This window comes from Archocentrus centrarchus, unplaced genomic scaffold, assembly GCF_007364275.1.
Source record: "Archocentrus centrarchus isolate MPI-CPG fArcCen1 unplaced genomic scaffold, fArcCen1 scaffold_45_ctg1, whole genome shotgun sequence".
Taxonomy (NCBI): domain Eukaryota; kingdom Metazoa; phylum Chordata; class Actinopteri; order Cichliformes; family Cichlidae; genus Archocentrus; species Archocentrus centrarchus.
The window spans coordinates 2,417,902-2,533,718 of NW_022060271.1; the positions used below are offsets into that span (position 1 = coordinate 2,417,902).

The window sequence follows — 115,817 nt, forward strand, 5'->3', positions numbered from 1 at the left end:
ATTCTGCTGCTTAAATACACCACTGACTAATGACTTTTTAAACCGTATGGACCGAGTGCACAAACCTGGTCGGATCTTGTGCCTCTCTGTGACACTGAATTCTGTCAAGTTAATTTTTGCTGTAATATTTGAGATTCCTGTTTCATGTCGACCTGCCACACCTGATCTGGCGCCCCACAGAGCCCGTATTTGATCCAGTGTTATTAACTCTGGTCTTGAGGTGCTCCTCCTCTTGTAGCGTCTGAAGCAGTGTGTGTTGGTAATATCAGGTCTCATATGATCCCTGCTGTCACCAGTCCACCTGCTCACACACCAGCCTCTGTTGCTTTTGATCAAGCCTGATTTGTGATTTGGTGCTACACAAATAAAACTGTATTGAACTGAATTGTACCTGTCCCCAGGTGTACTGGTGGCAGGGGGATTTGGGAACTTCTGCACAGAGGCGACGGGTTTCTCTCACCTGTTTCCTGGACTGAAGCCCCACCTGCTGATGCTGCCGTTCTGGTTCCGAGTGCCGTTCTTCAGAGACTACATCATGTGTGGAGGTAAACACCTGTCTGAGTCCTCTGAGGTTCCCACCTGTACCTGTCAGGTAACAGTTGGAGGAGAGAGTTTTAGCAGCTTTTACTGAGATGGCTGAAGTAAAGAGTAACTTACCTGGAGAGCACAGAGAAGCTTAACCTGGATGGAGACTCTGAGGCTGAACCAGCAGCTCAGGCTGATGATGGAGTGATACCTGTGTGACGTCAGCCGATAATCGAAACCTGGAACTAAAATCTAGTCGTAGCAGCAGACCGTTGTCCCACCTGTTAGAAGGCTGCCATCATTTACTCAAGTATTTGGCTCACAATATCAGAGCTCCGCCATCATCCTGATCCCCTGGTTAGAGTTTCAGTGGCCACCCTCAGCCACATACCACCTGACGGAGGTGCTGATGATATGATGGGGTTGTTCTTCTCTGTGGGAATGTTGAAGGTGTGAAGGAGCCGCAGAGAGGCTTCTAACTGCGCTCAGGTATCTGTGGCTTGAACATGACTTCCTGTCACACGTACTGAGCCTGTGGTCTGTGCTCACGCACCTGGACTCACCTGGAGCGCCTCAGTGTGGATTCCCAAAGATTAAATCTTCATTAATAATAGAATGCCTTTATTGTCAGTATACAGAATGTACAGATTGGAGAGGATGTTCTGAGCTTTGTGTTTTTATCAGTCTGTTTAGATCGCACACATACGCACACACACATATACATACACACACAAACACGCACACGTGCACGAAGGTCCTGCAGATGTAAATGTGGCAGTGTGAGCAGAGCTGTGACTCTTCATCGCTGTGACCTTAGGCTCCTCCTCCTCCTCCAGCTGTGGTTTCAGCATAGTGTCTTTGTGACAGAGTTCACTTTCTCAATCAGCTCTTTGGACACTGGGCTGCAGGTCAGTGCAGGAGGAGGCTGAAACGGGCTCTCTGATTGGCTGTCTGATCACATGCAGGGTCACATGGATTCATGTATTCCAGCTATCGATCGCTTTGATACACTGACTCTGTCCCTGTTTTCTCCTCAGAGTGTGGACCTCTGTTTGAGTTCAGGTAAAAGCTGACTCACCTGAGGAAAGAAATGGGGTCACATGATACTTGTTGGTCCAATGTGGAACTGCAGGATGAAGATTAAAACATTAAAAAAGAGACTATTATTGTGTTATTGGCAGAGGTGGCAAAAGTACTGACATTCTGTACTTAAGTAGAAGTACAAGTACTTGTGTTAAAAAACTACTCCTGTAAAAGTCGAAGTACTGGTTCAACTTCTTTACTTAAGTAAAAGTAAAAAAGTACAGGCTCTGAAATGCAGTCAAAGTAAGAAAGTAAGAGGACATTTCTACCTGCTATTTTTCTGTAAAGCTAACTGAACCTCATTATATGCCTTTCGCCCTATGAGCCCTCTGCATGGGGAGAAGAATCACAGCTTTCTATTGTAGCTGCAGTAAATGATGTTGGTGTGCAGGCTGTGATCAGCTGACCTGCTGCTGCTGCTCTGAGGTTTACTGCTCTGTGTGGATGAACTGAATTCACAAAGATGTAACCCTGTATTTCACAGCTGTCTGAGCTGATCTCCATCCCCTACACTGACAGCATACAGGCTGTAGAAATGTTGGATTCAGTGAATGAATCTCAGCATCAGCAGCTTTGATTCAGACTCATCTCTGCTGCACTGATGTAACCTGTAACTCTGACCATGAACACAGCCTCTGTGCACCAACACAGAGCTTTACTGTAAATACAGTACAACAAGATAAAGTCAGTCAGTTGGTCTTGTAAAGTTTTTAGCAACCATGACTCAGTCCTGACTGTGGCAGCCTTTAAAACCCCCCGTGTAAAACAGTGTATCATGGATGATGTAAAGTAGGCTGTGCATTAGGCCATGCACCGTGCTCATCTGGATACACTCAGGAGAGGTCCCGCCTTCTCCAGCTCTCCTTGGACACAGTAGAGGCCTGGCTGCCTGAAATCTTATCCTCTCTCCCATCCGGGCGCCCTCTAGGCCTGGGCCAGGGGCGTGCTGTCCTCCCAGCCCCCCCAGAAGCTCTGCCCCTGCTGCTAGCCCCGCCCCTTTCATGTGAATGCACAGGTTAGAGAGCTGATAATAACCAGGTTCATGTGACTGTTTGTCCTGATCATCAGAGTCCAGCTAAGAGGGGCACCCTGGGTACGAGGGACTTCGTAGTGCTTGGATGATGTTGTAGGTGTTTCATGGTCAGCAGCAGCAGTGACAGCGACTTCCTGTGTTGGAGAGGAGTGTTGGAGGGAGGGCTGCTGATTAGAGTTAGCCCTCCCAGTAACAGCTGGGCTGTTTGACCAGCTCTAAAAGTTTTCTGAGGTTAGGGTCAGGTCCACCTTTGGTTGGATGATTGCTCAGCCCTCCATCTCTGGGTTACCACAGACCAATCTCAGCTTTGGGATGAATAAAGTCCCACTCATCTGAAAGCCTGACGCTCATTTATGCAATGGGTGGTGTTTGAGCTGCTGGGTTAGGGTTAGTGATGGGTAGTCCTGCAGGAGCAGCGGGATCTCCCTTCACCCCTCTTTGTCAGGTTAGTGGTGACAGGCTGAAGGGGGCCAGCCTGACTAATCCATCCAGCAGGATGACGGGTGTCAGGAGGAGTGTTTGGTTTGGGTGTCTTTCAGGTGACTGAAGTGAACCTGTCTGCGTTCATCAGTGAGTAACATTATGTGGTTGTGGACACTGAGTCATGTAAACCTGTCCAGGTAAACCCCAAAATAAAAGGAGGAACCTGGAGGAGAACAGCAGGGTATGAAAAGCTGGGAAAAGTGCTCGGCCAATCAGACGTCCAGAAAAGCTTCCTGTTAGCTCCTGTGTTGGACACGAGGGCAGCTTTTCAGGGCTAAAATGAACTCACCGCTCCACCTGCTCTCACCTGTCTCTCAGGTCTGGTGTCCAGCTGTAAGTCCAGTCTGTCCTACCTGGTGAGCCGTCCTGAAGGAGGAAACGTGGCTGTCATCGCAGTGGGCGGAGCTCCGGAGGCTCTGGATGCTCGACCTGGAGCTCTGACCTTACAGGTATGTGTGGAGTCGTGCTGCGAGGCTGTCTGTGGTCAGGACGGGCCCACCCTCGCTGCAGTTACATCAGTCATGGAGAAAGAGTCGGTGTGGAAACACGCTGCCCTCTCACTGACTGCAGCAAGTTATTACCACACAGTACGGCTCGAGGGTGGAGTAACCACATCTCCTCATTCTGAGTGCACATTAAAGTCTGCTGCTTCCTCACACAGCACTGTCTGTTTTTCAGGTTCGCAACAGGAAGGGCTTCATCAAACTGGCTCTCAAACACGGGTGGGTGGGGTTTATTAAAGAGGGCGTGGCTCTAATGGGCAGGGCTGTAATCACTGGACTGACTGTGTGTGTTTGTGCAGAGCTCAGCTGGTTCCCGTCTTCTCTTTTGGAGAGAACGAGCTGTTTGATCAGATCGAGAATCCAGCTGGCTCTCCTCTGAGGAGACTGCAGGTCAGAGGTCACACACAAGCTACTATAGAATACTTGATTAAACCCTCAGGTTTCTGTAAAGTTACTAACCCTCAATGGACAGAGTCAAGCAGCTTTAATGCTAACTGTATATTTAGTTAGATCAGCTGAACATATGAGGAGATTATTCGTGTCTGTAATCTTTGTTAGATAACAGCTGATAGACATGACGTGTGTTAGTATTATGGGATGTCAGCGTGTTGTTCTGTGTTCACAGAACCGACTGCAGGGCATCATGGGAATAGCCATGCCTCTATTTCATGCTAGAGGAGTTTTCCAGTACAGCTTCGGCCTGGTACCCTACAGGAAGCCCATACACACTGTCGGTAGGACCTGTTAACCCAGTGTTAGCCCAATGTTCATCTAACGTTGACGCAGCGCTAACCTGATGTTAACTCAGCAGCTGTCCCATGTTGATTTAATGCTAACCTAATGCTAGCATAATGTTCATCTAACACTGCACTGACTTTGCTAATCTGATGTAAAACCAACCTCAAAGGACAGGTTGTTAGTTTGTTTGTTTTAGCCAGTGTTATTTCCTGTTTAGCCTCATGCTTCTCTCTCTCTGGCCCTCAGTGGGGAAGCCGATCCCGGTCACCCAGACTCCGAGTCCCAGCAGTGAGGACATCGAGAGTCTTCACAAAGTTTACCTGCAGAGTCTCACTGAGCTCTTTGAGCAGCACAAACAAACCTACGGTCTCACTGAGCACCAGCACCTCACCTTCATCTGACATTGATGGGAGCATCTCAGCATCCTGTGCTATGAACCACGCTGACCTCTGTGTGACCTCCATGTGATTTCAGTACGAGCCTCTGCCCCCCAATTCCAGCTGTGGAAACACTAGGATGGCTAACAGGGACTATTTCAATAGGAAAAGCTAACACTGCTAGCAGGAACCATTGATATAAATAGGAAAGGCTAATACTGCTAGCAGAGCCAGTCCATTAAAACAGGAAATGTTAACACTGCTAATGGGAACAATTTCAATAGGAAAAGCTAACACTGCTAGCAGGAACCATTGATTGTAGTGGGCTCTGCTAGCTGTAATGCTAACAGAGTTTTGTGGTACGACTTTCTTGTGGGTTTGTGTGCAATAAATAAATGCAATGCCATGACAGCAAAGTGTCTTGTGACATCATAGGGGACGGTGCAGTCTGATTGGTGGCTGTTGTGCAGTTGTGAGTCTTCAGCAGAGACTCTGAGGACTAAACCTGAAGCTCCTGCTGCTCAAACATCTGGTCTGAGAGTCACATCTGATAATAAACTGAAGCGCCACCACCTGGTTTAAAAATTGCAGTTGTGGTGGAGGATGTGTTGGAGGGTTTCTTCTTCATGAGCTGTGTATGTCTGAGGTCAGAGATCATCGTGAATCAATACAAAATAAACTTTATTTCAAACATGAATCGGCTGTGAGTGTCACATTTCATAAAGTCTCTGCTGAGTGTGTCAGGAACCAGAGAAACCAGTGAACACTGTTTTAAATCTGAGTCTGAAATCTCCAAGTTGTACCTGAATGCATCAACACCTGTCAGACCTAGCAGGAAGCAGGTGAGGCAGGAAGTTCAGCAGGTGAATGGTTAACCCTTACCTTATTAAATAAATGTGACAGCAGCAGGTACCTGTTGTTACCTGAGGGGTGCAACTATGAAGCTGCTCACCATGGTAACTAGTGATGGCAAAATGAGGCTTTCTGAAGCTCTGAACATTTTGAACCATTGTGTCAACAATTGGTTCGCTACTCGAAGGTTCATTCAGTGCTCTTGGGGGACATCTGCTGACCACAATGGTTGTTGCACAGCCAAATGAAGCCCTGCAGATGTGACGCAGCTTTCATGTGTATAATAACACTTCTTAACGTGTGTTGGGACAATTCTTCAAATGACCTGTTTTATGTATTTGTTCTTTGTATCCCATATGTAAAAATCATCTGCCTGAGTAATTCCATCTATGAAATGATAATAAATAAATAAATATATGTGGAAAATGGTTTGGTTTGTCGTTGATTCTAAATTTCATGCTGGACAGGGAAGATGTTCAATAATAATGAGTCAGTAGGTGAGATTGATCCGTTTCCCCCTTTTTTTTTTCTTTTTTTTTTGGTGTACAGTTATTTCCTTTGTTATTGTGCTTGGTGTGCAGGAAATGTGTGCTTTTGCATCTCGGTTTTTTATTATTATTCAGGAATAATGTTTCCACAGTAGATGGACTTCACTGGTTTCTCTTTTTAGGGACAGCTTCCCAGCCTTTGAGACCATCATTTCACACAGAACAGAAGAAGCTGGTGTGACCAGGAAGTAAGAAAGGGAGAAAGAAAAGCACCTCTTGAATGATGAGGCACTATGAGTATTATATTTGAATAAACACTGAATAGGTGTGTTGTGATCGCTGCATCTTCAGCCAGTGACGTTGTTCGAGCTCACCTCTTTGCTTTTCGACACGTTGAACGTCGCTGGCTGCTAATCGCACATTTGGGCACCAATTTAAAGGTGGATGCATGATTTTATGTTTTAAATTAAATCTCACTTAGTGTCATCATGTTTTGTTGATCATAAAGTAGTTTATTAATACCCGGAATGCTCCGATGTCAACGCCGGATTGCCTGGCGACTGAGATCGGAGAGGTTAATTGGCTGTAACCTCATTATATTTTTTGGGCTATTGATGTGGTTTAAGCATCAACATTTTTCTTTTTCCATGCTCGTCCTACCTGCACAAGTTTCCTATATAATTGGAAAGAAATGGATGGATGGACATGCTGAAATTATTTTACCTTATTCGGTGGCACCAAATCAAAATATTCCCATACTTAGGAAAAATGAGATGGCTCTCTTATTGAAAGTTTGAAATTCACACAAACCAGCCGTCACTGACGCACAGCAGGTTTGGTACAAGACGTGAAACGGCGTTTCAGTCGTCTTAAATACTCTGAGTATCGCGCCAAAGTTTCAAAGCTCCGCCTGTGAAATCAAACCAGTCAGCTGATTCAGTCTGAATGAAGCAGTGAAGTGGTTCGAACGTCATCAGTGACGTCAACTGAAGCACGCTCCGGCCCACTGCTTCACCATAACTACCCTGGCGAGTTTGAAGCGTGCTTCGAAGCCTCGGTGTTGGAGGTAACATCACTAATGGTAACTGCTGCTGAGCACGTCACCTGGTCAGGAGCAGGTTCAGAGTTTCACTTTTCATTTCCATGTACAGCAGCTCAAACTGAACATGTGGATTCATTTATATAAATGTGGTTCTAGTTGATTCTATTCTGCTGCTGAGTGGAAACACATGAACACCTGTTCACACCTGTTCAATCAGTCACAGTGATCTCACTCTGAGTTCAGTGTCTCCATCAGGCTGTGGGACAGGAAGCTTTCATGTATCTCAGAGTCGGGTTGGAGAGCGACCGCAGACAGAATCAGTAAATTCAGATCTTATTCACAGAAACCAGCGTCTCTGATTGGAGGAGGTGGCACTCTTCTGCGAGGAAGATGTCACATGACCTGTGAAACAGCCGCTTTGTGTGAGACGCTCAGAGCCTGAAGCACTGAGCGCAGTTATGACGGGGTCAGGATCTGATGGTCCAACCAACTCACAGAAGCCTGGAAAGGCTGAGCTGGCCACGCCCCCGGTTTGCGTTGTCCGTATTCTGTCTGTGTGACATGATGACATCACACAGGTACAGGTGGGGACACTGTGCTCATTACTGTGAGTTTAGAGATTCACAGACACATCAAGTTTGTTTTTAACCTTTAGTCTGAAAAAGAAATTACTTTGAATTTAAACTTTATTAACACCATATTTGTTTTTGTGTAACTTTAAATAAAACTTTATTGAATTTTTAAGTGCTTAGCTTGAATGAAACTTTGTATGTTTGCTCCCTTTAAATAAAACTTTATTAAGATCACGTCTACAGTACAGACCCACGCCCCCTACTCTGTCCTCACTGCGCAGGCGCCGCCCTGCCCGACGCCCGCGTCCGTTATAGCGGACTCGGACATGATCCGGATCAGACCCTGGCTGCGCGTTCACGAGCTGCTAGGATGGAGAGGAAGAGGAGGAGCGCGCAGTGACGGAGCGCAGAGTGTTTCTGTTTACAGAGGAGGAGGAGAAGCTGCTGCTCCTCAGAGTCTCACTCCCTCAAACAACAGAAGAAGAAGAGGAGGAAGAGGTTCAAACTTTTTACTTCGTCAACTTCCTGCGCGCTCCCCGCTCGACCCGTGCTAACGCGCATGCGCCCGTAAGTTTCTCTCCTGTTGAACAATGGACCGATTGTGAAAATTGAACTGTGGTTAGAGCTGAACTTTGACCCTTATGAATCCATCTTTCTGTTCATTTAATTTCTCTGGTTTTGAATTTTTCTGAGGTTTAAGCTCATTTCACTGAAATGTCCCTTTAAACCACATTAACCAGTGTTTTATCCTTTGTGTGTGTCAGTGAGCTTGTAGTGTGTGTGTGTGTGTGTGTGTGTGTGTGTGTGTGTGTGTGTGTGTGTGTGTGTGGGGTGTGTGTGTGTGTCAGGATGAGTGGTGGTAAAAAGAGGAGTGGCTTTCAGATTACCAGCGTGACCTCAGAGGTGAATCCGAGTCCAGTAGACCAATTGTCTCCCAGCGCCGTCCTGCACGTCATCCAATCAGAGGCCTCCTTCTGTAGCCCTCATGGAAGCTCCTCCCAGCCGACCACACCTTCTCAGAAGAGGAAGTACCTTTCCCATGATGTCCAGGGGCAGGGGGTGGGGCCTTCTTCCAGGTTCAGGGTGGTGAGACTGGCGGGTGGGGCCAGCAGTGGAGGGCGTGGTGAGTCCTTTCGTCGTGGGCGATGGACATGTATGGAGTTCACAGAGCGGCAGGAAGGGGCGGGATTCAGGCGGGTGATGGACAACATGAGACATGCCCACTCCCTGGAATCCCTGGAGATGATTGGCCGGGACAGAGAGAGGGGAGGAGCCTACTCTCAAGACACCTCCCATGTGCTGGCTCAGCCCGTCTTACGCAGCGGCCCGTCTTCACCCACACACCAGGATCCAATCAACGTCCGGCTGCTCGACCACAAGGAGCCAATCAGAACACAGGGCATGGACTCCACCCCTCCACTTTCACCCTGCCCACGTAACGCCCCGCCCCCTCTGCGGCTGGACGTGGATGTCTTAGGACGGGTAAACACACACACTCAAACAGACTCATGATTGTTCTGAGCAGCGTTCACATCACGCCTGTTTCCTCTGCACTGGTTTATTCTTCTATATTTAATCTGTGATGTAGCTGATGTAGCTGAGCCTGCAGCAGTTGTACCTGTGCTGTGGGACTGTGTCACTCTGCACTTTCACCACTGAAACACTAGGTGGCAGTCCAGTCTATTTGAAAATAGTCGCTCGCATAAAAAAACACGACTATAGTCAAATAAATGAATCTGTTCTTGTCCCGTCAGCTGCTTTTCTTTAACCTGTGGTTCTGGCCTGCCATCCATTAAACTTGCACAGGTTTCCAAAAACACTTGAAGCATCAACACCTGTAAGTCTCAAAGGTCCTTGCAGCTTCAGTGGTCAAAAACTGTTTTCCTTCTGGGTGGAACACCTGAGCAAACAAAGAAAGCCCCTACCATATATAGTCAGGCCCACCAATTACCCTGTGATGCCCAGTAAATACATATTCTGCTCCTGGTCTATTCATTTAAAAAAATTTGGTTTATTTAGACACTGATCATGTGACCTCTTCACACACCTGGAACTGCGCAGGTGCAGCAGGTTTATCTGTCTCCTTCTCACCTGTCTGTCTGTCAGTCCGTCCTGAGGCTGTCTCACTCTCAGCCAGGCTCTCCGCCTGCCGGACCGTACTATCCCCCTCTGACCCCCGTTCGGACACCTGCAGCCTTCAGTCTGGACGGAACCATGTTCGACCTGCCGGGGGATGCCAAGTGAGTCTTTGTTTACTTCCTGTGTGGTGATGACAAAGTGCAAGCTCACCTGGGGCCTATTCCAGGAAGCAGGTTTAGCTAATAACTCTGGTTTGTTAACCCGAAAATGAGGAAACTCGGGTTTTCAGTTCCAGAAAGAGCTAACTCCAACTCTGAGTCAGTTACCATGGTTAACAGACTCTGTGACCCTAACCTGGCAGGTTTTATCCAACAACCTCTGAGTGTCTCTCTGACTCCGCCCCTCATGCTGCACCTGAACCACCTGTCTGACACTCCCATTCATTTCCTCCTTCATAAAGTGGCAGTCAGAGCGTCAGAGGAGCGAATTCATCTGCAGACGTTTATGTTTCTACGAGCTCTGAAATCCCAGTTAGACGTTAGTTTGTTATTTTGTAACATGAAGCTTTTACAGTCGTTCACTCGTCAACAGGCTGTAAGGACGGAGACAGTGATGATGTCTTCAGTAAGTTCCTCTGATACATTTACTGTAGTTACTGTAGCATCACTGTTACATCACACTGATCTGGATGAAGCTGCTGACACAGAACACACTGATCAGTGATCAATGATCGATCATTGGTCGTGTTGGAAAAGCTCACTGATGGAAAAATGTCTGATCCTGGAGATGATGGGAATGTTTGAGTGAAGATGGGGCTGAAATATTTGAAGACTTGAAAACTGAACTAAATGGATTTAAAGTGACTTAAATGATGTCATTTTGAAGGTTACGTTGTCTGAAATTCAGAGTGTGAATTTCCACATATTTTCCACTGAAAGTCACCAAAATCGGTGATCATCGGCTCTATAACGGATCCGCAAACCGTGTCCGAGTCCACCTGCGCAGCAGGAGGATCCAAATGGATCAGGATCAGGGATTCAGACGCGATAAGGCCCAGATCCAGTTCAGGCTCCAGTTATTTTGCAGTTCATCCATTCTGGATCCGTTCATAATGGCTTCATCTTCCCGACACGATTTGCATTCTTTAATTAAAATGTCTCATCCTCTCAAAATGTACTGAATTTTAAAACCTATAAAGCTGAGGCATTTATCACAGCATGTTTGTCTTTACTGGTAAAACTTTACATTCATTACAGACTTGGAAAGCTGCTCTGAATGTTTTCAGTTAAATATGAAACTATGACTGACCTCTGACCTTTAACAGTAACTCGGTGAAACATCTCTGCTGTGGCTGTCAGAGAGCTGTCATCTATCAGCTGATCTTAGATCAGATTAAAAAGGTTAAACTGGAAACATTAAAGCAGTTTTTCTGCAAATCTCATTTTTATCCAGTAATGGCAGAAATAATGAAATCCTCAATTAAATAAATGAATAAAGTGAGGTTGTTATTCCATCAATAAATTCTATTTTTACTGTACAATTATTTAAACAAATAACCATAAACTGAACTGTCATAAACTGCAGCAAAAATAGTTTTTATTAAATAAACTGACCTGAGGTCTGCTGCTGTCTCAGTCTCTAACAGGTCGGTCAGTAAACTCAGTCTGAGCTGTTTCTCCACAGTTTTATCTTCACTTTCTGTCTCCTGCAGTTTGTCCGTCAGGCTCAATAATTAGATTTGATAAATCAAATGTAAAATTAGGATTCAGCTTCATCTGATGGAGATTCAAGTTGTGTAAATGATGACAGCAGACATTATAAAAGAAATTATATATTTTATAACAAATTTTTATTCTGTCTATGATGCTGACAGAGTGGGTCAGGCTGATTAAAGTGACTCATCATGCTCCACACTGACACGTGCGATCCTCCATCATCAGATCAAAATGGAGGCTCCGCCCTTTATTTACCCATTGCCATGGTGAATCCTGGTATCAGAGCTCCATTGATGATGGCTTTCTTTCCTTACTCACACACGCACTAAGTCAGGGCGATCATACTCAGAGCTGATTGAACTAACTCTGATCAGCTGTTCTGGAACAGGAAACTCAGAGTTGCCGATCTCAGAGTTGATCAACTCAGAGACTGTTTTTAAACTCAGTTTGTTGAACCTGCTTCCTGGAATAGGACCCTGTGCTCTAACCACTGGGCCACCGTGCTGCTTAAACCTGCATTCTGTCTAATGGCCACCAGGGGGTGATGCCTATAAACACCTGTTTGACCTCCAACTATGAAGAGAGTAAAATGTAGTGTGTACAACTGTGACATTAAACATGATTGATGGACCAAAACACCTGGAAACAACACACCAAACTATCAGTGATTAGCTTCCAGTGATCAGGAACTGTTATTGATCGATTCCAATGATCAGCAGTCAGCTTGTTATTTAGTTTTGGCCCCTCTGCCCGAATCAACGAGCCTTTGTTTGTGAGTGGGCAGGAGGAGAATGCTGGTGCTGCCTTCCTATTGGCTGAGGCCATGAGTGGGTGGGAGCTGGAATGAGGCACCATCCAGTGAGAAAGCAGAGAGGGAGTGAGCATGTGGGAGAAGCAGAAAACATACAGAGGTAAAGTCAGAAAGCATATCAGTCTGAAGTAACATCTGGACACAGCTGCTGATTGGACCTCCACACATCTGTGAACTCGCAGAGAGGTGGCCAATCAGAGGCTGGATGGGAAGGCGAGAGTGGCATTATCAAGGCCCTAACGAGGGACGGGATGTTAATGAAAGACATTACAGGACTTTCAAGAGGAGCCTAACCCTTTCAAGCTCATTGGACAGGTAGTTCTGCTGTGATGGGCTTTGTAGTTGAATTCTGATTGGATGCTTACTTCTGTTGGTGTGCTGTAATTGCTTTAGTAGTCTGTAGTTGTAATTGGGCTTTTTTTTTCATTTGTTGTGATTGATCTGGTGGTCTGCAGCTGAGTTCTGATTGGATGCTGGTTTTTGTGGGCCGGGATTGGCTGATGATGTTTGTTGGTAAGAAGAAAAAGACCTCTGGCCAGCAAACGCCATCCTCTGCTGTCCCTGACTCCACCCCTCAAACTCATCCTCAACGCCGCCCCCCTTCGACCCCGCCTCTCCCTCTCAGGAGTCTACAACTTGTTGCTAAGCAACAGGAGCCTCTTGTCGTGTTAAGGGACCATAGAAAGGTCAAAGGTCATGCCTCAACAATCAGGGAGTCCTGGCCCGGTGCTGTTATGTCGACATCTGAACTCAAACCAAGCGTGAGTCAGCGGTCCCTAACCCCACCGTCCAGAGCTCAGCAAATCACAGAGGCCCACCACAGACACACCAACCAACCACAGCCATTCCCATTGTCCCAGAATCCTCTGCGTCATACTGCGCCGCATCCTCATTGGTCAGTTCCTGTCAGAGCACCACCCACTGGGCGGGGCTCCGAAGCCACCATGATGGCTTTGCTGCTGTTCTGCCACAGGTAACCATGGTAGCCAGGGTGGGATTCAGCTTCACCTGCAAATGAAAAGATATAAACACCTGTTTAGTGATCATCATTGATTATAAATATTGATAAAATATTAGGATTGAGCAAATTGTAAAACGTACAGTCATTCACCTGGTTGCATCTCACTTGTCTGCCTCTCACCTGTTTAGCTCTCACCTGTCTGTCTCTCACCTGTCTGTCTCTCTGTCTCTTGCAGTAGTTCTGGTAACAGTTTGATCGCCATCGACAATAAAATTGAACAGGCCATGGTGAGTCTCATTTCTTCTTTTCTGGTCTATCAGTTAATTGATCAATCAATTGATGTATATATCTATAGATCTGTGTATCTAAAAGTAGTGTTAGTTTCTGTCAAGAGCAGCATCACATTGTTTGCATACACTGGTATTTTCTGTTCTCAGGAGCCTGAAAAAGACTGGACATCTGTCATTTTTTAAAGATTTTTCACCTCTGATCAAAGAGGCTTCTTCATTTCTAAAACCAAAGGGTGGAGAGTCCCAGGTATTTAAATCCTAGTGGGGTTGTCCCCTTTGTAGGTGGTTGTTGACTCACTATTAACCATGTCATGTGTCATCACATGAGCCAAGCTGTGAACAAAGGCATGGGTCATTATCACCTCCTGGAACTGAAGAAGCCTCTTGGATAAGAAGTGAAATGTCTTGAAAATGACAGATGTCCAGTCTTTCTCAGGCTCCTGAAAACAGAAAATACCAGTGTATGCAAACAATGTCTAGTTGCCTTTTTCAAGCTCTTGAGAATAATATTTATTTGATTTCTCGATGTATCCGTGGGAATTATATAACTGTGGGGCAGCCCCACAGATATATGTTTGGGATCTATTTATCAGTGGGATGATACAGTACCAGTCAAAGGTTTGGACACACTTTCCCATGGGTGAGTGAATGAATGAATGAATGAATGAATACCTTTATTAGTCCCACAATGGGGAAATTACAGTTAGAGAGTGCTTCCAAACTTTTGAGCCTACGTCATTTTCTTTTTTTTTTTTAGAAAAAAACGACGTGGGCTTCATAGATAATTGGCAGAGTTTCTGGGGAAAACCTGGTCTTGTTAGGAGAGACGGCATCCATCCCACTTTGGATGGAGCAGCTCTCATTTCTAGAAATATGGCCAAATTTATTAACCCTCCTAAAAACTGACTACCCAGGGTTGAGACCAGGAAGCAGAGTTGCAGTCTTACACGCCTCTCTGCAGCTTCTCTCCTCCTGCCATCCCCCCAAAACCCCATCCCCATAGAGTCGGTGCCTGCTCCCAGACCACCAAAAACCAAAGCTAAAATCAGCAAAAAAATATTTCAGCATAAAAATTCAAAAACAATAAATAATACAGCTTCATCAACTGCACCAAAGAATAAAACAATTAAATGTGGATTATTAAACATTAGGTCTCTCTCCTCCAAGTTCCATTTAGTAAATGATTTAATAATTGATCAACGTATTGATTTATTCTGCCTTACAGAAACCTGGTTACAGCAGGATGAATATGTTAGTTTAAATGAATCAACACCCCCGAGTCACAGTAACTGTCAGAATGCTCGAAGCACAGGTCGAGGAGGAGGAGTAGAATCAGAATCAGAATCTTTATTGTCATTGTACACAGAAGTTGCACAACGAAATTTAAAATGCATTCCTTTCTAGGTGCCTCAGACAATAAATAATAAAATAATAAAAATATGAGTGATAAAAATGATTACTAAAATACAGTGCACAATAGTAAATTAAGACGAATCTAGCCCCAATACACACACCAACGCACGCACACAGTCAGCACTACCACCCCACATCACTGTCCATTTAACCACACAGAGTTCAGTTCAATGATGGCCCTGGCATAAAAGCTGTTCCTCAGTCTGTTTGTTCTGGCCTTCATTGTCCTGAAACGTCTGCCTGATGGCAGTAGCTGAAACAAGGAGTGTCCAGGGTGTGAGGGGTCCTGGAGGATGTTCTGTGCCCTCCTCTGGCAGCGGGCATTGAACAGTTCCTGGAGGGAGGGCAGGGGACAGCCTATGATCTTTTGAGCCGTGTTGATGATTCGCTGGAGTGTTTTCCTGTCTGCTGCTGTGCAGCTGTTGAACCACACGCACAGACAGTAGGTCAGGATGCTCTCTACACAGCAACGGTAGAAGGACACCAGCAGATTCTGGGTCAGATGGTTGCTCCTAAGAACCCTCAGGAAATGCAGTCTCTGTTGGGCCTTCCTGACAATGCTGGTCGTATTGATACTCCAGGTCAAATCATCCTGCAGATGTACTCCCAGGAACCTAAAATCTGAAACCAGCTCCACTTCATCCCCCTCGATGAACAGAGGTTGAATGACATGTGTTGTCCTCCTAAAGTCTACTACCATCTCCTTTGTCTTAGTGGTGTTCAGGATCAAGTTATTCTCACTGCACCACCTTGACAGCTGCTGCACCTCGTCCCGGTATGCTGCAATCTTCAATTCCAGCTTATTAATTCATCACAGACCCAGACAAAGTTTTCATTCTTTTGAAAGCCTGACTCTTAGTCTTGTCCATCCTAATTGGGAAAATCAAAAACCTGTTTTATTTGTTATTATCTATCGTCCACCTGGTCCTTACTCAGAGTTTCTGTCTGATTTCTCAGACTTTTTATCTGATTTAGTGTTCAGTTCAGATAAAATCATTATAGTGGGTGATTTTAACATCCATGTAGATGCTGAGAATGACAGCCTCAACACTGCATTTAATCTATTGTTAGATTCAATTGGCTTCTCTCAAAATGTAAAGGAGCCCACCCACCACTTTAATCATACTCTGGATCTTGTCCTAACATATGGCATAGAAACTGAAGACTTAACAGCATTCCCTGAAAGCCCCCTCCTGTCTGATTATTTCTTAGTAACATTTACATTTAGTTTAATGGGGGGGCAGTATGGTGGTGTGGTGGTTAGCACTGTTGCCTCACAGCTAGGTCTGGGGTTCAAATCCACCTTGGTCTGGGCCTTTGTGTGTGGAGTTTGCATGTTCTACCCATGTCTGTGGGTTTTCTCTGGGTGGACAAAGATGCTTCTTTTGCTACTCTTTCAATCTATCTGTCTTCCTGGTACAAAATGTGAATGTTAGCATCCCCAAAGAATGACCTTTGACCTTTAGGTGCAGTATACAGTTTAGTCACATAAGGAATGATGAGGGTGTTCCACTTGTAATTCCCCTTCTCCCTAGTTTATGTTTGACCTTCTTTCTTGTGCATCTTGGCTGATTTGATGAAAGCCCAGTTGTTCCTGATCACCCCAAGTTTGTCTTCAGTGGCTGGTGGGAGTCAAAGAGTAGGTACTGGTCTGTGTGTGTGGGCTTCCGGTCTAGGAAGCACTTGGGGCAAGGGGACCAGGAGCAGAAGAAAATGGATGGATGGATTAGAGGATATGCATCAAATTTAACTAACAGACTCCAATTTGTTCATGTAAATGGGGAGTCTTCTTCACACACTAAGGTTAATTATGGTGTTCCACAGGGTTCTGTGCTAGGACCAATTTTACTTTCACCATACATGCTTCCCTTAGGCAGTATTATTAATGAATATTCAGGCCCCTTATCTCAAAGACCTCATAGTACCGCATCACCCCAACAGAGCACTTTGCTCTCAGACTGCTGGCTTACTTGTGGTTCCTAGGATACTTAGATGGGGCTTTTCTACTGAACACTCAAAACGCTTATACAACACGTTTACATTTACCCATTCACACAAGCACTTCCATATGAAACTAAGCTAAGTGCACACACATTCATACTCCAACGCTTGCATTGGAGAGCAACTTGGGGTTCAGTATCTTGCCCAAGAATACTTTGGCACGCAGCCTGGAATCAAACTGCCAACCTTCTGATTAGTAGGTGACCTGCTCTACCTCCTGAGCCACAGCCACTCTTAAGAGTAGAATGGGAGGCAGAGCCTTCAGCTTTCACGCCCCTCTTCTGTGGAACCAGCTCCCAGCTTGGATTCAGGAGACAGACACCCTCTCTATTTTTAAGATTAGGCTTAAAACTTTCCTTTATGATCACTCACTCACACTCACCCACCGTAACTGTGCAACACCCACATCTCTGTGCAATATTATATTATTCATACTGAACAATATCTAACATTCCTATATTGTGTAATATCCAGTATTCATTCACTAGTGCAATATTCATTCACCAAGTGCAATATTCATCATCTTCATTATTATATGTATACACTTATTTACTTTTCTTACAATGTACAGATGCACCAATGTAGGTATGTATTTTTATACATTCTATTTTTTGTATATTTTATACATTGTTTATTTTCTGTATATTTCTTGATTATACTGGATTATAATATTTTTATTTTTATTTTAGAGAGTTTGATTTTCTGTTACATGGCACTGAACAGGAGTGGCCCTCCAATCTCATTGTACATCCTGTATAATGACAATAAAGGCATTCTATTCTATTCTATTCTATTCTATTCTATTCTATTCTATTGTATTCTATTCTATTCTTAGCTTATAGTTAGGGCTGGATCAAGTGACCCTGAACCCTCCCTTAGTTATGCTGCTATAGGCCTAGGCTGCTGGGGGGGTTCCCATGATGCACTTGAGTGTTTCTTTTTTATTTTAGTCTTGTTTATTCTCTGCTGTCTTTATTGTTCCCCTCGACTCTTGTGTTTATTTGAATCTGTTTCTCTGCAAATTAAATCAGGTCATCTGATCCTTTATCAGGAAGGATGCTGATTGATCGACTCCACACAAACATTATTAGTAATGCATTAATTTGTTAATTGGAACCCTCCTGTGATTGATTGTAATCTGAGAACCCCCTCTGCTGGCCGAGTGAGAGAGGAGCATCTACAGTTTATATAATCACACTCACACAGGCCCAAAAACACTCATCTGACCCCATCTGACCTTACCTGTCTGTCTGTCTGTAGGACCTGGTGAAAAGTCACCTGATGCTGGCAGTGAGGGAGGAGGTGGAGCTTCTGAGAGAACAAATCAGAGAGCTGCAGGAGAGAAACCAGCAGCTGGAGAGAGAGAACCACACACTGAGGGCGCTGACACACAGCATGCACACACACACACAGTAAAGCACACACACACACACAGTAACACACATGCTGGGTTAACGTGGACCATCTTCAGTTTTCCCGTGCTGCAGCCGGTGGTCCGACCAGCTGATGCTCACGCCGCAGTCCGCTCATCCTTGTGTCAGTTTACTGTCAGTAAAACTGTAGTACTGATGTATTAGTGTAGTACTTCAGCGTGTGGCTGGCTCGGCTGATGATAAAGTGTGTTTGTGTGTGTTGTAGATCACAGTGAGTCTGCTGGTTGGTTTCTCTGTATCATTAAAGGTCGTTACCTCACAGTGTGGCACAGCCTGCTGCTGTGATTCTGTGCTATAGAAATAAAACTGAACCGACCAATCGGTGTGGCTGCTGAGGAGGCGGAGCGCCAGTTTGATCTCCTGCCTCCACCTTTACAGGCTGGAAGCAGCCATGATGGCTCAGGTACCACACCTGCCAGGAAACCAGCACAGGTCGGCTGACTGCAGCAAACACCTGCCAGACCCACTGTGACTGCTGATCGCACATGTGCACACGCACACACACACAAAGCAAAGCACACAGACGCGATAACCCAGAGCACACCTCGCTGACCTTGCCCTGCTCATCTGACAATGTGGGTGTGGCCTCACACGAGGACCTGTGTCAACCGCCCAGATGTTGACTGTGATGATGATGATGATGATAAAAAGTAGAGTCTAATAAATTAATAAAGTCTAACAGATGGAAGTTTGTCTTGAGTCACTTTGTTTTTCCTGTGCTGTCACTCTGTGTGTGTGTGTGTGTGTGGGGGGGGGGGGGGGTCACACAGTGCATGCTGGGTAGTTGGCTCAGGCTGACAGATGAAGAGAAAACAACAAAAACAGAGAAAGGAGAGGATTTAATCCCTAATCCAGCAAGCCCCGCCCCCTGCACACACAATCCTGGAAACACACAGGATTAATTCCGATGAGGATGATGATGAACCTTAAATTAGTCAAAATCTGAATGGAGTTTGGTCCGCAGCCTGAACGCCTCCTGCAGCCTCTTCCAGGTGTCGTGGGCACCTTGATGACATCATCACAGCCGCCAGGCTAGATGGTTTGTAGGAGGTCAGAGGTCAGACTCTGGACCTGAGCTGTACCTGTTCCTCTGCGGAGCGTTTGTCCAATCACGTGACTGCTCTACGATCTTAACTGAACTAACAGCCCGACCGAGAAGGCTGAGCTCCATCAGCTCCAGCTCCTCTCCGAGGCTGCTGGCCCTTTAAGAGAGGAAGAGGACAGGATGAGCCCGCACCTAACGCCCCCCCGCGCCCCCCTCCTCGGCAGCACATTGTTCTGCGGCTCCGGGAGAGGCTGCTTCCTCCCCCCGCTGCTACGGCCGCTCACACCGCTGCGGACGGACTGCCGGACAGACAGGCTCACAGACAGACGGGTGGACCGGTCTCTCTCGCGCTGTCTGTCTGTCTGTCTCTCTGTCTTTGTGTTTGACGGGATCAGCTGAGGGCGGCGGCGGATGGAGCGACCGGCGGACACATGAGCGCAAAGACTCACAGACGGACCCACAGACAGACCCACAGACTGACGGACAGACAGGTAAACAGACAGACAGACTGAGTGACAGCATGTGGCGCCGCTGGACCTTCAGGCTCGCGCTCAGGTAAGAACAAAGACCCGTTCTTTTTCACTGATGCTCCCGCTCCTGTTGTCATGGTAACAATTTCCTAGTCTGAGGTCATGGAGAGGAGGAGGAGGGTGGCTGGTTTGTTACATCAGCTGATGATGATGAAGGTGACGCTTCTTGTTTTTACCTGAGTGATATCATCAGTTAAATCAATGATCAAGGTCACGTGACACAGGAGCTTTTATTTGTTTAAACTACAACTCAGATTTTCAAAATATCTTTATTAACAAATTCATGTTCACAGCGAGCCTCACAGTCAGTAAACTTGGTCTGAATAACAAAACTTTTATTTTTAGAACTTTATTGTAAAAATGCTTCAAATTTATTTGTAAATTTTAAAAATATATTCAAATATTTTGTGTTTAAAAAAACTCAGTTTGTATTTATTATTCTAAACTGTCGGGACATCAGTGTGGAAAAGTGACAGAACACACAACAACAAGAGCAACAACAACAATAACAGTGATGTTTTTAACTGTTTGATCTTCTTTGAATGGTGTGTGTGTGTGTTTGTGACCCAGTGTGTGTGTGTGTGTGTGTAATCCGCCTCGATCACACACACACACACTGGACACCTCGGGCTCTTTGTGAGCTTCACTAACGTTCATGGTTCCAAACCAGCAGCTCTGGGTTCAGAGGTCAGCTCCTCCCATCTCTCTGATCACCTCCTCCACGTGTCTGCTGGACCTTCACTCTAACACTGCAGGAGCTCTGACCTCTGACCTCTGTGAGCGAAGCACTGCTGCTTTAAATGAGCCGGTCAACAGGAAAACAACTCAAGGAAGTCGGTTTCCTCACACACACACACACACACACACACACACACACACACACACACACACACACACACACACACACACACACACACACACACACACACACGCAGGAAACACACACACTGCTGCTTTGTCCTGAGTCTGAGTGTGTGTGTGTGTGCGTCCTACTTCCTTTGTTTGATGGCCTCAGTGGAAAAGCACAAAGACACGAGGACAATGAGACGTCAGCACACGAGCTCATGTGGACCGAAAGAAAGCAGGATAAACAGGAAGAAGTGAACAGTAAACAACAAACAATAAACAAAGGAAACCAATAAAAACAGAAGCATAAAGACGGCCCAGAGAACATGCTTTAGATGGTCTCTAGTTTTATGTTTCTTTGTTTGTTTACTCCTTCCTGTTTATCTCCCTTAGATGAACTGTAGATGAAGAAGCTGGGATGATTTATTCCATCGTGTTTATTAATTCTCTCAAGAATGTGATCAGCTGCTTCAGCACATCTCAGTGTAACCTTACCTGATCCAGGTAACTCTCATTAGCACCTGAGCAAGGCTCACAGGTCAGAGGGCAGGCAGATTTAATTAATGAAGCTCCAAATAAAGTGAAATTAGTCTGTGAGCACCAAAATGCTTGAACTCATTTAATTATACATCAGTTTGTTCCATAAGTAAAGTGTTCAATTTTTCTTTAATGAGTCATGATTTCAATAATAAACTTTGATTATTTATTTCAGGGGGAAGAATCATTTTTGACATGTTTATTTACTGTGTGTGTGATCTATTTAACATTAATAATAAACTGTGTGAGAGCTGCACAAAATCTGGCGTCTCACACACACAGGCACGCACACAGTATAAAAAGAGCTGTGAGATCACTGAGTGGGTGAGGTTAGGGTGACTGACCCGGTCACAAATACAACAGATTCAAGGTTTTAGTTTCACTGCCCCATGTTGGATTGTTAACTCTGGGATGGTGGGGCTGCTAGGATTTTTGAGGGGGCATTCCAGATTAAAATTCAGACTAGGAACTTGGAAAATCAGACTTAATCTGGAACGCACCGTGATTCCATTTGTGAGTGACCTCTGAACTCTGGTATTTGTGAGCAGACTCACTGAACCATCCTCCCTCCTTCATGCTTTCAGCTCTCTCTCTTCACAGGTAGCCCAGCACTGAAGTGAGGTGTGATTAGTGGTTACCATGGTGCCCAGGCCATCATCTGGGGAACTATGGGGGCTCCACCTGATGCCCCCCCGGATCCTGGTGGACTGCTGCCTGCCCAATGGTACGTCCAAGGGTGGATGTAAAGACAGGTGGAACTTCTGTGATGTCAGTATGAGGTCACATTTTTTACCATATTAGGGCATATGGGGTCATTGTAGCTTTTAGCAGGCTACATGTGTGACTCACTGTGAATCAGTTTGGTGGGAAAACCAAAATGCTCTGACCAGGGAAACGCAACATCTGAGTCCTCAAAGTGTCATTCACAAGAACCAATGTACAAGTTTTACCAATCTATCAATTATGAGGCAGCTCCACCCCTCGCACACGCTGCTTCCCTTTATTTATCAAACGTGCTGACATTTGCGGGCTTCCATTAACAGCACAAATCAAATTCCCATAACAATCCTCTGTTGACTGTGCAGTGCAACCTCTCAGCTTTCAGAAACCATTTTGATTTTTTTCAAGGGGACAAACTGTCACGTAATTACGGCAATGCAAGGTGCGCTTGCCCAATCCTGTTGGCAACACTGAGATGAGCGTTAAAGGCAGTTTCGGGCATGTTGCCCACAGCAGCTGGCTATATTAACTGGCTGAATGTAGGTGAGCTGTTAAAATCCTTTAGATGAACTCTCTGAGGTCAAAGTTTCCTTCTTTTCCAAACTCCCGAGAACAAAAACAAAATATCATTCTGCCCACCAAAAACTGTTCCACACCCCTCAGGACTAAAAACCAGCTTCACATCAACATGTTTAACCCTTCATCACTGAACGTGTCATCAGGGACACAAAGTATTTTAAATATGCTTCTGTTTGCAGACTTCTGAATCACCCTGTGTTGGTTGTGAAGTGCAATTTCTCAGTTTTCAGAAACCGTTTGAATTTTTCCCAAAGGACAAAAGGTCGCATAATTACGGTAATTCAAAGTGTGTTTGATCAGACATCTCAGCGGTGATACGCTTGGCATTAACCAGCTGTTCACTGCAGGTTACAGCAGGGAGCAGGTGTATCGCGGAGATCGCTCGGTGTTAAAGGGTTAACTTGAAAAGTCAGAAATTCACAGTCTTTGATTGGTCCTCTTTGAGGTCACCTTAATATTTGAGTTTCCATTATGTTTCTATTGTCTTTCTTATGGTGCTCCTGTGATGTGTCTCAGGGATGATGGTGAGTCTCGAGTGCCTCAGAGAAACTCCTCTCATCAGCATCAAGCAGCAGCTCTTCTCTGAGGCCAGGAAATACCCGCTCTACCACTTGCTACAGGTATGTCAGCTCTCACCTTTGACCTTACCCCCTTCATCCATCTCACACACCACCTATAATTTCTGCTCTCTAATTGGTCAGGAGGAGTCGTGCTACATCTTTGTGGGTGTGACCCAGGAGGCTGAGAGGGAGGAGTTTTACGATGAGACACGACGGCTGTGCGACCTGCGACTGTTTCACCCGATCCTGAAGGTCATCGAGCCGCTGGGTAACCGTGAGGAGAAGATCCTGAACCGGGAGATTGGTAGGGCACGCCCCTTTCATCACAGCATGACCTCATCATCACATCATCACCCCTTTAGACTGCTCCCCCTGCAGGTTTTGCCATCGGGATGCCGGTCTGCGAGTTTGAGATGATGAAGGACCCAGAGGTCCAGGACTTCCGCCGCTCCATACTGAGCGTGTGCAGAGAGGCCATGGAGGAGAGAGAGGGGGGTGGTGCCCACAGCCAGGCGCTTTATGTTTACCCACCCAATGTGGAGTCCAGCCCCCAGCTGCCTCAGCACATCTACAGCAAGCTGGACAAAGGTACTGAGCTGGTCCCCCTGCTGGGCCCACAACCAAACCCATACTTGTCTGACTCTCTGTTCCTGTGTGCACCTGTCTGTCTGCAGGGCGCCTGATTGTGACCATCTGGGTGATTGTGTCTCCATCTAACTCCAAACAGAAGTACACCTTGAAGGTAAAGATGAATGCTGTGTTGGTTCCTGTGTCTTTGATGCCTGACACTAACTCTTTAAAGTTCTCATCAGGTTGTGCACCTGATCTACTCTCCAAAGCAATTAGAACAGGAAGTGAGGTACTCACCAGGTGTGTCTGTGTACAGGTGAGTCACGACAGTTTACCTGAGCAGCTGATTGCCGAGTCCATCAGGAAGAAAAGTCGATCGATGCACCTTTCACCTCAACAGCTCCGCCTTTGCGTGCAGGAGTACCAGGGCCAGTACATCCTCAAGGTACACCTGTCTGTCTCCCTCTTTACACCTGCACCTATATAAATAAAACTGAATTGAATTGTCTGACCCCATACCTGTCCGACTCACTTGTCTGTCTGCATCTCAGGTGTGTGGCTGTGATGAATACCTGTTGGAGAAGTTTCCTCTCAGTCAGTATAAGGTAACACCTGATTATGTATGTGCAACAGCACAAGTTTGATTTTGTCCTATAGACTGACCATCTGCTGTCCTAAACTAAAGAAGTGACATCGATGTCACATACAGTACAGATGATACACATCCCTTAAAACTGTACTGATATGATACTCAGCCGGTCCAAAGCCTTCTAACATGACATAATGTCGATAACAGAAATTAACAAGCTTCAGGTCATCAGTAAATATTCATTTCTAATACCAGCTGGCAGTAAATCACTTTTCTTTGAATGCTGGTTAGCCCACCTAACAGGAGTGTTGCACTTTCTTTGTGGTAAACCCTTTTTTTATGAATGTATACACTATACTGCCAAAAGTGTTCACTCACCATCCAAATTATTGAATTCAGGTGTTCCAGTCACTTCCATGGTCACAGCTGTATAAACCAAGCACCTAGACATGCAGACTGCTTCTACAGACATTACTGAAAGAATGGGTCGCTCTCAGGAGCTCAGTGAGTTCCACCACGGTACCATGCTGGTAGTGCCTTGAGGTGACTGTTTGTTGTGATTTGGCGCTATATAAATAAAATTGAATTGAATTGAATGATAGGATGATACCTGTGCAACAAGTCCAGTCCTCAAATTTCCTCACTACTAAATATTCCACAGTCAGCTGATAGTGGGATTATAACAAAGTGGAAGCGATTGGGAATGACAGCAATTCAGCCATGAAGTGGTAGGCCACGTAAAATCACAGAGTGGGGTCAGAGGATGCTGAGGGTCATAGTGCACAGAGGTCACCAACTTTCTGCAGAGTTGATCACTACAGACCTCCAACCTTCATGTGGCCTTCAGATCAGCTCAAGAACAGTGAGTAGAGAGCTTCATGGAATGGGTTTCCATGGCAGCTCCATCCAAGCCTTACATCACCAAGCTCAATGCAGAGCATCGGATGCAGTGGTGTAAAGCGTCGATGCAGAGGTGTAAAGCACGCCGCCACTGGACTCTAGAGCAGTGGAGACGTGTTCTCTGGAGGGATGAATCACACTTCTCCATCTGCCAATCTGATGGAGGAGTCTGGGTTTGGTGGTTCCAAGTGTAAAGTTTGGTGGAGGGGAGGGGAGGGGGGGGGGTTATGGTGTGTGTGTGTGGGGGGGGGGTTTCAGGAGTTGGGCTTGGCCCCTTAGTTCCAGTGAAAGGAACTCTTCATGCTTCAGCATACCAAGACATTTGGGACAATTTGATGCTCCCAACTCTGTGGGAACAGTTTGGGGATGGCCCCTTCCTGTTCCAACATGACTGCACACCAGTGCACAAAGCAGCTCCATAAAGACATGGATGAGCCAGTTTGGTGTGGAAGAACTTGACTGGCCTGCACAGAGTCCTGACCTCAGCCTGATAGAACACCTTTGGGATGAATTAGTGCGGAGACTGTGAGCCAAGCCTTCTCTCCAACATCAGTGTCTGACCTCACAGATGTGCTTCTGGAAGAATGGTTAAAAAAATTCCATAAACACCCCTAAACCTTGTGCAAAGCCTTCCCAGAAGAGTTGAAACTGTGGGCCGACATCATATTAAACCCAATAATTTAAGAATGGATGTTACTCAGGTTCATATGTGTGTGAAGGCAGATGAGTGAATACTTTGAGCAGTATAATGTATTTAAGTAGAGAGAGCAGGACTCTGAGATATCTTAAAAACACAAGGCGGAGCACAAGATACTTCAAAAGTGCCATAGTTTGTGGCCTTCTGGCAACAAATACTGTAATACCCCTATATGGCTGTGAAGTGCAATTTCTGAGCTTTCAGGAACTGTTTTAATTTTTCCAATAGGACAAATGATCACAGAGTTATAGTAAAAAGCCAGCTGATCAAAGTTCCTTTTTATCAGTGGACTTGGTGGTGATACGCGACGTCTTAACCTGCTGTTTGCAGCTAGTAAGGGCAGGAAACCGACGCTTCTGCGGTGATCGCCCAGCATTAAAGGGTTAACTCAGTCTTCAAATTAGTTAAATGTCTAAAATTACTTTATGTTATTGACATTTTCCGTTAATGACTGGTTAGATTGAATTGACAAACAGGACTGAAGGCATCCACTCCTGCTCTTACCTGAAACTCTGCAGTGTAAACTATCATCAGTAAAATCCCTCCTAAAGTCTTAAGCTGTCTCTGCTGGCTTTTCTGATCCACAATCATTCAGTTTAAGTTGTAGTCATGGTTTAGATGATCCATCAGTTCCTCTGTGTACTCCCAAACTTTCACCTCTATTTCTGTAGTACATCCGCTCCTGCATCATTGTGGGACGTCTTCCTCACCTGATGCTTGTGTCCAAAGACAGTCTCTACTCTCAGCTTCCTGCCTCGGGCTTTGTCACACCTTCTTACAGGTATTACAGAAACAGATAACACAGTCTGTCTGTACAGGTGTGCTTCAGTCGACAAGTGACACAAACTGTCTATGTTTCAGTCGTCGAACTCCTCAGCCGTCTCCATGTCCAGGAGGAGGTGATGGCTCTCCTCCTCGCTCCCTGTGGGCCTTCAACACTCTGCTGAGGGTTCGGCTGCTCTGCGCCACCTACGTCAACGTGAATATCAGGGACATCGATAAGGTCTGTGTCTGTCCTCTCTGAGCTGGACCTGTTTTCAGACACATTATCACTAAGGTGTCTGAAACCTAGATGCCTCGTAGGTGAGGTGTTTCAGGCATGCCCTAACGGGAGGAGGCCCCAGGGTAGAATCAAGACACACTCCAGAGATTACAGGTCTCAGCTGGAGACAGGGAAGTCTGAGCATCTCTGCTTAGACTGAAATGGATGGATGGTTAGATGGATGGATAGATGTTTGGATGATAGGTTATTAATCCTTTATTTATACAGGAAGATTTCTTGAGACTTATTGTCTCTTTTACAAGAGAGACCTGTTACATACATCAAAAAAACAAAAACAAAAACATAAAAACACTAATAATACAATCTACTTAACACTTCTAAAAATCCAGTGGATGGATGGTTGGATAGATGGGTAGATGGATGAGTGGATAGGTGGAGATTCAAGGATTCAAGCACTCGTTATTGTCATTCGCATCGCATTTACATGCAGTGGAACAAAATTTCTGGCTTCAGGTCCCAGTGCTGCCCTTAAAGGAGAATGAATATAATAAATAAGAAGCACACATATAGACAAACACATATACACACATCCATACCTATACACATATAGGTATGGATGTGACTAATATAAACATTATACAATAACAGTTTGATATGTAGTAAAGATAGGACAGAACATAGTAATAATAATTATAAAAATAATAATAAAAACAGAAAAGATACCGCTACCAGATAGCCAAATATGTAAGCGTCTTCCACGTCTTCCACCTCGAGGGCCGAGAAGCACACAGGTCTCCACGAGCTCCAAGAATCGATGACGTATCCAACCGGGTCTGTTCCACTCGGACACGCAGGCTCCCCTTTCCCAGATCTCATAGTGGAAAAAATTCGATCAATGGTCGTGAAGGCCCAGTTTGCCAAATCCATATTGCTCTCAATCTTATTCTTATTCGAACAGTGTGCAAGAGACGCTCTCACAGCAAGCAGCAAGCAGGAAAGATAGGGAGGGCAGGGAGAGAGATAGAATGCGACCGTCCCCGTCAGAGGCTGGAGCAGAGGCTGCACCGTACCTCATGCTCCTGGACAGTGAGTGGGGTGCAGCCTGGTGGGGGGGGCAGGACTGGAGCAGATGGGTGGTCCTGAGGTGTCTCAAAGCGAGCAAAGAAACAGTTAAGTTTCTCTGCTAGTGACACACTCAGGTCTCCTGCAGTCACATCACAGCCTCTGAAGTTTGTGATGTTCTGAATGCCCTGCCACACCTCCCGTGTGTTATTGCTGAACAGGTGGGACTCTATTCTATTCTATTCCTGTAGTCTGCCTTAGTTTTTTTAATTCCTCTTTTCAGGTCAGCTCGAGCAGCACTGTACAGAGCTCTGTCGCCTGACCTGAAGGCAGCATCACGGGTTTTGAGGAGTGAACGGACCTGGCTGTTCATCCAGGGTTTCTGGTTAGGGAAAATCCGGATGTTTTTGCTAACAGTCACATTTCCGATACAGAAGTTAATGTAGTCCAGTACCGTCCCTGTGAATGTTTCCAGGTCCTCGTGTTCGAGTAAGTCCCAGTCTGTGTATGCAAAGCAGTCCTGTAGGTCGGAGAGTGCGTTTTCAGGCCAGGTTGTAATGGTTTTTACAGTAGGCCTGGCTCTCCATCTGAGGGGGGTGTATGCTGGGGTGAGCAGCAGGGAAAGATGGTCGGACTGGCCGAGGTGGGGGAGGGGTTTGGCTCTGTAAGCGTGCTTAATGTTGGAGTAAACATGGTCAAGAGTGTTCTCCCCTCTTGTAGAACATTTGACATGTTGGTGGAATTTTGGGAGTACAGTCTTTAAGTTGGCCTTGTTAAAGTCTCCCGCGATAATAAGAACACCGTCGGGGTGGACCCGCTGCTGTTTGTTAATGGCGTTCAGCAGGAGAGAGAGCGCCATGCTAATATTAGCATCAGGAGCTATATACACAGCTGTGCCGATCACTACTGTTAGCTCTCTGGGTAGAAAAAAGGGCCGACATCTTACAGACATGTACTCGAGGTCTGGGGAACAATGTTTGTCTATGATTGTTGTGTTACACCAGTCCTCATGCACGTAAATACAGAGACCCCCTCCCCTGCGCTTACTGGAGTCCTTTGTCCGATCCCCGCGTAGCAGAGTGCGGCCTGCTAGCTGCACGCTAGCATCGGAGATCTGCGGGTTAAGCCAGGTCTCGGTGATAATCATTACACAACAGTCACAAGCATAGCAATTACCAGACAGCTGTAACTCTAGGTTGTCCATTTCATTTACCATGGACCTGGCATTGGAGAGCTACAGGCTCGGCAGAGGAGGCCTTGGCGTTTTAGCTTCAGCATAAGGACAGACCTGCAGCCCCGCTTCTGTTTCCTCTCCCTCCGCCAATGGCGGTGCCTTCCAGACCCGATAACAATCCACGGAGCACCCGGCGGTCTCGCTATGTCGTCTGCGATGTTATGAGTGTATTGAAAATCACTCGATACTGATATTTTGTGCTGGTAGCCAATGTCCACAAGATCCTGGTGTGTGTGTAGCAGTTCGCGGGGACAAATGCAGAAAAACTGACAAATAATAAATTCAAAAAGTACAAAAAAGAGCACCGAAAGGAAGAGCCGTGAGCCGCTGCGTCCGTGCGCACCGCCATCTTGATCCACTCCAGGTAGCGACATTTGGTGCCACAGCAGTGATAGTTGTGCAATAACAGCAGCATGAGTGTGTGCAAGGTTTGATGGAGTGAGAGCAGTGCAGCTACACAGCCCCACCAGAGTTCAACAGTCTTACAGCTTCAGGGGAGAAGCTGTTCCTCAGTCTGCTGGTCCTGCTCTTGATGCTCCTCAGCCTCCTGCCTGAGGGGAGGGGAACAAAAAGTGTGTGTCTGGGTGTGTGGGGTCCTTTAGGATACAGGGAGGCCTTTTTTCTACATCTGGAGGTGTAAATGTCCATGGTGGTGGAGAAGCTGACTCCAACAGTCCTCTGCAGATGTTTCTTCTCTGCTGCAGAGCAGCTCCTGTGCCACACAGTGATGTAGAAGACCAGGATGCTCTGAGCTTCAGAGTCCAGCGCGCCTCAGCCTCCTGAGGAAGTAGAAGCATTGATGTGTAGCTGGGGACCACTTCCACCGCAGATCCTCCAATGTGCAGGAGGAGGGAGTGTCTGACCCTCCAGGTGTTCCACCTATTGCCTGTAGCCAGACTCATTATTAGCAATGCATCCGACCATTGCTCTGTCATCCCCAAACTTCACAATATGACAGCCTGGATGTTTTGCTGAGCAGTTATATGTGAACAGGGTGAACAGAAGAGGGCTCAGCACACAGCCCTGGGGGAGACAGTGCTGAGGATGATGGGGGAGGAGGAGACATTGTGGATCCTCACAGATTGCGGCCTGTTTGTCAGGAAGTCCAGGACCAAGTTGTAGAGGGAGGAGCTCAGTCCTTTGATTATGTTCTCACATCAAACCAAACCTAAACCCTACTTTTAAAGTTGGATTATTAGCCTGTTTAATTTCTTGCTGTATCAGCGTATCACTACATTTGGAATTTCTAACTTCTGACTGGCCAAGCAGCTTATAGCCCACCCTACTTCTCTCACCAAGTTTTTACTGAGTTCCTCAGTTCCTCAAGCAGAAGCTCAGAGTCTGACCTGCGTTACTTTCTGTTAACCGTTAACTTCATCCAAAGATCACTAAACCAGAAGAGAATGTGCTAACCAAAAGGCTCAATTTTGCATCATCCCCACTACTGCTGCCCGAAGTGATCTTATCACAGCCACAAAAACAGCAATAATGGTTAGCAAACCAACACAACCTGAACCAGAGGAAATCAGGATGAAGGTTTCAGCTACCCTCTCCAGTGCAAGAATTCCTCCATCCAACCTCACTATTGAAGAAAAAAGGCTGTCACATCCCTGAGTAAAGACAAAAGCTCACAATAATACCAGCTGACAAGGGGAGGTGCACTGTCGTTCTATATTCAACTGATTTTCACACCAAAATTACCACACTCCTTAGTGACAACAATACTTATGAGATCTTAAGATGATACCCCACCAACAACTACAAGTCATCTGCTGCCTACAACAAGTTGTAAAGTAAAAAGCCATTGACCACCCTACTTACTACCATCTTTACCCTGGAGAAACTACTCCATGCATTTATGGACTTCCGAAAATCCACAAAGAAGGACTCTCACTCAGACCCATCATCAAAAGTATAAACTCAGTCACCTATAACATTTTCAAGCACCTCACCACCATCTTATGTCCATTTGGAGGCAAAACACCCCATCACACTGAAAACTCCAGAATTTACCAACAAAGTCCATAATCTTACCCTGAGTCCAGATGAAACCATGATTTTCTTTGATGTGGTTTCACTTTTCACTTGCATACCCACAACTGAGGCAGTGGAGACTGTCAGAAGACAACTACAGGAAGATGTCTCCTTACAAAACAGAACCAGCTTTACCCCAGATCAGATTTGTGCACTTTTAGACCTCTGCCTTACCAAACATATTTCAAATACAATGATGGTTTCTACAGACAAACTGACCACATCAACTCAGTGGATAAATACACAAGGTTTACCAGGGTGGATACCAGGGATAATAGGTTACCATTCCTGCACTGTGCCATGAAGGAAGATGGAAGCCTCAACATTGAAGTCCCAAACTGGTTTCACCCAAAACCACTGGTTGTAATGACCCGTGCCTTCTTGCACACCTTGGCACATGTGATAATGCATGTAAACAATAGTCGGTCAACAACGACCTCCAGGGGACTACGCATACTGGGGTTTAAATTCCTGGGTCTCTCCACCTTTTGTTTTGAGAATTGAAGAAACCTTTCGGATGAGAGGTGAAACATCTTCAGGAAACTTAGGCCCCCGTTTACACAAGAATGTTTTCAGATGAAAACTGCAATGCTTTGATGCATTTCAGCCTGCTGTTTACATGAGAACAGTGTGAAAATTATACTTTTTGAAGGAGCGTTTTTGAAATGCTCCGGTCTTCATTTCCATGTAAATCGACAAAAATGCTACTTTTTGAAAATGGGGGTACTGGCACATGTGCACTATGGTTGTGGCTCCTATATCCACACCGCCAGCTTGTGGACTGGCAATGGGAACTGCAGTGTTTTCAACTTCTTGTGCTTCCTTGTAAACATAGATCGTTTCTGAAACTTTTCTCTTTGAACGTGCTACTTTTCGGAAACAAAAATGGCAAAACACCATTTCCGCTGAAAACTTTCTTGTGTAAATGGGGCCTCAACGAAGTCCAGTCACCCTTTTTAAGCTGCAGCTGTGGCTGCAAGGTGGTTAGTGCCTGTCGTGGTGGTAATCTCCGAACCAGATGCTGGTTACCAGAGGTGAAGGGAGCCATCAAGCTGAAGAAGGAGTCTTATTGGGCTTGGTTAGCCAGTGAAGCCTTCAACTGAGGCTTTAGTCGGGAGGTGGAAGGAATACTTTGAGGACCTCCTTAACCTCCCTAACCCTTCTGTAGTGGAAGCAGAGTCTGGGGATGACTCGCCTATTACTGGGGGTGAGGTCACTGAGGTAGTTTAAGAACTCCTTGGTGGCAGGGCCCCTGGGGTGGATGAGATTTGCCCTGAGTTCCTGAAGGCTCTGGATGTTGTAGGGCTGTCTTGGTTGACACGCCTCTGCAAGATCTGGAGATCTGGAGCGGTGCTACTGGATTGTCAGACCAAGAGGAGAATGAAGGGTATGCTCAAACCTTTGGGGGATCACACTCCTCAGTCTCCCCAATAACGTCTATGCCAGGATGCTGGAAAGGAGGGTCCGCCCTAACCTGTTTCTAGGCAGAGCCATGTGAGTGAAGGCTTCCACCTTGGTGGCCTCAGAATCTCATCTCTGGTCTTTGCGGATGATGTGGTCCTGTTGGCTTCATCAGGTGGTGGCCTCCAGCTTGGAATGGAATGGTTTACAGGCGAGTGTGAAGCGGCTGGCATGAGAATCAGCCCCTCTAAATCTGAGGCCATGGTCCTCAGCTGGAAAAGGGTGGAGTGCCCTCTCTGGCTAATGGACGAGTTCCTGCCCCAGGTGGAGGAGTTTAAGTATCTTGTAGTCTTGTTCATGAGTGATCGTGTCCGCAGTGACGTAGACGCTGCACCAGTCTGTCGCGGTGAAGAGGGAACTGAGTGTAAAAGTGAAGTTGTCGATTTACCAGTAGATCTACGTGCCTAACCTCATCTATGGTCATGAGCTTTGGGTAGTGACCGAAAGAACAAGATTGTGAATCCAAGCAGCAGAAATGAGCTTCCGCTGAAGGGTGACTGTCCTCTTCCTTAGAGACAGGGTGAGGAGTGTGGCCATTTGGGAGGGGGTCAGAGTAGAGCCGCTACTCCTCCACATTGAGAGGAGCCAGTTGAGGTGGCTCGGGCATCCGACTAGGATGCCTTCTGGGCGACTCTTGGGTGAGGTGTTCCGGGCATATCCTACTGGGAGGAGGCCCCAGAAAAGACCCAGGACATGCTGGAGAGATTATATCTCTCAGCTAGCCTGGGAACACCTTGGGGTCCCTCCAGATGAGCTGGTGAAGGTGGCTGGGGAGAGAGAAGCCTGGGCTTCTCTGCTTAGGCTGGAAGAAAATGCATGGATGGATGGATGGCTGGAAGAACATCAACCACCAGAGAAGGCAGCTTACAAGAAAGATTTTTCTACCATTGACCATCTGCATGCTGTAACACAAGTGCACGAAAGGACCAATGACTATCAAATCCCTCTCTTCTTGGCATTCATAGATTATGAGAAAGCAATCGACTCAATCAAACACAAAGCACTATTTGAATCCTTAAAGAAGCATGGTGTGCAAGACAAGTACATCAATGTCATCAGAGAAATATACAGAGAAGGTTCTGCACAAATAAAAACAGAGAGGCTGAGCAAAAAGATCAAGATCAGGAAAGGAGTTCACCAAGGAGTCACAATATCTCCAGTCATGTTTACAGCAGCAACAGATGAAATATTCAAAAGATTGAGCACCAAGGCTGACATTAACATAAATGGAGAGAAGCTCAACAATCGATTTGCTGATGACATCATACTGTTTGCTGAGAGTGAAGAAAAGCTGAAAGATCTGGTTGAAGGTCTAAATTAGGAGGGATAGAAAGACAGAATGAGAATGAGCAAGAAGAAAACCACAATAATGTGTAATGAGATAGCAAGATGACATCAAAGGAAAGGAATTGTGATAGATGGAGAAGACCTTGAAGAAGTGACAGAATACAAATACTTGGGTAGAATGCTAACTCTTGTAAGTACATTTTTTTAATGTTTATTTTAATCTATGTATATATAATTTCTATATGTATAGTTTATTACTCATCATTGGCACTCTCACTTTAATGTTTAGATACTGTAGATTGTATTTTTCTTGCTGCTGTTACACAATAATTTCCCTTGCGGGATCAATAAAGTATCTATCTATCTATCTATCTATCTATCTATCTATCTATCTATCTATCTATCTATCTATCTATCTATCTATCTATCTATCTATCTATCTATCTATCTATCTATCTATCTATCTATCTATCTATCTATCTATCTATCTATCTATCAATCAATCACCTGGAAATAATGTGAACAAAGAGATCGACCAAAGAGTTACATCAGGTTGGAGACAGTTTAGACATTATAGCATCTTTTTGAAAGAGAAAGAAATACCAATGCGCCTGAAGAGGAAGATCATGGACAGAGTCATTTTACTAGCAATGACAGAGACACGGACTCTCACAAAATAACAGGAGAGGAAGCTGGCTGTGGCTCAAAGGAGCATGAAAAGAGCCATGCTGAACATCACCAGAAGAGATAAGATTAGAAAAGATGTCTTAAGATCCAAGACAGACGTGAAGCACATCATAGAAAGGGTAAGGAAAGTGAGAGGACAGTGGGCAGGACCAAGAAAACAACTGAATGGACACCAAGAGAAGGGAAGTGAGTGAGAGGGAGACCAAAGAGAAGATGGTGAAATGATATCGAAGAGGTGGGAGGCACCACATGGATGCAGTTGGTGCAAAATCGGCATGTATTGCGAGAGTTGTGGATGACATCTTCTGGCAGTGGCATGAAGGGCTAAGATGATGATGATGATAGAATGAAATCACTGATTTAGGGTAAATTTCTGCCTCACAACCACCAAGCTTTCTTGCTTCAGACTGTTCTTTATTCATGAGAATTAATCATATTTAACTCACTGATGCTTAAATAAATTAGATTAGTAGATGTCACCATACCCACACTATACTTCTCTACACCTGTAGTACACTTCTACAAAGAGTTGGAGATGTATATGATAGTTATACTTTGTCCTCACTCTGTTGAGGATCATGACAAAGAGATAGAGGTCCCACTTCCGCCTCTACATTTCTCAGATATGAATCCAACATCTGAGAGATGTTCAGGTAAACAGGTCTGATCTACAAAGGCTCCAGCCCAGAGGGCTGAAAGGATCCTAACTGTGTGTGTGTGTGTGTGTGTGTGTGTGTGTGTATCTGTGTGTGTGTGTGTGTGTGTGTGTGTGTGTGTGTGTAGATCTATGTGAGGACAGGAATCTATCATGGAGGAGAGCCACTGTGTGACAACGTCAACACCCAGAGAGTTCCCTGCTCCAACCCCAGGTTTCTCTCTCTCTCTCTCTCTCTCATACGCAAGCACACACACACACACACACACACACACACACACACACACACACACACACACACACACACACACACACACACACACACACACACACACACCCTAAACCAGGGGTCTCAAACTCCCGACCCACGGTCGCGTCCGGTGTGTAACGGCCTTAATGAACTAGGTTGATTGACCTACGTAATGCTCATATAAAACGCTTTGAGTGTTCAACTAGAGTAGAAAACAGCTGTATAAGAGCGAGTTACCATTTATATTTCACAACATTGCATTTCTGGTCACTGCGCCATCAAACATCAAACCAATGTGAGCCGTGAGACCGTGTTGCAGTAACACATAAGAGACAATGCTTCATCACCGGGGCTTATTACATACAGATTAAAGAGGCAAACCCATATGGTTTTTGTATCATTTATAGCGCTATAATCAGGGGTTACAGTAGGTGCACATGTCCGTAAGCTGAGCTCGCGGTACTTCAGCATCTAACCAAAATAAAGTGAGTAATATGTGGCAGATAATTTTAAGTGCAATCTTTTTAAATGCTCAACAAATATCAGCAAACACAAAGTGTCTTTGTGTAATTCAAAGATTGCATGAAAACAGGTCAGTTTGCTGTACTGTATTATTGTATACTATTGTATACTATTGTATTGTATACTACATTAAAGCTCTGTGTTGGTGCACAGAGGCTGTGTTCATGGTCAGAGTTACAGGTTACATCAATGCAGCAGAGATGAGGTTGAATCAAAGCTCCTGATGCTGAGATTCATTCACTGAATCCAACATTTCTACAACCTCCTACTTTTACCTTATCTGTTTGAGTAAATTTCCATTATATATATATATATATATATATATATTAGGGGTGGGACTCAATTAAAAAAATTAATCGAATTAATTACAAGCTTTGTAATTAATTAATCGAAATTAATCGCATTTTAATCGCATTTCAATATTTGACATGAGAAATATTAATTTAAGTTTGGTTGATGAATAAATCAATATACATAAGCTTAAACTTCAAAATTTTGTTTATTTTCCCACCAGTCTGCTACACAGACCAATGAAGGGTGGAAGTGCTCCTGTGATAAGCAAACACCTGAAATTAAAGTTAAGCATCATAACTGGATGGTTTTATTCAACATTAATGTCTCACTTGTTATAGTTGGAAATTAATCATTCTCTCAGCTGTATTCCTTGATGTTGAAATGTGTCATGCTTGTTTTAACAGCTTATTTTGAATTAAAGACTTAAAATTAAACCACAAAAAGGAGAAAAAGTTCGTTCTCCGTTTAAACAGCTGCTTTTACACAGCTGTGCTTCACACTCATGGTTGCTAGGCGACATGAGCTATGCAGAGGTGACAGCAGGTGACGCTGATATGAAGGCTAGCCGCTCACTTCCGGCCTTTGTGGTCTTCATGGGCTGCGAAAGACATGAGCCGGGTCCTTCGCAGGATGCGGCCCCTAATTTGGACATCGTGCATCGATATAATCTGTATGCCTGGAACTCGTGCACTGAGAAACGTTCCACGGTGCAAAGTGCGATTAAAATGCGTTAATTAATCGAAATTAACGCATTAAAGTCCCACCCCTAATATATATATATATATATATATATATATATAGCATATATATATATGCTCTGTTGTATTACTTGTCTCTCTCTCTCTCTCTCTGCCTGACTTGCTTTCCACCTGCCTCCCTCCTATCTGTTCACTTGTCTGTTTACCTGTTGAACCCTTCACCTGTGTGCCTGCAGGTGGAACGAGTGGCTGACCTATGACATCTACCTGGCTGACCTCCCTCGCTCAGCCAGACTCTGCCTGTCTATCTGCTCTGTGAAGGGAAGGAAAGGAGCTAAGGAGGTAAGGGTGAGCTAAGGGAGTAAGGGTGATATGTGGAGAGACTGACTAACTGAACCTGTCTCCATCTCCACCTGTCTGCCTGTCAGGAGCACTGCCCTCTGGCCTGGGGAAATGTGAACCTCTTCGACTATAAAGATATCCTGGTCTCTGGTAAGGTGGCTCTGAGTTTGTGGCCCGTCCCTCACGGCCTTGAGGACCTGCTCAATCCCATTGGAGTCGCTGGTTCAAATCCCAACAAGGTACAGCTCTCAGGGAGAAAACATGTGACTGATCCTGAATTACTGAGGACTGATTGATGGTGTTGTGGTCTGTAGGAGACCCCCTGTGTGGAGCTGGAGTTCTCCTGGTTCAACCAGACTGTTGTCTTTCCTGATGAGCAGCAGATTGAAGAACATGCCAACTGGACCATCAGCAGAGAGCTGGGCTACAACTATTGCCATGGCCTGGTAACTGAAATTTAAAAAAAAATCTCCCTGTGATCTTGTGTGTGATCTTCAAGCTCGGGTCCTCTAGCAGAGGCCCGGGAGTTTGAGCGTTCTGTGCAGTATCTTATCTGTTCCTAGGACTGCACTCCTCTGGACAGAGACCGCTGATGTTGAGCCTGGGATCTGCTGGAGCTGCTAATGCTCCTGTTACCACTGGGACCATTTTGGACTTTACCTTCACCAAGTGCTCCAATTGTTTCTTCAGCCCCTTCTTCTCTATTTTCTCGTGATCCTTTCTGCTGGGATTGCCATGTCTATCACAAGTGTGGTCTTCTGCTCCTTCTAAACCACCACTATGTCTGATTGGTTGGCCAGCAGCTACGTATCTGTCTGGAACTGGAAGTGCTTCAGGATCTCAGCCCTGCTGTTCTTAGCCACCTTTGGTGGTGTTCCCCCTGGGACTTAGGGGTTCATATGCAGCACGATGTTCCTGCACACTATCCCAGCCACTTGCCTCTCAGTGTACACAGTCCCAGCTAGCATCTTTCATGGTGCTACTATATGGTTGATAGTCTCTGGTACACCTTTGAACAGTCTGCAACTTATGTCACGTTGATGATAAACTCCTGCCTCTATGGTACGTAGGACCTGTTTTTGTGCTGCCATGAGCTTAAAGGCCTTTATGCTCGCCTTTTCTATCAGCTGGAAGGATTTCTTGAAATCACCCACTTCCTCTTTCTATTGATGGTACATCTCATGCAGGGGCCTAGTCTTCAGTAATACTTCCTCAACTTCTTCTTTCGAACCATCTCTCTTCAGCTGTCTGAGGCACTCTTGTAGCAGCTTTTTCTGATGTATTCATGGATGCTCCTCATTTCACCGTGGATCACAATCTCCCTGTGTCTTTGTTGATACTTCTGAGTAGGGTCAGGACAATCTGTTCTTCTCCTTCATCTGTCCTGTTGTTGGCCCATCATCTTCTGACCTTGATGTTCTTCTGGAACCTTTGTTCAGTTTCAGTTTCAGTTCCTTCGATGACTGAAAGTGTCAAAACCATGATGCTCCCTCCACCGTGCTCCAACAGGTGTTGGTGTGCAGAGCCTGTTTTTCCCAAACCTGAGATGTGTTGCAGTGTTTGTTTGGTGGTGCCCTTTCATTAACTGCCTTCTTCTTGAGGGTTTTTCTCAATGCGGACACATGAGCATGGCTGTCATTCAGCTGTTCTGCTGTAACCTTTATCATCTCCTTTACTTCTTCTAGCGTTGTGGTAAAATCTTTGTAGGTTTGCAATCCTGTCCTCATTTATAGACAGTTTGTCTTATGATAAAGGCTCATGTGTTTAGAAATTATTTAACTGTGACTCAGATGAAGACCAGAACTGACTGGTGATTTCCTGTCTCTCTGGCTATCACCTGTCTCCCCCAGAGCAGCCGTCTGGCCTGTGATAGCAGTGTTTCAGCAGGTGATGCAGAGCAGCTTCATTCTCTCTGCTCCAAAGATCCGCTGTATGAGCTCTCAGAGCAGGAGAAAGACTTTCTCTGGAGACACAGGTGAGAGCAAAATCTGAATAAAGCAAACTGTGAATCAGAATCATGTCCTGTCTTCTGGAGGCACGTCCTCTGAGTTTGCTGACTGAGTTCTGTGATTGTGATCACCTGAAATCATCCTGAACACAAACTTAAAGATCCTATTTTCAACACATCTGAAGCTTTGAAAAATCTCAAATTTTAAAACTTAAAAACATCTACACCTGTGTGTGTCTTTGATTTTACCTGTCTGACGGCTTCATCTGCCTCTTTGTTCCTGTCCATGTTCCTGTCACTCCACCTGTCGGTTTCCCTCCACCTACCTGTCTCTCCTTCTCTTCATCTCTGTCCTTCTATTCCTGTCTCTCTTCTCGTCTCCTTGTCTGTCTCTTTGTCTCTCTCCTGGTCTTCCTGTCTGTCCATCTTCCTGTCTCTCTGCAGACATTATTGTGTAAACATCCCAGAGTCTCTCCCTAAGCTGCTTCTTTCTGTCAAATGGAACTCCAGAGATGAAGTTTCTCAGGTATACAACTTCCCATCACAGTCAGGAAGAATTCTTCACATCATTGACTTTGAATCACCTGTTTCTTTGTCACCTGTGTGTCATGTGGCACCTTTCTTCCCCTCAGATGTACTGTCTGTTGAAGGAGTGGCCTCTGATGGAGCCGGAGTCAGCTCTCGAGTTGTTGGACTGTAACTTTCCAGATCCAATGGTCAGAGAGTTTGCTCTGCGCTGCCTTGTGCAGGGCCTGACAGATGATAAGCTGTCACAGTACCTGCTACAGCTCGTACAGGTGCGTCTGCATACCTGCTACAAACCTTCACCTGCTGCTGCACCCATTACAGAGCTTCACTGGTTCCTCTGCTGAAGATTCTGCAGCATCTTTAAACCCTGGATCTATTCAGTTCACAGTGGTATGCAAAAGTTTGGGCCCCCCTGATAATTTTCACGATTTTCCTTTATAAATCATTGGTTGTTCGGATCAGTAATTTCAGTTAAATATATCATATAGCAGGTGAACACGGTGATATTTGAGAAGTGAAATGAAGATTATAGGATTTACAGAAAGTGTGCAATAATTATTTAAACAAAATTAGTCAGGTGCATGAGTTTGGGCATTCTTGTGGTTTTATTGATTTGCATACATTTAGCACAAATTATTGGAACACAAATTTTTTTTTTGTAAGCTCGTTGACCCTTGACCTACACACAGGTGAATCCAATTTTAAGAAAGCGTTAAGGTGGCCAATTGCAAGTGTTTCTCCTCTTTGCATCTTCTCTGAAGAGTGGCAACATGGGAGCCTCAAAACAACTGTCAGATGAGCTGAAGACAAAGATTGTTCAGCATCATGGTTTAGAGGAAGGATCCAAAAAGCTCTCTCAGAGATTTCAGCTGTCAGTTTCCACTGTGAGGAACATAGTGAGGAAATGGAAGACCACAGGCACAGTTCTAGTTAAGGCCCGAAGTGGCAGGCCAAGAAAAATCTCAGATAGGCAGATGCAGGGGCGTAGGAATGAGTTTACTATTGGGGGGGAACACATATCAGAAACCTGACAGATCCACGAATACTCTGAGCAAAGCATAAAAAAAATGCTATTTGATGTTTAACTTTTATCTTTTTCAAATGTTTCTTGGAAAAATAGTGTTGTGTACACCTATATTATTGCATGTATAATTTACATATGCATATGTTTTATAATCGTAAGACTTGGGCAAACTGGCTTGAGCACAGATAATTGTTACCAATTATGTAATTGTTACCGGTGCATGGTTACCAGTGCATAGATAAATGTTACCATAACATAGATAAATGTTACCAATGCATAGATAATTGTTACAAATGCACACATAAATGTTACCAGTGCACACACAAATGTTACCAATACATAGATAATTGTTACTAATGCACACATAAATGTTACCAATACATAGATAATTGTTACCAGTGCACACACAAATGTTATCAATGCATAGATAATTGTTACAAATGTATACATAAATGTTACCAATACATAGATGATTGTTACAAATGCACACATAAATGTTACCAATACATAGATAATTGTTACTAATACATAGATAATTGTTACCAGTGCACTAACATAAAGTTTCATTACAAATGTATGTGAGCTTGGGGGCCCCCTGGTGGTGGTAGCCGCATATGTCGCCTATGCCTCAGGTGGCTCTATTCATGGCAACGTTCCGACAGTCCGTTTTACCTCATTTGAAAGAGTTTCTCACTCATGCCGCTGTCTCCGCCTCCCAAACACTCAGAGCGTTCAGAGGGGTGCGAGGGAGCGCAGTGACATGACTCTATGTTGCGCCTTCAAAATAAAAGCACGCGAGTTAAAGATTTCAAAATCAAGTATTTTTCTCCTTCGAGGTGTAATATTTGGGTGGGACAAATGTGCCTGTCTCCAATATTGGGAGGGACACGTCCCCTCCGTCCCCCCCAGTTCCTACGCCTATGGGCAGAGGTGAAGGATGGTGAGAACAGTCATAGTCAACCCACAGAGCAGCTCCAAAGACCTACAACATCATCTTGCTGCAGATGGTGTCACTGTACATCGTTCAACTATTCAGTGCACTTTGCACAAGGAGAGGCTGTATGGAAGAGTAATGCAGAAGAAGCCTTTTCTGCTCACATGCCACAAACAGAGTCGCTTGAGATATGCTAAAGCATATTTGGACAAGCCAGCTTCATTTTGGAATAAGGTGCTGTGGACTGATGAAACTAAAACTGAGTTATTTGGACATAACAAGGGGCGGTATGCGTGGTGGAAAAAGAACACAGCATTCCAAGACAAACACTTGGTACTAGGGATGCGCCGATCCAATATTCAGTATTGGTCCGATCCTGGCCTAAATTACTGGATCGGATATCGAAAAGAAATAAAAAACGCGATCCGATCCGACCCGACCCACATTAGCTACATTACAATTCTCTGTCGTCGTCTTCTTCTTCTTCTTCTTGTGGGTCTGCGGTTGACCAAACCAGCTTAGAGCTGCATTACCGCCACCTACTGGAATGGAGTGGATCAGGAGTTAGAAAAAACCCTCAGATTCTATGAAGTTCTCTGTCGCTGCGACAGATTCCCTTTAAGGGGCTCGACACACGGGGAACGACGTCGCTCGCTCTCCATTCATTTCCTATGGAGCTTGTGCGATGAGGCGACAATCGCTTGCCCTCCTCCAGCTAAGCGACCGGCGACATTCGTGCATGTGAAATTTCGAGCTCGTACATGTAGACGTGCACACACGACACAACAAAGTTGAAAAATGTTCTACTTTTGTCACTGTCGCGTGGCACTAAACCAATCAGCGAGGGTTTCACTGACTGACTAATGAGCGGAGAGTATGCTACACGCTGCAGTCTGCAACCACTTTCAGCATGAAGGAAAGCATCATTTAGCTGTGTTTGACTTTCCTATATTATATGACACTTCACGCAGTGATTATTGATTTACACATAAAAGGCAGCGTATGGGAACGTGTTGGCGCAAGACTAACGTTAAACAGATGGATAGAAGAAGAAGAAGAAGAAGAAACAGCCTTTATTGTCCCACAGAGGGGAAATTTGGGTGTAACAGCAGCCGCAGTTATTATAAATATATATCCTCTTTTGAGGATGCCAATGTCCACATTTTGGACAGGGAAAACAGATGGTTTGAAAGAGGAGTGAAAGAAGCCATCTATGTCCACTGTGAACAACCATCATTGAACAGAGGAGGTGGATTACGTCACCAACTTTCCCCCGCTTACAGTGCTGTCCTGAGCTCCCTTCCCAGACGTCTCAACCCCCATTCACACCTTTGTTCCAGTGACCTCAATAGGCCACAGGAAACAATGGAGCGGAGTCCTAAATTGGTTTCAACTGAAACCACTGATTAAATATGACCCACGCCCCCTTCACACCTGGGCACATGTGTTCAAGCACATGATCAATAGAGGGTCATAACCACCTCCAGGGGACTACGCCCACAGGGGTTTAAATACCTGGGTCTCTCCACCATTTGGTTGAGAACTGAAGAAGCCTTTCGGATGAGAGGTGAAACGTCTTCAAGAAACAAAAAGAAGTCCAGTCGCCTTTTTCAAGCTCCAGAGACTACTATGACCTGGATAACTGAGAATCTACACAGACATAAATATAAATAAAGATATAATAATTCACACTATTAAGAAGAGAATATATATAAAATCAACAAACAATATTAACCTTAATACTACTAATAATAATAATAACACTATATACAATGTACATGATGTGCCTGTGTGTTGAACCTTAGCAGGCCGGACTATTTACAGTATATTATATATTATCCTACATTGTGTAGGCTATTGTGGTTTTTGTGGGAGCAGTGATGATTATAAAGTCTTACAGCTGCTGGGAGGAAGGATCTGCGGTAACGCTCCTTTGTGCATTTAGGATGCAGCAGTCTGTCACTGAAGGAGCTCTCCAGCTCAGCAACAGTTTCATGCATGGGATGGGAGACCTTGTCCATCAGTGATGTTATTTTGGTCAGAGTCCTTCTGTCTCCCACCACCTGCACTGAGTCGAGAGGACATCCTAGGACAGAGCTGGCTTTCCTGATGAGCTTGTCTATCCTCTTCCTCTCAGCTGTAGACAAGCTGCTGCTCCAACATACTGCTGCATAGAAGATGGCTGATGCCACCACAGAGTCATAGAAGGTCTTCAGGAGTGTCCCCTGCACTCCAAAAGACCTCAGCCTTCTCAGCAGGTAGAGTCTGCTCTGACCCTTCCTGTAGAGCGCATCAGTGTTATGAGTCCAGTCCAGTTTATTGTTTAGGTGAACACCCAGGTACTTATAAGAGTCCACTATCTCAATGTCCACTCCCTGGATGTTCACCGGTGTCCGTGTGGTGGGTCTGCGCCTGCGGAAATCCACCACCAGCTCCTTGGTTTTAGCGGCGTTGATCAGGAGGTGGTTCCGCTGGCACCAGTCCACAAAGTCCTGAGTCCACTGTCTGTACTCTGAGTCATCCTCACCTGTGATGAGGCCAACTATGGCAGAGTCGTCAGAGAACTTCTGCAGATGGCAGCGTGGGGAGTTGATGGAGAAGTCTGCAGTGTAGAGGGTGAAGAGGAACGGTGCCAGCACAGTTCCCTGTGGGGCCCCCGTACTGCAGACCAGCCTGTCAGAGACACAGCCCTGTGTCCTCACGTACTGTGGGCGGTCAGTGAGGTAGTCCAGTATCCACTCGGAGATGTGGTGGTCCACTCCTGACAGTTCCAGCTTGTCTCTCAGAAGTCCTGGCTGGATGGTGTTAAAAGCACTGGAGAAATCAAAGAACATGATCCTCACAGTGCTTCCAGGCTTCTCCAGGTGGGTCAGAGCTCGGTGCAGGAGGTAGATGATGGCGTCATCCACCCCGATGCCAGACCGGTAGGCGAACTGCAGCGGGTCCAACGAAGACGACACCATGAGGCGTAGATGGTTGAGGACCAGCCTCTCGAGGGTCTTCATTAGATGCGATGTCAGGGCTACCGGCCTGTAGCTGCTAAGATCCTTTGGATGTTTGGTCTTTGGTACCGGTACCACACAGGAGGTCTTCCACAGTTGTGGTACTTTCCCCAGCTTCAAGCTCAGGTTGAACATGTATCCCATGATGCCACACAGCTGATCTGCGCAGCACCTCAGGAGCCTGGAGCTGATGCCGTCTGGACCAGCAGCCTGTCGCACCTTGATCTTACGTAGCTCCTTCCTCACATGATGAGTTGAGAGGGACAAGATGGAGGTGGGGGATGGGGGTTGTGAGATGGAGTCCTCAGAAGTGAAGGGGGTGGGTGATGGCTGAGAGCTGAGAGGTGTGAGGTCCCAAGAAGAAGAAAGGTTGGCAGTCATTAAAGATGGTGGGGCTGACAGCAGGGGGGACTGGGCTGGGGGAGGGGTGGGTGGCTGGTCAAACCTGTTAAAGAACTGGTTCAGGTTGTTAACCCACTCTAAGTCTCCCACAACCCTAGAGAGGACTTTTGTGCGAATATAGGATGAACTCAAGGTTGTCTTTTTCTTTTGTAGAGGAGACTTAACAGCAAGATTTCTGACTCCTCATCTTTATTGCCGTGTCTGACACGGACTGCTTTGAAAATGTCTAAATCCCCCCAGTTTCATAACAATCACATTTCTTGGAGATGAGTGACGTGAGAGCGCGATTCGCACTGCCACCGTCGCTTTCGCCTCCCGTTTGTTTGGTTTCACCCCAGTGGCGATGCGGGCCATTTGTCGCTGTCGTTTGTCGCTCCCCGTATGTCGAGCCCATAACACTGATCGGATCATCGCTGACATGTTTTTCCACCTCCACCGCTCTCTGCGTGTTTGTGTGTTGTGCTCGCTGTGCGGAGAATTTCAGCTGTTATTTTTTTTCTCTACTTCAGCTCCCGGACATACTGTTAGTGAGCGCCGCTATTAGCACTGGTGACCGTCCGGTACCGGAAGAACCCCTTCCCCATCAAAATATTTTTGATACTTTAATCCCTCATTACTGAGTAAATATAGACCTGCAGTAGAAACGTATTTAGGAGAATGCTTGTGAATATAAAGCATTACAAGATTACGCTCACATAGCCCCCAGTTTTTCACCATAAACACTGATAACACAACAGCAGCAGTCAGCTGATTTACCTGCAGTCTGTCTGCACAAGTGCAAAGAGGCGGAGCCGGTGAGCCTAGATGGAGCGGACGAAATGTTTTTCTAGCGTCCAGATGAAGCTTTTCCCTCTGTAACCTCCATTAAACCTTTACTGGGAAACAGCTGGAGGTGCTTCATCAACCACCTGATCAGTAAGTGAAGAAAAGAGAACTTTGTAGCTGCTCCATCCACCCTGTTTGTTTCACACAGGGAAAAACTGCAGTACGGAAGTTAAAATATGCAGATGAACTGTTAATACGAAAAAAGTATTTCTTATCCAGTTACTCGGGTAATTGATGGAATAATCGATAGAATACACGATTGCTAAAATAATCAATAGTTGCAGCCCTAATGAAATTTGCAACATACCATAAGCCAATGCATCACCTTCTCACATAGGAGCAACAGGATTCAGGTGATAGAGCGATTGTTGTAAGTAAGTAAAGTTTATTTATATAGAGCTTTACACAGACAAAAAGTCACAAAGTGCTGTACAATAATTAAAACACAACATCAAAAAAACCCAGATAAAACACCATGTTAAAAACATATTAACATTACCATATTAAAAGAAAAAGAATAAAAATAAAGTCAACAGAAAGCCCAGTTAAACAGAAAGGTTTTCAGCTGTTTTTTAAAAGATGCCACAGAGTCAGCTAAACGGAGCTGGAGTGGTAAACAGTTCCAGAGCTTTGGTGCCACTGCCTGAATAGTCCTTAGTCTAGTATGTGGGACAACTAAAAGATTTCCATTTTGTTGTGTGAAAGACTGTTGACTTATGTAAAATTGATCGAAAAACAAATTTTAAAAATAATAATACAAAAAAGATTTGTATCGGTATCGGCAGATATCCAAATGTAAAATATCGGTATCGGACATAAAAAAGTGGTATCGTGCCATCTCTACTTGCTATCCACAGTAAAATTTGGTGGTGGTCCCATCATGCTGTGGGGCTGTGTGGATAGTGCAGGTACTGGGAATCTTGTTAAAGTTGAGGGTTGCATGGATTCCAGTCAATATCAGCAGATTCTTGAGAACAATGTTCAAGAATCAGAGACAAAGTTGAAGTTGTGCCAGGCTGGATACTTCAACAAGACAACGACCCTAAACACTGCTCAAAATCTACTAAGGCGTTCATGCAGAGGAACATGTACAACGTTCTGAACGGCCATCTCAGTCCCCAGACCTGAATATTGTTGAAAATCTGTGGTGGGATTTAAAGCGGGCTGTCCATGCTCAGAAACCATCAAACCTGACTGAACTGGAGATGTTCTGGAAAGAAGAACGGTCCAAAATACCTTCAACCAGAATCCAGACTCTCATTGGAAGCTATAGGAAGCATTTAGAGGCTGTTATTTCTACACAAGGAGGATCTACTAAATATTGATGGAATTTTTCTGTTGGGATGCCCAAACTTATGCACCTGCCTAATTTTGTTTAAATAATTATTGCACACTTTCTGTAAATCCTATAAACTTCATTTCACTTCTCAGATATCACTGTGTTCATCTGCTATATGATAGATTTAACTGAAACTGCTGCTCCGAACAACCAATGATTTATAAAGGAAAATCATGAAAATTATCAGGGGTGCCCAAACTTTTGAATACCACTGTAACTCAAGGACTGTAACTGTACACACACCTGGAGATTCTCACCTGTCTGTGTTGGTACATCATGCATATACAGCTGTTTTATTCCTTCTTGTCTGCAGGTACTGAAGTATGAGATGTACCTGGACAATCCTTTGGCTCGTTTCCTGATAAAGAAAGCTCTGACCAATCAGAGGATAGGACACTTTTTTTTCTGGCACCTAAAGTTAGTGTAAACATCCTCATGTTTACCTGAGTGATCTCACCTGTCTGTTAGGCCATTTTTAATATAGCAGGAAGTGTTTTCACAGGTCAGAGATGCACAATAAGACGGTTTCCCGACGATTCGGTCTGCTGCTGGAAGCTTTCTGCAGAGCTTGTGGCATGTACCTGAAACACCTGAACAGACAGGTAAGCATTGGAAGACCTGGTCTCTGTTGTCTGAATCCAGGTCGGCATATCCAGTGTATCTCTGGTTTCCCTCACCCTAACATCATTATCACACATATGTGGCTATCAACCTGATAAGTCAACCCAGGCTTTATTGTTTACCAGTGAGCACATTCACATGAGGGAGGAGGCCTTGAAGGTCTACTCTCAGGAAGATAAAACTATAATATGAGGAGGCTAAACACAGAATACAGACTGAAGGTAACGCAGCTGCTGCAGACAGAATAGCAGAGTGAGAGAAAAGCGTTTTAAATTTTCACAGGGAAAAAAAAGTTAGGACTAAAGTTTCTCAAAGAATCTGTATTTATTACTTTATTTATTACTTATTACCATCACCAGATAAACACAAAGAATTACAACGCTTTTTAAAAACTTCAGACACTCTGACGATGGACTTATATTCATGTGAAAAGTCATGCATGAGAAAAACATAATCCAAGTATGTAATTTCATTTTGCGAATGCAGATATTCTTTCTTTGCTTGTAAATAATAATAATAATACATTTTATTTGTGGCTGCCTTTCAAGACCCTCAAGGTCACCTTACAGAGTAAAAATGGCAAGAAAACCGTAGCATAGGAACAATAAAACAGAATAAAACAATAAAGCAGCAGCACAGGAGCAATAAAAAACAATTTTTTTAAACAGAGTGAAATGAAATCCCTAAAAATCATTGCAATTAGATTCCTTATGCTTGCTTAAACCAGTGGGTTTTTAGATGGGATTTAAAGAGGGATAGACTGCCTATGTCCTTCAAGGATTGTGGGAGTGAGTTCCACAGACGAGCGGCTGTATAGCACAATACTCTGCTAATTGTAGATAGACAGACAGGAGGTGCAGGGAGAAGCATGGAAGAAGAGGAACGAAGTGTACGTGAGGGAATGTAAAGGTGAATGAGAGCAGTAATATATGGAGCTGCAAGGTTATGAAGAGGGTAGGAGAATCTTATATTCAATACAGTGGTTCATAGGGAGCCAGTGAAGTTCCTGAAGGATGAGGTGATGTGTTGAGTGGAGGGGGTGTGGGTAATGATGCGGGCAGTGGAATTCTGGACCATTTGAAGTTTACAGAGGAGTTTGAGTGCTAAACTGATTCAGCTCCGCCCACAGAGAGTTACTCACAAGAGCATGAAACTGCAGCAGAGCACGCACAGCAGACACTCGTGTGCTTCATGGGTACTTTGTGCACATGGCTGCTGGGTTCTGTGCATGTGGGCAGTTGAATTTATGTGTGAGGAATGAAATTATCATCTTGGATTATGTTTTGCATCTTCAGAAAAAGGAAATTCAGGAATTCTTCAAGACATTATCCAGTGATCTGATTGGTCAGTGATGTCGGTGATGAACAAAGTGTCTGCCACCTGGTGGTGCAATGTAAAGCTATTAACACAGCTGTGTGTGTGTGTGTGTGTGTGCGTGCTCAGGTGGAGGCCATGGATAAATTGGTGAATCTGACTGACACACTGAAACAGGAGAAGAAGGATGAGACTCAGAAAGTATGAAAACAAACAAATGACCTTTGAGTTTGTGCTGTGATTGGTTGATGGTGATGTTTTTCTGTGCTGTGACTGATTCTCAGACTCAGATGAAGTTCCTGGTTGAGCACATGTCTCGTCCTGATTACATGGAAGCTCTGCAGGGATTTGTCTCTCCTCTGAACCCAGTTCACCAGCTGGGAAACCTCAGGTTTGACTTGACTCACTCACTTTGAGTATTTCAGTGACTGACTTAGAGTCAAATTCACACCATGAGTTGTTATGACGTGTTTTTTTTTTAATTTGTGAAGGAAGACATTTAAATCACTTTAGTTTAAAAATTAAAATAGTTAATATATTAAAGAATCAGAAGATAGCACATGTACACATGGGCCCCTTGGTTCAGGAAGACACTGTCATGGATTGCAGGGGAAAGAAGAACCTAACTGCTCAGGCAGACGTTAGAAGTTTAAAGCATTTATTTGCACAAATCCAACAGAACTTTTGGGGGGGGTTATGTCTGGGGTTAGGCAGGGGGAACTGTGTGGGGCTTGTCTCCAGCACTCTATCAGCCAGATGATGCTTTTACTGACCCTCTGAATCCTTAGATCACACGATCACGAAATCCAGCTCAGCTCTGCACGCAGACAGCGGTTAATCCACAGGGCAAGAAGCAAGTTAAACAACAAGGGAATGAGCCGCATAGTTTGGTTACCCGGTGGGGGCAACGATCAGGCAAGAACTGAAGATTTCCCATGGCTTAAATACCCATTATGTGAGCTTCCAGGAAAACAGATGAGTAATCAGTGATTGTCATCAGGTGTGCAGCTCACTGCTGGAAAAGGCTGGTTGGAGGGTGGCGTAAACGCCGAGCCTGCCCAAAACAACAACACATCCACACAAACTACACACTACGAGAAATGCCAGCCCGGAGAGGGCGGGGACCATGACAGACACAGGCCATCCCTTGCAGCTGGCTGTGACCCCCCAAAGAAGAGCAAAGATTCTAGGCTAACCCTAACATTTTTATACTACTCCTATCTACAAGCAAAACCGATATGGTGAGCTGTGGTTTGGCCTTTGTCAGTGGGCCGTCCACTGGCTGGTTCTCATGACTCAGATTTCTTCCATCAGCAATAAAAGCTCTGTAAAAGAAGCACTTCTTGCTCTGATGTTTCCCTAATCATTACAAGGCAGTTTTATCCAGCTTAGTAAGGACAGACATGGCGACATCTACTCACTGTACACTGAATTGTACATATTGTGACCAAACCCTCAAGGATAAGATAAACATATTTTCTCTCTGAGACTGCAAAAGCCATAAATAAGATACACATATCTCCCAAAGGCCGTGAAGTTATTCTGGTACCATCTATCTGTCTGCTCGCTGTCTTAATTAATTTATTTAATTGTCTATTATTTGCTTCAGAAAATACTTATTAATTTCCTGGAGTTTACTTTTAAGCATTTGTCATTTTATTCACTGAGTAAAAAATATAATCCAACAGAGTTAAAATCTTGGCCACCTTCAAAGTTCAAAGGTCAAGTTTTCTGAAAATCTTCTGAGCACAATAACTCAAAACGATTTGAGGTAGGATGTTCAGACTTTTTAAAGGACTGGCTGTTCCGATTCCTAAGGATTCAGCTTGGTGTTTTGAATGGGTTGTGAAGAGTCCTCTGCGTTGGGTTGACCTTGATTATGACCATTTGGCAATTTTACTCCAGTGCGACACATCATCAGTTGTGTACCCCATCCTCATTGGGTGTTTCCATTTATCACAAAACACCTTCTGGTGGGGCTGGCCCACCACAGGCCAATCAGACCTGGATGTGTCACCTGGGGTGGTCATTTAGTCTCCTTTTTTCTCAGACACAGCCAGTGACTGCTTGTCTCTGCAAGTGCAGCCAGTTCTTTAACGGTCTTCCTCCTGAGCTGCCCTCGGACGCCAACTTCATTCAGAAGCTTTGCTGTGGAACTACCAACAAACCCCTCCTCCACTGGGCGCAGCTTCACTCTAGCCTCAATCCTCTGTTTCAGTTTTTTCCTTCCATATGCCTCATTAGTGGCATCTTCCCAAGAGACCATCAGTTCAGCTTCTTCCTGCTCTTGTCGGAGACGGTCGCACTATCTCTCTCTCCCTGCCATCCCCATCTCTCCGCTTGCTGCTTGCTGTGAGAGCGTCTTTTACACACTGTCCGAATAAGAACAAGATTGAAACATGGATCTGGCAAACTGGGCGTTCTCCATCATTGATCGAATTTTTTCCACTATGAGATCCGGGACAGGGGAGCCTGCGTGTCCGAGTGGAACAGACCCGGTTGGATACGTCATCGACTCTTGGAGCTCGTGGAGACCGGTGTGCTTCTCAGCCCTTGGAGTGGAAGACGTGGAAGACGCATATATATTCGGCTTTTTGGTAGCGGTATCTTCTCTGCTTGGGCTCGGTGGATACCTGCTTTACTGGCAAATTAAGAAAATCTGGACGGCGGTTCGACATCTGCAGAGGCTGCCGACCCAGGTGGAAGGGCTGAGCAGAGCCGTACAAACTCAGACTCAAAGCCTGGTGGACCTGAGCCGCAAGATTAGCGGGCTCGCAGGCGAGAGGGGTTAGATCAGGAGATATAGTTCGGTTCTGCACAGTGAGGACGGCAATCAACGAATTTGGAATATTGGATTTTTGAATGGTTTCCCAGTAAGACTGAAGGCTGTTGCAAAAACAAGCAGCCTGTTCCAAAACAACATTTGTTATCAGGAATTCGGCTCCCCTGCCGGCCTTGGGTTGGCAACCATATCTCTCTCCAGGGCTCTGTGTGCGGCTGCTCTTCCCCCCACTCCGCGTTGTGATTTGTGAAGCTGGGTCTGGTGTACCACGGCCGCTGATGAAATTCCACCACTATCAGCAAACTGTTTTGGCTGGAACCTGGCATCTGGCTCCACAATGCCCCCACCTCTCGTCTCCGTCTGCATTCCCTCCTGACCTGACCTCACCTACCGCCGCTGTCCTAGCTTTAGTCAGTCAGTCAGTCAGAATACTTTATTGATCCCAAAGGGAAATTCTTACTGTTACAGCTGCAACCGTTTCATTTAAACGAGTAAACCTAAAACACAATAACATACACTAAAGGCATAAAAGTATAAAGACTAAAGAGATATTTTGACTATATACACATCTAAATCTATACACATATGAAAATTGTGAGTGCAAAAATTTTTAAATAGGTGCCATTATATATATATGCACAGTCCTTTTTTGTACAATGTATATAGTGTATGTACAATGTATATGGAAATTTAAACAATTTTATGTACAATTGAATACTGATAAGTGAATGACACTGATGAACCACAATGTCACCTATTAAGGGAGGAGTTATAGAGTCTGATGGCCACAGGTAGAAATGACCTCCTGTGGCGCTCTGTGGTGCATTTTGGTGGGATGAGTCTTGCACTGAATGTGCTCCTGTGTCCCATCACTTTGTTGTAGAGTGGGTGGGAGCCATTGTTCATAATGGCCTGCAGCTTAGACAGCATCCTCCTCTCCGACACTGCATTAAGCGAATCCAGCTCCACTCCCACCACATCACTGGCTTTGTGGATCAGTTTATTGAGTCTGTTGGCGTCTGCCGCCCTCAGTCTGCTGCCCCAGCATGCAACAGCATAGAGGATGGCACTCGCCACCACAGACTCATAGAAGATCCTGAGCATAGTCCGGCAGATGTTGAAGGACCTCAGGCGTCTCAGAAAATAGAGGCGACTTTGGCCCTTCCTGTATAGGGCATCAGTGTTCTTAGCCCAGTCCAGTTTGTTGTCAATGTGTACTCCCAGATATTTGTAGTCCTCAACGGTGTCCACACTGACCCCTCCGATGGACATAGGGGCCACCGGTGCCTTGTCTTTCCTCAAGTCCACCACCAGTTCCTTTGTCTTTGGCACGTTGAGCTCTAGATGGTTCCGCTTGCACCATGTGACAAAGTCCTTCACTGTCCTCCTGTACTCATCCTCATCACCCCTGCTGATACATCCAACTATTGCAGAGTCATCAGAAAACCTTTGAAGATGGCAGGTCTCTGAGCAGTAGCTGAAGTCTGTGGTGTAGAGGGTGAAGAGGAAGGGAGAGAGGACAGTCCCTTGTGGGGCTCCAGTGTTGCTAACTACTCTGTCAGACACACAGTGCTGCAGGCGTACATACTGTGGTCTGCCAGTCAGGTAGTCAACAATCCAGGACACAAGGGGGACATCTACCTGCATCGCTGTCAACTTATCACCCAGAAGAGCAGGCTGAATGGTGTTGAATGCACTTGAGAAGTCAAAGAACATGACCCTCACAGTGCTGGCCGGCTTATCCAGGTGAGCGTAGACTCGGTTTAGCAGGTAGATAATGGCATCCTCAACTCCCAGGCGGGGCTGGTAGGCGAACTGGAGGGGGTCCAGAAATGACTGGACCATGGGCCGGAGCTGATCCAGGACGAGCCTCTCCATGGTCTTCATTATGTGGGAAGTCAGTGCCACTGGCCTGTAATCCTTGACGTCACTGGGTCGCGTCATCTTCGGGACCGGAACGATGCAAGATGTCTTCCACATCACAGGGACCCTCTGAAGATCCAGGCTCATATTGAAGACATGGTGCAGTACTCCACAAAGCTGGGTGGCACAGGCTTTAAGCACCCTGGGGGAGACCCCCTCAGGGCCTGCAGCCTTGTTTTTGTGGAGTCTCTTAAGTTGTCTTCTCACCTGGTCAGCAGTGAGACTAACTGTAGAGGTGGCGGGTGGGGGAGGGGTGGAGACGTCAAGAGGGCCATCACAGGAAGGAAGCAGGCTATTGTGAAGTGTGGGGGTGGGTGGGGGTGGAGTGGACTTCTGGAGACCGGCAGCAGAGCTGTCTGGACGAGGGAGGACAGAGCCTGCAGTGTCAAACCTGTTAAAGAACAGATTTAGCTCATTGGCCCTGTCCACACTGCCCTCCATTCCCCAGTTGTTGCTGGTCCTGAAGCCAGTGATGGTTCTTATTCCACTCCATACCTCCCTCATGTTGTTCTGCTGGAGTTTCAGCTCCAGCTTCCTCCTATAATTGTTTTTAGCCTCCCTAATTGTTGTTTTGAGTTCCCTCTGGATCGTTCTCACCTCCTCCCTGTTGCCAGCCCTGAAGGCCTTCTTCTTATTGTTGAGAAGTGCTTTAATGTCCTTTGTTACCCACGGCTTGTTGTTTGGGTAGCATTTTACAATCCTGGTAGGAACAATGGTGTCCACACAGAAGTTAATGTAGTCTGTGATGCATTCTGTGAGCCTGTCGATGTCCTGTCCATGAGGCTCACAGAGTGCCGGCCAGTCTGTCACCTCAAAGCAGTCCTGCAGTGCTTCATAAGTGTCGTCAGACCATCTCTTAATTGTCCGTGTGGTCACAGGCTGACTTTTCACCAGTGGCACATAGCGGGAGCTGAGCTTCACCAAGTTGTGGTCTGACCTTCCTAGAGGGGGGAGGGGGGAGCAGCTGTATGCATCCTTAACATTAGCATACAGCAGGTCCAGTGTTCTCTCCTCTCTGGTGGGACAGTTCACGTACTGGGTGAAGTTTGAGAGTGTCTTTTCCATGGTGACATGATTGAAGTCACCTGACACTGCAATAAGGGCAGTTGGGGGTTGAGTTTGTAAACACGCTAATGTTGAGTGAATGACGTCACACGCCGACGTCGGGTTGGCAGAGGGGGGACGTAAACAGCCACAATAATAACATGGGAGAACTCCCTTGGTAAATAATATGGCCTCAGTCCCACAGCCAACAGCTCGATATCCGGGCAACCCACACGTTCCTTGATGGTAATGTGGCCAGGGTTACACCAGCGGTTATTAACTAGAACAGCTAGCCCTCCTCCTCTGCGCTTACCGCTCTCAGTGTAGCTCCGGTTTACATGTGCAAATGCTTTGCTAAGGTGGTTTTTTTGGACCCTGGTATAGTGCTCTTTTTGTGCACTGTACCAGATGACTTTTTTTTTAACCTAACTTCCCCATGATGTGTTGTTTTCTCCTCCTGCCAAAGGTAGCGCTGCAAGTCGGCTGCATGACCCCAGGACACATATCCCCCCATGTGTGTTGTGTTTTGTGTATTCTTGGATGGTGTTCTGTAACTGCAATTTCCAATGTGTGAACTTGTTCACCCACATGGCAATAAAACTTCATTCATTTTTTTTTTTTTGACAACACAGCAGAAGGATTTGGAGCAGAGAACCCAATCTGGACCCCAGGTTGGTAACAGCAATCTCTGAAGGGAAGGTGACTCTCTGGGTGAAGTCAACACATATTTCCCAGTCCCAGGCTACATTCAGTGGGCCTGAGTCTGAGGGTGAGGAATTGATCACCTGGTTCTTCCCTTCCTGGATGAAGGCTGTCTGATTCTCTTGTGCTCCAAAACAGAGGCTAGGCATCTGATTGTGCCTCCAGATCAGGTGTATCTTCCCTGAGTCAGAGTGACCTTACAACCCACAGGAAATGTTTGAGGGCTGCCAGGGCTGCACACAGGGGACATGCTGGGTCCTGTCTAATCCAAAGATGCAAGTTTGCTGGAGAGGGAGAAACACTGTATGTGGCCCTGATGATAGACCTTAATCTGTTGAGTCCATATTTCACAGTTCACTCCAAGTGATTATTCTTCTTTCTATGCTGTCTCTCCTCATCCACTGGCCTTGCTGTGCTTGGGAGACTGCTCTGGCACACCTGGCTGCTTCTTCCTGGTGTCGTACCTCTGTCACTACCATGTCACCATTCAGTCGGCGTAGCCATTTACTAGAATAGAATAGAATGCCTTTTATTGTCATTATACAGGATGTACAATGAGATAGGAGATACTATGTGGGCATTGTTGTTCCTAAATCAAAACCTTCTCTGCTATGTTGGACATTGCCCACTATATCCCAGTGTCTGAGGGCAGTCTGTGCATCCACTTCTTTCCTGTTGCCACGGTAGGAGCCACGCCTCATACCAGAAGCTCCCAGGACTCAGTGAGTGTCATCTGCAGCCAAACTCTGGCATATTTGTACTCCTCAACCAGGCTTGAAATAGGCAGGAAGAGAGCGCCATTTCCGTACAGCCCCACACTGCTCAGGCATCTTAGCAACCCAAGCTACTTCCTCACTTGAGCATTTACCAGTCTCTTCATTCACTTGGTGTGGGATATGTGAGCTCATAGATTGTAATCGGCCACATGAGACGGGGCAGGAGACTAAACTGGAAAATCCACAGCTTCAGTTTCCCTGGGAAAACAATTCCATTGATCTGCTTGAGGCTGTGTATTGTATCTTGCCTAAGTTGTTCCAATTGTTCAACATCGATGACTCAAGAATAATGTGAGATAGGATATTCAAATTCACACCGTACATACATCTACTAAATATCTCGGTCAAGTTTGAATCTCAGAGGTCAAGTTTTTGTGTTGCCTGCTGAGAGGCAGGTAGATATGGAGAGCTGTTTCATTCAAAATTAAATAAATAAATAAATACTGGTATTGATAAATTATTAATAAATATTCTATGAAATAAATATCCCCATGAAATGAAACAAAATATTTTTAAATGAAATTTTTATCTTATTTTATTTTCATTTATTACAAGATTTATTTATTTATGTCACAATTTATTTATTTATTAATTTATTTCATAATGGAGTTTTATTTTGTGACACTTTTATTTTGTAAAGCTACTTTACGTATTTCAGTGACTTTTATTTTTTTAACCCCATTTTTCATTTCAACCTCTTTTTATTTCATGTTCTTATATTCAAATGAGGGGGCAGAGTTTTATCTGTGGGGCGGGGCTAGTCAGGGTTGACAGACCAGCCATGGCAAAGTCAAGTCAAGTCAAGTCAAGTTTATTTATAAAGCACATTTAAAACAACGACGTTGACCAAAGTGCTGTACAAGATCTGTAACCCCAAGGACTATACTAAATAAAAATAAAAATATATAAATAAATAAATAAAATAATAAAATAAAAATAAATAAATAAAAACATTAAGAACAATAAATAACATAAGAAAATTAAAAATTAAAACGTTTAAAACAAGTACCATAAAATACCATAAAACAATCATCTAAAAGGAGGGTAGCACTGCAGCCAAATGCCAAGGAAAAGAAATGTGTTTTTAATAGAGATTTAAATGTGTGTATCGTCTGAGCTGTGCGGATATGGAGAGGTAGATCGTTCCATAGCTTTGGTGCTGCTGCTGCAAAAGCTCGATCACCTCTCTGTTTTAGTCTAGTTTTAGGCCTCTGTAAGAGCAGCTGGTTCGATGACCTCAGAGCTCTTACAGGGGTGTGACAGTGAAGCAGCTCAGACAGATACAAAGGTGCCAGTCCGTTTAAGGCTTTAAAAGTAAGCAATAAAATCTTAAAATCGATTCTAAAACGGACAGGGAGCCAGTGAAGGGATGACAGGACTGGGGTAATGTGTTCATGCTTTTTTAAACCGGTTAAAAGATGAGCTGCCGCATTCTGGACTACCTGCAGGCGGCGCACAGATGATTGATCTATGCCAAAGTACAGAGAATTACAGTAGTCCAGGCGGGAAGTAATAAAAGCATGAATAACTTTTTCCAGGTCCTGCTGCGGGAGATAAGGTTTTACCTTGGCAATGACTCTGAGTTGGTAAAAACTGATTTTGGTAACAGCACTTACTTGCTTCTCCATTTTAAAACTACTATCTAAAATGACACCCAGATTTTTCACAGCATCACGACAGTGAGGAGCCAAATGACTCGGAGTGCCAGAGGAGTAGCTTGAGGGGTCAAATTTACCAAAGCATATGCCCTCGGTTTTGCTTTCATTAAGATTTAGGAAATTGTTTCTCATCCAGGACTTGATGTCACTTAGACAGTTCAGCAGGGGTTCCCATGGATCTCTGCTGTTCAGTTTGATGGGCATATATACCTGGATGTCGTCAGCAAAACAGTGGAAACAAATATTATGTTTCCTAAAAATCGACCCTAGAGGCAACATATACAATGAGAAAAGAATTGGGCCCAGAATGGACCCCTGAGGCACTCCACAAGAAAGCTTTGCTGTGGTAGAAAAACAGTTTCCTAGATGGACAGAGAAACTTCTATCAGTAAGATAAGATCTGAACCAAGTCAGAACCGTGCCTTTAATGCCAATTTCATGTTCTAGGCGGGATAGAAGGAGCTCGTGGTCCACAGTGTCAAAGGCAGCTGACAGATCTAGAAGTACTAAAACTGCAGGACTACCAGAGTCCACAGTTAAAAGCAGATCGTTAAAAACTCTTAAAAGAGCCGTCTCTGTGCTGTGACGCATTCTAAAACCTGACATGAAACTTTTCCCACATTCCATGTTCACTTAAAAATGCTTGAAGTTGCTTAAAAACAACTTTTTCAAGAACCTTGGATAAAAATGGTAATTTAGAAATTGGTCTGTAATTTGAAAGAACATCAGGGTCAAGGTTCTTCTTCTTGATTAGAGGCTGTACAACTGCATGTTTAAAGGCAGCTGGAACACAACCAGATGCAAGCGCACTGTTAATCAGAGCGAGGATAGTTGGTCCCACTGAATCAAAAGCCTCTTTAAAAAGGCGAGACGGAACACAGTCTGTGGGAGAGTTTACAGGTCTCATATTTTGAATCACCTCCTTTAGTGTGGAGAGTGTGACAGGCTCAAACTGCTCAAAGACAGCTCTGCTGGGAGGAGGTGCAGATGAGCCTGTTTCAGCCTGAGGTGATGAAGGCCTGAGGGCAGAAATTTTTTCCACAAAAAATTTCTTAAAGTTTTCGCACAGTGCAGGACAGACCTTGGCTTGGTTTACATTACAGCAAGGATCAGCGAGTGAATTAAAAACACTAAAAAGAAAATGAGGCCTGTGACTGTTACTTGAAACAATGTTAGAGAAATAAGCAGACTTTGCATATTTTACTGCTTTCTGGTATTTCAATAAACAGTTACGCAGGATCTCTAAGGAGACATGGAGCTTATCCTTTTTCCACCTTCTCTCAGCACGTCTGCACTCACGTCTGAGAGCGCGGGTTGTCTCATCCAGCCAGGGCTGGGAGGAAGGTTTGGTGCGTTTGGTTGTAAAAGGGGCAATACAGTCCAGTACAGCAGTGCAAGCAGATATAAAAGAGTTAGTGAAGTCCTCGGTATTCAGGCTCAAGCAAAAATCCAAATTGCTTAAGTCAGAGTTTTTAAAAGCAGCTGCAAAATCAGCAGCGCATGAAGAGTTAACCAAGCGCACACGACGTGTAGAGGATACTCTATTTATCCCAGAGCTGGGGAGCGCTGCTGTAAATAAAACAGGAAAATGGTCCGATATACCACAGTCACGTATCCCTGTGATGCAGACTCTAAGTCCATAGGACAACACCAGATCCAGTGTGTGACCTTTTTCATGAGTGGGACCACACACGAGTTGTGTTAAGTTAAAAGAGTCAATAAGCGAGGCAAATTCTTTAACCAGTGGACCACTCTCACAACACACATGAATATTAAAGTCGCCAACAATTAAAATACGGTCATATTTAGTATGAGACCCGTCAGCAAGTCAGCAAAGTCACCGATGAAGTCCTTCGTGCACTTCGGTGGTCGGTAAATCACCGCGCAGCGCACCGAGGGGGAAGAGTTTATCTCCAACAGCTGCAGTTCAAAGCTGGCGTACAGGTCTGCCGAGACCTGACGACAGCGAAAACTGCATTTAAATATTGAAGCAAGTCCTCCACCTTTTCCAGAGATCCGCGGGGAGCTGAAGAAAGAACAGCCGGGAGGTAAAAGTTCGGAAAAAGGTGCAGACTCACCAGCATGAAGCCACGTCTCAGTCACAAACATAAAATCCAACTGCTGTGCGATGAAAAAGTCATTGAGAAGGAAAGTTTTGTTGGCTAACGATCTAGCATTTAGTAGGGCCATTCGGATGACCAGATCCTTGTTAGCTGAGGCCGGGGCCCGCTTCAACAGGCGAAGGTTAGCATGGTTTACGCCGCCTCCACGATCCCGCATCCTGCGCCAGGACGAGGGACGCCGAGTCTCCAGGATGACAGGTGGGACAATCGGCCTGATCCAGCGACGCCCGAAATCCACAGGCAGCCCAACAGCCTTGAGGCGGCAAAGACCACCATCCAGGGGGTAATGAACAGACAAACCTAGGAGTCTCAGGTAAGTTTTGACCCGCACCACGATACCTCCCCGCTTTCCGCGTCTCCTCTGGCGTTTGTTGGGGACCGGAGCACTGGGCAGCCGGCGCAAATTCTCAGGTACATCCGATAGGTGTGGAGGAAAAATCGTTGAGTTTTTCTTTACAGTATATGCTGGTACCAAAACAAACTGGAGGTTTAGAAGTGTCTGCCGATCGTAGGTGATCAAAGCGGAGACATCTGGGCAGATGACTACCAGGAACAGAGCGACAGCAAACAATACACAGAACAGCTGACGGCAGGCCGTACACAGTGGCGCCATCTTGGAATTGTGCCAAACACAATTAAAAACAAATCAATCAAAGGTAGTGAGCATATCAACAGGAACATCCAGACGTGGGCGTCCTGCTCCCATGCTTGAAGTTAGTATGCTATGCTTGATTTCTCTGGAACAGTTCAAAACTCCATCATCAATGTCTAAATCTAGAAGAGCACTTTTTTGCCGAGCGTTTCAAGAACGTTTTCAATACCGGCCAAAATAGTATTGGACGTTAATTCATTTTGGTCAGTTTCATTAGCAAACCTTTGCATTTCATCTCTGAGTTCTCCGATGTCCTCCATATTGCCCGCTAAACAAATTGTCATCCTGAACACAGTTGATTCATGACTTGAAGCTAGTTGGACCAAACAGAGCTGAGCAGAGGGGAATACTTTGTTGTGATTGGTCATAATGATTTGAGTACTTCAGTTTCTGCAAAGCAGATGCACTCCGCCCATCCTGACCAGTGCCGCCCGGGGTTAAAAAAATAAAAGTCACTAAATACGTAAAGTAGCTTTACAAAATAAAAGTGTCCCAAAATGAAACTCCATTGTGAAATAAATAAATCATGAAGTAAATAAATAAATCTTGAAATAAATTAAAATAAGATAAAAATTTCTTTTAAAAATATGAGTCAAATATAGAAGTCATTAGTAGGACTCTGGAGAACTTGACTGCATACTGAGGAGGTAATTCAGCCATTTGATTCAGGTGTGTTGGATCAGGGACTCATCTAAAACCTGCAAGACACCGGCCCTCGAGGCCCGGAGTTGCCCACCCCTGCCATAGGGAGACACTTAGGGATCACTTTTCTGTCATCCATCTGTCTGTCTGTCACGCCTTCAGTATCTCAGTAACGTGCAACATATTGAGTTCAAACTTGGAGGATAGATCTGCATTGAAGAGCATGACTGCAGAGCACAAGAACTATAACCCTACCTCCTCTTTTACCAGTTTAATCACTGTCAACAATCTTTCCATTATTCATTCATCTCTCAGCTAACTCATTTCTGTATTTCCTATGTACGTAAGTAAATAGACCTTCTGACAGGCCTTTGAGCAGGCACCACGTGTTCTTTGTACTTCTACTTAAGTAGAGAATCTCTGTACTTTTGCCACCTCTGGTCGCTCTAAAAAGAATGAAATAAAACAAAATAAGTACACTAAAATAAAGTGGTGTGTGTTTTTAGGCTGGAGGAGTGCAGGATCATGTCGTCGGCAAAGCGCCCCCTGTGGCTGAATTGGGAAAACCCCGACATCATGTCCGAGCTTCTCTTCACCAACAACGAGATCATCTTCAAGAACGGCGACGGTAACTAGCTTGGCACTAACTACTGCACTGATTTTAATGAAGAATGATAGTCAGGCTTACAGCTGTGTTGGGGGATTGTGGGTAACGCAGTGTGTTCTGTTGCAGACCTGCGTCAGGACATGCTGACGCTACAGATCATTAAAATCATGGAGAACATCTGGCAGAACCAGGGCTTGGACCTGCGGTGAGAACCTGTGACATCAGCGGTGATAATGTCTATGATATCACAACACACCAGGCTAACAGATGGTGTGTGTGTGTGTGTGTGTGTGTGTGTCAGCATGTTGCCGTACGGATGCCTCTCTATTGGTGACTGTGTGGGTCTGATCGAGGTCGTGAAGAACAGCTTCACCATCATGCAGATTCAGTGCAAAGGAGGCCTGAAGGGGGCGCTGCAGTTCAACTCCAACACGCTGCATCACTGGATCAAAGACAAGAACCGTGGCGAGGCGTTAGTACTCCTGTCTGTATACCTGTCTGCATGAGCACCTGTTTGTCTTCTGCTCACCTCTTGTCTGTTCCTTAGGTATGACCGGGCCATCGACCTGTTCACGCGGTCGTGTGCCGGTTACTGCGTCGCCACATTCATCCTGGGAATTGGAGACCGCCACAACTCCAACATCATGCTGAAAGAGAATGGACAGGTGAGCTTCTGACTCCACCCCCTGACTCTGTTTCCTGGTACTTCCTCCTCCTGACTCTTTTTCTTCCTCCTTCAGCTGTTCCACATTGACTTCGGTCACTTCCTGGACCACAAGAAGAAGAAGTTTGGCTACAAGAGGGAGCGTGTTCCCTTTGTCCTGACTCAGGACTTTCTCATTGTCATCAGTAAAGGCATCCAGGAGTCCACTAAGACCAAGGAGTTCGAGAGGTGCTACCGCCCCTCCACTTTGCACCTCATTCTGCCTCCCTCTGAGCCCATCTCACTCTCTGTCCACCTGTCTACCTGCTCAGGTTCCAGGAGATGTGCTACAAAGCATACCTTGCTATCCGTCAGCATGCCAGCCTCTTCATCAACCTCTTCTCCCTCATGCTGGGCTGCGGCATGCCCGAGCTGCAGAGCTTTGATGATATTGCCTACCTGAGGAAAACCCTGGCCCTGGGTAAGACTGGGGAGACAGGTGGGGAGACTTGGTGTCCAAGACCAACTGTTAATTATGCATCCGTTTTCTTCCATTTATCCATTTCCTGCTCTTCCTTGAGATGTTCTCAGGCCACATGAGATATAAGATAATCTTTTAAGTGAATTCTGGTCCACCACAGGCCCTCCTCCCAGTTCTGTACTTGGAAAACTTCCAAAAGGAGGTATTAAGAGGGAATCCTGATCAGGTGGTCAAACCACATCCTCTAGTTGGTGTAGAACCACCACCTTAACAAGGTGGAGGGGTTTGTGTCCCTCTGTGAACTTAAATAAAGGTAAACTCATCATCAGAATGAGACAAACACTGTGTAGGATGAGAAAGAGCCATTCAGGACTGCATATGACTTGGAATAACTGGAGTTGCAGCGCCTCACCTGGAAAACAGAAAGCAAGGCTCTCTACTGAAGCCAGACTGAACACACCACCCTCAGGGCCAGACACTGGTCGGGTGCTGTGAAAGCTGGGTGGGTGTAGGTGACCCCTGACATTGCAGGTTTTGAGATATTTCACGTGTATTTATCACATTAGGTTGTCTGATGTCACCAGGCTGCACCGTGACTCTGACTGAACGCTGGCATGTAGACACACGTGAGGTTTGGTGTGCCTGAGTTATGCTAACATTATGTTTTATGTAGGGAACTGGCAACTAATTTCTTACTTGACTAAACAAGGGAAAAAATTAGACTAACCGAGTAGTCTAAAACTAAGAAACACTGAACAAAGGTATTTGAAGTCATTAATCGCATTCTTCTGTGATCAATCACACTTTAAATGCTGCCTAATTGTGTGGCACCAAACATCATGCATTATAAACTCTGCATGTTATACTCCAGATAACGAAGAATAAAAACATAAAATAACCGATGTTAAATATATGAAAGCGCATTACTGCAAACACTGAATATGAGAAAATAACATCTGAAAAACAAAAAATGGGCAGCACGGTGGGGCAGTGGTTAGCACTGCTGTCTCACAGTTAGAATACCATCTGGAAGGCCTGGGTTCGATTCCACCTTGGCCCAGGCCTCTCCCTCTCTCTGTGTGGAGTTTGCATGTTCTCCCTGTGCTTGCGTGGGTTTCCTCCGGGTACTCCGGTTTCCTCCCACATTCCAAAGACATGCACTTACTGGGGTTAGGTTAATTGGCTACTCTAAATTGCCCATAGGTGTGAATGAGAACATGAATGAGAGTGTGAAAGGTTGTTTGTCTCTCTGTGTTGGCCCTGCGACAGGCTAGCGACCTGTACAGGGTGTACCCTGCCTCTCGCCCTATGACAGCTGGGATAGGCTCCAGCCCCCCCGCGACCCTGAACAGGATAAGTGGAAGTGAATGGATGGATGGATGGAACATCTGAAAAACAAATAAATTGCAGCTTAAAAGTGTGGTGCATTATGAACGATGCTCGTTGCTCTACAATTCATGACACGCATCAAAAGAATACAATACAAACATCATCCATCCATTTTCTTCCTCCCATCCGGGGCAGCATCAGTGGAGCCCAGACCTCCCTCTCCCTCAGCCTCCTCCTCCAGTGAACCCCTGATTCAGACTTCAGGTGCTACGATGTAACCTGCGTTAGTGGCCGATGTTGTTGCGACTCTTTGCTGTGGTCAGTTTTTTTTTTTAAGGTGCAAACACACGTGTCATGGTAGTTTTTTTGCTTCTCTGTACAAATTCAGGGAAGGAAGGGTGTGTTTTGAGATGTGCACTGTGGAATTTTTCTATAACGATGTAAGGGCTGCAGTTCCATCTGGTGGCCAGACACTGAGGCCACCAGATATGCACGATTACTCGACTATATGACTAATCACACACATCCCTAGTTTTATGGTGAAACTCAAAGGCTTTATGATTTAGACCTTTAGATCAGGCTGACCACACATAATCAGATCAGACGCCCAAATGTCTGCCTTCATGTTATTGTATGACTCTTACCTGTCGTCTGTCTCTGACTCGTCTCTCTCTCTTTCCTCTCTGTGATTCAGAGAAGAGCCAGCAGGAGGCACTGGAGTATTTCACCAAGCAGATGAATGACGCTCACCACGGCGGCTGGAGCACAAAGATGGACTGGATCTTCCACACCATTCGACACATGCCCAATGAACACTGACACACACACACATTCACATGCACACACACACACAAACATGCACAGGTGTGTTTGTTTACTGCACTACTGTGATGATGATGATGATGATGACAGAGTCATTGTCTGATGTCAGATTTTTTTAGCCTCGTGTTTTTGTGTTTTTGGGATGGTTGTCATAGTAACGTGAATCTCAGGGTCAAAGGTCAGAAGGGTGTTTGAAGATGCCAAAGGCATGCTGGGAAAAGACGGTGATGATGATGACGGTGATGATGATGTCGCAAACGTCTTCCAATCGGTGCTACTGTTAGCCTGTTAGCTGCTGAGCTTTTCAAAAGGAATCAAACTTTATTGAGTCAAATTTTATTGACAAGCAGCTGTAACTATATAAGGTGTTATTTTTGAATGAAGCAGCTTTATTGAAACCAGCAAAGTGAACACTGTGGTCACTGTGAGAGCAATAAAACCTCCAATAACCAATCAATATTTTGATTATGACAATCAGGAGTTCTGACCAATAGAAAGGCAGCACTGACCAGCTATGGGTGGAGTCATCAGGACGATGACAGTGACTGAAATAAATCATAGAAACATTTTAACTTCATTAAATCTTTTTTGTTTAGATATTCTGACATGTCCCTGAAAGGGTTAAACCATCAAAATTCAGAGCAGATTTTGAAAAACAAACTGATGTGCAAAGCTGTAGCAACTACAGAGGGATGAAGCTGATGAGCCACACCATGAATATATGGAATAGAATAGAATGCCTTTATTGTCATTATACAGGATGTACAATGAGATTGGGAAAGCGCTGTTGAAGCTCGGTTAAGGAGAGAGGTGATGTGAATGGAGAAGTTTGGAGAACTTCAGAAGGAGCTTCACTGTGTCTTTGTGGATCCAGAGAAAGCAGATGACAGGGTGACAGAGAGAGGAACTGTGGTACTGCATGAGGAAGTCAGGAGTGGCAGAGAAGGATGCGAGGTTGGTGCAGGACACAGATGGGGACAGTGCTTATGTAGGAGCGACGGATGGGTTGAAGGTGGGGGTGCTATTACATCAGGGATCAGTTCTGAGCTCCTCCTTGTTTGCAGTGGTGATGGATAGGCTGACAGATGAGGTCAGGCAGGAGTCTCTGTGGACTATGACAATCTGTAGTGAGAGTAGGGAGCAGATGGAGGAGAGCCTGGAGAGGTGGAGGTATGCTCTGAGAGAAGAAGAATAAGTCAGTCAAAGCAAAACAGAATCCATATGTGTGAATGAGAAGGAGACAAGTGGAAAGGTGAACATGCAAAGAACAGAGAAAGTGAAAGTAGATGAGTTTAAGTACTTGTGGTCAACCATCCAATGCAACGGGCAGTGCACTAGAAAAGTGAAGGAGAGAGTGCAGGCAGGATGGAGTGGGTGGAGACAAGTGCCAGGGGTGATACCTGGTGAGACCTGCTGTGATGGATGGTTTGGAAATGGTGTCACTGACACAAAGGCAGGAGGCTGAGCTGGAGGTGGCAGAGCTGAAGATGCTCAGATCTTCATTCGGAGTAACCAGGATGGACGTTAGACAGATTTGAGGTTGTTGTAAGTGGAGGAGTCGCCCCCTGCTGGATGTTGAAATACAGGATTAAGGAGCCTTTCCTGAGGTCACAAGTTTCCCCACTGAGCTGTCTCAGGGTGGAAGGAGAGAGCAGCAGAACATTAAAATACTAAAGTATCCTGATTTCTTTTTTTTTTTTTTTTAAAGCTCACCAAAGTAGTAAAAGCACTCAGTTACAGTCCACCTCTGCTAATTGTTGAGCAGTTTTCTTGGTGATGTCTCCGTCCTCAGCTGGTACCAGATGATCTGCAGACTGAAGTTACCTTCAGAGGTATATTAAAGTATTTTTGGAGTATGTGGGGGTAATTTTTAAAGTATCTTTTGAAGTATTTCGGCAACACTCTGATTTGAAGCCACTTGCACAGACTTTTCTGATCAACATATCATCCTCGTTCAGGGATCAAAGTCCTCGACAATCTGAACCAATCAGCTGCTACCATTAGCCCCTGGCTAGGCTACTTAGTATTGTTAGCTGTTAGCTTATGAGTCATGCTAGGATACTTAGCAGTAGCCTGTTAGCTATGAGATAGCTCAGCTGTTGCACTGAAACAAGGAATTGTGGATAGGTTTAGTTGGCATAGCACTTGTGAAAGCTCCACCCCTTCCGTCTCATTTGCTGCCAGTTCCTGGAGGTGGGACTACAGTTACATGATTTAAATGTGAAGGACTTTTTTCTGTTCAGGAGAAAGATCAAAGCCCCACCCCCTGCTCCATGCTGATTATTAATTGATTCATGACATCATCGACTGTGATGGTTACCATAGTGACTGATAACACGAGGAGACGACGTATGTTTCCATGTGATCAATGTGACTGATTGATTTCTGATGTACAGATGTCTTTTAGCTGATTGATTTCTTCATGTAATGATTTGTGATGTTACTGATCCTGCTTGACCCACTGATACAGGAGAGCAGGTCACCTGGGGGGGGGGTGCTGATGTGTGACATCACTGTGTTCAGGTGTTAAAGCACTTACTGATCAGTGTTATTAAGGATTATTGTTACTGCAAAATAAAAGCTTACCAGGTGTGCTCTGTGTGTCCATTACTCACCTGGGACAGTTGCACTTCGTCTGATGTCCACTAGTTGGTGCTGTGACACTGTTTGTTTTTCTACACTGAATTCAGCTGAAATAAAATTTATTTAAATAACTTAGGCAACTTAATTCATAAAATGTGACATAGAGTCGGGTGACGCAAGCGGTCAAGATGGCAGCTTAAGTGAGGAGCTCCGCCACCGAAGCAGTCAATTTACTTTGAAATCAGAGTTAAGTGCCACGCACCACGCATAAAGTCGTGCAAGAAGTCTTAGGAATATAAAAAGACTGCATATATAAGTTCATAATGCCGAGCCACCAACAAAAGCTCACGCTGAAGCGCCAAGAAGCAGCTAGCAAAGAGTCATCGGCTAAAGCTAACGAGACTCGGCAGGGAGACCCCCCGGCCTCGCCCACGAACATGGATACAACTCAAGCCGCCGCAACTGAACAAATGGCCAAAGACATCGCAAGTATTTATGCATTGCTTAAGGCAACCTCTGAGACACAGGAGAGCAAACTCAACGCAATTCAAACTGCGATGGGAGTGGTGGAGACTAAGCTAGCAGACATGGCTGCTCGGCTAACCAACGCTGAGTCCCGCATAGATTTTTTGGAGGATGCTAATAGAGCTCTGGAAGAAACCCCTCTTGCCACTCGAGAAGAAGTGAATGCTCTACGACAGAAACTAGACGATCTTGAGAACAGAGGAAGAAGAAACAACTTACGCTTTGTTGGGTTTCCGGAGGGCTGCGAAGGCTCAGATGCTGTAGCTTTCATGCGCGATACAGTCCTGCAACTGCTGAAGATCGACTTCCCGGGGGGGTCTGGAGATCGAGCGGGCGCACCGCGGCCTAGTGAAGCGCAAACCTGATGGTCAACCTCTGAGGGTAATGGTCGTCCGATTTCTACGGTTCCAGGACAGAGAGCGGATCGTGGAGGCTGCGCGGAAGTCGGGCAAGCTGAGCTGGAATGGCCACCACATCATGATCTTCCCAGATTATTCCAAACTCGTCACAGATAAACGTACTACGTTTGCCCCTTGCAAGCGGCTGCTGCATGAAAGGAAGATCAAGTTTTCGCTGCTATTTCCGGTGGTGCTGGTGCTGAGGACGACGGACGGCAGACGTGAGTTTACCGATCCGGGCAAAGCTATGGATTATATCCAATCCTTGCCACAAAAATGACATTCGCGACTGACGGCATGACTCTCCGAATTATGGGCTCGACACACGGGGAGCGACAAACGACAGCAACAAATGGGCCGCATCGCCACTGGGGTGAACCTGAACACACGGGAGGCGATAGCGACGGCAGCTTTGCGAATCGCGCTCTCATGTCACTCATCTCCAAGAAATGTGATTGGTTATGAAACTGGAGGGGTTTAGACATTTTCAAAGCAGTCCGTGTCAGACACGGCAATAAAGATGAGGAGTCAGAAGATTTTATTGGAACTGACAGAACTCTTGCTGTTAAGTCTCCTCTACAAAAAAAAAAAAAAAAAGACAAACTTGGGTTTATCCTATATTAGCACAGAAGTCCTCTCTATCCGTCTGTTTAACGTTAGTCTTGCGCCAACACGTTCCCATACGGCTGCCTTTTATGTGTAACTCGATAATCACTGCGTGAAGTGTCATATAATATAGGAAAGTCAAACACAGCTAAAATGATGCTTTCCTTCGTGCTGAAAGTGGTTGCAGACTGCAGCGTGTAGCATACTCTCCGCTTATTGGTCAGTCAATGAAACCCTCGCTGATTGGTTTAGCGCCACGCGACAGCGACAAAAGTAGAACATTTTTCAACTTTGTTGCGTCGCGTCGCCTGGTCGCGTGTGCACGTCTACGTGTACGAGCTCGAAATTTCACATGCACGAATGTCGCCGGTCGCTTAGCTGGAGGAGGGCAAGCGATTGTCGCCTCATCGCACAAGCTCCATAGGAAATGAATGGAGAGCGAGCGACGTCGCTCCCCGTGTGTCGAGCCCCTTACTCTTATATTAACACATCTCCACATAAAATTAGAGGAAGGTTATTAAGGAACAGCAGGTGCTAATTATATAAATATCTCATGTTTATGAGGATTCTTGTTTTCTTTTATGTGTTAAGCCTTGTGTTAGGACTGTTATTTACAGAGCTACATACCGTTGACTTCTTACTTATGTGGATCGATGTAAGTGTGGATTGAGTGGCCGCTCTGAGCTTTTCTACATTAGCTCTTATGCTGCTGCTTCTGGTGGAAGTTTCTCCTTTCGGGACTGTGTGACTGATTTTAGTCGCCAACCAGGAATATTCTGTTATTGGAGGTGCTCTTAGTGCACCAGAGGGTGGCTAGCATTCGCTGCCACCCCAAGTCTGTTTGTCAAAATGTTCATTTGTTTTTATGTTTATTTTCTTATACCCCCCCCTCCCTGTCTATGATTGGCCTTGTGGATCTGGCCCACTTGTCGCTGTCCTTCTGATATTGGGAATGCGTCACCTCGCATCTATATGTTGGATACAAATTCCACGATGACAAGTCAGAAAACACTCACCTTGATGACCTGGAACGTGAAGGGCCTCAATCATCCCATTAAGAGGAAGAAAATAATGACTTTCATTAAAACCAGAAAAGCTGATGTGGTTTTCCTCCAGGAGACCCATTTGTTGCCTCTAGAGTCGGAGAGACTCTGCTGAGACTGGGTGGGTCAGGTATTTTACTCATGTGGTAGCAGACAAAGCAGAGGGGTAGCAACACTTATTCACAAACAGTTACAGTTTAAAGCCACTCGGGTAGTTAAGGATGAGGACGGACGAGTACTAATAATCCTAGCGGAGATTCAGGGCCACAGCATGGTATTGACCAACATCTATGCCCCAAACACTGATTATTTGACGTTCTTTGGACAACTAGAGTGCAGAATTAGCGATATGGGTGATTATCCGGTTTTATTGGCGGGTGACTGCAACATGGTTATGGATGGAATATTGGACCGAAGCACCTCCGTGCAGCATCATTCTGGTCTGGTTTCAGTTCTTTTTAAAATGAGTAAGGCCTTAGGCTTAATTGAGGTTTGGAGGCTGCTTAATCCCTCTACGGGAGATTACACTTTTTACTCTGCCGTTCATAACACTTGGTCCAGGATCGATTACTTTTTCATGTCAAACTCTGTTATCTCCTCAGCTATATCCTGCTCAATTGGTAGTATACTCCTCTCTGACCATGCCCCAGTTATTCTATACTTCTTATATTCTATACTTATATTCTATACGCCCATTCAGTAACTTTCCTAGATCTCTAAGATGGAGGCTAAATTCGAGCCTACTGCAGGATACTGACTTTCTGAACTCCCTAAGAGCTCAAATCAACTTATTTATGGAGACCAATTTTAGTACAGCCCCCTCTGCTGGTGTAGCTTGGGAAGCCCTAAAAGCATATATCAGAGGATTTCTTATACAACATGCCTCCTACAAAAAGAAAACTACATTTGCCAAACAGTTAACCCTGGAGAGAGAGGTTGCTATAGCGGAAGCGTCCTTTAAGACAGATGCAAGCCCTACAAACCTGACTCGCCTAACAAGACTGAAGTATGAGCTCAATTTGATCCTTACCCAGAGAGCAGAATTCTCTCTTTTTCGTGCTAGGCAGAAGCATTTCGAGGATGGGGATAAACCTGGCAAGTTTTTGGCTAGATACATCAAACAAAAGGAGGCACAAACTATTATACCTGCAGTCAGAATGCAGGACAACACAGTAGTGACAAACCCCACCAACGTGAACGAGGTGTTTAGAAACTACTATATGCAGCTCTATTCCTCAGAACTACAGGCAAGCCCGCAGGAAATTTACAGCTTTATTTCACAGCTAGATCTCCCAACCCTCTCAGAATCACAAATTGAATCTTTGGAAGCTCCAATTTTAAAGGAAGAGATTATAAATGCAATTAAAAACATCCCAGCAAACAAAGCACCAGGTTTAGATGGGTTTACAATTGAATTTTATAGGAATTTTGCTGAGGAACTCTCTCCCTTACTCCTCCAGATGTTTGATGAGGCTCTGAATAGGGGTTGCTTGCCAGCAACACTATCAGAGGCGGTTATCACCCTTGTCCTCAAAAAAGACAAAGACCCACTAGACTGTAAAAGCTACAGGCCAATAAGCCTGATAAATTGTGATTGCAAGATCTTAGCTAAGGTAATAGCGACCAGACTGGACAAGGTTATGACTAGCCTTGTACACCCCGACCAGGTTGGATTCATTCGCACACGAAACTCTTCTGACAACACTAGAAGGCTAATTAATATCATGTGGACAGCCCAAAATAAACTTTCAGCTGGTGACCTTTCCCCCGCCATGGCTCTCTCACTGGACGCAGAAAAGGCGTTTGACAGGGTGGAGTGGCGCTATCTGTTCAGTGTATTAGAAACATATGGCTTCGGCCCAAAATACATTAGCTGGATCAACCTGCTTTACTTCAACCCTAGGGCTTTTGTATTAACAAATCGTATTATATCACAGCCTTTTGACCTACACAGAGGGACAAGGCAGGGCTGCCCACTGAGCCCACTGCTTTTTGCACTAGCCTTGGAACCTCTGGCAGCAAGAATATGCAGGGATCCAGATTTCCCAGGTATTCAAATCAATAATGTGAATCATAAGCTGTTACTTTATGCAGATGATGCCCTTGTCTTGGTTTCACGACCGGAACGCTCCCTGCCTGCCCTTTTAAAAATTGTTAGTTCATTCTCCAACATATCTGGAAATAAAGTTAACTGGTCAAAATCCGAAGCGCTGCCTCTGACAGCTTTCTGCCCCAAAACCTTGTTTCAGCCAGGAGACTTTAGTTGGCCTAGAGCAGGCATTAAATATCTGGGAATTATATTTCCCCGTTCCTTGGCTAATATAATTCAGGATAATTTTGAACCTTTACTTAATAAATTTAAATCTGATATAGCCCGATGGTCCCCACTATTTCTTTCCCTATGGGGCAAAGTTAATATAATCAAAATGAGTTGTGTCCCGAAATTTAATTACCTATTGCAGGCGCTCCCACTTAAAATTCCTCCAAAATACTTTCATCAATTTGACAGACTATGCAACCAATTCATTTGGAACAATAAGCGCCCCAGAATCAAGTTCAGAAAACTGCAACGACCAGAGGGCTTGGGCGGCCTTGGTGGCCCAAATTTGCTATTCTTTCCAAGATGGCGCCGCGAATGGATGCCCTGGTACTTCGGTGCGCTCTGTTTTGTTTGTTTTTGTGCGTTATTTCTGTGTCTGGACACTCTTCTGGGTATTCTTACACCAGAGAAGAGCTTTTCAACATTAGGTCCACAACACCTTCGGATTTATTTCCTGTTTTTGTCGCATCTGCGGCGGATTTATTACACACTCTGGCCCAGAAAGTGAGACGCCGAAAGAGAGGGAAGCGCGCTGGCGTCCTTGTGAGGCTAAGGAGACGTGGATTACGGACAGCCTTACCTGGGATTTTCCTCTCCAACGTGCGTTCACTTAGGAACAAAATGGACGAACTGACACTGATGAGGAGCATGAATAGAGACTTTTCCATATCCTGTGTGTTATGCTTCACGGAGTCATGGCTGTGTGAGGAGATACCGGACTGCGCGCTCCAGTTGGAGGGATTTCATCTCCTCCGCGCAGACCGGCAAGCTGCGCTTTCCGGCAAGGCTACAGGTGGAGGAGTCTGCTTCTACATAAACAGTGGCTGGTGTACGGATGTGACAGAGATTGCTAAGCACTGCTCTCCCTCACTGGAATATCTTTTCATTCACTGTAAACCGTTCTACTCTCCGCGGGAGTTCGCTTCATTCATACTGGCTGCTGTTTACATCCCGCCGGACGCGGACGTGCACGAGGCCCAGTGCGCGCTCACAGAGCAGATTCTGTGCATGGAGCGGACATACCCGGACTCTCTTATCATCGTACTTGGGGACTTTAATAAAGCCAGCCTGAGACAGGAACTTCCCAAATATAAACAATATATCACATGTCCGACCAGAGAGGAGAAGACACTAGACCACTGCTACAGCACGATAAGCGGGGCTTATCACGCAGTGCCCCGCGCTGCACTCGGCCTCTCTGACCACGACATGATCCACCTGATCCCCGCGTACAGACAGAGGCTGAAGCTCTCAAAACCTGTGGTGAGGACAACAAAGCAGTGGACCCGTGAGGCTGTGGAGGAGCTCCGCACATGCTTCGAAACTACAGACTGGGACTCAATGAGGGCTGCCTGTGACAGTCTGGATGACTACACGGACACTGTAACCTCGTATATCCACTTCTGCGAGGACAGCATTGTGCCATCACGCACCAGGGTGTGTTATAACAGTGACAAACCCTGGTTTACTCCCAAACTGAAGCAGCTGTGGATAGAGAAGAGGGAGGCTTTTAAAAGTGGGGACAAAGACTGCTACAAAGAGGCCAAGTACAGGTTTAGCAAGGAAGTGGCCACTGCTAGATCACATCACTCTGAGAATATACAGCAGCAGATCTCAGAGAACGACGCGGCCTCTGTATGGAAAAGTTTTAGGCAGATTACCAACTACAAGCCTAAAACCCCCCACTCCACAGACGACCTACAAACTGCAAATAGACTGAACGAGTTCTATTGTCGTTTTGATGGTCAGTTCAGCAGCCTTCACACCTCCACCAGTCCCAACTACAATACAGCCAACACAAATATTCACCCCCCAACCTCCCCCACTCCCCACACCTCAGAGAAGCCCACATCATCACGGACTCCCACCCCAGAGTCCCCCTCCTCCCCCACCCCCACAGTCTTTTGTATTCAGGAGGACCAGGTGCTAAAGCAGTTCAGGAGTGTCAAAGCTCGCAAAGCTCCAGGTTCAGATGGTGTCTCACCTGCCACACTGAGACACTGTGCTAACGAGCTTGCCCCATTGTTCACGAACATCTTCAACTCCTCACTGGAGGCTTGCCACGTGCCTGTCTGCTTTAAAACCGCTACCATTGTTCCTGTCCCCAAGAAGCCAAGGATCACTGGACTAAATGACTACAGACCTGTGGCACTGACTTCTGTGGTCATGAAGTCATTTGAGCGTCTGGTGCTGTCCCACCTCAAGTCCCTCACAGCCCCCCTTCTGGACCCCCTGCAGTTTGCCTACAGAGCCAACAGGTCTGTGGACGAGGCCATCAACCTGACTCTGCACTTCATCCTACAAGTCAAGTCAAGTCAAGTTTATTTATAAAGCACATTTAAAACAACGACGTTGACCAAAGTGCTGTACAAGATCTGTAACCCCAAGGACTATACTAAATAAAAATAAAAATATATAAATAAATAAATAAAATAATAAAATAAAAATAAATAAATAAAAACATTAAGAACAATAAATAACATAAGAAAATTAAAAATTAAAACGTTTAAAACAAGTACCATAAAATACCATAAAACAATCATCTAAAAGGAGGTAGCACTGCAGCCAAATGCCAAGGAAAAGAAATGTGTTTTTAATAGAGATTTAAATGTGTGTATCGTCTGAGCTGTGCGGATATGGAGAGGTAGATCGTTCCATAGCTTTGGTGCTGCTGCTGCAAAAGCTCGATCACCTCTCTGTTTTAGTCTGGTTTTAGGCCTCTGTAAGAGCAGCTGGTTCGATGACCTCAGAGCTCTTACAGGGGTGTGACAGTGAAGCAGCTCAGACAGATACAAAGGTGCCAGTCCGTTTAAGGCTTTAAAAGTAAGCAATAAAATCTTAAAATCGATTCTAAAACGGACAGGGAGCCAGTGAAGGGATGACAGGACTGGGGTAATGTGTTCATGCTTTTTTAAACCGGTTAAAAGACGAGCTGCCGCATTCTGGACTACCTGCAGGCGGCGCACAGATGATTGATCTATGCCAAAGTACAGAGAATTACAGTAGTCCAGGCGGGAAGTAATAAAAGCATGAATAACTTTTTCCAGGTCCTGCTGTGGGAGATAAGGTTTTACCTTGGCAATGACTCTGAGTTGGTAAAAACTGATTTTGGTAACAGCACTTACTTGCTTCTCCATTTTAAAACTACTATCTAAAATGACACCCAGATTTTTCACAGCATCACGACAGTGAGGAGCCAAATGACTCGGAGTGCCAGAGGAGTAGCTTGAGGGGTCAAATTTACCAAAGCATATGACCTCGGTTTTGCTTTCATTAAGATTTAGGAAATTGTTTCTCATCCAGGACTTGATGTCCCTTAAACAGTTCAGAATCAGAATCAGAATCAGAATCAGAATCAGAAGGTTTTATTGCCATATGGGTGAACAGGTTCACAGCATTAGGAAATTGCTGCAGTACTTCGTGCTTACAGAAAAAAAACAAATAAGTATAAAAACTATAAGACAATATACAAGTATACAAATTGCAAATATACAGAGATATTAGAGCTATAACTATAGCACAATATTACAAAATTACAAAATATACAGTGCAGAGACTAATTAAAAGATAGAAGAATGTAGACTATATTCCACTAATATGTACATCAGTGCAGTCAGACAGGTGCATAGACATAGGGTCATCAGCGTTTGTGGAGGGTGGTGGTAACAGTCTTAGGGTAATTGTTCATGAGTCCAACAGCAGAGGGGAAGAAACTGTTCTTATGGCGGGAGGTTCTGGTCCGTATGGACCGTAGCCTCCTGCCTGAGGGGAGAGGGTCAAAAAGTCTGTGCCCAGGGTGAGAGTGGTCGGCTGTGATCCGACCTGCACGCCCCAGTGTCCTGGAGGTGTACAGGTCCTGGAGAGATGGGAGGTTACAGCCAATCACCTTCTCAGCAGAGTGCACAACGCGCTGTAGTCTCTGTTTGTCCCTAGTGGTGGCTCCAGCGTACCACACAGTGATGGAGGAGGTGAGGATGGACTCAATGATGGCAGTATAGAACTGCACCATGGTCCTTGCTGGCAAGTTGAATTTCTTCAACTGCCGCAGGAAGTACATCCTCTGCTGGGCCTTTTTGATGACAGAGGTGATGGTGGGCTCCCACTTGAGGTCCTGGGTGATGGTAGTTCCCAGGAAGCGAGAAGAGTCCACTGTGGTGATGGGGGTGTCAGTCAGGATGATGGAGGGTAGAGGGGCTGTGTGCTTCCTAAAGTCCACTATAATCTCCACTGTCTTCTGGGCGTTCAGTACCAGGTTATTGTGGCTGCACCAGGACGCCAGACGTTTGACCTCCATCCTGTAGGCCGACTCGTCCCCGTCTGAGATGAGTCCGATGAGAGTCATGTCGTCTGCAAACTTAATAAGCTTGACAGACTGGTGGTCAGAGGTGCAGCAGTTGGTATACAGGGAGAAGAGCAGAGGAGAGAGGACACAGCCCTGAGAAGTGCCAGTGCTGATGGTCCGGGAGTCCGAGACATTCTTCCCCAGCCTCACGTGCTGCTTCCTGTTCGTCAGGAAGTCAGTGATCCACCTGCAGATGGGATCAGGCACGTTCATCTGGGACAGCTTTTCTTGGAGGAGATCAGGGATGATGGTGTTGAAGGCAGAGCTGAAGTCCACAAACAGGATCCTGGCGTAGGTTCCCTGGGAGTCCAGATGCTGTAGGATGAAGTGCAGAGTCAGGTTGATGGCGTCGTCCACAGACCTGTTGGCTCTGTAGGCAAACTGCAGGGGGTCCAGAAGGGGGGCTGTGAGGGACTTGAGGTGGGACAGCACCAGACGCTCAAATGACTTCATGACCACAGAAGTCAGTGCCACAGGTCTGTAGTCATTTAGTCCAGTGATCCTTGGCTTCTTGGGGACAGGAACAATGGTAGCGGTTTTAAAGCAGACAGGCACGTGGCAAGCCTCCAGTGAGGAGTTGAAGATGTTCGTGAACAATGGGGCAAGCTCGTTAGCACAGTGTCTCAGTGTGGCAGGTGAGACACCATCTGGACCTGGAGCTTTGCGAGCTTTGACACTCCTGAACTGCTTTAGCACCTGGTCCTCCTGAATACAAAAGACTGTGGGGGTGGGGGAGGAGGGGGACTCTGGGGTGGGAGTCCTTGATGATGTGGGCTTCTCTGAGGTGTGGGGAGTGGGGGAGGTTGGGGGGTGAATATTTGTGTTGGCTGTATTGTAGTTGGGACTGGTGGAGGTGTGAAGGCTGCTGAACTGACCATCAAAACGACAATAGAACTCGTTCAGTCTATTTGCAGTTTGTAGGTCGTCTGTGGAGTGGGGGGTTTTAGGCTTGTAGTTGGTAATCTGCCTAAAACCTTTCCATACAGAGGCCGCGTCGTTCTCTGAGATCTGCTGCTGTATATTCTCAGAGTGATGTGATCTAGCAGTGGCCACTTCCTTGCTAAACCTGTACTTGGCCTCTTTGTAGCAGTCTTTGTCCCCACTTTTAAAAGCCTCCCTCTTCTCTATCCACAGCTGCTTCAGTTTGGGAGTAAACCAGGGTTTGTCACTGTTATAACACACCCTGGTGCGTGATGGCACAATGCTGTCCTCGCAGAAGTGGATATACGAGGTTACAGTGTCCGTGTAGCCATCCAGACTGTCACAGGCAGCCCTCATTGAGTCCCAGTCTGTAGTTTCGAAGCATGTGCGGAGCTCCTCCACAGCCTCACGGGTCCACTGCTTTGTTGTCCTCACCACAGGTTTTGAGAGCTTCAGCCTCTGTCTGTACGCGGGGATCAGGTGGATCATGTCGTGGTCAGAGAGGCCGAGTGCAGCGCGGGGCACTGCGTGATAAGCCCCGCTTATCGTGCTGTAGCAGTGGTCTAGTGTCTTCTCCTCTCTGGTCGGACATGTGATATATTGTTTATATTTGGGAAGTTCCTGTCTCAGGCTGGCTTTATTAAAGTCCCCAAGTACGATGATAAGAGAGTCCGGGTATGTCCGCTCCATGCACAGAATCTGCTCTGTGAGCGCGCACTGGGCCTCGTGCACGTCCGCGTCCGGCGGGATGTAAACAGCAGCCAGTATGAATGAAGCGAACTCCCGCGGAGAGTAAAACGGTTTACAGTGAATGAAAAGATATTCCAGTGAGGGAGAGCAGTGCTTAGCAATCACTGTCACATCCGTACACCAGCCACTGTTTATGTAGAAGCAGACTCCTCCACCTGTAGCCTTGCCGGAAAGCGCAGCTTGCCGGTCTGCGCGGAGGAGATGAAATCCCTCCAACTGGAGCGCGCAGTCCGGTATCTCCTCACACAGCCATGACTCCGTGAAGCATAACACACAGGATTTGGAAAAGTCTCTATTCATGCTCCTCATCAGTATCAGTTCGTCCATTTTGTTCCTAAGTGAACGCATGTTGGAGAGGAAAATCCCAGGTAAGGCTGTGCGTAATCCACGTCTCCTTAGCCTCACAAGCACGCCAGCGCGCTTCCCTCTCTTTCGGCGTCTCACTTTCTGGGCCAGAGTGTGTAATAAATCCGCCGCAGATGCGACAAAAACAGGAAATAAACCCGAAGGTGTTGTGGACCTAATGTTGAAAAGCTCTTCTCTGGTGTAAGAATACCCAGAAGAGTGTCCAGACACAGAAATAACGCACAAAAACAAACAAAACAGAGCGCACCGAAGTACCAGGGCATCCATTCGCGGCGCCATCTTGGATCTTGGATTCAGCAGGGGTTCCCATGGATCTCTGCTGTTCAGTTTGATGGGCATATACACCTGGATGTCGTCAGCAAAACAGTGGAAACAAATATTATGTTTCCTAAAAATCGACCCTAGAGGCAACATATACAATGAAAAAAGAATTGGGCCCAGAATGGACCCCTGAGGCACTCCACAAGAAAGCTTTGCTGTGGTAGAAAAACAGTTTCCTAGATGGACAGAGAAACTGCTATCAGTAAGATAAGATCTGAACCAAGTCAGAACCGTGCCTTTAATGCCAATTTCATGTTCTAGGCGGGACAGAAGGATCTCGTGGTCCACAGTGTCAAAGGCAGCTGACAGATCTAGAAGTACTAAAACTGCAGGACTACCAGAGTCCACAGTTAAAAGCAGATCGTTAAAAACTCTTAAAAGAGCCGTCTCTGTGCTGTGACCTACAGCATCTGGACTCCCAGGGAACCTACGCCAGGATCCTGTTTGTGGACTTCAGCTCTGCCTTCAACACCATCATCCCTGATCTCCTCCAAGACAAGCTGTCCCAGATGAACGTGCCAGATCCCATCTGCAGGTGGATCATTGACTTCCTGATGAACAGGAAGCAGCACGTGAGGCTGGGGAAGAATGTCTCGGACTCCCGGACCATCAGCACCGGCACTCCTCAGGGCTGTGTCCTCTCTCCTCTGCTCTTCTCCCTGTATACCAACTGCTGCACCTCTGACCACCAGTCTGTCAAGCTTATTAAGTTTGCAGACGACATGACTCTCATCGGACTCATCTCAGACGGGGACGAGTCGGCCTACAGGATGGAGGTCAAACGTCTGGTGTCCTGGTGCAGCCATAATAACCTGGTACTGAACGCCCAGAAGACAGTGGAGATTATAGTGGACTTTAGGAAGCACACAGCCCCTCTATCCTCCATCATCCTGACTGACACCCCCATCACCACAGTGGACTCTTTTCGCTTCCTGGGAACTACCATCACCCAGGACCTCAAGTGGGAGCCCACCATCACCTCTGTCATCAAAAAGGCCCAGCAGAGGATGTACTTCCTGCGGCAGTTGAAGAAATTCAACTTGCCAGCAAGGACCATGGTGCAGTTCTATACTGCTATCATTGAGTCCATCCTCACCTCCTCCATCACTGTGTGGTACGCTGGAGCCACCACTAGGGACAAACAGAGACTACAGCGCGTTGTGCACTCTGCTGAGAAGGTGATTGGCTGTAACCTCCCATCTCTCCAGGACCTGTACACCTCCAGGACACTGGGGCGTGCAGGTCGGATCACAGCCGACCACTCTCACCCTGGGCACAGACTTTTTGACCCTCTCCCCTCAGGCAGGAGGCTACGGTCCATACGGACCAGAACCTCCCGCCATAAGAACAGTTTCTTCCCCTCTGCTGTTGGACTCATGAACAATAACCCTAAGACTGTTACCACCACCCTCCACAAACGCTGATGACCCTATGTCTATGCACCTGTCTGACTGCACTGATGTACATATTAGTGGAATATAGTTTACATTCTTCTATCTTTTAATTAGTCTCTGCACTGTATATTTTGTAATTTTGTAATATTGTGCTATAGTTATAGCTCTAATATCTCTGTATATTTGCAATTTGTATACTTGTATATTGTCTTATAGTTTTTATACTTATTTGTTTTTTTTTCTGTAAGCACGAAGTACCGCAGCAATTTCCTAATGCTGTGAACCTGTTCACCCATATGGCAATAAAACCTTCTGATTCTGATTCTGATTCTGATACTACTATGCATTTAGTTTGAGGCATATGATTCACTGGGCATTGCCGCCAGAATGAGCCCCCCCGTGGCACAGCCTTGAAAGTACTCTCTGTTCTCCACTCCCTCTGAAGTATATACATACCACTAAACTTTCACCAGAGTTACAGACCCACCCAGTCTTTTCAGCTCTGCAGGAGGTGTGGAGAAAAGTGGCATTGCTGCTAAACTTTAACCCATACCTCCATACTGAAGCTTCTATATGGCTTAATCCCAAACTTTGTATTGGTAAATCTCCTATTCTCTGGAAACTGTGGGTCCAAAGAGGAATTTTGGTGCTTGGAGACCTATATGATGGAGGGATTCTTAAGTCCAATTCTGGAGGTACCTACAACTTCGTCATTTACTGCTTGGAATTTACGGATCCCCAGCCACACCTCCTGCAGCTGTAGATTGTCTTTCCCACATTAGGAAAATCTCGCAGGGACAGCACGTGGTCTCTAAATATTACTCCATGTTGATAAAGGATATGGACAAAGGGCTCCCCACTTTGCGATCTGCCTGGGAAATCGATCTTGGCACGGCCTTCACTGACCAGGAATGGAAAATGACAGTTCAAAATATTAAAAAAATGTCCAGGGAACTTAAAACAAGATTGGTACAATTCAAACTATTGCATAGAATATACTGGTCGCCACATAGATTGCATAGAGCCACCCTTATACAGTCACCTAAATGCTGGCGATGTCAGGCTGAGACAGGCACACTGATTCACATGCTATGGAAATGCCCTGATGTCCAAGACTTCTGGGATGCAATTTATAAATATGTCAGATTGATTATACAAAAAGAAATCCAGTTTTCTCCAAGAGTGTTCATTCTGGGGGACCCATCCCTCCTTAAACATTTGCCATCCAACACTGCTGAATGGGTCCAGACTGCATTAATGCTGGGGCGCAAACTGATTATCTCTCAGTGGAAGGCCACCTCTGTCCCATCCATTACTCTATGGTATAATCAACTAGGCAGATTAGCTGCATTGGAGCGCCTTTCATACAGATTACTAAATAGAATGGAGCTTTTCCACCTTAAATGGGACCCATACCTACATAGACTGCAGGGGCCAAATTAAGGATCGCGATGGTGGAGGCACGAAGCCCCAGTGGGGTTCGACTTGATGGCGATGAGTGGGATACGTAGTATGCCCCACATAAATAAAGGCTGGCCAAACTGTGCTACAAAATATCTTAATGCCAACAGCCCCCCCCCCTTTTTTTTTTTTTTTTGTTTTGTTTTGTTTTGTTTTCTGTTTTCTGTCTACTGTTCAGTGTGTTCTCCATTACTCTCACTGTGCTGATATAATTGCTGGTAGATGTTGCCTATACAGGGAATGGACTGTTGTAATGAAAATTCAATAAAATGTTAATCATAAAATGTGACATAAATTATTTAATATTTAGATCAGATTTTAAACACCAGTTTTCTTATAATGTAAGAAAAATAAATATGATCAATAATCAATATTTTTCTCAAACCGGAAATACATGTTTCCCATCGATCATTGAAGTTATTGCAAGAGCAGTACTGTAGGAGTCGGTGGAAGGAGACACGAGCCGGTATGTAGTCTCAGCTTTATTAGGAAAAACTCACAACACTACAACTCCAAATATATCTCCCCCAAAAGGAGGAGTCAAGCCCTTTTATCCTAGGCCTCTCTCTCCCGCCTTTTCCCTATCTATTCCGGTCTCTCTCTTCGCAATAAGAGCTTGGGGCATTCTGGTGTGAAATGTGCATATATGTGGCCACCACACAGGCCCCCCCCTGAACACACAGAATGGCAAACAATACAATAATAAAAACAGCAACCATTTTAACTCAACATAGCAAAAATAAAATACCACATCAAGAGTATCTCCTAGGGGGTTTAACAAGGCGGCCACTACGGCTGTGCTTGGCGACCACAGGTGGTGAAAACGAGGGAGGGGCATAGCCCCGACTACGGCGAGACTGCCCCCTCGCAGGGGAAAAAACAGCAGCTGGGGGCAGGTCCTCCGAGTGAGGCATAGAAACGGGAGGACGACCGCGGCGCGGAGGTTGGGCCAACTCAATAGGACCATCCGGAAACATGTGAGCAGGCTTAAGGCGATCCACCGAAACCCGCTCCTGACGACCTCCCAGCTCAACCAAAAAATCCTTAGGTCCCACCTCTAGCACACGGAATGGACCATCATAAGGAGGTCGAAGTGGAGAACGGTGCGCGTCATGGCGGATAAAAATGTACTTGGCAGACATCAGGTCCTTTGGCACATATGACTGTGGAAGGCAGTGATGCGCCGCTACTGGGGCCAAAAACCTATCATTCCCCGGGAAAACCGGCCCGCTCCTTTTGTCGGCCCCCGAAGCAGATGCACCAGGAAGGAATTCCCCTGGAACCCTCAAAGGCTGGCCCAGGACCAGCTCGGCTGAAGAAGACTGCAGGTCCTCCTTAGGTGTCGCACGCAGGCCCAGCAGGACCCAAGGAAGGCGGTCACCCCAGCTGCTGTCCACCAGCGCAGCCCGTAAGGCAGCCTTCATGGTACGGTGGAACCTCTCGCAAAGGCCATTGGCCTGCGGGTGGTACGCGGTAGTGCGATGGAGTCTGACGCCAAGGTTCTCCGCCACAGCAGTCCACAGCTCAGACGTGAACTGAGGACCCCTGTCAGATGTCAAGTCAAGCGGTACGCCAAACCGAGATACCCAGGAGGAGACGACGCACGAGCAACATCTGCTGAGGTGGTTGACGCCAAAGGAACTGCTTCAGGCCACCGAGTCGTCCTGTCCACCATTGTCAGGAGATGGGTGAAACCCCGGGAAGGGGGAAATGGACCTACCAGGTCTACATGGACATGTTCGAACCTTCTCTGTGGTATGGGAAAGTGCTCCAGAGGGGATTTGGTGTGTCGTTGCACTTTGGCGCGCTGACAAGCAACACATGAGGAAGCCCACGCCCTGACCTCTTTCCGGAGGCCGGGCCACACAAACTTGGCCCTACCAACTTAACTGAGGCTTTAACTCCCGGGTGCGAAAGAGAATGAACTGCCTCAAAAACCCGCCGACGCCAGCAAGCAGGAACCAAGGGGCGAGGCCTGCCCAATGAGACGTCGCAAAGTAGGGTTACGCCACTATCCTGAAATGAGACATCTTCCAAACGCAAACTGGACTCGGCCGCCTTAAAAGCCTGAATCTCCGTATCCGTAAGTTGGTCGGCAGCCATGGCAGAGTAGTCCACTCCCAAATGCACAGAACTAACCTGCGCCCTGGACAGACAGTCAGCCACCCGATTACACTTGCCGGCGACGTGCTGAATGTCAGTGGTAAACTCTGAAATAGCAGAAAGCTGCCGTTGCTGCCGTGCAGTCCATGGTTCTGAAACCTTTGCCATGGCAAATGTGAGAGGTTTGTGGTCTACAAAAGCGGTAAAGTCACGGCCCTCAAGCAGGAACCGGAAATGACGCGTCGCGAGAAAAAGGGCAAGGAGCTCCCTGTCAAACGTACTGTACTTTCTCTCCGCATCCCGAAGCTTCCTGCTAAAAAAGGCGAGGGGCTGCCAAGCACCACCCACCCATTGTTCGCACACGGCCCCGACTGCAAAATCGGAGGCATCGGTAGTAAGGGCAACAGGCGCCTCGGGAGACGGGTGGGCCAGCAGGGCAGCGTTGGCAAGAGCAGCTTTGGCACTGTCAAATGCCTGCACCCGCTCAGGTGTCCACTCTATCTCTTGGTTGCCTTTCTTGCCCTTAAGTGCATTGTACAGAGGGTGCATGAGGTGAGCAGCCCGGGGGATGAAACGGTTATAAAAGTTCACCATCCCCAAAAACTCCTGCAGGGGCTTCACTGAGGAAGGGCGCGGAAAAGCAGAAACCGCCTCCACCTTAGCGGGCAGGGGAAACGCCCCTTGGGGCGAAACGAGGTGTCCCAAAAACTCTATGGCCGGCAGACCGAACTGGCATTTAGCTGGATTCACAATCAAACCGTGCTCACTGAGACGCTCAAACAACTGGCGGAGGTGCACTGAATGCTCCGCGGCGGAAGGGCTGGCAACCAGTATGTCATCCAGATAGACGAACAAAAATGGCATACCACGCAAAACGGAGTCCATGAGGCGCTGAAACGTCTGTGCCGCGCCCTTCAGACCGAAGGGCATCCGCAAAAACTCGAAAAGGCCAAAAGGAGTGATAACCGCGGTCTTGGGCACATCACGCGGATGGACAGGAACCTGATGGTATCCCCTCACCAAATCCACCTTTGAAAAAATAGTTGCCCCCGCAAGATGAACCGAAAAATCTTGAATGTGGGGAACCGGGTACCTGTCATTAGTCGTCGCATTATTAAGGCGCCTAAAATCCCCACAAGGGCGCCACCCACCGTCAGCTTTAGGGACCAAGTGCAACGGGGACGCCCACGGGCTGTTTGAGCGGCGCACAATACCAAGGCGCTCCATGTTTGCAAACTCCTCCCTGGCTATCGCTAACTTCGCGGCATCGAGACGGCGTGCACGCGCAAAAACCGGCGGACCCACAGTGGTAATGTAATGCTCCACACCATGTTTAGCTACGGCTGCAGAGAAGGTGGGAACCGTGAGGGTGGGAAACTCGGCAAGCAAACGCTGGTACTCATCACCTGTGGCAAGCATGTTAGCGAGGGGCAGGGGGCGAGGACTACCAAGTGTACAGGGGTAGGTATCAAAAGACACAGCATCTATCAAGCACCTATTAGCTACATCGACCAACAACCTGAAAGCACACAAGAAATCAGCGCCGAGTATAGGTACTGACACAGATGCTATCACAAAGTCCCAGTTAAACTGACGTCCCTTGAAACACACAGTCACCAACCTCATTCCATATGTGCGAATGGGGGTACCGTTCGCCGCGTCCAGCAGGGGTCCGTGACATTGTCCCAAGGCGTCCGCAGCTGAAGCCGGCATGATGCTACGCTGAGCACCCGAGTCCACAAGCAGACGGCGTCCCGAAGCAGTGTCCTCAATGAAGAGCAGCTTGTCCGAGCTGCCAGCGCACACAGCTGCTAGTGAGCACCGGCCCTCTCGTTTCCCTGGTGCTGGAAGGTACACGGCGGAATGCAGCGCTTCGCCTTCACTCCGAACCGGCGATGATAGAAGCAGAGCACGCTCTCCTTCCTCCGGCGCTCTGCGACGGCGGCCACAGCACCAGCTTCACTAGCCTCCGTCCCTTGTAGAGCCGCACTCGGTAAAAGTGCATGCACACCGGAATGCCTGGATGCCAGCAAAATCTTGTCCGCCTCTTCAGCTAGCCCGCGGTAATCCTTGGCCCGTATCAGAGCGGAGCTGGCTAGCGCGGTGCGCACGGGAGGGGGGAGCTGGCGCAGGAACAGATGCGTAAAGAGAAACGAAGCGTCGCCCGGGCCGAGCAGAGCCAGCATGTGCTCCATCAGCTCGGAGGGTTTACCATCTCCCAAGCCATTCAGGGACAACAGGCGATCAGCCCGCTCTTCGTCTGAAAGCTGATAAATCCGCAGCAGGTTCTCCTTCAGCGCTCCATACTTGTTAGCAGGCGGCGGGTCCCGGAGCAGTCCCATCAGCCGGCGGGTAGAAGCAGAGTCCAGTGCCGCGACGACATGGTAATACTTGGTGTCGTCTGAGGTGATCCCGCGGAGGTGAAACTGGGCCTCCACATGCTGGAACCAAGGCTCTGGATCGTGCTGCCAGAACTCCGGGAGCTTGACCGTGGCCGCAAAAATAGCGGGAGAAACGGCGGCGGCTGGTGAGGAAACGGCGGCGGCTGGTGAGGAAACAGCGGCCGCTGAGCTGTCGTCAGCAGACATGTTCTTTAGTCGGGGTCACCAATGTAGGAGTCGGTGGAAGGAGACACGAGCCGGTATGTAGTCTCAGCTTTATTAGGAAAAACTCACAACACTACAACTCCAAATATAACTCCTCAAAAGGAGGAGTCAAGCCCTTTTATCCTAGGCCTCTCTCTCCCGCCTTTTCCCTATCTATTCCGGTCTCTCTCTTCGCAATAAGAGCTTGGGGCATTCTGGTGTGAAATGTGTATATATGTGGCCACCACAGTACGTTGTTTTTCACAACAGCAAACACTTGTCTCTTAGACTTTTAACACCTTCACCTGCAGATGTGCATCAGAGAGTTCAATTAAGCCATTTTCTATGCAAAATCTCCCGACGCTCGTCGGGGAGAACCCCCTTTCTTCCCCATAGCGATGCGAAATAACCGCAGGGATCGCTGTGGAAGACAGTACCTTTCTTACCATGTCTACAATTGCCTCAGAATGTGGTTCTAAGCCACCCTAACTGCTCTGAAAACTGTAAATTAATGAGAGCAGGCCTCAAATATGCTCGAGTTTTCTTGAATGCTTTGCGAATTTATATTTTGATATCAAAGGGAAAAAAAGAAATATATTTCATTTTACATCTTATGGATTTGTAGAATAAAATTAAATGTAAAAAAACAACCTGTTTTTCAATATCCATTTTCAAAACGGAAAAAACGAAAGAAAAAAAGGTACACGGACCGGGAACCAATGAAGCTAGTGGGTTTAACTTTAGAGGTAACATATCACGTGATTGAGACAAGCGGCCTGACAAGCATCAAGAATGAGTCATTGATGGATGTAACAGAGAGAATCCGCCCATTTTTCAAAATAAAACATTGTTAAGACTCAGATAATAAATAAAACAGAAATAATGTAAACTTATTCCTTCAGAGTGGCCTGGTACCAAATGACCCACAGACTGGTGGTACTGGTCCACGGCCTGGGTCGGGGGCCTCTGCTTTAGGAGACTGTGAAACACTGTGGTTTAATAAAATAATGGTAAATGTGAGTGTGCAGAGGCCATAATTTATCTTTCTGAGAGCAGATTTTTTTAAAAAAAAGTGAAATTAAATAAATGGGAAATAAAGGTTAAAAACTATAATTAAAGAAAAATAAAAGCAGGGATTAAAGCATGTGCATACATTAATGCTTAGGATGATTTTTAAATATATTTATTATGCAGTATTTGTTCTCATATGGATTAATTTATTACTATTTTATTTATTTAGGCAGTATTGGTCCTTCATACAGATAAAATGTTAATTTTTCCGTTCTCTTCCGGGGTACACTCGCCAGACTATCGCAGGGCTGACACAGAGAGACAGATACACTCACATTCACACCTGTGGATACTTTAGCGTCCCCAGGTAACCTAACCCAACTAATTTGTAGTAATGTCCTGGGAAGGTGCTGAACAAAGATAAATAAAGTGTCGTTTGTATAATTTTATGAAAGCGCGAATCAGAAACGGCTGTTAAACGTGTCCCTTCGCTCCTCCCATCCAGTGCGGGTGTGCGCATGCGCGGTGACAGAATTCCGGTAGAGTGTTATGAGTAGAAGCCGAGTGAGGAAAATAGAGTGAAAATCTAAAAATAGAGACAATAAAGACGGAGATAGAGAGCAGAACCGGAGACGAAGGAGACATGAATCAGCCGGAGCGGTAAGACTTACCTTTGAACCGGAAATTACTGGAAATAACGCCGGAGCACTCAGAGCTAACGGCTAACAGCTAGCCTCCGGCGTTATTTATTCAAACTTTATTCAAACATACAGCGTGAAACAGGAGTTAAACTTTATTTCGAGCGGTCTGTTTTTATTTAAAGAGTCAAGGTCTAAACTTTATTGACACAGATCCCTTGAAGAGTCCGTTGGGAATGAGATTGTCACGTGCTCAGGTGAGTTCTGAGCACGTGACCATCTGAAGCAGGTTTCTGTATGGCTGTGTGGATATCTGAAGTCAGCCCAGCGTTCTGTCCTTACCGTTTATAAAAGGTTTCTGACCCTTGACCTCAGTATAACATTATCAATATCAGTACATCATCACTCAAATCTGCAAGCAGATCCTAAACCCTCTGACTTTTGACTTAAGTGAAAGGTCACTGATGTCAAGCAGAACTGCAGGAGTGCTGGGAGCACAGCAACACCAACTTTGAGCTTTGGCTGAGTCTCAGTGGGTTTGCATAATATGAAGTATTGTCCAACAGTCCCTTATTCATAAGCTCCTCCTTGGGACTTTGTCATGCCACCTGTGGACTTGTACACAACGTACTTGTATTTGGTGAACTAGGGTTCTGGTGTGGCTTCCGGTTCTGGTGTGATGGTGCCTGTGTTTGGCTTTCCCTCTACCGGCCGTAATTTGTTTTTCTCCTCGCTAACTGCACTTTTTTTGGTTTTCCTCCTCTCGTTTTGTCTGAAGATTGCTTTCCCTATTCTGGTCTATGATCATCGTACTCTGCTCTCTATTGGAGCCTCCATGATGGATTGAAATACCTCTTCTTTTGGTTCCGGTCCGCATTTTTAGCTTCCTATGCCCGGCTGCCCTTCATGGAGGGACATGATTTGCGACCATCTCTGCCCAAAGACTTGGGCCCTGGTTCTGTAAGGCAGTGTTTTCTCAGGTTGGTCCACCCAGACTCTGCCCCATCTGACCTACTTTCCCTTCAGTCTCTGGAATTTACGATGCCCAAGGCTCAAACCTTTCATATCTACATTCTTTGCCTTGAGCATCAACCACTAACCTGACTTCCTCCCCACTACATATGGCACTTTTTAATGCTCGTTCGTTCTCCAATAAATCGTTCTTATTGAATGATTTTATAACAACTAATGATCTAGACTTTTTATTCCTGGCTGAAGCCTGGCAGCGTGACTGATTTTACATCCCATTTGAACTATGCCCTGCTGGATATTTGTCACTAAACTCGGGTTGGACACTTTTCATCTTTTGAATTACAGCTTCTTAAAATTAATAATAAGGTTCCTGTATGTTGTGCCGTGATATATCGCCCACCTGGCTTATGTGCTCTATTCTTAAAGGAGTTTTATGATTTTTTTATCCTCTACATTAAAGCGGTCTAGATTGCTTATTGTTTGAGATTTTAACATTCATATTGACAATAATGATCCCCTTGCCAGGGATTTTATTAACCCTTGGGAGATCCTTTAAAAAACTTACATTCGTGAGCCTAAGGACAAAATGTGTCCTCTTCCCAAAAACTGCTGTAAAAAATTTCATAAAGTAATATTTTTTCCACTTTAAATGATCTCGTCTTTTAAAACTACTTCAGCCTGACACATACATACCAAATATTATATACTTTTTGAAAATTTTTAACCCTTTATAGGCCCGTATACATACACAGTGCCACTGTGTTTTTATGGACAAAAACAAAATAAAACTAAAATAATTCCCATAAAATGTATTTTGGGTACAATTGGATTATTATTTTTATTAGGTCCTGAGATGAGTCACTGATTGTCCTCTTCCATAAACTGCTGTAAAAATTTCATCAAGTAATATTTTTTCCACTTTAAATGATCCAGTGTTTTATAACTACTTCAGCCTGAAATATAAATATCAATTATTGCATATATTCTTTTGGATTTTTACGCTTTATAGCACATATTCGTACACAGTGCCACTGTGTTTTTATGGACAAAAACAAAAAAACTAAAATAATTTCCATAAAATCCATTTTGGGGAGCATTTGATTATTATTTTTATAGGTTCTGAGTTGAGTCACTCATTGGCAGTAACATTCTTTTTCATGCATTTTTTGTTTTTCTACAGTATCAGGTAAGTTTGTGAAAAACTTGCACTCGTGATCTTTAGGACAAAATATGTCCTCTACCCAAAAACTGTTTCAGTAAGTAATATTTTTTCCACTATGAATTATTATGAATTATGGGATGGCACTTTCTCCTTTCATAAAGGACGGTCCAGTGTCTCCTCTGCTAAAGGAAGCAATGAGGCTACTTTCCTCAGTGTTTGGAGAACTGGAACAGCTCTGATGATGGAGCCATGCTGATGTACTTCAGGGGCATCTGTCAGTGAGGAACCTCCTCGGTGGGTTGGGGTTTTGTTTGGGTGGGGGGGTGGACTGTTGGCTTTATCTGATTCATGGTTACAGATCTCTGTCAGCTGATGTGATTACACCTCTGATTGGAGGAGGCAGAGCTAAGTTGATGAAAGTCACATCTGAAGCAGAATTGATCACCACCTGGTGCTACTCTTTACCTCCACCTGCGGTTCAGTATTTGTTGATCCAGCTAACGCGGACAAAGCCTGGATATGTTCCTCAAGTGACACGTTTTTTTTTCACCTGCTGAGTATTTCCTGTTTGTATTTCAGTTCCCGAGATGACAACGATGAGGAAACAGACTGTCACCATGACAACGCTGATGGCAACAACAACAACCGGCGCAAGGTCAGAACACCTGTTCCATGTGTTTAGCTGTTCCTCCAGAGGCCTGTGCTATGAAGGATTTGGTCTTATCCTGTACCTTCAGGGTTAACCCCGGTTTTATTTCTACGATGGTGGATCATTTGTTACCAGGATAAATCCCCATGGTAACTTATGTTCCACATTAGAAAGCAGTACATATGAAATCACTGACTACTAACCAATCAGATCTCCAGAAAATAGCGTCACCGTTCCTGGAAGATCTCTCAGAGCTCTGCATGGAGAACAGGGGGATCTGAGGTTTGGTGTTTGATGAGCATCAGTAATCATCAGATTCTCGGACACAACTTTATTCCATGTTTTTCCTCGGGTTGCAAACAGTTTTGCTACAGTTGTATTTTGGGATACTAATCGTCACTGTTGTCACTAGCTGGGAACAGATGGACTAGTCTTTCAACCCTTTAACAGCAGCGACTGGTGCTGATGCACCTGTTACCTGCCCTTACTTGCTGCAATCAGGTGATTACCTTAATTACGTGACCGTTTGTCCTGTCGGAAAAATTCATACGGTTTCTGAAAGCTGAGTAATTGCGCTTCACAGCCAATGTAGGGTTATTAAAGTCTGCAAATGGCAGCACCTTTGAAGTTAACGGGCCCATGGTAAATAAAGGTTTAATTAAGATTTTGATGGATGTCCAGCTCATTAGTGACTCCCGATTGGCTCAGAAACACACACACACCACAAAGAAACTCAGCAGGTCTGTGAGCGCACACGCTTCAGTGTTAGTCCGTCTGAATGTCAGCTAGCCTGTCTCACTGAGTTACTGAGGCAGGAGTGACTGCTCAGGTTTCTGGGCTGCTGTTGGTCACTGTGTAAACGACTAACAGTTTCATTAAATGAATGTTTAAAAGATAATTTTATTCAGTGGAGTTTAATCCTCTGAGAGGAAAGAATAAAAACTGAATTCAAATGTAGGGTTAGACTAAATCAGGTCCTAGTCTAGGATCATGTTAATGCTTACGCCACAGTAAACCTGTTTTGCTACTTTCCCACCACTCAGTTTGGTCTTCCCGGGTTTAGAGCAGATTTGTGCAACTGTGTGTTTGCGTGACTTCCTGGCGAACAGGAAGCAGCACGTGAGGCTGGGGAAGAATGTCTCGGACTCCCGGACCATCAGCACCGGCACTCCTCAGGGCTGTGTCCTCTCTCCTCTGCTCTTCTCCCTGTATACCAACTGCTGCACCTCTGACCACCAGTCTGTCAAGCTTATTAAGTTTGCAGACGACATGACTCTCATCGGACTCATCTCAGACGGGGACGAGTCGGCCTACAGGATGGAGGTCAAACGTCTGGTGTCCTGGTGCAGCCACAATAACCTGGTACTGAACGCCCAGAAGACAGTGGAGATTATAGTGGACTTTAGGAAGCACACAGCCCCTCTACCCTCCATCATCCTGACTGGCACCCCCATCACCACAGTGGACTAATTTCGCTTCCTGGGAACTACCATCACCCAGGACCTCAAGTGGGAGCCCACCATCACCTCTGTCATCAAAAAGGCCCAGCAGAGGATGTACTTCCTGCGGCAGTTGAAGAAATTCAACTTGCCAGCAAGGACCATGGTGCAGTTCTATACTGCCATCATTGAGTCCATCCTTACCTCCTCCATCACTGTGTGGTACGCTGGAGCCACCACTAGGGACAAACAGAGACTACAGCGCGTTGTGCACTCTGCTGAGAAGGTGATTGGCTGTAACCTCCCATCTCTCCAGGACCTGTACTCCTCCAGGACACTGAGGTGTGCAGGTCGGATCATAGCCGACCACTCTCACCCTGGGCACAGACTTTTTGACCCTCTCCCCTCAGGCAGGAGGCTACGGTCCATACGGACCAGAACCTCCCGCCATAAGAACAGTTTCTTCCCCTCTGCTGTTGGACTCATGAACAATAACCCTAAGACTGTTACCACCACCCTCCACAAACGCTGATGACCCTATGTTTATGCACCTGTCTGATTGCACTGATGTACATATTACTGGACTATAGTTTACATTCTTTTATCTTTTAATTATTCTCTGCACTGTATATTTTGTAATATTGTGTTATAGTTATAGTTCTAATATCTCTGTATATTTGTAAATTGTATATTTGTAACAGTGTCTTATAGTATTTATACTTATTTGTTTTTTCTGTAAGCACGAAGTACCGCAGCAATTTCCTAATGCTGTGAACCTGTTCACCCATATGGCAATAAAACCTTCTGATTCTGATTCTGATTGGATGTTTTCCTAACTTGCCCCGCCCTGTCACAAAATTAAATCAGTTCTGATTGGATGTCGTCCCCGCCATACATTTTCATTTCGTTTTCATTCGTTGACCAAAGTGTCGATTAATTTCGTTATCATTTTTATCATTTTAGGTAGTTTTTATTTAGTTATCGTCTCGTTATTGTCATGAAAAAAAGGGAAATTAACACTGTCCAACACACCTGAATCAAATGGGTGAATTACCTCCTCAGTATGGAGTCAAGTTCTTCAGAGTCCTGCTAATGACTTCTATATTTGACTCAGGTGTGTTGAAGCAGAGACGCATCTAAAACCTGCAGGACACCGACCCTCGAGGCCTGGAGTTGAAGAGCCCTGGTCTAAACAAATACCAGCAGTGCTGAAAGCAGCCAAACATGAAGATAAATCTTTGAGATGGTTATGAATAATTTTTTCTCTAATGTCTAAAATTTTATTTGTAAAGAAATCCATGAAGTCACTAGGGCTGCATAAAACGATTATTTTAGTAATCGAGTATTCTATCGATTATTCCAGCGATTAATCGAGTAATCGGATAAGAAATACTTTTTTTTATTAACAGTTTATCTGCATATTTTAACTTCCGTAATGCAGTTTCTCGCCATGTGAACAAACAGCGGTGAATGGAGCAGCTACAAAGTTCTCTTTTCTTCACCTTAACACTTGCTGATCAGGTGCTTGATGAAGGACCTCCAGCTGTTTCCCAGATTTAATGGTGGTTACTAAAAGAAAAAGCTGCTGTTTTGGACGCTGGAAAAACGTTTCCTTTTTCACTACTTGAGCTCACCGTCACAGCTTCGCCTCTTTGCGCTTGCGCAGTTAAAACCGCTGCCTGCTATGAGTGTTTTGAAAAACTAGTGGCTGTGGGAGCCATGGCGCATGTGTGAGTAATGGTGTAATGCTTTGTATTCACAAGCATTCTCGAAAATACGTTTCTACTGCAGGTCTATATTTAGTCACTAATAAGGGATTAAAGTATAAAAAATATTTTGAAGGAGCCCCTCGGTCCTGGGGGGCGGGCCTTCCGGTACCGAACCATCGCTAGTGCTAATGGCCCGCGCTCGCTAGCAAACCAGTTCTGGTAGCTACAGCTGAAGTAAAGACAAAAATAGCAGCTGAAATTCTCAGCGAGCACAACACACACAGACACACACACACACACACACAGACACACAGAGAGCAGTGGAGGCGTGGAAATGCATGTCAGCGACAGTTGCCACCCGTCCCGTAAAGTACGGAACACGGCATGTTACGGAGCCGTATTCCACGGAGTCCCGTAACATACGGGGTTCTGTATTTTACGAGACAGGTGGCAACTCTAGTGATGATCCACTCTGTGTTAAATGAAATCCATCGCAGCGACGGAGAGCTTTTTAGAATGTGTGCTTGTGTATACGTGAGTGATTCACACTCCAGTCCAGTAGGTGGCGGTAATGCAGTTCTATGTTGGTTTGCCAGCCCCCAATAAACCCACAAAAAAACGCCAGCACTAATGCTGCTAATGCTAGTGAGGAGCACCGCTTACACCGAGACAGCTGAGCGCTGCAGAGTTTAAACGAAGCATCGACACAGTAAATTTGTGTCGATAAATTTTTAGAATCGATTTAATCGAGTTAATCGATGAATCGTTGCAGCCCTAGAAGTCACTACTAGTTAAAGTGAAAGGAATACTCGGCTCTACAGAGCTCTGACTCTTTGTCAGCCTGGCTACAGTGCTGAAAACAAACCTGGGGTTGTTCTTATTTTCTTCAATTAATGATGAGTAGTAAGATGTCCTAGCGTAGGGTTAGGGGTTAGATTCTCTCCGTTACATCCATCTATGACTCCCTTTTGACATGTCAAGATGTTTATCTTGGTCATGTGATATGTCACTGCTAAAATTAAACCCACAAGCAGAGAGTAGCAGAGAAACAAGCTCAGGGCTCACACTAATTCAGCGTTATGGTGAGTTGTATTTTTCATGCGCTTTATACAGTGAAATTGCCTCAGTCGAAGTTGCACAAATCGGATTTTTGCTCTAGTCGGATGGCAGGTCTGCAGGTCCCGATTTTTCCTGATATTAATTCTGCTAAAATCATCTGCTAAATCAGTCGGATTGTCACCTACCTCGGATGAAAAATTTGGTCCCATTGTAATACATTTCCAATTAAATGTGATTCATAAGTCGGATGAGTTCAGCACTAAAGCCCTCCTCAGCTCCCGTCCACCCGCTTCCATGCATCAGCTTGTTCATGCACGACACACACTAGCAAACGCCTGAAAATGCTTTAATTTCTATATCAGTTCATTTCACTGGAGACAATCATGGCAGCAGGAGACAAGCGTAAGCTGCAAACTTGCACTTACAAGCAAAAATTTGAGATTATAAAATTTGCAGAAGCAAATGCAGAGGTGAAGCAGAAGAAACTGCAGCAAAATTCAATATTAGACCCCAAACTGTTGGATATTTGGAAGAATATTAGAGTGTAAGACAGATTTTTTATAAGTCCGATGAAATTCCATAATTTGAATCCGACAGAGGTGATTTCTACTGTGTTTGTTTTTGCAGTTTATCTTTTTTTGAAGTCATGTTTAAATGTTACTATGGCATCCAGAGAGCGCTGTTGGGAGAGAGGATGTTGTTCATGCTGTGGCACGATGTTACGAGGATGCTGCTGATAGAGTTGGATACGAATACACAGTGGATTCACATTTATTATTATAATTGGAAAATATCACACTTTCAGGGGCCTTCAGCTTTCAGGCCCCTCTTCTGTGGAACCAGCTCCCAGCTTGGATTCAGGAGACAGACACCCTCTCTATTTTTAAGATTAGGCTTAAAACTTTCCTTTATGATCAAGCTTATAGTTAGGGCTGGATCAGGTGACCCTGAACCCTCCCTTAATTATGCTGCTATAGGCCTAGGCTGCTGGGGGGTTTAAAGAGTTTTTTTTTCCCACTGTCACCAAGTGGTTGTTCATAGGGGGTCGTTTTGGCTGTTGGGTTTTCTCTGTATTATTGTAGGGTCTTTACCTTACAATATAAAGCTCCTTGAGGTGACTGTTTGTTGTGATTTGGTGCTATATAAATAAAATTGAAACTCGGGTAAACCTGAAGTTACCTGGTTATGATGAAATCCTGCTTCATGCACGCCTCTGAAACAGGCCTGTCTGGATCTTTATCAGCATGATGACTTGTTGATAAAGATTATTGAGCATCATTAAGTGCGCTGTTTCTACCTGTCTTTACCTGTGTGTTTACTTGCAGACTGTGTGTCCAGGTGCAGGTGAGCACCCCCTGCAGTATAACTACACCTTCTGGTACAGCAGAAGAACTCCGAGTCGTCCTGCCAGCTCTCTGAGCTATGAGCAGAACATCAGACAGATCGGCACCGTGGCCTCTGTACGTACGCCCCCTCCATACGTGACACGTCCCTTTCAGTGGACACACCCATCTAAGAATACAAAGGCTGTCCACTTTACTGATGTTTTTGATGTTTAAAATCAGTCTGATTTAAACATCTTCTTACAGTCTTGTTTCTGCTTCAATCTGACTGTAACCACATGACCTCTGTGTTCAATCATTCTGGTCAATAACTGTTAATCAATAACTGCTCGGATTAATAAAGTCTGTGTGATCAATCATTCTGTTATGTGTGTGTGTGTGCTCAGGTGGAGCAGTTCTGGAGGTTTTACAGTCATCTGGTGAGGCCAGGTGATCTGAGTGGGCACAGCGACTTCCACCTGTTCAAGGAGGGCATCAAACCCATGTGGGAGGTAACTAAGTACTGAGGACTCAAGTACTGCAGGAATACCTTGGAGTAATACTGATGCAGTAATGATGCTGGAGTTCAAATATTGTAATCCTACTATGATACTGCAGTAATCCTGTAGTCACGGTAGTTCTGCAGCTACCCCCATATTCAGTACAGCTCATATAAGTAGTCTTACATGAGTACTTGCAGTTCTACCTGCAGTAGTGGTCTCAGAGCTGTGCAATCACATGTCTAATCTACCTGTCCCACCTGTGCAGGACGAGTCTAACCGCAGTGGGGGAAAGTGGATCATCCGGCTGCGTAAAGGTCTGGCGAGTCGGTTCTGGGAGAACATCATCCTGGCTATGCTGGGAGAGCAGTTCATGGTGGGAGAGGAGATCTGTGGGGCCGTGGTCTCCATACGTTTCCAGGTAATCAAACAAGTACTGCAGTACTAGCTCCACTGTAATACTAGTACTGTAACAGTACTGTTACTACTACAGTCAGACTGTTTTAAAGTTTGTGGTACATCTGTGGGGCCATGTTCTCCATGCACTTTTGGGTAACCAAACAAGTACTTCAGTACTAAAGTAATAATACAATACTAACACTACTATAGTGCTATTAGACTATTAGTATCACAGGCAGTGAGGAGGTGGTCAAACCCGATGACATTTTGTGGGCTTCATTCAGGTGGTGCTGTGGTCTCTACAAGGAGTACTGCAGTATAGATTTTGTTCTGTAGTACCAGTACTGTAGTACTCTTGAGTATTGCAGTTGTCATGCATTACAGGGAGTGACTGAGCAGAGCTCAGACTTCCTGTGATTTAAATCATCCATCCATCCATGGCAGACATCTCTTTCTCAGTGAAGCTCTTCAAGGGAAAACTCTGGTGTTTCCAAGCCAGCTGAGAGGCGTAATCTGTCCTGGGTCTCCCCCAGGGCCTCCTCCTGCTAGGACCTAGCCAAAATAGTCTCACCTACAACGTGTCCAGAAGGCTTCCTAGTCAGGTGCTTAACCACGTCAAGTGGCTCCTTTCAGTGTGGAGTAGTAGCTCTACTCTGAGCCCCTCCTGAATGACTCACGCCATCTCTAAGAGGGTCCAGGCAGCCTTCAGAAGAATCTAATTTCCACCACTTTATCCACGGTCTCATTGTTGCCAGTCGCGGTCACAGGTGAGAGTAGAAATGGAGATCGACCGCTAAACTGACAGCTTTGATTTCACAGTGAGCTTTCTTCACCACAACAGACTGTGAGGCTTCACCAAGACAACACCCCGCTCATCCAGCTGAACTGAGCGCTGAGCATACTGAGCCTGCCCAGCTGGTCATACCACATGATCCAACTGGGCAGAGCAGAGCTCCCAATTCCAGAAATACTTTTACTTTGAAGGATTCTGCAGGTCTTCTGATGATCTTTGAATGAATTGAGTGAGCTCTTATTGTGGAAGATAATACTGAAAGGAGTGGGTACCATTTCTCATTTTTACTGCTGTATTGTGAAACATGATGTTCGACCATGTTATTCTGCTTGGTAGTCCTGGTACTACTGGTGGGTCCTCTCCTGTAGATCTGGGGCCTCTAACACAATACGCAAAACCTCCTGTTTCTAAGCTGGGTGTCAGAATGGACAGTGTTTTTAACCTAGATAAGCAGATCAGTGCAGTGGTGAAGTCCAGCTTCTTTAAAACTCAGACAATTAGCTAAGGTCAAACAGATCCTTTCAAAACAGGACTTTGAAATCATAATCCATGCGCTCATTACACTACAACTGGATTACTGTAACTCTCTCTATCATGGGGTTTCCCAGACATCCCTGTCCCGTCTTCAGCTGGTGCAAAACGCAGCTGCTCGTGTCTTAACTGGTACACAAAAGAGAGATCATATGTCTGCAGTCACTGCACTGGGTCCCTGTTCATTTTAGAGTGCATTTTAAAAATTATTTTATTTGCTTTTAAGTCATTAAACGGTCTTGCCCCCCCTTACCTCTCTGAGCTCCTACATGTGTACTCGCCCTCCCGGTTGCTCAGGTCCGCTGATCAGCTGCTCCTGGATGTGCCGAGGACACAACGAAAGCTCAGGGGGGCGGAGCTTTTGCTGTGGCAGTACCTAAGCCAGGGGTCGGCAACCCGTAATCCGGAAAGAGCCATTTAAACCCGGTTTACACGGAAAAGCCGCAAATACTAGCAGAACCTGGTAGCGGTTACCGCGAGTGACACATATATTGAGAAACTAAAATAAATAAATAAAATGATTTTATTTTAATATTTCAAGATCATGCTAATGTTCCAATTTAAAACTACAACAAAAACCGAACTGAGAAAAATATAATGCACTTCAACTGGATACTTATAATTTATTTCCGCGAGCCGCACAGAGCCGCACATTAAGCCTGGATGAGCCGCAGGTTGCCGACCCCTGACCTAAGCCGTGGAATTCACTCCCACTGCATATTAGACAGGCTTCTTCACTGTCCATGTTTTGTCACTTCTTAAAACCAACCTTTTTTTCATTGGCAACTGTCTGAGAGTTGGCTTTTATTGACTTTTACTCATTTGTTTTACTTATCAATTCTAATTATGTTTAATGTTTTTGAATGCTTTCATGTTTTATTGTGATTTAATGCTAGCACTTTGGTCAGCACTTGCTGTTTTCAAAGTGCTATAAAAATAAAGTTGGCTTGGCTTGGTTGATTTGATGAAAGCCCGGTTGGGGTAACCACATGTTTTGAGGGCTTTCTTAGTATCTGTGTGTTCCTTTTGTTAGGTTCGGACCACCGTTAAATAAAGAAAGACACAGAAACCCGTAGTTGATCTTTTTACCTGCAGGGAGAGTCTCAGTCAGCTAACACTCACGTGCCTCTGAAAGAGAGTCTGACTTCCTTCTTTCTGCTGGCGCTTTTATTTTAGCATCACGTGGGTGCGTGGGGGGTGTGTGTATGTGTGTGTGACGTCAGGAAACAGGCGTTACCTGCTTTCCTCACCTGGAGGGTCCAGGTGTATGAGAGTATGTTTTGTGCTTACAGTCTGATGGTCATGTGCATGTTTATGATGAACACATTGTGATACATAGAAAAACAGTTACATGTTTATCTATTCTAACAATTCCTCCCTGTTTATCATGAACATAGCACAGACAATCCTGAATGAGGTTGAGGCGAAAAACCTGTCGTGCGGCTGTCGATCCTTCTTTTGACCCAAAGTCACTTTCTATTCTTTCAAGACAGGAAAATTCCTCAACGGCCCCGCCGCTCACGGCAGCCACTGCTAGTCAGTCTCACTCGGGGAAACACCTACATACATTTGCAAAAATTAAACATTAGTTTGAAAACCAGTTTACATCCACCCCCACCACTTGGTCTCCCATTTTCAATGGGGGTTTCATATTTGGTCTTCTGTTTCACCCTCCTGTCCACCCTGCACAAGGGTACACTGATAGAAACTGCTGCAGGCTCCTTGCGGGGTGGCCAGCAAGTCCAAAACCACTCTGTTCTGCATCACCATTGCACGCAAGGCGCTCAACTCTTGTGTTGCAGTCACGATGGTCATCAATGCGCCCAGGGTGCAGATCCAATTCCACGTGGTCATTGCATGTGAACGAGCCATCCCTATTTAGTGGGGGATTCAGTTGTTTTCTTCACGGGTTTGAGACGAAGGTGGCCTAGGGCTCACCCCCCCCCTTTGTACCCCGACTTCCATCCCCTACTCAGCGTTGGTTGGCTCAATCCTTTTGCACTGGCTGAGGTGGATCCACGTGGATCTCTCTGCTATTTTGACTGCAGTTGGCGTGGTCAGTGGTACTTTGTAGGGTCCGTCCCACCGGGGTTGGTTCCAGCACTTCTTCTTGATCACTCTGACCAGGACCCAGTCTCCCACCGCTACCGGATGTTCCTGTGGAGAAGCAGAAAAACCTTCCGGCAGTTTATTTGTATCAACAACATTTTTGCTTTGGAACAACTTTCTCATGCAATCACTCAAGTCTGTCTCTTCCTCTGCTTGTTGTTATTCTGTGTACACCAGGAGTCTAAAAGGTCAGCCAAACAATGCCTCATAGGGGGTTATCCCTGTGTTGTTGGGGGTCACATGCATGTATGTTTTTACTAAAAATCTATGCATTCTACCCAGGGCCTTCCCGTTTCTGCCATACATTTCCTTAGTCTGTTTTTTACTGTGTCATTCGTTCTTTCAACGAGTCCTGCGTTCTTGCGGATGATAAGAACAGTGATTTTTTTTTAGCTGTACCCCTAGGTTTTACGACTAAACAATACTTATAGGTCTTACTCACTATCCCCCCCTGTTGATACATGTGTTAAAGCATATATCAATATGGCTGCTGTTTTGAATAGTGACCTAGGAAGTTGTTCCACTTCAATTTTGCTTGCTGCTGCATCTCATGGAGCACTTCGGGTCACAAGCGTTCCACAATTGTCGTGTAATTGCTGAGGTGCCATATTTACCACTTGTGGCCAGCTTTGCTGCTTTGTCAGCATAGCTGTTTCCCAATACTATCAAGTCTGTGCCTGTTTTGTGTGCCGCGCATTTACAAATGGCCAGGGCTGATGGCAGTTAGGTTTTTTTTTTTTTTTTTTAAACAGTTCAGCATGTTTTACTGGCTTCCCTGTAGAGGTCAGCATTCCCCTTCTCGCCCACTGTGCTGCAAACGAACATACGACAGAAAAGGCATACTGGCTGTCAGTGTAAAACGTGACTTCTTTACCTGCATGATGCTTGCATGCTTCGGTTAATGCGATTAACTCGGCTGCTTGAGCAGAGAGGTGTGAGGGCAGTTTCTCCGCTTTGATTATGGTGGTATTGGTGACTATAGCGTAGCCCGTTTCTGTTTTGCTTTATCATTTTTCCCGCTTGAGCCGTCCACAAACACAACGTGGCCTTTCGCCAGTGGTTCATCTTGCAAGTCTAAGCTGGGCTTGCTGTTTTGTTCCGTCAGCACTTTGCAGTCATGAGGGTCGCCGTCATGTGGCGTTGGTAGCAGAGTGGCTGGGTTTAGAGTGGTGCAGCGCTCTATAGTTATGTGTGGTTGCGATAACAGGAGCGCTATGCAGCTCCGGTGTCTGGCTGGAGATAAGAATGTCATTTTACTCTGTAAGAGCAGCACCTCAAGTGTAAGTGAGTGGAAAAGCACCAGTTCTCTGGAGGCCTACATAGCGAGTGCTGCTGCACATACTGCTTGCACGCAAAGGGATCCATGCTCTGCAATAATTACACAGGCCTAAAAAGGCCATCATTTGCTTCTTCGTTTGTGGTTCAGGTGGTTGTGCTAGTGCTGTGTGTGTGTTAAATGCCAGTAATGAGTGGGTGGTGTGTGGGTGTGTGGGTGTTATCTGACTTCCCTTCTCTGCTGATCAAGCAACTTGCCCTCATCTGACTTGTCCGAAGTCCTCCTCTCCGATCAGTGTGACACAGTCTGGTTAGTCCACGTTCCATTCACCAGTTGTGGACATTCAGTTCACCAATGACCCGTCAGGCTGCAGTTGTAACATCTGTCATCTCGATGCACCGACGATCATTCTGGTCCGGACGATGTCTGATCGGAGGGCAGGAGTCCAGATCTGGGTCAGAGATTTTCAGCGCTTATAAATTTGCCTGAAAAAAGGGCATAGAGAGATGAGGTATCACAAGTAACAACAAATGGAGGTGGCCCCAAAACCGCCACTCCATTAATTAAGGCATCAGCTGTTCTGCCGCTCAAAACTCCGCTAAGATCGCGCTCTACGCAGAGTTCTTTAACTATTAATTTTCTACTCCTGCGTTCCCATCTCCATTTTTTTCCAGTGAGACATCTCTCACAGGTAAGAAAACAGAAAAAAGGACACGTTCAAGGAGGCCTAATCACCTTAGGTTAAACAACACAGTTTGTCTTTAACCTCTTTTACACGCGACCCAGTCTGCGTGCCACCCATTCGCCGATGGGTGTTACCCTTTTAAGCAGACTCCCAATGTCTATTCGTCTCTGACAGTGACAGATGCAATTTTTGATTTAGCTTTTAAATCAAACTTTTTCCCATTTTAAATTATTTGGAATCTTTCTCACTCGATATGTGTTATGGCCGTGCCTCTAAGGCAGGGTCCTTGAATCCAGGCAGCTGTCCAGCAAAGGGTGAAAATTCGAGTTCCTCCGTAATTTGCAAATGCAGGAGGACTGAAGCATTTTTTTTCTTCAGCTGGCCAGTGACTCGTCACTTCTTTGTGGAAGAACTTACTGGATCCTACCAACAATCACCAAAATTATTATGGAAATTTATCAAATGAGAGAGACAAGATTCCTGTCGCCCATTGTTCTATGTCAATTTTGTGTGGGGTTAAGCCTTTAACGGACTCTTGCATTTCAGTCTCAGTCCAAGGTCGGTAAACCAAAATAGTGGGAGGTTGAGGGGCGCTTGCTGTCCCTGTGTTTGGGTTCGGGACTTGGAGCATGGGGAAGGTTTGTGCCACTGGTTCCAGTGCGGGTGGGGGCCCTCCACAATTGAAACAATCCCTTTCATGCCCGTACTCTGATAAAACGGGATAACCTGCTGGCTTAGGTGTGGCATGCACATCTATGTGCGCCAGTGTTTTAAGTTCCCCATTTCTGGTGCGGCTCGCAATGGGAGAAAAAGCTGCGGGAGAAACAGTTGTTTTGTCCCACTAGCTCCTCCCCCCTCTAAACATGGCGCGGCTTGTTTTGCCCCGTTAGCCCCTCCCCCCCTCTAAACATGGCGCGGCTTGTTTTGCCCCGTTAGCCCCTCCCCCCCTCTAAACATGGCGCGGCTCCGGGTGCCGCAGGGTCAGGCCCACTACGGTCTTGCTGGGATCTACATACAATGTGAGTTTCCTCATCTGCCTTTATTACAGCTGCATGCACGTGTGTGGGTGGTTTTAACGCTGTGGCTTTTGCGTTCCGCTGTTCCTGTCGGCGTTTAGCTTGTAACAGCTAAAACTTTGCACACTGCAGTTCCAACTGCGCCTTCTTGCAAAATGCTGCTTTTTGTTGCCGCTGTGTTACTAAGTTTTCACATTCTGTCACTACCAAGTTTCCCTTAAACCCATATTTTTTCTTCCATTTGTTTATATATTGAGTTGACCCTTGTTTATCCCATTCCATAAATTTTACATCGCCCTCTAATACGGCGGCCTCGCATTTCGAGAGGACTTACCCATTGTTCCCGACGTACAATCAACCTTTGCTTTGTCTCGTACAGACCACGTGTCTTTATTGAGACCTAAACCCAAATCCGCCCTTCACTGTGTACTCCAACAGACCATGAAGTTGAAAACCGTTAGATTTTCTTCATGCTGCTGCTTCCACTTCAATGGCAGCTTTCACGCTCTCAGTCACTCACTTTCACACACACATACGCGTATTTATGGCGCCTATTTTAAATCTTTGTTTACGGTGAGAACACCAAAATTCCAAATTAAGGTCAAATTAAAATTTCTCCGTTGGGCGGGAGTTACCAATTTACTTTCTCCTTTCGGCGAGAACACCTACGGTACCGTTTTATACTTTATTTGCTTTTCCCTGAAAAGCTAACTTTCCCTGAAAGTTACAACGGCCGGTTACCTCACGAACCCGGTTCGGAGGACGTATACTACAGTTTTCCCTGAAAAGCCAACTTTCCCTGAAAGTTATCCTGGCAATCGGACCCGGTCCGACTCAGTAGTGTACGATTTGTTTGTGCTTTTCCCTGAAAAGCTCCGGCCGGTTACCTCACGAACCCGGTTCGGAGGACGTAGACTACAGTTTTCCCTGAAAAGCCAACTTTCCCTTAAAGTTATAATGGCAATCGGATCCGGTCCGACTCAGTAGTCCACGTTTTGTCCTACCTGGTTTCTGTCGTCTTCACTTGGTGGATCGGGTCTCGAGGAAAGCGTTCCCAGCGACCGCGGAGAAACCTATGAAGCCGGGCCTGGCGACAAACGTCATGCCCCAGGTCTTTTGTGCAGCGCCTCTATTGCAGCTGGCTGTCCGGACAGTCTGCCGGCGTCGCTCCGTAGTCATTGGGAAAACCTCCTCACTGCCCGCCCGGCTCTCGAAGGACCAAAAAATGTTAGGTTCGGACCACCGTTAAATAAAGAAAGACACAGAAACCCGTAGTTGATCTTTTTACCTGCAGGGAGAGTCTCAGTCAGCTAACACTCACGTGCCTCTGAAAGAGAGTCTGACTTCCTTCTTTCTGCTGGCGCTTTTATTTTAGCATCACGTGGGTGCGTGGGGGGTGTGTGTATGTGTGTGTGACGTCAGGAAACAGGCGTTACCTGCTTTCCTCACCTGGAGGGTCCAGGTGTATGAGAGTATGTTTTGTGCTTACAGTCTGATGGTCATGTGCATGTTTATGATGAACACATTGTGATACATAGAAAAACAGTTACATGTTTATCTATTCTAACACCTTTTGTTTCCCTTCTGCCTCAGAGGGAACACTTTCTGCCTGGTGTTGTAGGGTCCTGATCACCCCAAGTTTGTGTTCCAGAAGGTGGTGGGAGTCAAAGAGGAGATACTGGTCTGTGTGTGTGGGCTTCTGAGAAACTTCAGTGTTGAGGCTTCCATCTTCCTCAATAAGCACCGCACAGTCCAGGAATGGTAACTGTGTCCTCCCCATAAAACTTATGTATCTATCCACTGAGTTGATGGGGTCAGTGAAGGCTTCTACTTCTTGGGTTTTGATCTTGACCCAGGTGTCATCAACATATCTCTACCAGTGGCTAGGTAGCCCCCCACCCCTAACCCTTTGAAAGAACCAAGCGCTTTACTATTCACTTCCTCCATGTAAAGGTTGGCTACCATGGGAGACACTGGGGAGCCCATGGCACATCCACGTTTCTGTCTGTAGAATCCATCATTGTATTTGAAATATGTTGTGGTAAGGCAGAGATCTAAAAGTGCACAAATCTGATCTGGGTAAAGCTGGTTCTGTTCTGTAAGGAGTCGTCATCCTGTAGTTGTTTTCTGATGTTTCCGCTGCCTCCATTGTGGGTATGCAAGTGAAAAGTGAAACCACATCAAAGGACACCATGGTTTCATCTGCATTCAGTACAAGCTTATGGACCTTTTGGTATAATCTGTGGAGTTTTCAGTGTGATGGGGTGTGTTGTCAACAAGCTGAGATAAGAAACAAAAAGAAGTCCAGTCGCCTTTTCCCAAGCTTCAGAGACTACTCTTTCCTGTCTATTAAAACATTGTATTGTTGCACTAATAAAAATCCATCCATCCATTCTCTTCCACTTACCCTGTTCAGGGTCGCGGGAGCGCTGGAGCCTATCCCAGCTGTCACAGAGTGAGAGGCAGGGTACACCCTGTGATAAACAGATATTCCTATATATTAGAATTTATAGGCAGCAGTAAACTGATTTGAATTTTAATCTGAATGTGTACTGCACTGCATGTATGCAAAATGTACACAAATGTACAGTGGCTGTGGAGCAGTTTGTCATCTGAAAAGACGGTCTTGTGCCAAAAAGTGATTTCCGGTATTTGCCCCAAAAATTGTTGCTGGTATTTATATTGTTGTAAATGACTTGCGGACCTATAATCTGTCTAGCATATCTCAAACATCATCTCTTCTGAATAATATCAATTCATTTTGAGTCATAAAGAACATTCCTGTCACGTGGTAGAAGCTGCAGTCAGTTTTAGGCAGCACCGGCAGCCAATGTTGCCAACTTAGTGGGCCTTTCTAAAAAGCAACTAGCAACAAATTTAGCGACTTTTTCCAGTGACAACAGTGACTTTTGGAGAGTTTAGGAGATATGATGGGGTTGTGCCAAAAAAGCGATTCTGATAATCTGATTTCTGGTTATTCCAATAATAACTAAGAAGTATTAGATTACAAGTTACTTTATTAGTTACCTTCAACAGCTGCCAGTGTTGTGCCAAAAAGTGATTGCCTGCCAAAAAGTAATTTCTGGTACTTGCCAGAAATTGCTTGCCTGTATTTGAACGGCTGCAAATGAGTTGTTTATATTTGGAGCGTCAATATGTGATCAATTCTAGAGTCATCGTACAGAAGACTCTGGATTGGGTTTCAGGTGTTTTTATGGTGGACTTGGGGACTAGATAGTACAGGTACAGACTTCACAGAGGAGAGGTGGTGAGTTAATGGTCCTACACAGTGAGTACAGCAGTGGTTTTACAGGTTTAGTGGATTCTAGGATTAGTTCACAAGTCCTCCCTGGGTTCAGTCCTCTACTCTGTGGGCAGGCATCAATGATAACATCTCACCTGTCTGTCTGTCAGGAGGACATCCTGTCAATCTGGAACAGAACATCCAACGACCAGACAACGACATCCAGAATCAGAGACACTTTGAGACGAGTCCTGAACCTCCCAGCCAACACTATCATGGAGTACAAGACCCACAATGACAGCCTCAGGTACTACTGCTTTTAATACTGCTACTATTACTGCTGCTGATGGTGTACTGCACTGTACCAAAGTTCTACAGATTGGTAGTTCATACATTTTCAGTATATTATGATCTGAACCTGATGTTTCCTGTTATCAATTAAATTTTTACTACAGAGCTTAGCTCTGTTTAAACCATTAGTGTAAAGTCCCCTATCAAAGAAACATTTAGTCCTGTACAGTCTGAGAATGAGGCAGCCTTTGGTAACTGAGGGAATTAATTATTGCAGAGTTATGAAATATAAGTTTATTGAGGAGGTGGAGTATTCTGATCAGGGAAAGAAGGTTAAGAAGTCTAAAGAGGAGTGTTTCTCCCACTGTTTACACTAGGCAGGAGTGGGGGTCGCATAACTGAGAGAGGAGAGTTGGCCCTAAGGAAAAAACAATTCCTTATATGGTATTACGGTCGGAACCATAAAAAAGGGACGCGCGGACACACAGTTAGATTTGTAGTGCGCTCAGGGGGAGAACAGCCTAATCGCAGTAAGGGATATTAATTGCAATCTCCAAGCATGCTTGTTTAATTCTGCATTATTTTTGGCCCTCATGTATTATGTGTGGTGATTAATAAATTTTTATGAATGAAACTGAAAGTCTAACTTTACCGTCCTTTATTAACGAGCCCGGGGGGAGGAACGGGACAAAGGAAGCCTGTTATCCCACATAACGTCTGCACATGTTAGATGTCTGCTCTGAGCTTCACCTTCTCATCACCAGATCTAGTTATTTTTATTAGAACATGGAGGAGGACAGAGGCAGGAGTGGTCAGAGTGGACAACATAAAAACTGTAATATTTAGAACACACCTCATCAGTGTTGGCTGCTTTGAAATGCATTGTGGGAAGCTGTTAGTCAGTTAGTCCTGAAAAAACAGTGAGATCTTTTTTTTTGCGTCTTTTGCATCAGGGACAACTCGAGCTTCAGGAACACCAAGATCTCACTCTGACGTCATCGCAGTCAGCTGACTGCCCCTCTGAGCAATCAGGAACCACCGTGGTGTTACTGTACACTCACTGGCCAGTGGACAATTGTGTGGACCAATAAACTGACTGAACTGAAGTGAAGGTGTTGTTTGTAATGTTGATTGATGCAGTCTGATCACCTGTCCGTATTTCTGAAGTGTTTTTGTTTTCTGTTGGTGTAAATAAAACTGAATCTTCTTAAATTCTATTTCTGCTGTCTTTAATCTGAATGTCTCCATTAAAAGTTCACTTTTTATCCAAATGTTAATATAAATACAATTAAAATAATAATAAAGCACAGCAGGAAACAGTAGCTTTAACTTTCAGAGTAGTTGAAGTGGTTGGGACTCTAAAATTGCTCTCAGGGCTGAGCTGTGGCAGATGTTGAAGATGAGCACAAAACTTGTTCAAGTCTCTTAAACCCAGTGTTCACCACACCTGCTTCCCTACAGTCTGAGCCCATCACGTCCTGGTTCTAATTCAGATCACCTGCATCTGGTATTTGGTTCCTCTCACCTGTAATTGGTCATTCTTGTCACATACTGAGGTTAATCTGAAGTTCACCTCAGATCCCACAAAGAGCAGGAGCCCTTCATCACCAGCAGGAAAACATTAGATCATGTCAGTGTTGGATCTACAGAGACTGGTCATAAAATTTGAATATCATGAAAAAGTTGATTTATTTCAGTAATTCCATTCAAAAAGTGAAACTTGTATATTATATTCATTCATTACACACAGACTGATATATTTCAAATGTTTATTATTTTTAATTTTGATGATTAGAACTGACAACTACATAGACATAGACAAACTTTGTCATTCAAAATTGTACCATACAGCGTGCATTAGAACGAGATTTCGTTGCTATAGGCTCGGATTAAATTTGGAGGAACTGCAGCAGTTATGTACAAATAAGACTACCAGAAGGAAAAAAATAAGAGCAAATTCCTAAATAATCTAGTTAAAAATAGAGTATATGTATATACATACACACACACATACATATATACACACATACATATTTACATATTTATGTATAAATCTATCTACATATATATACCATACACATACTATAATATATAGAGATACACACTCACACATACACCTATATATATATATATACACATATACGCATACATACACACGTGTCCAACACCTGACATGCCCAGATATTCCTATAGACATAGTATAAATATATATGTGGTGATAATATATAAAATATAAGATATGTTGCATACAGATGTGTTTCACTGGAGCTCCATAGAATAGAGCCACCAGGAAGATTGGAGCAGCATTTTAATTTGAGTTCAACAGTCTGATGGCATACAGGAAGAAGCTCTTTTTAAATCTGGCTGTTCTGCTTTGAAGACTGCAGAGCCTTCTTCCAGAGGCCAGCAGGGAGAACAGCCCGTGGTGGGGGTGTGAGGGGTCTTTGTAAATGTTTTGAGCTCTGGACAGGCAGCGGCTTTTAGCAATGTCTTGTATTGGGAGGAGGGGGGTCCCAATGATTTTCTCTGCTGTCCTCACCACCCTCTGCAGGGACTTCCAGTCTGAGGCACTGCAGGCACCTGCCCAGACAGAGATGCAGCTGGTCAGTAGGCTCTCTATCGTGCTCCTGTAGAAAGTGGTGAGGATCGGAGGAGGGAGACGTGCCCTTCTCAACCGCCAAAGGAAGTGCATGCGCTGCTGAGCTCTTTTGACCAGAGCTTCAATATGGGTGGACCAGGTCAAGGAGTCTGTTATCTGTACCCCCAAGAAACTTGGTTGTGTTGACTCTTTCCACTGCAGTGTGATTGATGAGAAGCGATGCATGGTTTGGCTGGCTCCTCCTGAAGTCTATGACTCATCCACCCGAGTGTGACAGTTTTCAGTAGCAGCTGCCTTAAACATGTCCCAGTCCGTGCACTCAAAGCAGTCCTGTAGAGTTTCCATAACTCCTGCAGGCCACACCCTCACCTGCTTCTCTGTGGCTTTTTTCCTGATCAGCAGGGGTTTGTATGCAGGAAGTAGCATCACAGAGAGATGGTCAGAGGAGCCCAGGTGGGGGCGGGGTGCAGCTCTGAATGCCTTTTTGATGTTGCAATAAGCCTGATCCAGTGTGTTCTTACCCCTAGTTGCAAATTTCACATACTGGTGGAAGTGAGGGAGAACAGTTTTCATACTGGCTTGATTGAAGTCTCCAGCTACAATAAAAACTAATGAAAACAGCAAATTCAGTATCTCAGAAAATTAGAATATTGTGAAAAGGTTCAATATTGAAGACACCTGGTGCCACACTCTAATCAGCTAATTAACTCCAAACGCCTGCAAAGGCCTTTTAAATGGTCTCTCAGTCTAGTTCTGTAGGCTACACAATCATGGGGAAGACTGCTGACTTGACAGTTGTCCAAAAGATGACTACTGACACCTTGAACAAGGACACAAAAGGTCATTGCTAAAGAGGCTGCTGTTCACAGAGCTCTGTGTCCAAGCACATTAACAGAGAGGCAAAGGGAAGGAAAAGATGTGGTAGAAAAAAGTGTACAACAATAGGGATAACTGCACCCTGGAGAGGATTGTGGAACAAAGCCATTCAAAAATGTGGGGGAGATTCACAAAGAGTGGACTGCAGCTGGAGTCAGTGCTTCAAGAACCACCACACACAGACGTATGCAGACATGGTTTCAGCTGTCGCAGTCCTCGTGTCGAGCCGCTCTTGAACAAGAGACGGCGTCAGAAGCGTCTCGCCTGGACTAAAGACAAAAAGGACTGGACTGCTGCTGAGTGCTCCAAAGTTATGTTCTCTGATCAAAGTCAATGTTGCATTTCCTTTGGAAATCAAGGTCCCAGAGTCTGGAGGAAGAGAGGAGAGGCACAGAATCCACGCTGGCTGAGGTCCAGTGTAAAGTTTCCACAGTCAGTGATGGTTTGGGGTGCCATGTCATCTGCTGGTGTTGGTCCACTGTGTTTTCTGAGGTCAAAGGTTAACGCGGGCCGTCTACCAGGACGTTTTAGAGCACTTCATGCTTCCTGCTGCTGACCAACTTTATGGAGATGCAGATTTCATTTTCCAACAGGACTTGGCACCTGCACACAGTGCCAAAGCTACCAGTACCTGCTTTAAGGACCATGGTATCCCTGTTCTTAATTGGCCAGCAAACTCGCCTGACCTTAACCCCATAGAAAATCTATGGACTATTGTGAAGAGGAAGATGTGATACGCCAGACCCAACAATTCAGAAGAGCTGAAGGCCACTATCAGAGCAACCTGGGCTCTCATAACACCTGAGCAGTGCCCAAAACTGATTGACTCCATGCCACGCTGCATTGCTGCAGTAATCCAGGCAAAAGGAGCCCAACTAAGTACTGAGTGCAGTACATGCTCATACTTTTCAGTTGGCCAACATTTCTAAAAATCCTTTTTTTTTGTATTGGTCTGAAGTAATATGCTAATTTTCTGAGATACTGAATTTGGGGTTTTCATTACTTGTCAGTTATAATCATCAAAATTAAAAGAAACAAACATTTGAAATATATCAGTCTGTGTGTAATGAATGAATATAATATAAGAGTTTGACTTTTGGAATGGAATTATTGAAATAAATCAACTTTTTCATGATATTCTCATTTTATAATCAGCACCTGTATATCTACTGGAACTCATCCTGCTGCAAGACTCCTTCATTCTATTGGTTCTGTTCAGATGCTGGGGTGCACTGTCCTGCTGTATGATGACAGCTTTCATTTGGTTCTTTATGGCTCTGTTTACATTTTGGATCTGTTGTGTTCTTTCAGATAAAGAAATAAAGGGCCTCCATTTTAACTCACTGGATGGAGGATCGCACATGTCAACTCTGTCATCATCATAGACAGAATAAAGTTTGTTATAAATTATATCATTTCTTTTATTATGTCTGCTGTCATCATTTAAGATAAAAAAAAGATAAGATAAAACTTTAATGATCCCACGATGGGGAAATGTGCACATTACAGCAGCTCAGCATAGAGAAAAATGAAAGGATGAATAGTCTCTGGAGCTTGAAAAAGGCGACTGGACTTCTTTTTGTTTCTTGAAGACGTTTCACCTCTCATCCGAAAGGCTTCTTCAGTTCTCAACCAAATGGTGGAGAGACCCAGGTATTTAAACCCCTGTGGGCGTAGTCCCCTGGAGGTGGTTATGACCCTCTATTGATCATGTGCGTGAACACATGTGCCCAGGTGTGAAGAGGGCGTGGGTCATATTTAATCAGTGGTTTCAGTTGAAACCAATTTAGGACTCCGCTCCATTGTTTCCTGTGGCCTATTGAGGTCACTGGAACAAAGGTGTGAATGGGGGTTGAGACGTCTGGGAAGGGAGCTCAGGACAGCACTGTAAGCGGGGGAAAGTTGGTGACGTAATCCACCTCCTCTGTTCAATGATGGTTGTTCACAGTGGACATAGATGGCTTCTTTCACTCCTCTTTCAAACCATCTGTTTTCCCTGTCCAAAATGTGGACATTGGCATCCTCAAAAGAGTGCCCTTTTTCCTTCAGATGCAGATGTACTGCTGAATCTTGTCCTGTCGAGGTGGCTCTTCTATGTTGTGCCATTCGTTTGTGAAGAGGCTGTTTGGTTTCACCAATGTAGAGGTCCGAGCACTCTTCACTGCACTGAACAGCATACACTACATCGCTGATCTTGTGTTTGGCGGGTTTGTCCTTGGGATGAACCAGTTTTTGTCTTAGGGTGTGACTTGGTTTGAAGTATACTGGGATGTCATGCTTGGAGAAAATTCTTCTGAGAAAGGATGAATAAAACAAATGAAATAAAATAGAACAGAAAACACTATATACATAAAATATATATCAATATCAATACACATTTACATATACTTACATATACACACACACTGCTCAAAAAAATAAAGGGAACACCTAAACAACACAATATAACTCCAAGTAAATCAAACTTCGGTGAACTCAAACTGTCCACTTAGGAAGCAACACTGATTGACAATCAATTTCACATGCTGTTGTGCAAATAGAATAGACAACAGGTGGAAATTATTGGCAATTAGCAAGACACACTCAATAAAGGAGTGGTTCTGCAGGTGGGGACCACAGACCAATTCTCAGGACCTATGCTTTCTGGCTGATGTTTTGGTCACTTTTGAATGTTGGTGGTGCTTTCACGCTCGTGGTAGCATGAGACGGACCCACACAAGTGGCTCAGATAGTGCAGCTCATCCAGGATGGCACATCAATGCGAGCTGTGGCAAGAAGGTTTGCTCTGTCTGTCAGTGTAGTGTCCAGAGGCTGGAGGCGCTACCAGGAGACAGGCCAGTACACCAGGAGATGTGGAGGAGGCTGTAGGAGGGCAACAACCCAGCAGCAGGACCGCTACCTCCACCTTTGTGCAAGGAGGAACAGGAGGAGCACTGCCAGAGTCTTGCAAAATGACCTCCAGCAGGCCACAAATGTGCATGTGTCTGGACAAACAGTTAGAAACCGACTCCATGAGGATGGTATGAGGGCCCGACGTCCACAGATGGGGGTTGTGCTCACAGCCCAACACCATGCAGGACGCTTGGCATTTGCCAGAGAACACCAGGATTGGCAAATTTGCCAATCCATTATGAACGGATCCAGACTGGATGAACTGGGAAATGACTGGAGCCTGATCTGGACCTGATCCAGTCTGAATCCCTGATCCTGATTCGTTTGGATCCTCCTGCTGTGCAGGTGGACTCGGACACGGTTTGCTGATCTGTTATAGAGCCGATGATCACAGATTTAGGTGATTTTCAGTGAAAATATGTGGAGATTCATACTCTGAATTTCAGACAGCAGAACTTTAAAATGTTGATTTCAGTCACTTTAAATCCATTTAGTTTAGTTTGAAGTCTTCAAATGATTTCAGCATCATCTTCACTCAAACATTCCCATCATCTCCAGGATCAGACATTTTTCCATCAGTGAGCTTTTCCAACACGACCAATGATCGATCATTGATCACTGATCAGTGTGTTCTGTGTCAGCAGCTTCATCCAGATCAGTGTGATGTAACAGTGATGCTACAGTAACTACAGTAAATGTTTCAGAGGAACTGACTGACAGTCTGACAGCTGCCTCATTATAAATGCGTGTCATCATCGCCGTCTCCGTCATTACAGCCTGTTGACGAGTGAACGACTGTAAAAGCTTCATGTTACAAAAATAACAAACTAACATCTAACTGGGATTTCAGTGCTTGTAGAAACATAAATGTCTGCAGATGAATTCGCTCCTCTGACACTCTGACAGCCACTTTATGAAGGAGGAAATGAATGGGAGGGTCAGACAGGTGGTTCAGGTGCAGCAGGAGGGGCGGAGTCAGAGAGACACTCTGGATTTGGAGTTTGTTGGATTTTAAGTTAGTCCTCTTTCAGGAAGTTTCCCTCATGTTAGAGTTACAAACCCAGAGTTTTTAGCTAAACCTGCTTCCTGGAATAGAGCCCTATTGGCTTGTTGGACAATGTCTCCTTATTTACTTTATAAATGGTTCTGGTTTAATTCTGGACTTTTTGTCCTGCTGTAGGACCACTCCTTGTCCTTGTAGTTGGTTCTTTGTGGCTCTGGTTGGTCAGTATGAAAACCTGGCCCAAGAGTTCTGTGCTACTCCAGGCTGTTTCAGGAATGTTAGGTCAAACTTAATCTGTGTTT

At 45.4% G+C, this 115,817-nt stretch overlaps 4 protein-coding genes across 8 annotated transcripts in view; all 4 read left to right on the forward strand.

Annotated features, from left to right (window-relative positions):
* Positions 1-5,153, forward strand: part of mogat3a (monoacylglycerol O-acyltransferase 3a) — a 7,550-nt gene extending 2,397 nt beyond the window's left edge. For both annotated transcript variants that reach the window (XM_030725066.1, XM_030725067.1), the window contains 6 exons: positions 402-545; positions 3,443-3,573; positions 3,803-3,846; positions 3,927-4,017; positions 4,253-4,361; positions 4,612-5,153. In XM_030725066.1, coding sequence (XP_030580926.1) covers positions 402-545; positions 3,443-3,573; positions 3,803-3,846; positions 3,927-4,017; positions 4,253-4,361; positions 4,612-4,766 — 674 coding nt within the window. In that variant the 3' untranslated portion in view covers positions 4,767-5,153. The remainder of the gene's footprint in view (positions 1-401; positions 546-3,442; positions 3,574-3,802; positions 3,847-3,926; positions 4,018-4,252; positions 4,362-4,611) is intronic.
* Positions 5,154-8,465: 3,312 nt separating this feature from the next.
* LOC115777233 (TSC22 domain family protein 4-like) lies at positions 8,466-19,074 on the forward strand. The gene is made up of 4 exons (XM_030725072.1): positions 8,466-9,178; positions 9,803-9,936; positions 13,498-13,549; positions 18,227-19,074. Exons 1-4 carry the CDS (start codon positions 8,546-8,548, stop codon positions 18,380-18,382), a joined length of 975 nt encoding a protein of 324 aa, XP_030580932.1. The 5' UTR covers positions 8,466-8,545; the 3' UTR covers positions 18,383-19,074.
* Positions 19,075-19,691: 617 nt separating this feature from the next.
* Positions 19,692-68,128, forward strand: LOC115777227 (phosphatidylinositol 4,5-bisphosphate 3-kinase catalytic subunit alpha isoform). 4 transcript variants are annotated; one of them, XM_030725062.1, is made up of 28 exons: positions 19,692-19,999; positions 21,958-22,081; positions 23,173-23,276; positions 23,358-23,520; positions 23,595-23,804; positions 23,891-23,958; positions 24,103-24,231; positions 24,338-24,391; positions 26,644-26,753; positions 26,834-26,975; positions 35,524-35,609; positions 37,396-37,501; positions 37,588-37,740; positions 37,816-37,947; positions 39,352-39,476; positions 39,894-39,975; positions 40,082-40,246; positions 47,817-47,920; positions 48,006-48,105; positions 49,568-49,639; positions 49,723-49,829; positions 62,247-62,368; positions 62,474-62,552; positions 62,649-62,819; positions 62,895-63,012; positions 63,088-63,239; positions 63,323-63,471; positions 65,495-68,128. In XM_030725062.1, exons 2-28 carry the CDS (start codon positions 21,997-21,999, stop codon positions 65,617-65,619), a joined length of 3,213 nt encoding a protein of 1,070 aa, XP_030580922.1. In that variant the 5' UTR covers positions 19,692-19,999; positions 21,958-21,996; the 3' UTR covers positions 65,620-68,128. The 4 variants fall into 4 exon arrangements, with proteins under 4 accessions (XP_030580922.1, XP_030580923.1, XP_030580924.1 ...); XM_030725063.1 differs by having other exon boundaries at positions 21,962-22,081; XM_030725064.1 differs by lacking the exon at positions 19,692-19,999 and adding an exon at positions 21,300-21,324.
* A 20,736-nt stretch (positions 68,129-88,864) lies between these two features.
* eif4e2rs1 (eukaryotic translation initiation factor 4E family member 2 related sequence 1) lies at positions 88,865-109,350 on the forward strand. The gene is made up of 7 exons (XM_030725112.1): positions 88,865-89,011; positions 91,703-91,778; positions 97,305-97,439; positions 97,709-97,813; positions 98,070-98,222; positions 108,025-108,161; positions 109,099-109,350. Exons 1-7 carry the CDS (start codon positions 88,995-88,997, stop codon positions 109,136-109,138), a joined length of 663 nt encoding a protein of 220 aa, XP_030580972.1. The 5' UTR covers positions 88,865-88,994; the 3' UTR covers positions 109,139-109,350.
* Positions 109,351-115,817: the final 6,467 nt, after the last annotated feature.

Bases quoted from the DNA above. Each gene is read 5' to 3' on its own strand.
- LOC115777233 (XM_030725072.1), top strand. From the start codon at position 8,546: ATGAGTGGTGGTAAAAAGAGGAGTGGCTTTCAGATTACCAGCGTGACC. The intron at 9,937-13,497 runs GTGAGTCTTTGT...TGTCTCTTGCAG, and splicing joins GACCTGCCGGGGGATGCCAA to TAGTTCTGGTAACAGTTTGA. The intron at 13,550-18,226 runs GTGAGTCTCATT...GTCTGTCTGTAG, and splicing joins ATAAAATTGAACAGGCCATG to GACCTGGTGAAAAGTCACCT.
- LOC115777227 (XM_030725062.1), top strand. From the start codon at position 21,997: ATGGTGCCCAGGCCATCATCTGGGGAACTATGGGGGCTCCACCTGATG. The intron at 26,754-26,833 runs GTATTACAGAAA...TCTATGTTTCAG, and splicing joins TTTGTCACACCTTCTTACAG to TCGTCGAACTCCTCAGCCGT. The intron at 47,921-48,005 runs GTTAGTGTAAAC...GTGTTTTCACAG, and splicing joins TTTTTTTTCTGGCACCTAAA to GTCAGAGATGCACAATAAGA.
- eif4e2rs1 (XM_030725112.1), top strand. The intron at 91,779-97,304 runs GTCAGAACACCT...GTTTACTTGCAG, and splicing joins ACAACAACAACCGGCGCAAG to ACTGTGTGTCCAGGTGCAGG. The intron at 97,814-98,069 runs GTAACTAAGTAC...CCACCTGTGCAG, and splicing joins GCATCAAACCCATGTGGGAG to GACGAGTCTAACCGCAGTGG.